Source organism: Diadema antillarum, unplaced genomic scaffold (assembly GCF_040938485.1).
Source record: "Diadema antillarum isolate AM-2024a unplaced genomic scaffold, OU_Dant_1.0 scf00000077, whole genome shotgun sequence".
NCBI classification, from domain to species: Eukaryota; Metazoa; Echinodermata; class Echinoidea; order Diadematoida; family Diadematidae; genus Diadema; species Diadema antillarum.
The window spans coordinates 1,652,047-1,780,734 of NW_027270966.1; the positions used below are offsets into that span (position 1 = coordinate 1,652,047).

Below are 128,688 nucleotides of genomic sequence, written 5' to 3' on the forward strand. Positions count from 1 at the left end.
CGCTTTCTTTGCCACTTCATATTTTCTCTGGTCCCCCAATCGCGAATTTAACCACTCGTGAAAATGTGTGACAGCGGCAATTCGCGAAAATTTATGTACGCGAAAATTATAGCGTATACAGTATGTCTAGAACACTGGATATGCCTTTCTTAAAAGATTATTAATATATATATGTTCTTTTTTTGGGGGGGGGGGGAGGGGAGGAGAGCCAAAACTAACTGAAATCTTCCTAGTGCTGGTGTTGGACAGTATTTGCAAATACATGAAGTTGGCTAGATATGCCGAATGCAATTTGAATTTGAAGATCAGCCAGTTTTAGCCCAACAGCTATGCAGTATATCAATTGCAGTCATCCAGTGATATTTTCCGTATTCTTTTTCACAAGAGAAAAAAAAAATCCCTCATGTGCAAAAATTTACTCAAAAGGCAACATTCTGTTGACGTATCCGGCTGAATTGTATGAATACCAGCTTTGTTTTTAGCTCACCTGAGCCAAAGGCTCAAGTGAGCTATTGCGATCGCCCTTCGTCCGGCGTCCGTCGTGCGTCGTGCGTCGTGCGTCGTGCGTCGTGCGTCGTGCGTCGTCCGTCGTCCGTCGTCCGTCGTCCGTCGTCCGTCGTGCGTCGTCCGTCGTGCGTCGTGCGTAAACTTTTTACATTTTCATCTTCTTCTTGAAAACCCCAAGACCGATTTTCATCAAACTTGGCAGGTAGCATCCCTAGGGGGTTAGGAACTCAATTTGTTAAAATGGGCACCATGCCCCACCCAGGGGGCCCCCAGGGGGGCCCAAACCCCCCAAAATTAAGGAATCTGTAAAAATCTTCTTCTCTAGAACCAGAAGTGATAGAGCTAAGTTAATAATATGAGTTAGTACATTGATGACTGTAGTTTCAAGTTTGTTCATGGCAGAATCAGGGGTGCCCCCCTTGGGACCCAGGGGAGGGGGGTGGGGAAGGGTTCTAATGGGGCCTAAATTGTACATTTTCATCTTCTTCTTGAGAACTCCATGACCCATTTTCACCAAACTTGGCAGGTAGCATCCCTAGGGGGTTAGGAACTCCATTTGTTAAAATGGGCACCATGACCCACCCAGGGGGCCCCCAGGGGGCCCAAACCCCCCAAAATTAAGGAATCCGCAAAAATCTTGTTCTCTAGAACCAGAAGTGATAGAGCTAGGTTAATACTATGAGTTAGCACATTGATGACTGTAGTTTCAAGTTTGTTCATGGCAGAATCAGGGGTGCCCCCCTTTGGACCCAGGGGGGGGGGGGGGGGGGGTGGGGGTGAGGAGGGGTCCTAATGGGGCCTAAATTGTACATTTTTATCTTCTTCTTGAGAACCCCATGACCCATTTTCACCAAACTTGGCAGGTAGCATCCCTAGGGGGTTAGGATCTCAATTTGTTAAAATGGGCACCATGCCCCGCCCAGGGGGCCCCCAGGGGGCCCAAACCCCCCAAATGAAGGAATCTTTAAAAATCTTCTCTAGAATCAGAAGTTATAGAGCTGAGATAATACTATGAGTGAGTACAGTAATGACTGTAGTTTCAAGTTTGTTCATAGGAGATCCAGGGGTGCCCCTCTTGGGGGTGGGGGGGGGGGGGGGGTGGTTGGAAGGGTCCAAATGGAGGCCTGAATTGTACATTTTCATCTTCTTCCTGAAAACCTCATGATGGATTTTTGTCAAACTTGGCAGGTAGCATCCCTAGGTGGTCAGGATCTCAATTTATCAAACTGGGCACCATGCCCCACCCAGAGGGCCCCAGGGGGCCCCAATTCCCCCAAATTAAGGAATCTTGAAAAAATTGGGCCCTTATTGTACATTTTCATCTTCCACTTGAGAATGCCTCGTCAAATTTTGGTAGAGCTGTGAATAATTTAGATTAGTGACTGCGTGAAAGGTGAACTTGCGATACTCAGGTGAGCGCTAGACCCGCGGGTCTCTTGTTTAGTATTGACTTTGAAATTGCCTTCCAGTCAGTCTCCAAACGAGATCCCAAGACAGGCCATCCATGTACAGAATCATCAACCTATTGGAGTGAATTAGTCCAGTCGGTCAGGTCATGTTAATTCAGCTGGAAAATAATTTGCCTATATGATCTCCCAATATCTGCTCATCAGTGGTGGATATTGGGGGGAAATATATTTTGGCTGTGTGGAGATGACATTGCTTATAAAGCTTTCTGTCAAGACATGCTTGTTGACATCTTCAGACCATTCCCATTTGGTAATGATGTTAAAGCTAGGGTATGCTGCATAAAGTCCTTTCAGTCTTGGAAAAAGACTATATCCGCAAGAGGAGACATGGAATGCCTTGCAGATGCCATCCGCAACCCTTTATTAACTGTCCTGACATGGAAAAAAATGATAGTTTTACATTTTTGTGATGCCATTAAGTGGCATTTTCATATGGTAATTACATAAGCAGATATAGCCACTTATCATAATTATTATGTCTCTGGGAGCTGCTAATATCACTTGTATAGGGAACCCGAGTTTTGTTTGTATGTTGTTGAATTCAATAACCAGAGGGTGCATTTTATTGTACGTTTATCTGGAGGACCAGGAGTTAGCAGTAATGAGTGAAATTTTGGCGTCTGACGAAAAAGTCAATGCAGATTTTTGCTTTTCTTCATTTTGTCATGGACACTCTAAAACCTATCTCTCAAGGGTTTGTTTTCTACGGGGGCATATAAAGGTAAATCTTGGGATCTGCGAAGGCGGGGGTCATAGAGTATATGAGGCACAAAGGTGCTTCCAGTAACCCATGCCCCCCCTTCCCCCTTTTTCTTTTAAAATGATGTGACATCAGGTAGAACTTGGTATATGTCTGTCCTTTTGGATTTTGGGTATTGGTTATGGTTATGCTGTCTCAATCATTTTGAATTATCCTTGTTATCATTCATATCGTATCAATAGATTTGAAAAGTCTGTTTTTACTGAGGATTATGTGTACATGCGTTGAGGTTGTTCAGAGAGTTCGATTGTTATGACTGCTATGTGCAAGAGAGCAGATAAATATTGTCAGTTGAAATCATCACAAATTCATGGGTATCCAGTACAGTTCAGAAGCTCTGTGAAGTTGTTAGTTGGCTATACATCTAACTCTGATTCTTATTATAAATTATGACTTTACACGAGAGTCATTTGAGATAGAAGGGGAGAAATAAACCATTCTAAAAGAATTTCAAGATAATATCGGACATGCTTGCAATTATTATTGTTATAAAACACCTTTTTTCACAGGATGTGACAGAAAAAGTTGGTGACCCGTCGTACAGATCTACATTCTAATTGTATTTTACCCTGGAGAGTGAACTCATCTGACCCACAAAGGGAACATTTCTAATCTATTCAATGAAATTTGCTTCCATGTTTATTCCTACTTATGCTAATCCAGGACTCTATAATTACTAGGACTTTATTTTGTTTAAATGAGAATAATCCGTAGTATCAGGACTAGAGGTGCATACAAATCGAAACTATTGACACGTACCATGTAACAGTATTAACGGTTAGATCCACAAAAGACCAGTACATACATAGTCTTCAGCATGTTAGCTTGCAAGCTCTTTACATGCATTTGACAGGTATTTTGTACTAACAAAGCCGGTATTAACTGCAACTACTGCAAAGTGATGATACATGTTGTATGTATTCAGAATTGTTTTGCTTTTATTGCTTTTGTGAAAACCAAATAAAGGCAAGATCACCAGTGTGGAGGTGTTCGGAACTAAATACATTTGTCATGTGCATGAAATAATTATCCAAGGACTGTTTGGTGGTGTTCATGGATGTGAATGTAACTCTCAATAATCTCAAAAATTCGCCATGGGTGGAGAAGTGTAGAGACGTAAGTTTATACTGTAAAAGTGGAAATTTTCGCACATTTCGCGCAACATGAAACAAGTGTGAAAATGAACCACGCAAATACTTTTCCTTTTCATTTATAAGAATATGCTAATTCTCTGATTCCACTGAATTCAAATCATGAAATTTGTTTTACTCGACAGTGCAAAAAACAAATTACCATGCCAAAATGTCCACTTTCACAGTACTTAGCGTTGGACATCGGCCACATTCTCATCACACACTTTGCCTTCTGCTTTATATACCACACATCATGCACACTTATTTGTAACAAAAGAACACATTTAATGTGTGTATTTGTAATGATAGAATATATCAAAATGTACATAAGATACACAGACATACACTGTACTTAATGTTACAGACTGACATCTATCTTACAATGAAGAAAGAAATTTGGGTCAAATGTGCAGAATACAAGGCACTGTTACTATTACATGATATTTGTGACAGCAAGCTTTTCCATAACTTTTTATATACTAACAAAGGGTTATAACACCATCTTTGTATAGTGTGCAGCATAATAATAATAATAATGATAATAATAATGATAATAATGTAATCTTACGTGAACCATGGAGAAAAAAAAAAATCTGCCAATCAAGATTATGAGGTGGGCATTGTAGCATTAATTGCTGAGCACATATATACACATTGCATTAAAAAAATGAGCTGCATCTTTAATGAGTGAGTAATAATAACTCACTTTTGGTCTTTCACATTAATTTAAAAAACACTCTAAACTATGAGACGATGTTAAAAAAAAATATAGATGGTATATCGGCATAACACAGACACAAAATACATATCCAAGGCACTATAAACTGGAATGCTAAATACACAAGTACCATGTTAATCTTGAAGCCGATGTGCTTTTTTAGAGGCAGAATTGGCCACTAACTTTAACAAGTCACCTTGAAAACAAAGAAAGGCAAAGAAAGAGGAGACTGACAATACAATAGAACACTGTAAAAGTGGATATTTTTGGCGCGACTAATTTTTCGCGCTTGGCCGGGTAAGAAGAGTTTCACACATTTTTAATTCCGTGGAATCAGGACATCATAACAGCAAGCAAAAATATTTGTGTGCTTTTATTTTCGCGCTAGTTTCTGGTTGCGCGAAATGCATGAAAATTTCAACACTGCAAAAATTTCCACTTTTACATAATTTGGCATTGTTTGCTGGGTTGCCATGACACTATTCACAAAAAGAGAAGTAAATGTGCAGATGATCTCTATCGCCACCAGTGTTGTCATCTTGCGGCATCTAGTTATACACAGACCACCACCCCCTTCCCCCCCCCCCCCTGCAAAAAAAAAACATGTTTAAAAAAAGAGTATATATATATATATACATGTATACATATATATGACCATAGAAGAACCATGTAAGAAATTTCCACAATGAATTGTGAGTTTGACTTATATAGATATGGTATCCACAAGCAGTGCGGTGATTGTACACTTTTTTTCTTTGTAAGCAACATCCAAGGGTTAGACTGGAAGTGAATTTGGCTTGTTAGAGATATTACAAACAAACCAACTCTTACAGAATTGTATTTGAATACACCAGTTGTCGTGGTATTTGTTAATTACCACAGAACGGAAAACTACGCTTAGTACTGCTGGTTTTCAGTTATCACTTCCCTTAGCCAGAATTCACAAAGGTGGTACAATTGAAACCATGGTTTATACCATGGACAATTTGTATGGAGCACCAAGTGTCGCATGGCCTAATTCATTACGAAATCAGTCATTTCGTCGACGAAATGATCATTTTGTTAACGAAATGAACATGACTGATTTCGTAATGAAATAAGCCATGCGACACTTGGCGCTCCATACAAATTGTCCATGGAATAATCCATGGTTTCAATTGTACCACCTTCATGAATTCGGGCCCTTGTGTAGAAGATGTTAAAACAGACATAAAGAAGAGAGAGAGAGAAGACAGAGTGTGAGAAAAAGAGAGAAAGAGAATGATGGAGTAACAGAGGGAAGAATAAAAGAACCTAGACAAAGCAAAAAGCATAAGATAATATATTAGATCAAGAGCAAGGCTGCATGTTCTGTCCTCTCGAAAGGTGCCAATACATCAATGTAACAAAATATCTAAATGATAAATAGATGGATGAATAGATAGATACCTACAAGCATGATCTATTCCTAGCAAACCAAACATGAATATCAATATATGCCCCACATTTAGTAAATCTACATATATCATTGTAAATATCACACAAAGTTGTCATGTACAAATACCGCATGAAAACACTACTTGGACACTGCAACATGTGTACTTTCAGTTGTACAGCCAATATTAAATCAACTCACATGCATTCACATTCATTCTAAGAAAGGCTGCTCCACAACTGCTTTAACCCTTATGCATGTCCATAAGGAGTCATTGGTCAATCTACCCCACTTTTAGTATACCCATGCTTGCCGTGCATATCTTGGGTTATTAACTCCTGAAGTTGAATTCAAATAAAACAAAGAGAAATCTCACTGTCCCTTTCCTTTAATCTGCAAAAGTGGAGAGAATGTACTGCAAAATACAACGTACAAAACATTTTCAGAAAGCCACCACTCTCTCTTCTCAAATCTGATCTGTCAATTACTTCTCAGCAATTATCACCAAAAGTTGGTAGAACGCAGATGTAATAGTATACTTATCGTGATCTTCTCCTTCAACCCCCTGGGGTGCAAACTTTGCCCTCTGACAGACCAGCCTGCTGCTCTTGTGGTAATAGTGTGCCCATATCTAGAGTGGCACCGTGGAATGATAGTTCTAATTGATTAGTCTTGCTTCAACCCTTTCTTATAATACAAATGGAATGTGCTACCAATGTGACCCTGGCAAACATGAAGCTACGGAGAAAAAGCTGTGTTCATTTGAATTACACAACAAAACACACAAAATAAATCAAACAAAAATAATAAATAAAAAATATTAAGTAGACACAATTTTTTTCCACCCACAAAGATCACTACATAGTTTGACCTTTCCTGCTTCATTATGGATTTTCTAACCACTGAGGTTTCTCTATTTACTGTCTTCATAGTACTGTGATATTGCGACAAAATGCTTGTGAAAAAAAGAAAAAATAATATTTTTGTCATGTCAGGTAGCATTTTTCATCAGTACTCTCTCATCACTATCTTGATTCACAAATAATTATGTTATGCAAGTATTCTCCAAACTGAAAGCTAAGCTCATTTATAAATAAAAAAGATGAAAGACAAATGTTCAGAGGCATACTGAACCAAAGGTGAAATTGCTTTCTTGTATCAAAACTGAAATGAACTAATACTTTTTGGAATCATAAGAGAAAGAGCTGTGCCTTTTTTATAAAGTGTGTGTAAAAACAAAACGAGGCATTTGATGTAGATCATATGAGTTCTCCAGACATTTGTAAATCATTTGTAAATCATGGTACAATTAACATCGGCTAATATATATCGTCAACTCACTCCTGTTGCTTATCTGATTTTCAGAGGTAAAATGTCATTTCAGTCCACTCTTGAACTTCATGTAACCTTGGCTCTTACTCGTGAACAATTTGCTGAAGCGCTAAATCAAACGGCTATATTCCAATTCAAGCCCGACAGTCAGCTTTGACCGTGTAACACTTACTTTGCATCGTAACACTTACTAGAAAACATCAATATGAATTAATGACAGAACCATCTATTGCATTGCAAGTACATTTACTGACACCTGTCACATTCATTTATCTCACAAATTGCCCATAATGTGAAGTACGACATCAGCATCAGACGCTGGCTGTGTGATTAGAATGATTCAGGTGCACAAAACAGTACACTGTGCCTATTAAGTACTGCTTTGAACCTTAAAGTACTGAATTGCTGTAGTACTGGAATAGATGAAATGAAAGGCTTCATCAGATTCCACATTGGGAATACAATGAGAGTGACATGATAACACAGCATTCATGAATTTGGAATTCGGGCATAAATTTCTCCCGGAAGACTTAAGACAACATGACTTGACACACAAACATGAATCCACTTATAACAATGGAGACAAAATTTGCTAGACATTGTATGAGAACCAAGCATTCTGATTTATGCAACATCAGAGTGGACGGCTTGCAAGTGGTTATTCTATCTAACTGGGCAGACTTAAATGAATGTGATTTTCATCATGCTGTGAGCTTACTCTGTGTACTCTGCAATATGTTTTCAGCTTGCATAACGCATCCATTTCCATAAGCTGGCATCATTACAATCTGGGTAAAACATTTGTCGAATTCAAACACATCTTTAGGATTAACTCCCGAGTCATTCGCACTCGGTTGTACACCGACCCAGCTCCACATGACTTGACCCCAACGTATACCAAGAAACCTAAAGGCCACTACAACGTGAAGACCCAAGACCGTCCATGCATTGCTAAGAGTATTATCCAAAGAAGTTTCTTCAATCAAATACACATTGTATGATCTACTCATCATTGTATACATTTTTCATCAACTATAACTGATTTCTAATCCAAAAAAAAAAATGAAATTTGTTAATACAATTAGACTTGCATTAAGATTTACATCTTAAATTCAAGTTAAAAACAAGTTCTTTGTAGCACAGCAAAGCACTGGACAGAGACGTAATCAAATTATCAACGCTGCAATCAGAAATACCTTTACTTTCTTTACTTTTGTATGACCTTGCGTGTGATAAAAACCAAGATTTGGTTTACACAAAAAGTGAACATGTATTCAAATTCATGATTTTCTTCCGTCGAGATGTTTTCATTGCAACTGATTGACAAATTGCCCTACATCGACGTAAATAAGCACTGAATTGATCAGTGTTTTAGTAGTAGCCATGATAAAAAATCATGGGCGTACATACTCGAGCAGGATTCGAACCTACGACCTCCTGATCACCGGACAGGTGTCATCTCCACTAGACCACCGAGCTTTCGCCCGAAAGCAAGTGTTGGTTCTAATCCTTATAGCATGCAACGGGTACTGCTTTGTTATTCAATTCATGATTTTCTTCCGTTGAGATGTTTTCATTGCAACTGATTGACAAATTGCCCTACATCGACGTAAATAAGCACTGAATTGATCAGTGTTTTTTTATCATGGCTACTACTAAAACACTGATCAATTCAGTGCTTATTTACGTCGATGTAGGGCAATTTGTCAATCAGTTGCAAGTGAACATGTATGTATTACTCAGTGATGAGCTTTTCTGCTGATGGACTTGGATGATTTGAAAAAAAAAAAATCAACACAATTCAGAGTACTTGGTATTGCCAAGCTACCATTTAAGCAGTGTAGAAAAAGACTACCGCATGATCCTGCTTTTACACCGGTACAACAGTAGAAAGTTAATTGTCGTCTCAAAATTATCTGCGTCATTCGTTGTCTCATGATATCTTCCTCTCCTACTTAAAACATATCCACAATCAAAATTAGCAGAAAGTCATCTTTAAATTCAAGGTGATCATTTATTTTCTAACATTTTCTCTGTGAATCTTTGACCATAGCTGCTTTCAAGACAGGATCTCATTTCTGAATATGTGCCGTCAAATCAAAAATGTGTGTTGTATGCATAAAACTCTTTGAAAAATGCTCTACTGATATTTGGTGTAGATGATACGTAACTTCTTCAAATAGTTAACGAAGTGACATGTTTTTGTTTAACATTCAAAAGCATTAAATACAAACTTTATAGGAAATACATGCACATCCTCTTTTTAAGATAAGAATACCAGTTTGCTTCATGTATTCTTTGCTGCATCACATACCATTTCACCAATTCTCAGAGTGGGTGTTCCTTACCATGAAAATCCATAACCCTGAACATTCATTTCCATAGTTAAAAACCAGTTGGATGAAGAATACACACAGAAAAAAAAATATCTACATAAAAACAAGTATATATCCGTTGCTTCCAAGCAAATACAAAATCAAATCCATGATATACAAGTATAAGATACAACCCTACTACCATCTTGCCTACTGCAAATGTCAATGTCCTGATTTCCAGAACAACAAAACCCAGTCCACTATAGTTCTCTTAATCAGAAATACCAACTGTCTTACTTTCTCATAATCTTTTCCAACATGGAAGCACTTTTTTATTCATGCAGACGAATAAAGTCAATAGATATCTGGGAAATGAGATGAAATCTGATATGTTGTGAAGACTTAACCGAGCCCCATGGAAGACTATTCATATACTGGTGACAGATCTACCCTGTATAAAACTGGAGAAGTATAAGATAAACACATTTTTTTTTTTCTGTAAAGAAAAGAAAATTCTACATGAGTACTGGTAGTTTACAAGAAAACTGAAACACACTACCCCCTTTGGGTGTCAAACACGAGTCCTGGTATGAACATCCAACATTCTCATGCAGTAAAATGTCCAAAGATCCTTGTAGAGGAGAATATTGATATACGATAGAATATTGATATACGATATATTTGTATATTCTCCTTGCAGTCAGTACCATCACCCCTTATACATTCTGTAGACTAGTGCTTCTGGTTGCATGTTACAAGTGATGCTGCCACAACTACAAAGGCAGGAATGCTAGTCACACATACATTCCTATAATGTGGCTACACTTGCTCAACATGCTCTGATGCATAACTGCATGGTGAGTTGCGATTTGTAAGAAGGTAGCTCCCATGGTTTTGCAAGCCATATATGACATTAAGTGAACAACAGTAAAAAAATGACTTTATACCAGGCAAGGATTTGGTATCCAGGCATCAAACATACATTAAATTTCCTTTGATTTTTCTCTAATGCCTACGACATTTATCCGGATATATTATCGATGGTCTGCAACCATCACCTGGTAATGAATGTTGTGATAAAAGTCCTGTATGTGAGTTGTCATTTCTAATTGAAAAGACCATTTTGGTGCTCCCCACGCAATACTACCACGTTTACCACTGAAAAATATAACTAAATAACTTTTTTTTAAAATCAACATCAAACTCCTATACATTTGATCATGAATGAGAAATGATGTATCTGATCAGCATCCATGCTGTTTTCAGAATGCTGACCTTTACCCTTTTCACCCTTTAGTTCTGGTGTCCTCATCATCATGCAAGGAACCACAGTGAGCAACGGGCTCTACTATGGCAAAACAGAAGGCACAATGCATGTTATAGTCATAATATATCTTTACAAGTTTGAGATATCCATCAAATCGCAATCCATTCCTCCAAATTTTGCTGAAGAATCACAGTCAACAAAGCAACTTGGTCTTTGCCTTGTAAGCTATGACAACACAGCTTGGCGCTGGCTATTCCTTCAAGTAAACCACCTCTTCTTTCAATATGAAATATCATGCACAGTGGGTTCCTAAAAGACAATAGAGATTCATAACTTGATTAAAATGCTTCCCAGAACCCATCCAACCAATTTTTAATTCAGTAGCAAGATGCACACTTGGAATTCCACAGGAAGATAAATGCTGGATATGAAAGCAACATCATTGCTACATCAACTCCCATGGATTCACCCCAAGGCGGCCTGACATCACAAGGGTCAGGTGTCAAAGTGCCGTGTTCTGGTTCTTGAGGTTGGAGAAGAGTTCTTCATAGTCGGGTGGCTTGTCTGCAGCCTGGCCGCACGGCGTCAACAACATCTCTCTCCCCATCACAGAAATTGGCACTTTCTGGGATGGGGGCAAACAAATCAACAAACAAACCAACAAAATGAAAAGGTGTCACTATGTCTGTGAGAGCACATGCAGCTATTTGGGGTAATACTACTGTTATAACTTCTACTACTGCTATTACTAGAACTCATAATAATCATAATGTCAATGATAAAAACTGCCTATAAGACTGACTTTAATCAATATATAATACTACATTGATAACAACAAAAATAATATCAATCATGATGATGATGAAGATGATGATGATGATAACAATAATAACAATAACAAAAGATATATAAATATTGATACAGACAACATAAATATTCATTTACTAACTGATCAAATGCCTCAATGCAATATGGTAAACTCTGGGACTCCATCTTACTGACAATGTCATGGTAAGAGGGGCTGCCATGGAGACCACTCACCTTATGATAATTGATGAGGTCCACTAAGGATGAATGGTCAATCTGGTCTTGGCCAAAGAAGCGGTAAATGCCGTCCGATGCATCTATCAAAAAGTGCTTTGCACGTTCTTTGTCCCGGAGTGAGAGGGCATAGCCCCAGATGCGCTCACTGACTCTTATTAAGAAGGAGCCTGGTTCCTTGGGGTACAGGAGGTATTCTGCTTGCTGTCTAGAGATGATACCTGCCACGACATTTATCATTATCATCATTATCTTTGTATTTAGCACTTTATGATTATACATCGAAATTTACGCTAGTAGCACATTTGCACAATTTGATTTGTATTAGTCAGGGCTACCAATTTTTTTCTTATTTCTTTTTTACTTATGTTTACAATGATCGTGGCTGTTTAAAATTATATCATATATTAATGACAATGTACTATTACGCTTTGATATATAATATTTACACTTCTTGATTTTTTGCATATATCACTCCCATGTTATATAAACAAAGGCAAGCAGTTTACATTTTACAAAAGTTTGGCTGCTTTCTTTCAAATGTATGCTTCAAAATGGTGACACTTCAGACTTTTGCCTGGACTTGTGAACCCTGATTTCTAACAAAATGCCCCTGAACTCGACATAGTCCATATGTCCATAGTCCAAAGTCACAAATGTATCCAATAAGTTTGAGTTTGGTGCAGGGTTACAGCGTGGCTAAGAGAAAAGAAACACATAACCAACTATGCTACACTATACAACATTACACACAACATCAACAACATGAAAAGTCCTCTTTGCAAATGCTTATATGGCAGGACACACTATCAGCCAAACAAAGGGAAAATGATTTGCTCACCATTGTTAGCATTAACTTGATCTCTGTTGGAGAAAGGATCTGCTTCCATTCTCCACATAATTTCTCCATGGCATATTGTCATATGACACTTAAAATTGAGTAAGTTTTGCGGCTAAACTCTAGAATGCATACTCTGTAATCTCTCTTACAGTGCTATGATGCTAATTAGAGCCATGAGACAGAGTTCGACCAGGATAAGCCTAAACACCTTACCATGAAACCAGGGGGCCACTTCATTGGAGCCTGTAACCAGTCCTGTCTGCCTGCCTGTTTCTTCACTCTGGAACCACTCCACTACGGCCTGGTGAGATGTGGGCTTTGGAGTCCTGATGATCTTTCTGTAGGCAGGAACACGATATTCAATATGGGAAAAACTCTTAGCTAACACCAGGAGCATACACCAACCAGACAACACACACTGCATCGTAGGATAACATGGATTCAGTCAAACCAACTGTGTCATCAACACATTGGTCAATACCTAGTTCGTCGTACACAGTTTGGGATTACAAAAGATACATCACCGCATCTCAAGAGCTATGAGATTTTCCATCACAAAATCTGTAATTGTGAGATATTATGGAAATGAAAGAATTCTGTACGACCACTTGCACAACTTCCCTTCACTTTGAGAATCATTGTTGTTTCTCATAATGTAATAAAGTTGTTCTCTGCATCATGAAAATGAGCAGACGCTAAGATGGTTCAGAACCATGGTGAAAACCCAAAAGACACGAGATTGATTTTGATAAGCGGTCTTGCGCATGTGCAGAACAAGTCTCTTTTTTTTTCCCTTTAAAAGTCCTCATTGCAGATCTAAAGCTCCCTAATATCAGCATCCTGACAATATGAGAAGGGAAAAATAAGTAAGAGCTTACCTTGGGGGTAGACTAGGCTTCTCATCTACTGGTGGTTCTTCTGGAGGAACAATCTTCTTGTTGTCTAGGATCTCCTCAATGTTGATTCCTGATAGGTCCTTGCTTATTCTTGACCGTCTGACCTCTTCTCTGGCTATCCTGGCACGATGGCTGCGATCCTTGTCTGCTTTCTTTGATTCTCTCACTGTATCGTATGGAGGAGGTCAAATCAGTACACACAAAGAGTGACAGCATCCATACTTCAAACAGATTTTACACTCATTTTACTTCAAAATCACATTAAAGTGAAGTAAGCAGTAAATCAATCGATGCATCAATTTATTGCTTAGTAACTTTTTGAGTGCAATCCACCTTACCTTTCACTGGCTAGTTTTTGTCCACTCCTGTGGACTTCTGCAAGCCAGTTGACCCTTCCACACAATAGCTGACTGCTGGAGACTACTCTGAGATCACTAGGAGCCAATATGTATTCAGAACTCAATAATAATAATAATAATAATAATAATAATAATAATAATAATAATAATAATAATAATAATAATAATAATAATAATAATAATAATAATAATAATAATAATAATAATAATAATAACAATAATAATAATAATAATAATAATAATAATAATAATAATAATAATAATAATAACAATAATAACAACAACAACAACAACAACAACAACAACAACAACAACAATAATACTAATACTAATAATAATAACTAATATCTATATAACCCATTTCATGCTTCTCAATGCGCTTTACAGACTATCATAATCCCGGTCACTGGATACATTTTTTCCAATCTGCACTGACAGTGCTCACTCTCCAGTCCCTGGGGAGCATTCCAGCCAGTCACCATTTTACAGGCGCGCACATGCTGATCAACCAACATTAACTTCCTCATCCTACCTGGTACCCATTTATACTCCTGGGTGGAGAGCAGCAATGTGGACAAAGTGCCTTCCTAAAGGGCAAATGTGTCAGGCCTGGATGATTAAAATCATTAACTTCATTATGGGGTTAGTCTATGTAATCCACATTTCTCCCTTTACCATCTCAAGATGAATGTAAGTTTCAAGCCAATTTTGTGTGCATGTTGATGGTATGCTCAGAAACAGCTGAATCGCATACGTTATTGATCAGAATCTTGAATCGAGAATGCCTTCCAAGAAGGGAGCTGAGTTCTAACCTCTTCACAGCACAAAACTTTAACCATAGGGCTGCACTATCAGTTCTGAATTTGATAGCAACAGCATTAAAACATGCCTTCTGCAGCTAAAAACCGACACTATCCACAAGAACTCTTATTGCTCAGCCAGCTGGGTTATCCAAATGACATATCAGACAAGGGATAAGAATTACGCAAAATAGCTAGCAGCCTGTGAACGCCTTCACTGAAGAAACTGGAAGATCTGGAAGATCGCTGGAAGCATGAGACTAAATTGAAATCAGTGATGCACCAGAAGTTGAGCAAATCATTGATACAGATCACATTTGATGGGATGATGCACACACATATTTGACCTTGAAAGTAAACTTATGGCCATGCAAGGTGAAAGAAGCAATTTTGATACCAAAGACTAATCACCGACTGAAATGATCATATTTCCTGTTTCAACATTTATAGTGTATCAGTACCCTGAGTATTATGTTTGCTACATTTGTAGATTATACTCGAGACATGCCCTCTGTAAAATATTAGAATTTTTCGTCACTCCGATTTTTATTTATTGGGGTCTAAATGTCAATTTCAAAGAGTATACAAAAAAAACCCCTGATTTTTCAAATCGAACGATCGTGCTATCGTTATTTTTTGTCAAGTACGTCTTGAACGATATTGATATGCAATGCGTGCACGTTATCAGCCGACCGATCAACAAAAAATCTCGATATTAGTCATAAAAACGTATGTGAATAGCTAGAACATGCCCACATCAGTACCAGAGCTCACTGAGCAGAGCTTAAACAAGCGGAGCACAAGAGCAAAATTGTTATATAGATATGATTTCATCTATCAAAATATGTATACTTTCAGGGGCTATCTTTAAATTATGGCTGGGGTGTTTTTTGTTTGTTTGCTTGTTTGTTGTTGTTTTTTTTTTTTTGTGTGTGTATTCTAGCTGTACACAAATTTGATTTCCAGGGTAATGGTACACTTTAAGGCTAAGGCATACAGCCTACATGATTTGAATGGACTGAACTAGACTGGGCTACGTACACTGGACCTGAAAGATTTTGTCTGCTTGGTCCCGCTCCTTCATGGCTGCCGCCTTCTGCTTTTCTCGTATCTCTTTGAGACTCATGTAGAGCTCCTTCCTTCTCTTTTCCTCCTCCTCCTGGAGCCGCCGTTCCCTCTCTTTCCTTTCCTTATCTTGCTGTTCCTGTAGGAAGTCAGTCACAAACACAACAAGAGGATTATTCTTTGATCAAGTAAATGCTCCCTATGCAAATAGAATTCTTCAGGAAGTTTTCACTAACCCTTACCAAATCCATCCCTTAGAGTCAAGATTCTGGTGGTCTAATTCACCAAGGAGAGACACTTGCTATGTTCTCTTCAAATGAGTGACTATTCAAGTCCACCATTTTCTAGATCATGTAATCGTACTATACCAACGGTATAGTCATTAACTTTAGACTTTTTTTTTTGGGGGGGGGTAGGGTCTAGATGAGTCGAGTAGCATATCTTATATCAAAAAGTCAACTGATATGCTTTCTACCAAACACACTCTTCTTCATCCTAATCTCCTTGAACTCTTTTAAAATAAATGAAAAATATCCCCCTCATGACAAAAATATGATCATGTATTTTATATCATATGTTGATGTTGTTGTTGTTGTTGTTGTTGGTTTTGTTTTGTTTTTTGTTTGTTTGTTTGTTTGGTTTGTTTTTTTTTTGGGGGGGGGGTCTATGGAAGTGGCGGCAAAGGAATATTTGACATCATAAAAATAACCTAACACACTCTCATTAATCCTGATCTCCTTTTGATACACTCACATCTTCTTCAACATAATGACTTTTATTAACTATTTTGTTATATAAAAACATGCTGAAATCAGTTTTGGAGCATGATCTGAAGAAGATTTCAATTTCAGAAGAATGTAAAGGTACAAAGACATCTTGCAGGTTACACTGCAGTTTGAAAACTCAATTTTCAACATTACACTGATGCTACACCACCAGCAAAATACAGCTTGTAGCACAGCCGAGAAGCATGAAAGTAATACTGTAATTGTCAGTGACTTCAACAGAGTTACCAACCTTCAGGTCTTATAAGAATGGATAGCATCTGTTATCTTCACACCTGTTGTGTGTAATCGAGTGCTGATGGTTTTACCCAACCACTACCAATCCAAATTTAGCTGATGTAACGAGTAAAATATTTTGCGACGGTTAACATAACAAGCAAAAATGCCAAAGCAGTTTGCTGTTTAGCCAGACAATAGTGACAGGCTCTTGTGAAATCAGGGCCTTGGTTCTCTTCCAAATTACTACCTCTACCAAGGTGGTTAATATGTTTTAGCTAGCATTGGTTTGTCTGTCTGTCAGTCTTTCTGTCTGTTCACAAGATAACTCACAAAGTTATGAACGGACTTGAATTATATTTTCAGGAGAAGTTGATAATGACTGGAGGAACAAATAATTCAATTTTGGTAAAGATCTTGATCACCATCAAAACTCATAAATTTAAAAAGAAAAAAAAAATTTTTTTGAAGGATTCTTTATCACTGATGGGGTCCACCATAAAGGCTAGATGGTGTGTTTGCTTTTGTGACCCTCAGAGCTATAATTGCGCTATAGCTGCAGCTGGTAGGCAGTGAGTATATATTTTGATGGTTAAGGAATCTAATGATGCAGATGATATGACTGTAGGACCATAACATAGCTTGGAAATCATGATATGGGAGGAAAAAGAAATACTTGGCAGAGGTCTGCACTCTCTGAGCACTTTTCTAGTTACCTTGGCTTTCCTCAGCTGCTCTTGCTTCTCCTTCAGCTCCTCCTCCTTGCGTTTCTTCTCCGCCTCCTCCCTCTCCATCTTCTCCTTCTGGAGCCTCATCTCCTTCAGGGAGGCGTAGGCTTCCGCCTCGGCCTTCTTCCGCTTCATCTCCAGCTCCTCCGCTACCTTCTTCAGTCGTTCCTCTTCTTCCTTCAGTTTTTTCCTCTTTTCTTCCTCCTCTTTCTCCTTCTTCTTCATCTCCTCTTCCTCCTGCTTTCTATCAACAAGATAATGTTAAAACAACAATTTTATTTTGTAAAAGCATCATATATCAACTATAAATAATGCCTCCAGCACCTTCCGGGCAGAGGCATTTAAAAAAAAAAATCCAAATTTAATGTACCATATATATTTTATAATGCAACTTACAAAAAAAAGAAAATTTATCAAGTGAAAAAAAAAACATTTCTTGATATGCAATTAGCTGAAAACTGGGTCATAGAATTTGGTTTCCACAACAGCTGAGATACGCTCTCACAAATTTATAATCACACCATTATCCTATGCATTTCTTTCCTACAACTCCACTTTTCCTTCCTTGATAAAAAAAAGGTTTTGAATGATTTGTTTTCCAATACGTCTTCTTCATCCAGGAAATACCAGCAAAGAGGGGGAAAAATAGCCCTTGTTGAGGCATCAAACAAGTGTATTCATGAAGGACAGATTGAATTTGTTGTTTGAATGTTGATATCGATCAGTTAATAGAGTCTGACAGTGATGAGTTTAACACTCAAACACCACACTTCTCATTCAAGAATGTAACTCTTGTATATATATATATATATATATAATATAAACAACTAGCAGCTATTCATGTTAGTATTACCGAGCAGTCTTAAGAATAAATTTTCGCTTTGTCTCAACAATTTAACCTTTGCTAAAAGCTTAAAGGGACTATGCAATGCAAATGTATATTGACTTGTATTGCTTCATCGTACCTCGATTGTCACTCACGTGGCTAAATGCATAAATATGGGCTATATATTTCATAAGAATTTTTCAACTATTTTTCTTCAGATTACTTGGAAATGCAAAAACACCCCACAAAAAAAACACACAAAAAAAACCCACACAACTTCCAAATCAAGAGATTCTGCCAGTGACATCATTGTCAATCACTGGTAAAGTACTATTAAAATGTATGATTAACAAAAAACATTGGGATGCAGCTTCCCCAGGGGTGGATCCAGGAATTCCGTATAGGGGAGGCGTCCATACAAAATTAAAGGGGGGTGCACGCACCCCCCCCCCATTTCTTCTTTTTATTTCTTTTGTTTTAGCAAAAAAATAAAGAGGGGGCGCGCGCCAGTTGCGCCCCCCTCTGGATCCGCCACTGTTCCCCTAGACTCAGCATAACTTGCAGGTTTCCCTGTAATGTCTGTCCTTTATCATATTAAGTTACATGGAAACATGCAAGTTATGCTCTGTGTACGGAAAGGTACATCAGCACTGTAGCAATGATTAACAGATGATGTCACTGACAAAATCTCAATTTTGACGGCATTTTGTGGGCACGTTCAAGTTGATGAAAAAAAAGTAGAAAATTATAAAATATATGACACACACTTAGATATTCATATGACCACATAAGTGATGTTGAGGGCATCATGAATCAACACAAGTCAACATGCATTAGCATCGCATAGTTCCTTTAACTACTGGAGCTCACTGCATGTCTGAGTGAAAGAAGGCAGTAATGTTTGAAAATGCTGTTGGTGTAACTTCAATACACACAAGTTTCTACATGTGATGTACAGGAGCTTAAGACGTCAATTATTTCAGGCTAGCACTGAATTGGCTGGACATAACATGCATAATGAGGGTGAAACGTTGAATGCAACATATGCAAAACAATGCAAACGAAACATGCGGCAAATCAAAAAATATATATGCACATGGATCTATGAATGACATTCAAACTGACGAAGGAAGGTGTTCATTCTTCCAACTCACTGTATTCATAAACAAATTTGGTGATGATGAATAAATCTAGACTCACCAACAATGTACGTTTAAAAAAATGAAAATCATGTGACTGCCCACATGAGCACATGGAATGATGACAAATTTTCTCATATTCAAAGCGATATTGTGAATGTGGAATATTTACAGAACAGAGTGGTTTTGTTTGTTTGTCTGTCTGTCTGCTCATCTGTTATACAAAACACATATATTAATGTTTAAATAGATCATTTCAAAAGTTTTTTTTTTTTTTGCTTTTTATACAAATGCTCTTTAAACTGGTACTTTCCATCCGTCCCCTGCTCCAAGTTGAATACTTCAAATCAACCAGGAAATATCATATTATAAGGATTATACATATGTTGTTTCACAAGTACATATGTAGGTGCATGCAGTCAAGCAACATAAAATGCTGTTCATCACAGAATTTACCTCATTTTTTCCATATCTCCAGTCCAATACCTTCATCGATGAGAATACAGCTATTAAAGGATTTGATTATGGCAAAAGAACTGCATATACACGCAACATATTGGTGAAAGCAAGCGAAAACATACAAGAATTTATACAATTGAAACCATTTAACTATCAGGAAGTCTTTTGAAATAATATTTCATGGCAGCTGTTGTAGTGATGTCATCACTGTATTGCTTACAATTGCACATAGTGTTCCCAATTTGCACATTATGTCTTGAATTATTATCATATACACAGTATTATGATATCGTATATCTTATCAAAACAACTTCTTCTCTGCCTATCTCAACGTATATCATGATAATTCTTTAAGTGAGAAGTCTGCCAAATGATAATGAAATATAGGATTTTGCCTCAAATCTGATCTGCATGAGATATCTATACCTCGTGTAGCATCATGGGCCAGGTACCAAGAAATCTTGCATAATGTCATAATAACAAGATTTGGGACGGATGGACTGGCAACCTGAAAACAGAGTGTCCCTGGAATACCATCTGTGAGGTCCCCATGTGGCATTAAACCACCATCATGGTGATCTTTCACTTGGTCTACTCCCACTTCATCTAATAGCAATTTAGTCTCAACCCACATGATCTAATCCTGTTTTGTCTACAACCAGTTCGTCTAATGACCGTTTAGTTCGATTGCCACTTAACCTCATTACCAGTTGGTCTACTTCTGGATAGGCTATGCCCATTTCATATAATGCCCACAGTTTATTTGACAAAATGGAAAAAAATTCAAGGAGAAAAAAAAAATTGTGATTAGACCATCTGGTCATGAGATGAAATGATGATTAGCCAAACTGGGCATTAGACCAAGTAAAGACTAGACCAAATGGGCATTAGATGAAACTTACAGTAGACCGAGTGAGATTAGCTGTAATGATGTTAGACGAACTGGGAAGTAGACCATCTGATATTAAACCAAGTGGCAGTAAACCACCATCAAACTTCTACCCAGTCTTGTACCTAGCCTCATATCAAAATCTGATGCAATTTGTGAAACTTTGCATGTTGTATGCATGACATCCTGCAAAGAGAATGGTCACTGCGGAAAAATCATTATATGTGACTTCCATTTTCACTCCCCACAGGCACAAATTGTGACCATGAAAAACTAAATATCAGCTCAACTAGAGATGATAGTTTCAGTGAGCTAGTTGGGTGTTCTCAAATTACTGTGCGACATTCAAATGTAAGAACAGGACAGACAACGACGGTGTACAGCACATCTATAGGCCTAAGTTCTCTGTTACCACAATGTAGTGAATGCATAGAAGCAGATTCACATCGTATTCACATTGATTCAAAGTGCCTGCCGGAAGTGTTATCCGGGTAATAATTTTCCTAGTATCACATCACACTTTACTATGCACTTTGCTACATGCACTTTTTATGGCGCTGCTACACAAATGATACCGTACTTCCATGAAAAAGAGTACAGGATACCATTTGAAATGATATTCATCAGCTGAATTGGCAAATCAAATTTGAGTTGGAAAATTATTTCCTGGTTGTCATTCAAAATCTTAAGTACTTAAATCTATGCTCACTCCATCCTGCATCAACGCAAGAAAGTGTTGACAAATAGAAGCCTCAAACTACTCATCAGAAGCATGTATCTGCAACAAGGTATGCATTGTGTGTACCATATCATTGTTTACTGAAATATGGCCAGTCAAGCAGCACCTACAACATCACATTTCCAAGATTTCATCCCATGAACGATGTTAAAGCAGCGTTCCCACTATCGTGCGATCCACAATTTAGGACATTTTTGTAACTAATCGTGGAAGTTTTGTTCAACTCATCTGAAATTTCACGTTTGGTTACGAGGTGATGCGAGTTGATACGTGTTGGTACGCTTGGATGAGATGTGGTTAAGATTAGTTTTTCTCACGCGATCCGATCTGTTACGACCTGGTTTCCCATTCAAATACGATCCCATAGGATTGTCCCGATTGAGTCAACAATTGGTGCCAATCTAAAAGGATAACTACAATCGGGATCCCTGATCTGATATGTTCAGCTAGGTTCTGATATGTTCCAATATGACTACCACGAACCAATGCAGTCTCGTGAGATAGGATACGATATCTTTCATGATCTGGATCGAAAGTGACCACCATTTGAGCTACGACTGGACCCGAATGGGAATATCATAGCCTGGCTGACAATGGATTTCACAATCCACTACCATTGATCATGACAAGGGTTGAGAGGTAGAAGTTGATGAAAATGTGACATTTGTAGCATTACATATGGCTATCAAGTTATCAGAGAGGAAGAGGGTGAGGATCATTCAGACCAGCCACAATCTCAGATGGTCCCTCCCCTATTAACCTAAAGAAATAGATCAGACCATTTGCCCCTCTTCTCCAGAAAAAAAAAATAAAGAAAATGTTTGCGCTTTCCTGTGAAATCCATGTAGAAAATATGACAAAATATGACAAAATAGAATCTAAAAGAAAGATGAGATATTTTTGAACTGCTCCTTCTTATGTTCACTCGACATGTGCTGTTAGATGTTGGTTACGACATCTGATGTCAGTCCTTTCAATAAACTAGATAATTTTTTTACAGTTTAATGAGGGTTTACCACAGCCATTTTCCTCTAGATTTCAGCTCAATCAGCCATAAAAAAAAAAGAAAAGTGCCACAATAGATGTGAAGAGGTCAAACAGTGGATGATGAAACAATGACAGCATTTAATCATAATATATACACAAGAAAAGGAATGGTTCACAGACAACCCCCCCCCCCAAAAAAAAAAAAAGTACTCTAGTTACTTTAAAAGTAAACATTTGCTTTTATATGCGGTCACTCAGGAACGATTCAGGAAATAATTCTTTTTTTTTGTACTGACATTGTCGTCAATAGGCCTATGTGCAGAAAAATCACTGCCATTTCCCCCCCCCCCCCCCCCCCCCGCAATTTTTGGTTTTCCTTAAAATGTTACCCTTTTTTGATTGTGGGAACTTCATTTTTGTGTATCAGTAATGGTAATATGATAATGATAATATGTATTCTATATAAAACATATATTTCTTATAATACAATATCAATCTCAAGAAATGATAAGCAATTGAATTATACATACCTCACAAATAATGCCAATAAAATGGCCATACAAGTATACAATTGCTCATTTGGAAAAGATAATCTAAATATGCAGGCTACCACCTCGCAGAATACAAAATATACAGTCTGTGAGTAAAACAAGGGAAAGTGTGCAAAAAATAAGTGGGAAGAAGTGAAGTAGTTGATCCCGATTAGCATGATTAAGAAGCGTAATAGATGAGATTCGCTGCGTTTTGTTACAATCCAAAACGATCTGATGGGATGATCACGATCAAAAACTAATCGTGTTAATCGTACAAAATTTTTGAAGCATCCAAACGACTGACCTCAAGATCTGATAAGATTTGATAAGATTTGATATGATCACCACGAGTGTTCCACGATTAAGACCACAATTTCAATTGTGGCGCCAATCATGATAGTGGGACCACCACATAATATATCTTTATCAGATGACAGTTCAGAAACACCTGGTGACTATTTGACTATTTACTTGACTATCATTCATTTTCATTCGTTGATAAAAATCATTGTTTACATTAACTGTAGTTTACTTTTCAAGGGCTGCCACCCTCTGCAGATTAAAAAAAAAAAACTGAAGCAAAACTCAAAGAAATAATTAAAACTCTTTTTTTTGGTTAGAGATGGGGACATTTTACAAATGAAGCATGCTAAATCAATTTTTTTTGAAAGCTCATATTTTCATGTCAAAACCATATTCTATTACTTTTGAGGAAGAAAAACAAAAATATGGCAAAATACTATATGGCAGCACTGCTATTCATCTTTACAACAAAGGTATGTCAAAAACTTTTCAAATTCAACGCTTGGTAAAATTTTGTTTTGTTTTTTTTTCTTTTTTGTGCATGAGCGACTGCTCTATGGATGCTGAACCAACATACTGATCTTCATGCAGAAGCAAATAAGGAATGCATGACTTCAGAAACACAGAAAAAGTGGGTGTGACAATGAGCTCATTTTTAAATGAATTTTGGGTTGAAGTTCATGGTTTCAATTTACTACTGTATGAATGCACATGACATCAAATGGCTACACTCTTTTATCTAAGTTTTTTTTTTTTTCAAGTTTTACAAATGACTTATTAATGAATATGAAAATGTCTGTGACTTCTCTTCGTACAGATTTGTAACTGAGATGATGTGCTTTGGGTATACATTCCACAGCACTGGAGAAATGTTAGAGATACTCACTTCTGCTGTAACCTAAAATGTGAGTTGAGAAATGTATAAATCGATTCGGTCATTTCAAATGCAGCAAAGCAGATATTAAAAGTTACAGATGAGGTAAGGAATGGTACAAGTGATCAGTCGTAGTCTGCAGTTGAGGGATGAAATTTGGCCAAAAGACTTAATCGATCATGATTCCAACTGTATAAATACAACTGAAGAAGACTTCTGTAAATCAGGATCTAAAATAACAGTGGCGGATCCAGAGGGGAGCACAACCGGCGCACGCCCCCCCCCTTTATTTTTCGTTAAAAACAAAAGAAATAAAAAGAAAAAAAAATGAAATGAAACCCGGAAGTGGCACCAGAAATATTAGTCACGCCCCCCTTTACAGAATTCCTGGATCCGCCCCTGAATAATATGACAAAAGAAAACTGAACTAATATTTTGTCTTTGATTATGCTGCTTTTCTAATTCTAACAAACCAAGCTGCACAAATAAAAACAGAACTTCATAACAATACAGTATGCAATTTCACTTTAAACAGAGGAACACGGGGGTCTTACGCTCACCTGAGTATTGCCAGTTTATCTTCCCTGCATTCTTGCAGACTACTACCTGAGAATATTGCAAACTTAGAGTGTGGGGCAAATTTGAGGGCTTCTATGGGGGCATAATGTCCATATGCTCAATGTTCCATCACACTGATAAAAATACCTGCCAAGCACACTGCATTTAGAAAATTTAACTATGCAGTTAAAAAATAAGCAAATAAGTAAAGATCAATATTGCTCCCCCCCCCCCCCCCCCCCCCCCAAATCAATCACTGCCCAACCCCTGGATCTACTATAATAACTTTGAAAGTGCATTCACTAATGTATTTACTCAGAGCATGCTCAGTTTCAAACAATACATTTCTTTTTTTGAAATAGGGGGTCTTGTGGTCCTTCTATCATTAAAGTACATAAATTTCCTATTGTCATCTCTGTGATAATGCACTGGGTTCATTGACAATTTTGATCATGTGCTTTCAAGAAGATGAATTATACAACTCTGGGAAACATGAATTTAGTCAAATATTTTCTGACTGGCTGTTTTGTCATATGCTTACCTTTTCGCTCCTGCCTCCTCCTGAGCCAAGATGCGTGCCTTCTCCTGACTCTCCCTCTCCAATATCTCCTCTATGGACTGGTCATCCTTGTGGTCACCCATCACCCATACCCACTCACAGCCATCACGTCCTTGCAGCCATTCCACTGATTTCTTCCCTGAAGGGAGAATAGGTGGAGAGAAAAAGAAACATGTCTTCATAAATAAGTTTTGTAAACAGAAGGGGTAGCATTCTTCAGGTGCATCTTTAGAAACGTGACAGGACATAAATAGTGGATTTGACTGACAACACGGAAATAAAGGCAAAAGATCACTGCAAACTTGATGACAAAACAAAAAATACATAAAAGAATTAAATCGTCTGAATATCAACAATTCATCTAACTGTCCTCAAGTGTGATTAAACTGGAACTTCAAAGAGAATCCTAAAATCAGCAAACAATACCTCTAGTGAAAGCTGTGAACATCCTAAAAGTGAATCCTGTACTTTTGCAGGCCAACTGCAGCTTAGAAAATGAATATAAAAAGAGAATGTTAACCCTCATTCTGTGGACCTGTTGCAACTAAGTGCACCTAAGTACTTTCGTGGTGAAATATCGCCCGATGATTTGATGACGTCACAAGTGGTCTACATATTTTCACAGCGACCCATTAATGCATATATGTAAATTGACACTGATGTACTTTCATATCCATGTAAATGTATCTTTCATTCCATGGAACCAAATTGCACCAAAATCACAGGAAATACTTGATACAAGTGTAGGTCATTTTCAAACACTCATTTCGATTTAAACCAAATCAGTAATCTGGACTGTTGATTATGAATTGCATGTCGTCACACAAAATAACTCACTGTTACTCTTCGCGAGCTTTGCGGCGTACGCTGCTTGCACAACCTGAAATTATAATGAAAAAAATCTGAATCAGATATTCACACCCACTGCCCGCAATATATTCAAACTCTTTCATGTTGTGAAATGGCTTCAAAATCTATTCTAAAAGTAATGGCAGTAGATGATGATAGAAAGTGAAGCTCCTGCTCGAATTACAGATTTGTGACAGCAGTCTGGTTTGTGTACCATGTGTACACGAGTGAATGCATTATCCAGCCTGCCAACCTCTCCACGGTAGCTGTTCTAGCAGCCAGCAAATGGAGCGCACTAGCAAGTTGCATTGGAGCACATTCCCATAATGTTACATCTGTTTTTGAGGATCATGACTCAGTATCATCTCCTCATTCCTCCATTTTGCCGCTTTCCACTTCAAAACTCAGATCAAGAGCATTGCTTTCCATTTTCCTTCGAACAATAGCTTGGGATTGAGTTATACTGCACAAACTGTGTAGGAAGCGCGTCCGCAGGCTTCAGAAAGCATAGGGCACTTGTGACATCATCAAAATCAGGCTGTTACTCTTGACAAAAGTAGGTTATTCAACGACTCACATTTTTGCTGAATCTTCTTCATAATTTCTCACTCAGGATTGCAATAAGATGCAAAAATTGGGGATATCTCTAGATATGAAGTTTCATGTGTAAACATACCAACTTTGACAATAATAAAAATCATTTAGTGATTCAAGTTTAGATCGTGTGTCTTCATCACATGAATGTGCACAGTATCATGTCTTTAGTGGTACCTCTTTATCTGTTGGGAAGCAAAAGGATTACATGCTTGCCAACATGAACTTCCTATAAAAAATGGCAAAATGCTGCAGGAATGCAGTTTTTTGCAGGGATACGGCACTCATATACATGTAGTTAAGAAACATCAAATGAGAAATTATAGTAAGACTACATACGTATACAACGTTGTACATATTATGCATTAATACAGACAAAGTCTTCCACATGGGATAACGTTTATTTCCCCTCATACGCAAAACCCTTTCAATTATACTTCCATCTTGGCATCTATAGAGATGCTACATCTCTATGACGGTTTTAAGAATCTACTGAAATATGTAACGTGGCAAAATTGAAAATTAATACTTGAAGGCTACATACCTCTAAGTAATATCTTCTCTTTTTGTTTCTTTAATTTCACATCTTAATTTCTTTTGTCTCCATCAGTCTTCTTTTTCTTCTCCCTCTCCTCCTTTTCCTTCCATTGTCTTCTTTTCCTCTCTTTTTTTCTCTCTATAGTTTCTTTAGTGTCAATCAAGATCTTCAAGGGTGCAAGTCTAATATTGTTTCCTTGGGATGCATCATTATTGCAATTTGAAGTATGAATCTCTATCTAGACTTATGGAACCCCTTTTAAAAAATATTCCTCATTCAATTACCAACCCACCCGCTAAAATGCATTTCACGTAGGGTTACCAACGACATCCGCCTTCAAATGATACAATATATTTTTTTTTTAAAAAGAACTGATCTACAGTGATTTTACATGAAGACAGGTGGCTCCGAAAAGCTGGCATCACTCACCAGGTTTAGGGACCCTCTTGACTGGCTTCTTGCTCTCCGCCTCGTCTCGGACTTTCCATCGCCTCACCTGCTCCTCTCGCATCTTGACGAAGAGGAGCTCCTTCTGGTGCTCGGACAACTCGGCCAGAAGGTCGGGGTCCACGTACATGTCCCGTAGGATCTGCTGCAGCATGGTTGCTTGATACGGGACAGCTTCCCTTACCTGGTCTGCTGAGAATAACATAGTACTTAATTATAAAAATTGCATTTCAATTATGACAAATTATGCGACCTGTCATAAAGAAAGCCTGAAATCAACACCAAATATCACTTTCCTGATTCTGGAATTTTTAATTCTCCAGAGTAAGCTTTCCAACAATGTTTAATATGTGCCACCCTTTTTATAAATGAAAACAAAAAACAAAATAAAACAAAACAAAACAAATCACTGCATGACCTACACAAAGCACTTGCCAAATTCAGTCCACCTCACTTTGAAAAATTTATTCATAATTCATATGTTGATTCAGAAGGAAATTAATTGAATTAAAAGTACAACAGGTAGCAGTGTGAACCATCATCAATATCTGAAGAACAGAAATACTATACACCTATGTGAGTTTCCACAGGAAAATAATGCATAGACAGTAATGGATCAATAAAATGAGCAAGTGACATTTGGTGGCCTTTGACCTCAGCTAAATGATCTTGGACAGGACCGTACAGAGTAATGTGAAAACTCCTTATGTGCATCTGTGACCAATGATTGGTCACAAGTGGAGTAAAGTTTAGATGTCATGTGAGTGTTGCAGGTAAATATTAACATTTGTGACAGACAACAAACAGATCCCATTTGGATCCACTACACTTGCTAATCTTTGAAGAGATAATAGATTATGCAATTATTAGAAACTCAACTGTGAAGTCTAGTTGTAGACACACAATGAGAGATTGGGCACCTTGGCCAGAATTCACGAAGGTGGTACAATTGAAACCATCGTTTAAACCATGGACAATTTGTATGGAGCGCCAAGTGTCGCATAGCCTATTTCGTTACGAAATCAGTCATGTCGTCGATGAAATGACTGATTTCGTAACGAAATAGGCCATGCGACACTTGGCGCTCCATAAAAATTGTCCATGGTTTAAACGATGGTTTCAATTGTAGCACCTTCATGAATTCGGGCCCTTGTGTTTATTTTTTTCTTTGCTCTGTGAACTCCCAACATATCAGGGCATCATTGTGAAAGGTCATCCATATTACAATATCTGACTTGCACTTTAAATTGTTTGTCCTCACATGTGTTTACTGGTGATTCTTATAGATGCTGGATACATTTTTATATTCTAGTATTCAGAAGTCTAAACTGGTGCACTCAACGATCAAGTAGGCTTCAAATGGTAATAAAAATCAATACCATAGTGAAACTTTCATCAAAATTGGACTAAATGAAAGAAAAATGCTGAGATTTCAAGTTCCATTTAAGTTTCAAGAAAGAATTTACAGTGCTGGCATTCAATCATGCATATATAAGGTCATATGTCATGCTTTCAACAGGCTCAAATTCACTTTCAAATGCAAACACTATAACTTGATTCTTTTATTCGACATGAATTCAAGAAGAAATTATAACCTTATCAAAGTGTCTTTGAGTTTAAAAGGATTAAGGAATATTAACAACTTTAACCAGAGATGAAAAACCACAATTGATACATAATTTTAAAAAAAAGTGATTTATAAATGTAAAGACTGATAGAAGAGTTCTCAACACTCTAATACTATGGTACTAAAACCTTATATAGCCCCATTTTCAACAGTGTAAAGGTTACTTGGAGGTACAATGTACATACACTTTGCCTCATTACATACTTGATTTAAACCAATCTTTCATGATTGCCTTGAAACACAAATAAAATTTGGGAAACACATCCTGGATAGGGCAATTTGTCAATCAGTTGGGAAAAAAATATTGATGCAAGAACCATTAATTTGAATATATGCAGCATCCGCTGATACAAGCAGAGATAAGAACTACATGTATTACTGGCTATCGGACGGGAGCTAGGTACCCAGTCTAGTGGATATGATGCTCTCTAGCAGTCAGGCAGTCATGAGTTTGAATCCCATCTGAATAGATCGTACAAGCATGACATTCATCATAACTGCTCAGTGCTTATTTACAATGTACGTCAATAAAGGGCAATTTGTCAAAAAGTTGCAATGAAAAACAGCTTGACGAAAGAATCGTTCATTTGAACATTCTGGACAGCCATACCATGGCAGCATATGAATACTTTTGACACAATGCCTACAAAGATCATTGTAAGTTTCTGTAATCAAATGAGGAACATCAAATATGTAAAATAATAGGTGGGAATGCCCATTGGTTTTGTTCATTTGTCTTTGTCAAGTACTGGCAGCTGCTAGCATATCAAGCTTATATGGAATCTGTAGGTTCTGTTTCATCAAGTACTCTAACCCAAGTCAGAAATAAAAGTAAACTGCCATCTAAGCCTGTATTGTAAGCGATTTGTAAGGGAAAGAATGCATTTTAATTACAGCATTTGATTTGGGTGGAAAACAGGAAGTAAAACTTGTCATATATCGAGAAGCTGTCTCTCTTTCAGAATGTGTATTAAACACAAGAGTTTGATTATGAAAGGCTAGTTTTGGGATGCCTATCTTACATAGGAATGTACAGATATCATTACAACAGCAATCACACACAATAAACTTGGTTTCTTCCAAAAATACATTGTTTTTACTACCAAAATTGCCTAGGAGTTACTACAAAAGAGGTAGTGCTTATTAGGTTCAGACTCAGATTTTGTCAGACCTTAGCCAAAATAACTCCTACTAAAGTATTGAATCAATTCTGAAAATGTAAGTTGTAGCTGGGAAATCTGCTACAACAAAATAAAACAAAATACAAGTTTAATTTGTGTTCACAGCAGTTTGAGTTTTGGCTGATGCATACGCGCACAAATAAATAACATTTTGGGTTCATGAAAATATTGTTCTTACCTCTGAATTGAACTTGCCTCTCCGGGTTTCTCTATAAAATTGTCTTACGTTGGACACTCCTTCATATCTTTTTATCCTGGTAAAGGAGTCATCAGATTCTGACCGATAGCAACTAGAATCAAAGAGAAAAAAGGGCACTAGTATGCAATCTCCAAATCTCTCTCAGTAAACAACTCCCAAAGTTATGTTTGCACGGCAGTGTGCTTAATTCAAGATAAGGTTAACCTACATACCACCAGCCCCATAGTATATTTGCTTTATTTTTCAAAATACAATGTAGTATAGAGTGCATGCAAAGAGATCAACAGCAATTTCTGAGTAAATGATTTGAAAACCACTGAGATTAAAGTGCAAGTTTACCTCAATGTTCAAATTTACTGTCGAACATGAAGAGAGAAAAAAAAAACCAAACAAACCTACAAACTTAGAATTTAGTAGAAGTTCTATGAAGAGTATGTGCATTAAATATTCAAAGGAAAATCCATCAAACAGCAGTATTAGTCATATCTAACCACTGGTACATGTATTCAAACTAGATTAGGTTGTTACATTTACCGCGGCACATGTCTCCCACTGAGCTTCACACAAGTCATCACTTCTTGAAATTCAATTACATATATATGACAAAAACGTACACTCATTCATATTACCGTAATCTCTGCTTTCTTGTACATGTACTGTAAAACGAGGAATGCATGTTCATGTGCATTACTTCTTGAAATTCAGTTATGACAAAAACTTACAATCATTTGTATTAATCTCTGCTTTCTTGTATATTGCTATGAAATAAGGAATGTTTGCATGCATTTTAATTTTGTGAATTTCACAAGAGCCAAGATTCATGAAATCAAAATGCACATGAAAGTTCTTATCTAAACTGTATGCCTTGAATTTTAGAGGCAACTCACGAAAATTTCATGCTGCCAAAAAATTGTGTTTTACATTGTACAGCACAATGAATGTGATAATCTCTACCAATGATGACATGTACATTTTTATCTAGGGGAAGGAGCTGCAGATCTATTGATCTACCCAAAACAAGACTTTCAAAAGTTTGTGCACTTAAGCCAATAGGAGAGCTGCAAGGTGATGACATCATCTAATCTATTAATTTGCATGTGGTTGCAACTGATGTCATCTTTTCGTGGAAACATATAAAACTGTAAAGCGCCTATAACTTTTATGTTGAACATGACACATGGTATTCTCATAAAACCTGTATCAATTTGCTTACAAAGTTTAAATTTACTCTACATGGTAGAGTCAACTTGAAGACAGAAGAGTATTTCTTTTTTAAGCCAGAGTAAAGTTATTTGAACCAGTGGACAATATTTCCAGCAGACACAATATTGTCAATAACATGAAGGGCTGGCATACTGGTATCTGCACCCTTTCGTCAATTGTTATTATATTTTAGTTGTTGAACATAGCAATGTCAACATCGGGACGTACCGGTAGTATTGATACAATGACATTCAGGAGGCTTTCATTTCTTTTCTTTTCTTTTCTTTTCCTTCATACTCTCAGCAGTACCTGGGAATGGGGCTCAACAGGGGCGGATCCAGGAATTCTGTAAAGAGGGGGTGCAACTAATATTTCTGGTGCCACTTCTGGGTTTCATTTCATTTTTTCTTTTTATTTCTTTTGTTTTTAACGAAAAATAAAGGGGACGTGCACCGGTTGTGCCCCCCTCTAGAACCGCCACTGCTCAAATGTCATGATCAAGTTTGTTATTGGAACCAGGTCTGGAACCAATGCTCTGCCAGGGCAAAAATGTGACAAACATAAAAAGTTTCAAACATGGCAAAGCACAGACTGATGAAAATTCTTCTCATTCATCCAGTCAAAGTACAATCTCATCAATTAGTTGAATCAAACAACTGGAGTAGTATAAACTCACTTGCTGCAATGTTTCACCAATTATCAATTGACTTCTTTGGGCAAAAGACATTCCTATAGATGGAAAGGCCACTCTCAACATACTGTAAAATGAGGAATGTTTGCGTGCATTTTAATTTCGTGAATTTTGCGAGCACCAAGATTTGCGAAATTAAAATGCATGCGAAATTTCTTTACACTATACGCATTGAACACCAGTGGCAATTTGCGAAAATTTCGTGCCATGAAAAAGGCTATCAGCTCCAATTCACGAAAATTTCGTGCCGCGAATATGTCATGTTTTACAGCATACCATCAGCGGGAGCATCATTCACCTGAAGAAGCCAATTAATATCTAAACAAATTAAAAACACAAGAAATCCATCTTACCCAGCCACCCAGCCCACCATGACAATTACAATTGCTCTTGCTAAAATGTCCATGTTTATGATAAATTTACCATGTACTGTCTTACAAAGCCTGCCACATATTCCTTATCATTTCTCTTCAAATACCCTGCACCTGATATAGTCAATATTTGAAACTGTGCATTGAAGAACACGTATGACTATAAAATTGTTAATTTGATCATTCTGCAATAGGGGCATAGATCTAATTAAAGTGGCCCTACACCAAGTATGCACTGTCTATTAATGCCTCGAAGTTAATGTTTTTGGAGTGCTTCAAGGTAGATGTAACTGTTAGTGAGATATACTGTACAAATGACCGAAGTACCAGTTCTAAAGCTAACATAGTTAAACAACAGTTCCCCAAGCTACTGTGCCATACCAACAACTGATTAGATGGCACTTAACAGTTCACTTGGTCAACCTTGAGTATTAGTATTACGATAACAAATCACTCTGTGACTGTGTTAGCCAACTTTGGAGTGTATACTTCTCCAACGAAGAATTCCCCTAGCTTGTTACATTTCTTTACCTACCAGCTAGTAATATCCAGGACAGAAGACTAGACTCGGCGTGGGTAGGATAGGCTGCAGTACCATATTCGCGTGTGTGTGTATAGACCGTACGGTCATCACATCAGTCATGATAGCGAGTGATTACTATAAATTCGATGATAATAATAACAATGCTTACATACTTACCCTAAAACTTCACACATGCCTCGTCTCGATAATCAGGGCGTGTACATCGACGAGTACTCATTTTACAAGGCAGAGGTGTTTCCCAACAACGGTGTGTTCATTTACAATACCATCGTACACCTATTTTTGTCCTCATTCCGCTGACACCGTACCGACGCACATGCCCACTAATACAATGTGATGGTTCAGCTGTTGACTGATACTGGTGGTCAGTTCATTGTTAGTGCTCAGTTCCCCGTACTTTTGGCAAGCACAGCAGGCAGACATGTGCAATGCAGCGATTTTGTGTGTGTGAGTAGCTGGCCCGTCCCTTCTATTATTTCACATCACTTCCGCATTCCGTGTTTGTTGCTTCCATCCGAGAACCAGAATGGTCCGTACACTCGCGGCGCCATCAGAGTCAAGTTGAAGTCATCGGAGACTTTTAGACCTCGAACTTGATTAGGCCCTACTCTTTTGTTTTCTTTCATCGTCTCATTTTTTCAAGAGAATGAAGAAAAATTAGCCTTCACGGTGACACATTGCTCCTGCGACATTTGCTCCGGTATATTAAAGGGTTGTAGGTTAAAAAAAAAGTTAGATGTAAAAAAAAAAGTTTGATTTGAGGATTAGGATTAGGGTTACGTTTTTGGGTAGAACTTTGGATTAGCGTGCCGATATTTCATGGGAACAGTTGTTTCAGGAGCAGATGTTATGGAACCAGTTTGTACACACACACACACACACACACACACACGCACGCACGTACGCACACGCAAAGAAAACACACACCTAAAAGACACATGTTGGCCTATAATAACAAACACAAATTCATTTTGAACTGTAAACATTCTCAACGACGGTGTTCATGTAGCTGTGTGATGAACTTCCTGGCTGAAATTAAATAGATATGAAGAGTTTGTTGGCAAAAACAGATAAGTCCATTTTTGAAGATTTTGAAGTACGGTCTCTGTCTTAAAGTACAATATAAAACCTTTTAAATGATATATTGGTCACTTCATATAAAGGTACATTTTTGAAGTTATGGTCGAAAAAAGCAAAAAAAAATTCTTATTATTCTCTATATTTTTCTTGACCTTTAATCGCAAATATCTCCATTTGGCAAGTATGGACTAATCGGTTTTTGCGAACAAACTCTTCATATGTTTATTTGAATATTTCATACACCGTACCGGGTATAATAGCCATTTTTTTTTTTAATTGACGGAGGTTGTATTATAATAATTGTTGCCTAAATACTGTTACATGATTAATTTCAAGGTATGGTCATTTTGTACCGAAATTCTGTGGAAATACTGAATAGGAATTGTTCGATTATGTTACAGGAATTGCTTGTCACATCATCTGACAAAGGTCGAATTCCCCCTCCCCAGAAAAAAAAGCAACAATGGAAAAACAAACAAACTGACAAAAATCCCGAGTAGCAATCAAATTTAGGCAGAAATACGATATAAAACACTACATAAACAAGTGAGAGTGACATGAAATCAAACAGAAAAATGTATAACCTTCTCATCAACACACTCGTGTTTTGGTAACTTGATAACTGACCATTAGGTAAGTGTTATAGGCTAACTTATGAACCAAAAAAAAAAAACCATTATTTTTACAATATATTTTCGCACACCAAGAGCTGCGATGTGATTAATCTATATCATGACCTTATCTACTTTATTTCATTCATTTCGTTTATTTCATTTCCCACAATGTGAAACATTTTCATACACAAAATAACACAATATCAATACAATGTAGTAACAAAGAAAATACATGAAGTTAAGAATACTACGCCTCACAAAAGCAAGTGAAAATTGAATTAAATCTATCAGTTGCAGACAGCGGCGTATCTGGGGGGGGGGGGGGGGGGGCAAGGGGGGCACGTGCCCCGGGCGCCACTCCTAGGGGGCGCAGAAAACGAAAAAAAAAAAAACGAAGAAGAAGAAGAAAAAAAACGAAGAAGAAAAAAAAAGAAAAAAGAAAAGAAGAAGAAGAAAAAAAAAATCGCCCGGAAAGGGGGGGGGGCAGAAAACCAAATCAAACAAGATAAAAACAAAACATGATGATGCGGACAAAATGAACATGTTTATTGTGTTCACACAAGAATTCCATGTTCTGTAAATTGAAATACAAAAATTTTCGGCTCGATCGCCAAAATTTATATAAAAAAAGAAGGTAAGAACAAAACGTGATGATGACGCGGACAAAATGACAATGTCTATTGTGTTCACACATGTCATTTTATATTTAGCAGGCAAAATGTTTTACGGAGCAGCGGCTGCAATTTCTTTCGTTCTGAAACGATCGCCAATTGGATCAAAAGAAGGCGCCAACGGTTTTGAACATGGGGGGGGGGGGGGGTAGGGGCGCAAAAAAACCCCAAATCAAACAAGATAAGATCCAACGTAATGATGACGCGGAAATATACCAATTTCGGCTTACTCGCTCGTACGGTTTAGAGTATTTTTTCAAGTCCTCAGTTTGTTGGTATAAATCGTTATCTCTACGGCCGTCACTATATCTTGATTAGAATTGTAAGATTTGATAAGCAAAAAATGACAAGAGTTCCATGTTTTGTAAGCTGAAATACAAAAATTTTCGGCTCGCTCGCTCGCTACGCTCGCTCGCCAAAATTTATCAAAAAACAAAAACAAAAACAAAAACGTGACGATGACGCGGACAAAATGACAATGTCTATTGTGTTCACACATGTCATTTTATATTTAGCAGGAAAAATGTTACTCGGAGCAGCGGCTGCAATTTCATTCGTTCTGAAGCGATCGCCGATTGGATCAAGAGGACGCCAACGGTTTCGAACATACGGGGGGGGGGGGGGCCAAAAAAAAAAACAAGTCAAAAAAGATAAGAACAAAACGTAATCATGACGCGGAAATATACAAATTTCGGCTCACTCGCTCGTACTATAAAACAGAGTATTTTTTCAAATCCTCAGTTTGTTGGTATAAATCGTTATCTATATGGTCGTCACTATATCTTGATTAGAATTGTCAGATTTAATAAGCAAAAAATAAGCTGAAATACAAACATTTTCGGCTCCCTCGCTGCGCTCGCTCGCCAAAATTTATATACAAAAAAGTGATAAGAACAAAACGTGATGATGACGCGGAAATATACAAATTCGGCTCACTCGCGCGTACTAATTTAGGGTTTTTTTTAAAGTCCTCAGTTTGTTGGTATAAATCGTTATCTATCAGGCCGTCACTATATCTTGATTAGAATTGTAAGATTTGATAAGCAAAAAATGACAAGAATTCCATGTTTTGTAAGCTGAAATGCAAAAATTTTCGGCTCGCTCGCAAAAATTTATCAAATTCATTACATTTAAATCACTCTCAAAATACCCCTTTTAAGTGCTTGAAAAGCATATCATGTGCTCTTGATTTAAGGTCCCTACCGGGATGGGGTTGGGGTTGAACACTTTTTTAGAAATAAGGGGCGCAATTTTCGCGCTTGCCCCGGGTGCCGTTTTCCCTAGATACGCCACTGGTTGTAGAAAATGGAGGAGACATGCTAAAAAGCTAAGCTTGTATTTGGCAGTCTCCTCGTGGACAAAAAGACTAAATAACATCAACGAAGCAATTTGCTAGATATAACATAAAAGGTGCACAACGCATACAGACCTATACAAACAAACAAACAAACAAACAGACGGACAAACAAACAAACAAACGGACGGACAGACAAACACAAGCAACCTCTCTTGTAGAGAGAAAGATAGAGAGAAAAAAAGAACACAGTGAAGGAAAAAGAAGAAATTATTTTAAAGAAGAAACAGAAAGAGACATGAAGACAGGAAAAAGGCGAAAAGGGAGAAGAGATGAAGAGTCTATACCAGCACACGCGAGGCACATGGTGCGATGGATCATCGAGGTATATGTAGGAAAGGAATAGATAAAAGAAAAGAATGAGTATAACGAACAAAAAAGAAGGCTCAAAATTAATGGAAACTAAAATGTAACTCATTCAGCTATATAGGAATTTATTAACAACTTCTTCATGGAGTTTGAATGTGAATGTGTTTAAACTTAGAACTTCTTTCATGCTATTATCGAGAGAGTTCCAAAATTTGGGGCCAGTAAAAGAAAATATAGATTTAGAAAACATAGTCCTAGTTAACGGCAAATGAAATGAGTCGGATTGTCGGGTAGGATAAAGATGAACAGATCTATTTTTAGTGAACATGGACTCAAACACAAATGGGAGAGAATTATTAGCAAGTTTATACATGAATTGTCCTAAATGTAGAAAATATAAATCCTTTACCTTTAAGATTTTATTTTCATGAAATAACACATCAGTGTGACTTCTCCACGATTCATTGCAAATGATACGAAGAGCTTTTTTTCTGTAACAAAAGTAGTCTTTCCAAATGCTAAGAATATGTGTTTCCCCAAGCGAGTATACCATAATTCAAATAAGGTAAAATCAGAGATGAATATAACATTAAAAGAACGTTCTTGGGTAAACAAAATTTAACTTTATTTATAACACCTATATTTCTTGAACGGCTTATGGAATCAATATGTAAATTCCAAGTGACTTTACGGTCAAGAATCAAACCTAAAAAATTGATTGAAGAGACTTCTTCAATAACTGTGTCATTCAGATAAACATTCCTTGGTACATTTTCCAAAGAATTACTAAAAATCATACATTTATAGTTTTTTGAATATTTATTGACAATTTATTTGCTCTTATCCATTGAAGTAATTTATCCAATTCAATATTTAAAACATCAAAAACATATTAGGATCAGAATGTGACAAAAAAACATTAGAATCATCAGCAAATAATGGAAAGGAAAGAACACTTGATGAATTCGGCATGTCATTAATATAAAGGATAAATAAAAGAGGTCCAAGGAAACTTCCTTGAGGCACTCCACAATTGACATTTTGCATAACAGATGTATGTCCATTAACATAAACAAGTTGCTTACGGTTAGAATGTCCATTAACATAAACAAATTGTTTACGGTTGGAAAGATAACTCCTGAACCACTCCAAGGCCTTTCCTCGGATACCATAACGTGATGATTTATAAAGAAGTATATTGTGGTTAATTGTATCAAAGGCCTTGGAGTAGTCCAGGAAAACGCCAATTGTATGATGAAATTGATCAATAGCTTTTGAAACTTTATCTAGAAAGGTAAGTATCGCGTGGGATGTGTTGTGGTTTTGCCGGAAACCAAACTGATAATCAGAAATTATTTTGTGAATATCCAAAAACTTTAATAATCTAGAATGAACAACTTTTTCAAGTAATTTCAAAATAGAAGTCAACAAAGACATAGGTCGATAATTACAAACATCTTCCCTATCCCTTTTTTTTTTATAAATGGGAATTACTTTAGAAATTTTCATATCCTCAGGGACAACTCCGTTATAATACACACAGACAAATCAAACATTATGTACCGATGGGTCAACAATAGAATTCATAATATTTTTCAAAAGAACATTATCAATACTGTCGTGCCCAGCACTTTTCTTGTTTTTTAGATTCTGAGCAATATCCAATAATTCATTTCTCTCTAAAGGAAGGAAAAACAATGAGTTGGGATTACAAGATTGTAGAAACTCAGAAAACTTCTTTTGAGTATCCGGAATATTGCAAGCAAGATTATTGCCTATTTGTGAGAAATACTGATTAAAAATATTTGAAATGGATGTAACATCATTAATAATCAAATTATTATGTTTAATTGTGGTAATACGTGGTTTCTCTGTATTTTTATTAATAGCTGTATTAATAGTTTATTGTTAATGTGCTTGATTGATGCGTTATGATCAGCCAATCCCATGAAAAAGCCTAGTCATACTGATATGGCATTGCACTTCAAATTTTTTGCTCAATTAACAGTGAAAGCAAGATATGAATAAAGACAAAGCGTGGCTTTAATTGCCACTTTACACATCTCGATCAATAAGGAAAATATTCATATGAAATTATGTCAATAATTCCATCAAATCAATTCGTTCCAAATTTATCTATGATTCAGATAATTAATTTTCTATCAACGGGGAAGCAAAATTTACGTTGATATCTGAATGCATGTTGTATTATTCCCATATTGTGATGTCAACACTGATAAGAAAAGTCTGCACACAAAACTTGACACGTGCTATACTTAACCATGTTGTCTGTTATTTTCTTATTGATAAAACCATCAAACCAACTTGAAATTAAAGTGTGCAAGGTGGTATTTGACAGTAGATCTTTTCCAATTTTCTCTGATCATTTAGCATGCAATCAGGAATCTCACCCCGATAGCAGGAAACCATTGCTAGTCAACAACTATTACAGTTTAGTCTTGCAATGTCGTGTTGTGCTTTATTTTTAGAGACAAAATAGGGAAGATAGAAACTTATACACGTATCTGTTCGGATCATCTTAATAATATAACCTCATCAAATGGAATCTCAGCGTCACATGGATTGATTAATTGCACAGTTTGGTTTGCAGTATAGAAATCAATACGTTTCATGAGGCGCGGATATAAAACTGGTACTTGGGGTATGTTTTATACACACTCTCGAGGACTGTTAGTACTCCTCTCTGGAAGTTATAGGAACACAATTAGTTAAACATTCAGACACAACACTTTCCAGAGTCTTTACAGTTCACCTCATTCAAATGTCATTGAAACTGTAGACGTATAATATACTTTATAAGTATTGAAACATGAGTTCCAGATGGGGAAAAAAGTCAAAGATTCATTCATACACAGTGCAGAAGGAAGAGCCTGTGGACCCCCACCAAGATCAACCCCCGCTCGGAGGCCCATTATAATAATTAAATTTTTGTACCTCATGCATGAAATACATGTTTGCACCCGTCTTTAGCATGTTTTAGCTGAGGGCCTAAACATTTTGTTTTGTTCATACGCATGATATAAAAAATATGAAAGTATGTATAAACACGCGATAAAAAGGTGACTACGTGAACCTCGTCTAATTTTATTGTTGCGTATAGGCGCCTAAAGCTTCTTATGAACGCGGAGGGCATGACGACTACTTCAAAAAGCTTACTTGAGCACTTAATTTGTTTAGGACGAGAGAAGGTGAGCTGGCTGCTCACCTTATGGACGTCAAGGAGTTTTCTTGTCCTATAAGAGAAAGCGAGTTTTGATAAGGCGCCTATTTCTGCACTGAACAAAGTGCATTGGCGAGTTTTATTCAGGTGCCTTCTCGCCCTGAAGAAAATAATTTGCGACTTTCATTTTGTCTAGAAAAAGAAATAACAACAATTAATTTCAAATGTATAATGATGCTTTGACTATACATTTGCTTTTCGTTTTGAATTCATTGAAAGTTGACATGGTGAAAATAGTCATGGTAAAATGCTTTGCCTTGAGAGTTTCATCGTAAAAACTATGGACAGAGGTGACAAAACAAAAATCATATTTCACTTCTGATGGGCTGTGCCCCTTGTGAATGGCGCTTTTGAGAGGCACTGTCGGCGGCCTTAAGTTTAAAGCATGCAGGGCGCGATGTCACATAATGTTTGTGACAAAAGTGACTATTCGAAGAAGAGCGCGATGTAAGAATTGCTTTGCGACATCATTTCACAAATAGTGTATTATTTTGGAAAATTGGAAATTTTTGGAAAAATGACGTCATTTTCAAAATAGTATACCAAGGAGTGTCAAACCGGCAAACATTCTAAAATTCTGAAAATATATATAGTCACGCAAAGCTCTTCAAACCAATCACTATAGGGGATAACAAATTTTGATCTAAAATAATGACGTGAGGTATAACATCATAGTACCGCGTTTGTGACAGATGATACATAAGGCAGATTCGTGAAAACGTCACTTCACTGTCTGTTCAATCTTTTCCTTTTAACGTTCTTTTATTTCTCACTTCGTATTCTTTGTTTGGTGTGTGGTTTGTCTATATTTTTGTGGTCGATTGAAGCAGGAATTAGTACATGACTGCTTTGTGGCACTTACAGCTTTATCATAACACGTAACACACGCACGCACACACACACACGCACACACACACACACACACACACACACACATACACACACACGCATACACAGAGAGTACTAGTATAATGCGCGGTTAAAAATATGGATTCTTAAAAGACCCCAGCGGGAAAGAAGTCAGAGATTTCGTCACACCATCAGCAGTGGGATTTGATTACGAGTACTTTTACGACGAATAAGTCCTCAATGGGCATCATTTTGGAACTGTTATAGCGGCTTGCTCGTTTTCCACTACGAGCGTATCAGTGTTGTATAGAGTGTGTCCATCATTTGTCGTCACAGTTTGGACGAAGTCTTAACGTGCAATATAATTTGACTTCTTTTATTATTGTGGTTTGAAAGGTAGGTGAGACTGGACCGCTTTTATGCTTTCAACGCTAGATGGCGTTAAAACAAAAATGTGATCGTCCGAATGCGCATGTCTTGTCTTGCACCTGTTGATAATTTACCAGACACACGTCTGGTGTTCAAAATAAGAAATAAATAAAACTCCATAAAAACACAATAGATTCATCAACGTCTCTTGTGTTTCACCTCTATAAAGTAAACTGACTTACTGCATTTCAGCCCTAAAATGTTTTATTGTGTGTGTGTGTGTGTGTCTGCGTGTGTTTGTATTTTTCCTGCTCAAAATCCACTCAGAGGTCTTTAGTTTTATATATATTATATATATTATATATATATATATATATATATATATATATATATATATATATATATATATATATATATATAATATAAAACACTCAGCCCAAAAAGAAAGTAAACTATTTTTCAAGTTCATATTTCTCATAGCATTTTAGCTAAATATTTATGTTTTATATACCATGTTAAAGGAAATCTAATTGGCTTGCTCCTGGTTAGTAAGGGGGGGGGGGGGGGGGGGGGCAAATTTACGCATGAGTGAACATATTCATTTTTCTCTTCCAAGGCACAAAAGTAAAGATTGCAAAAATGGACAAGGTGTCATTCAAGCATACATACTCTTCCATATAACAGTGAGAACAAAAGACAATCTTAACACAACAATAAACACAAATTAATTTTAAAAAATCAACCTTTGATCTGTATAATGTCTTTGTAGTCCCCCAAAGATAAAAAATGCAGGGAAATTAAGAATTTTTGGTCAAATCCAAATTCAAATGACATTAGAGAAGAAACAATATTAACAAAAATGGTAGAAATTTGAAATAACATTTCAAATTGAGGAAAATGAAAATAATATTTGGTTCTTGAATTTGTCTCATGAATTCATTAATTCCTAAACTAAAGGAATGAAATAAAGAAACTCTGTCCATTTTGTCACCTTTGTGGCTTACTCCCTATGCCAGTATGAATTCCACAAAAATTCATTTTTCATGAAAATTACACATTCCATAAACTTGATACAGACATATCTTAAGGGTAGCAATTATTCCCCCTGTTTTCTGATAGCGGTTAGTTAAGTGATCTTTCATTATGCTGGAAAAGTGAATTTTTTTTTTGGAATTTACTTTATATCATTTTCTTTATATTGTTGTCCACACATACGTCATAACCTCAAGTAGACTCCTCATCCAGCGGTTCCAACACCAAAACTTTAAAAAATTCATAACATTTGCATCAATTGTCCGATTTTCCTCAAACTTTTGCTGATGTGTTCCATTAATGTTGCTGCTTTTACTAAATCTACATTGCTCTTTGGGTTTGGGGCCCTTTATAATCAATAGAATATGAAGAAGGCTTGGAAAGACATTCAACTTAGACGATTATTCGACTTAAGGTTGACTGCACTTTTCACAAAAAATGAAATCTTCGAGAATTCTCTTCATATTTTCTTTATTATTGTGGTTCTGCTGTGACATCATGAACTGCCGTCTTCTCATCTAGTGATGGAGGCACCAAACTTTTAAAATCAATACTTTTAGAACAAATAGATCTTCCTCAAACTTCACATCTGATCTGTTCCACCAATGTTGCTGCATTTACTCAATCCACATATTCCCCTTTAAGGAGAGGGCTATGGAGTGATGAAATGCATTACTAAAATATTGTAATTTTTGGTAATGTTTCTTGTATCATTACAAGGTAAAACTGAGTCAAAAGGGGATTGAGTTTTCTATCCTAGCAGAATCTTTGTCACAGGCAAAGTGACAGAACGTAAACAAGCAGACGCATATAGTATGGACCACAGACATACAATGACACAACACACACAGTGTACAAACTGTGAGGGGCCGGGGACATAGAACAATGAAAACAAATGGGTATGTACGGTGTCTTCGCAAGGCGATTTAAAAGAATTCCACTACAGTCTATTACAGCTGTATACATGTGAGCATTCCCTAGTGTTGTGAACACATACTGTAAAAGGTGATATTTTTGCGCGACTAATTTTTCGCGCTCGGCCGAGTAAGAGGAGTTTCGCTTGTTTCTAATTCCGCGGAATTAAGACATCAGCTACTGGAACACATGGCAAGCAAAAATATTCGCGTGCTTTTATTTCCGCGCTAAATTCTGGTTTCGCGAAATACGCGAAAATTTCAACACCGCAAAAATTTCCACTTTTACAGTAGATGCTTGAAATGAAATTATGCTACTTCAAACAAGTGTAAACTATGTACATGCACCTATGAATGACTTCTAAATGCATTTATCATTCTAATTATTGCATGAAATGTACCTGTACACGTATATGATTTGGCAAGAATTAATTAGTACTGCAAAGCAATCAGGTAAGTGTTTGTGTATGAGATCATGTCTGTTGCAATTGACATATTTGATACTGTATGTCAGATAGGGGTGTCAAAAACAAAAGGTCATTGAACTGCCTGTTATTACCATGGCAACCTTTAATTTGTTTTCCTCTCATCTGCCTGCTTAGCATCCCCTCAGCTCACACGGCTCACACAACTCCCTGCTTGTACGCCTTATGAACTCCACACACCGATGCAATAAAAATCCATTCGCAAAGTGCATTTCTCCCTCAATGGGGAAGTGAGCTTTATTTGTCCTTTAACACCAAAGAGTTTTTTTTTGTTTGTTTTGTCAGAGTAGAAGTCATAATAACAATAATAACAATAATGATAATAAGATATTGTAATCATAATACAACTTTTTCACTTTTGCTTCCTCAGGAAAAAAAAAATTAAATGCATGCCTTTCAACAGATGCACAAGTCCCCATTTTCTTTTCTTTTTTTTTTGTTCACTCTACAATATAATACAAAATTCTGATGTGATTACATTTCCTAGTAACTGTACAATTGCTGTCACTGTTCTACCGTGTAGTTCATGATTCTAATTTGATTTTTTTTTCTCTTTTTCTCTTTTGCACAAATGAGCCATGCTCCATAGATCAATCTACGCAAGTATACTGGTATATCAGAAGTTTCCACCAGCTACACTCCAAGCCATTCACAGAGTGAGTAATTTCATACTTGGATAGTAAACCAGATCGAGTGGGAGTAGCAAATCACTGATCTGTGATAGAGTAACTCCATGATGTCCATGTTCATTGTCATCCTTCTATGGTGTTCAAATCTACAGACTATTGGTATAACTTTATCAACTGTATTCATTATACACCACTATCAAGTATGCTAGATTTTGTTTTGGTTGTACTTTGACACTTTCTAACATGTAAACCTTAGTTCAATAATAACATTTTAGCCCTAAAAAGATATAAATAAACAAAAACTCAATGGTTTCTGAAACAGGATGTTACACAGACTCTTTGTGCTCATTTTGTTCCCATAAAAACAGCAGGTTTGTCTATCTTTTGAGAGAGGGCAGAAAAAAAGACAGAATACATCATCTGAACAGCTCATGAGACACCTTCTGCTTTACATGGTGCTCTAAGACACAGTATGAAATAATTACTGTACAATGATTTAATTTTTTTTTCTTTCCTTCCAGAGGGGCAGAATCTATGACTTGAAAAGATAGTAATCAGGGGCACTGTTACATAACACCTATGCCTCATCATGGTTAATATGGCTCCCTACACTTTAATTTTTCAAATAGTTGATAAACTGGTGTATATGGCCTATGCCCCATGAACAGACCAAATACCAGTATAGGAACTGCAGCATTTTGATTTTTTTTTCCCCCTTCATAATCTGCCCAATTAGCTTCATCTCTCTTTGATAGCTCTTACACTTTCTTAACAATGCTGGAGAAGGGGGGTGGGGGTGGGGGGGGGGGGGGGCTAGATGAGGAACTTACTGGTAACTAATCACACAAATATGTGCAGAACATTTATTGACATCTGTAGGGAAGTTCACCTGGCAATCTGGAGAAAGGAGGGGAGGGGATATGAATCCTAGCATAAAAAGGCCCAACCAAGACTGCTTGTTTTACTTTGGCTCGCTTGGGACCCCCCATTTCAGAAACCTGCACTAGAACAAAAAGACAGTCAAACTTCCATGCAAGTATAGATGTTGCCCTCACGAGACAAGAGTTCAGTACCTGCTATACACACTTTTGTTTCATTAGTTCTCACTACATCCTACAGCTATTTCCCTTCAATGCCGACACATCCAGCAGGGATGTGCCAAACAATGTGGTAAATACTCAAACTAACTGATGCTCAGAACAGATCAAAATATCAAACACTTTATCTTCATAGCAAAGCACACAAACTTTGACCCAATATCATTTTTAAAAAAATGAACTGCTGGGAAAGAATTGGAACAAAAGTTTGCCAAACGGAATTGGAGTAGAGAGAGACATACAAGTCACAATTATAAACTGGCTTGATTATTGAAACCACTGCTGTGTTTATACCATTGTTATAGAGTAAACAATCCGCCCTAAATTGCTAGTTTGGAATAAGTGTGTACAAGTTTTCACAATCGTAGCTAAAGTTAAGATAGGCAAACTTTACTGTAGGCCTCTGTACATCCTCTATACATTCTCATGTTTATGTAAACTACAGACACATAACAAACAAGCAAGAACAGACCTTACACTGAAAAATCCTTCTGTTTTAACACACAAAAATCTGCGCTCTTCCGACTGGAACACCCAAATCGTTTGTCATAGACAATATCAGTGATATTAAAGATGAACTAAAATATTTGCGTATATCTACACACAATCACATCATTATTTACCTCACATATCTCTTCAAAATGAAAAGAGAAATTATATCACACTGTTATGTATACTTCAGATCATCAGGCAAATAAAAAAAAAAAACAACTTTTGTACAAGAAATGACAATGAAATATCAAGATAATTGCCTATTCACACATTATTGTCATACAGATTTTTTTCTTTTTTTTTTCTTCAATCCATGCTATCAATCATATATCTGTACACATTTCAAAATGACAGGGAAATTCATTACAGAACAGATTTTCCCTCGGTAACATTGATAATTATACTGGAAAGAGATCTAATAAAGAATGCATGGTACAAGATATAATTACGTATATAACTTTTGATGTATAGCATCTCCATTCACACTAATCCTGTTTTAACAGCTAATTGTATACACAGGTACATGGTCATAATTAAGATTCAAATTCATGACTTTATAAATTTACTCAAAGTTACAACTCCTACAGATTATTTGCATAAAAGAATACCTGAATACTCCACTACATAGAAAAAAAGCATTGTCCTGAAGTCTAGAGTAGCTTATACAGGTCTGGCACAATGAAAACTACTGGTCTAGGACCCATATTGTATGACCTCGCCTCAGCCCAATAGATCAGCAAGACACTCTGACCTTGGAGAAATGATAACAACGATTCCTTTATTCAATGATTTTGAAGAGAATAATTCTTAGCAAGAGTCAGACAATCTGAGCACCTGTATCATCAGGGGGGCAACACCACAACATGTACACCGACACCAGATAATCGTGACGTGGTCTTCCGTTTCACCTGTCACTTCCCGTATTGGCGTGCATGCCGTGAGTCTTGTTTCAATAAACATCATTCTCAGCCTTGGTTCGATACTCAGTGGAATGGGAACAAATATGTTCGATTGTCTAGTTTGGCACACCCTTGTGCAGCCCTGAAAGGTAAACCGTTCTACATGGGATGTCTGACAATCCAGACCCAATTGCACTTTGAAATAGACTAGTTTCTCTCCCTGTCCTTCCAATCCAGGCAGTTATATTCTGAAGAACTTGTGTCTGGACCACGCAGCCCCAAGCAACAACTTCCCCCAAGCCACAACTTTCCCAAACTTTGATAAGCTTGGCATTTGGATAATTTTCTCTCCTCTTTTTACTCACCCCTGAGCAATAAAAATTTCAGTAAATTGTCATCAACACCCTCGGCCATAACAAGTCATAAACCGCATAGAATTAAGTGTAATTGTATGTATATTGAATGTACCCTGTAATACAATGAACTAAGGAAAGCCAAGTTCTGCCGAGTTAAGAAAAAAAGCAACTCTTCATTTTCAGTATGGGGTCATTTCTTCTTGGCACAATTTGTGACGAAACAAAAACAAAAGCTGTTGAAAGAGGCAAAGTGGCTACATCATGTGAATGAAATCTGACATGTGATCAATTTAATGTGTCTTCTTTAGGAAGCAGTGCATGCTTGTGAGCAACTATCTATGGGACTAACAACCTCTCAGATGGACTAGGCAAAGAAGATATGAGTACCTTGCCCAAGGACCCAGCCACTGCTGGCAGGGGACTTGAACCTGTCACCTCAGCATTGAGAGTCCATAGTCTTATCCACAGAGTCACAATACCTCCTACGGTGTACAGTTAAAATGCCTCTTCTCATGTAACTAGCCTTCCCAAACCAAAAGCGTGTTTAACCAGAGCTCCATTACAAAGTCCTATAGGACACAGATACATGCTTTCTAATGCTGCACAGGTTTAGTCAAGACGTATAGCCCAGACCCATAGCCACCTTATTGATATAAGACTCAAAGAGGTTAAACAGCAGCTATAAGTCCTTGTACAAATACAAGCATAGTGACTATACCTGTGGCTTGCATACAAAGGGATCAATGTATACCAATACCACTCAGTAAAATATGGAAATACCATCATGAATGATGACTAGCTCAGTTAAGAGAACTGGGAAGAGATTATTACAGATACAAACTTAATGTGGTGACATCAGAAAATTGTACAAATTCTGAATAAAGCATCAGGGGAAAAAAAAATCAAAGCTTTGATAAATTTGCAAAATACAAGAGATTATACATCAAAGTGCAGTTAAGGTGCAGATAGGTAATACAAAATGTTTTGTCGTAAAAGATACAAATACGTACCAGTGGATATGTTTTTTCCCCATGTTGACATGACATGTCATAGTATATGAACTGTGGTCTTTCCACATAGATAGATTTAAATGAGGCTACTGCTGAAGTACATTAGCATTATCAAAAAGGAAATTCCTCTGCCGCAAACTGAGGGTGTGCGATGGTGCTCCATAGAGAAAGAAAATGAGCATTTTGCTACAAGTTAATGTTTGTGATGCATAATAACAATTAAAACAAAAACGTCTGATTGCACAAGATCTATTTCAGACCTACTCAGGTCACACCTCAGCAGCTTTCGTTCAGATTCAGTGAGCCCTACATAAAGTTGGCAGTGTATATCCACTCAGAGAAGGACATCTGTCTTTTCTTTTGACACTGAGCACATTGATAGATCTTCGACCTTGTTTGTCAGCACACTCTCTTTTGACCAGCAAATAATCAGTTGCAAATAATCTCTGTGACACACGCAAAAACGAAATCTTCCTTGTGCTCCTTGTTTTTTTTTTAATATAATGGTGTTATATAATTTCTAATAACGAGTGAAAGATACATGGGGCTCAATATAAGCACTGAGCGATTCTCTTCCGTGCAATTGTTATAACATATCGGGTCATGACCGGCACGACCCTGTGACCACAATCATCCCATTTCATAGCATGAGATAAGAGTTTTCAATATAAAATTATATGAATAGGCAACTTGTACATTGATGATGGGTGAGGGTTATCTTCTTCTTCTTTTTTTTTCTTTTTTTTCTTTTGGTGGTACAGGGTGATATAATAATATGGCAGGTTATGACACACCATGCTACTGCTAACTTCTCTCTACAAGGATATGATACTCAAACACACAAGACCTATACTGTACAACTATTTACACAGACATCACTGGAGCTTTATTGGGGGGTTGGCAACTCTAGATCTTCATGACATACAACATGACATGTTTGCTAAGGTCTGTGGTAGAGTAGGTGGCGCCTTGAAGGCGGTAGGAGATTTCAGGTTTCAGACTAGCCGGAATTCGTGTCCACGTCTGTTGGCCGACAAAGGAATACGCCGACTGACTCCACTCTAGAAAGTTTCCTGCGCATGGCAGACCCATTCCAACTCGAGCTCTTCAATTCATACGATAAAAGAGATGACGCCTCAATGGCTAAACTTTTTGTACGATGATATACTATATTAACGTGATCATTATCTGTACACCCAAAGACAATACATTTTCTGAAGTCTTCTTTTGAGCATCCTTTCCTAAAGGTGTATTTTGTATTCTTGACTTCGATGCTGCCAGTATCCCTTCCCTTCCTGCCCCCCCCAAAAAAAAAAAGAGAGAAAGTTTTTTATTCTTCCCATCTTCGGTGCATACACACATAAGAGTAATATAGCTAGGCATAGACAATTTTAGCCTATTAGAAAGTGTGAATCTTCAGCAAAGAAAGGATAATCAAGTAAAAAAGCAACTGTCTGTCCTACGGAGAAACCTAGCTGTTGTCATCTTCCATATGTGCGCGTCACGTGCTAATGTGCATGTGTCGAAAAGATAGGTGCAAATGAATCTAGATTTGGAGAGAGAGAGAAAAAAAAAGGGCACAGCAAATCATGACACAATAACAACTCAGGGTGAGGGAGGGCCCAAAGATACTGCCAGGCTTTAACTATAAGCATTATCATCATACCCCCAAGAGAGATTGGGCAGCCAAGAACTAGGAACCCATGGACACTGTCTTTACCCCCGTATCTCGCTCTCTTTTTCTCTCCAAGTAACACTTCCGCCCCTGGTGATTCATGGGAAATATTGTGGTTTGCCGAACTTCCTGCCGCTGACTGCTAAGGTCAGATGCTCCCACAGTCTGTCTTCCACGGACAGGATTAACCGCAGCGGCGTAATCTCTCGGGAGCCCTGGATCATATTGAGAAACGGCTTCTTGTCTTCCGTGTCTTTCCCCTATCTACTTGGCGGCGGGACAAGAAGCAATATCATTCTCCAGCCATCAAGAACTCTGACTGATGCTAACCCCTTGGCTCATTACATAGCAGAGCTCAGGTATAGTTTCAGCATCCAATCTACTCCTGAGCAAACAAGAAGAAAAACCTACATTTGTGGACTACAAATTTCCTTTCCATCAAGGATGAAGAACTTTGTTATCTGGCTCCCAAGCTTCAGTTTCGTCCACATAATATTTTTGCTTTCTCCATAACACTTTCATGATAAAACGAAAGTGAGGAATGACAAATTCTGTGATCACCCTTAGAGTCAGAAGCTATCAAAGGAAATATGGGTATGCATAAACAGACCAGATCACTGTGGTCCAGAATTCCCACGTATCACTGATATACGTGATGTACCAACTTACTCTTAGTCACTTTTCATTCAGCTTTTCCCACTGAAATGCAACAGTGGGGTCTTTTTAAAACAGTTTCCCTTTTTTTTTTTGTTCCATTGTTCCACTGTTTGCTGACAAGGAGGAGGGGATGGCACATCGCAGCAGACTTTGTTGCCTCGTTGAGCAGCACAATTGTAATCAATTGTTTCTTCTTGACATTGGATCCATTCATCGGAGGGGTGAGGAGACACCTCACAGGGCAAGGGAGAGCATGAAGGAAGGACAAACACAAGGGGGCGGGGACATTTGGTAATAGAGAAGGAAAGAGAAAAGACAGACAGAACGAGTGGGAGAGAAAGAGAAAAAGACAGACAGAACAAGTGGGAAAGAAAGAGAAGGATGAGGAATACTTAGTTCACAAGAATACCACGGAATGCTCAAAGGTGAATCAGAATGGGACATGGGAAGGAGGGGGAGGAGATGGGGGGATGAGGGAAATCAGCCAACAGTGCTCACTGGGGAGGTTGGGGGGTTGGGCAGGGACATTACGAGCCCTTGTTGTTGGTTGGGGGAGGAGGTGCATCCTTGCGTGGGGGCATCTTCTCGTTCTCCTTGTCCAGACCCTTGGCCTCCTCAAAACCACTGATCTTCTGACCAATAGCTGCAGATGAGAGGGGAACAAAATTTATACAGCGATCAATTCAGAACTTTCTCAGACAAACATACACAACAATTAACAACTCCATACCATGCATCTGTTCTGTTTATGTTCAGGTTGCGTACAATGTTAATGCCTAGGATTGTTCATACAAATCATCTTAAACAAGCGAACTATTGCTACATCATCCAGACACATAAACACTAAACCTAGCAAAAGAACAGAAATTTGACTTCCGTCAATGTTAAGAGCTTGATATATGCAAAATTGACTGCATCTAAACCATAAAGCCAACTACCTAAAAGGCTATGTTATGGCATAATGGTTGGCTTTCTCACCATTTGTTTGGTAGGTTTTGGGATCACAAAACAGGAAAAAAAATCATATTCCACTGGTAAGAATAGACTCTGACATACATTAACAAATATCTGTGATATGACTTTTGGAGACTTTATGAGGAGTTGATAACACTACGTCACATATTTCTCTGACATTTTTTGGAAAATTCTCAACTGAGTGGACAAATTAAAAGAATGACATCAGGGTATTCAGAAGGAAGGTATAAGGAGCAGAGACCTATACATATGATTAGCTAGTCTGTTGAGAGCACATTCAGGAAATAACCAACTGCTGCAGACCTTGTAGCATCTCATGTTCCACATTCACACTGCTTCCTCTAAAAATTCAGATATTTCACACAAGAGTTGAGGGAACTACATGCAACATCACTTAGCGAAAACACAAACCCGCACTGTCCAAACCTGATAGTCCTCACGTGTATTTTGTGTATTTCATAACATACATTTCCAGCTGTACAGTACATTAACAAATCATATTTTCAAATAAACAGCTTTGCAGACAAGTAGTCCATCACTCAGATGTTGTTTTTTGTTTTTGATCCCTTTCAAAGCATAACACCTTTCAGTCCTCATATCTCCTGCAGCGATCTGTGTCAATGCTTACTGGCTGCAAAACATGAGGAAATCAAGGTTCAATTCCAACACAAATGATTCATAGTGTCTTTTACAGCATCACGATTTTCAATAGCAAGGAATGCATAGCCTAACTAAACACTCAATTTATCAGACATACACATGTATAGAATGCAGGTCTCGTTCACACTATTGCATTCTCTCGTGCCCTGTTCTGCTCTATCTCACACCATGTATCTCTTTCTTAGCATACCCGGACCTTGCACACCCAAGCACACCTATGTGTACCTTGGTGTAAGTACAGTAAATTTACAAGTGAGACACATCTCGCACATCTGTTGACTTGCATACATGGGTTATTGTGCAGTCTGTGTAATTTTCTGCACAGCTGCATGTTGCATCAAACATGCACATCAAATTCTCAATTCCATAAAGTGGGAATAACACAATTAAAGAGATGTTTTCCATTAGAGCCCCCATGTATTCAGAAAGTCTGCTCCTGAAATCTGTTTGAAGGGCATGTGCCTGCCATTACAATTATTTCTATCAATGAGATTAGCCGTTATCTCAGTAACTGTGATACTAAGTATACATTCAGTATCTATGTGAGGTAGATTGGAGAAAACCCAATGTCTTCTGAGATGCCACTTGTCAAGATATATCTTTATATGATCAATGCATTATCCTAAACAAAATCAAATAATTTTAACTCTTTTCTTTATAGAAAAGAGAAATAAACAAAATGAGTACATACATACACACACAGTGTGAAAAATGAAAGAAGGGGAGGCCAAAGATTTGTAAGCAGTCTCTTTTTCCATCCACGGTATCAGACATGTCTATTCATTGTACTAAATTTTTTTAATAAACAAATTACCCTTCTTACCTTACCTGCACCCATTCTAACTGTGTTGACATATTGTGTTTGATCGCATTCAAAACCCACATCTTGAAGGACGTGATACATAAACCCACGCAGTGTTGGAATCTCTTTATTAGTGGGATTACTAATACTATAGCTTTTTTTTTTCAGGAACAGACAGGGAATTTTCCATTTATGATAATACACAATACCAAACAAACAACATGTGCTGAATGTTTTCAAACACAGAAGTTTCAACATAGGGTCAGTAAACAAGGATGAGGTGTGAGGAACAATACAGCTGAGCTCCAGTGCTCAAGACTGAGTTTAGATATCATGTTTTTTGGTTTGTTTGTGTTTATCTCTTTTTTTTTCTCTACATTGTTGATATGTGCCTTGCTTGGGACCAGGGCCCCATTTCATAAAAGATGTTAGGATAGCAACTCTTGCTGGAATGGCAACTTCCAATAGCAACAGCCAATCAGGAAGATGGATTCTTGTCATTACCATGACAACTGCCATTCCAGCAAAGGGTTGCAATCATATCAACTTTTTATGAAACGGGGCCCAGATTCCCTAAGTGGCCTGAAGGTAGTAACTCACCAGTCTGCAGTGTTCTCTTGCCACCGGACAGGGCTCCTTGGGGCAGCATGCCTGAAGGCGTCAGTCCCTTCAGTGTCAGCACACTCTCACTCTCTTCCCTAGAGACAGGAGGGGGAGGAACACACAACGAGAATGCTCGATTAATGCATACTGTCAACATTTTCCTTCTTTCATGATCAATTCCATGTCACTACCAGAGTGTATTATCAACATTAAAAAAAATCGATCTCTATGTACCCTAAAATCTCCTAAAAAATGTGGGCACAGGAGTGTGATTTTGCAAATTTGTCTGCTGTATAGGGCATCTTGATCAAAACTGCATAAATGAGAGGGGAAAAAACAGCTTAAGTTAAAATGGCAACAATTCTCTACAGTACAAGGTATGCCCCTCTATTTTTACATTATATTCCCTCACATAAATTTACATAAATTCACATATCACAGCATGTGCTACAATCAATGTATCATAATGTTGATTGCAGCCAAGAGGTAGGAGAAGATGTCTTCATGTGCATTATATCCTCTATAATCTACACATACATGTATGAAAATATGGTCATTTCATATAACAGTGAGTGCTGTGGAAGTCATGACTGCTCGTAAGTAACAACCACACAACCAACGGCTTGAATTTCCCGCTGAAGGACTATTTATTTTAATTTATTTATTTACTAATCTCATTTCTTTACGTAGTTGTAAACCCCTCCTAGACTCCAAATAATAAATTCATCAACTCTGTTTTCCGCAGTGTCTACATGTCATCACTGCACGCCTAAACACCACAAACATATATATCAAAGACGTATTAGTTGCAATACCGACAAGTCTATCTTTACGAACCAAACAGAGATCAATGAATCCATTAAAAAAAACATTGAAATTGTCATTTTTGACAGAGGAGAAACAGAGATTTGACAGAAATCTGCAAATTCATCCACTCGTGTTGATTGAAATCTATGCCACAAAACAATAGTGTCTATAAACACCAGACGGCAGCCCTCATTTCAGAAACTCACAGCACCTGCACAGCGCTCATAGCATCAGCAATCAAGTCCCCCCTCCCCCCATCCAAGACACCATACGTAAGACTTGAGAAGAAAAAATGCTCTCTGACAATTTTTTTTTTCTCTCTCTCATGTATGTGAGTAATCAATTCATACTTAAAGCCATAATGATCAAACTGGGACACGATCTCCAATAATTGCTTCTTGGAAGCTGGATGACTGTCTTTCTCTGTTGCCAGGTCAAACAATAGATGTTCCAGCCTTAACCCTAATTCAATGGATCGAGAGAGTATGCCTCTATTCACTGAAGTCATCATTATTAGCATTTTAAGACTTGACTTGCTGAAACACACTTTTAACATACACACACATACAGATACACATGGTCACCCACACACATACAATGTACATACACTACAGCACAGTGCTGGTGCTATTGCTGCACAAGTAGACACAAGACGAGCACTATTAGTCTAATTGCAGAATCGTGAGAGGCCTGGTCGGAGGCTAAATAACCAATTTATCTAAATAATTTATCTCAATTTTACAGACTAAGAAGAGGAAGCATTCTCATACATACTTGTGTATCTCTTCTCTCTCTCTCTTTCTTCTCTTTCTGTTTTTCTCCCCTCTTTAATGTGAAAAGAGGCCCCGGAGAGTCAAAACCAGGGTGGGGGGATACGAGGCGATGCATGCCAAGTCGGAAGATGCCATCTTCCAGGTCCCACTCATTACAAATGCTGCCCGGGGCCTACAAACGGAGCCAGCAGCATCCATTTTGCATGGCTCCCCATTCATAAAAGATGAGCTTCACGCATGGCCAGTGCCGGAAAAATATGGCTGCTTCTGTCTTCTTGCAATAAAATTTGTCATAAAATTCTTTTGTCTTGCACTACCCATCCCCTTTTCCTCAGCACAGTTATTCAAGCAAAACGGAAATGTGTGTGATGAGCCGAGACCACTATAATGAATGGTGAACATTTAGATCGTATATTGTCAACACTCGTCTAAATTTCTTCCCATTAGACAATTCAAATCATTACAAACCAGCCCCCTGCTGAAGGTGGACAATGAAATTGACACAATCTGGGATCAAGTCACATACTTCCTTCCTTCTTGACCTATGAACCCTGTCCTGTCATCAGATGGACACTTAGCCTGCACCCTAGCCATCTTGTCACAGCTATACACACCATGTTGTACACCTCATCTACTGAATCCCTCTTCTCCTCCCCCCAACTCCCCCTCCCCCTGCAAATGCTGACCATATCATTCAATGGCAGTTGACTCTCGAAAGCCCTGTATATTGCACAACACACCACGACAATTAGCTGCAAACTGGCATTTTATTTGACATTTATGAAGGCCAACTATGATTGTTTGTTGTTGTTTTTTGTCCGAGGCATTTATATTACCGATCCTGAATATGCAGCTTCCAGTTTCTATATAAGATTCATGGACTCTGAAACAAGATTCAGAGAGTACCTACAACAAAAACTGTGACATATCTGACACACAAGCACAAACAAAAGTCTCTCTATACACCAGCCTAAACCCCTCTCCCATACCAAAATCAAAATGTACATAAGCCATGAGTAGGTCTGTGAGTACAGAGATACTACTGTCCATCATCTGGTGCATCCTCTACCGCTACAATGAGTGAGGTAAAAAGAGAGGTACATCAAATCCTTCCTAACATTGTCAGACCCACATGCACGCTGTCTTAGAATTCACCTCAACCCCTCTTCGTTACCTGAGAACTGTGAAGACTCGCGCCATCTTGCCGATTGCTCTGATCTTGTTTCGGATGATCTCTTTCCTAGCTGCTGCCGAGCCACCTGCCAGAATGGAACAAAATCGAGAGGAGAATTGAGATTGGCGTTGGGAGCTCTGTACGGGCTCAAATCAGACGATACTGCCACACATTGTCAAACAAGTAAAAGGAACATCTTACAATTCCCACAGCTCTGCCTGCTTAGCAATGCCACATGTGATAAGAGTGTAAGAGCTACCAGTCACCTATTGCAAAGCCCACTGTACATGGAGACAGACATACTACTGTATTGCTTAATGTGTAAGTCTTAGCTAATAAAGGGAGATATGGGGAAGATATAAGGCCTGCTGATGCCAGGAATATCTAGCTCGGCTACTCATCACAACCCAACAGTCAGGCAGTTTCTCTTGGTCTCCTGTATCTACAGTTAGTTACAAATTTAGAATAAGCAGATGGGGACACAAAGTGTTGGAGGATTGGAAGGCATTGAATGGCAGGAAAACTGTTACAGATCCCAGAAAACTGGTACTGGGCGCTTCACTCTCTGCCCCCATGATTTATACTCTTCTCACAATTAACACTAGTTTACACAATAGCACCCTGCCTGAAAATGTTTAAAAGCAATGTACCAGGTATACATGGGGATAGGGGGTACCTTGAGACGATTCATGAGCAGTCATAACTTAAATCCATACAACCTCTACACACTTGTTATTACATTCCTCTACAGTCACCACCAGAATAAAACAGATTTTGAAGTAAAAACTGCATTCTTCATGCATTTGCATGTTATTCTGTACCCAAGGCATATGCAGATTTAGAAGAAAAAAAAAATTCTCTTTTAGTCTGCTCTTTAACATGTACAGAACTTCAGACTTTTGTAGCAAAGAAGCATGTTAATAGCAAACTGGACCAAATGGAGTGAAAGTCACTTATAGGAACACATCACCAGAAAAGAACGCAAGCACAGTGTATCATAGAACAGATGGTATGTACAGCCATCTTTTGGAAAGGTCCGATAATAGCAGGGGTTGGGTGTCTGTGAATTAATTGATCACATAAACACTGCAACCAAGTTGTTCGAACAAGGCATGAACAAGAATGATCACAGGGCATGTCTGCAGGGGCAAAAGAGTGGTATAGACCCTGAAGGGGAAATGGGAAGCGGGAGGGGGGCTGCGGGAACAGGATGTCATTATGCAAGAAAGTCTAGGAAACATGTTTAATGCCATCACTACTGACACTCTTGTTCTTGCTCACCAAACTGCTTAAGATTCTGTTCACTTTCATTTGCCCACAGGCTAAGCAAAACCAGGTTGGGGAGTGACTTGTTCATTTGAATTCATGAAAACTCCTACGCCTTCCTACCTACCAAACCCTGAATATTTAATGCTCATATTTGAACCACAAATGAATTACATAACGGCAGGCATCGCAGCCACTTTTAAATAAGGAGTTAGGTCAAAAACAGGCAAGTTTACAGCAGTATCCCTCTCAGCTTACTGTTGGTTTGTGCTCTGAGTTTAACTGACCAGCATGGGAGATTATACTGTCATCAACACAAACAATAACGTTGCATAATGACTCGGTGATGAGCTAAGATATATCACCGTTCTTGCAGATCATAGCTAAAGAACACAGCTCAGTCCCACGTTGTTAGTGGGAGGCTGTGGACCCATTTTCCAAGAGCCGTATTTCAGCTAGATGAGCAGCATTATATCTCTTGTATCCTTGTTCCCAAATATCATGCACCTTTGCTCTCACATACTAAATATGTATTTTTATGTCCCTGCTATCTTCGAACTCTCTCAATGTATATCACAATGATGCTGTAATTCTTTCACAAGAGCAATTTTTTGGGTATCACAGAGCCTAGCCAACAATAATTCTTTTGATGATAAAATCAAACCAGAATCCCCAACAATATAAAACTTACTGATCTCCAGTCGTAATTACAAATATTTGCAAGCAGCCATTCAAGAAATTTGAATGTTCTTGTAGTAAGGCCGTTTCATCAATATCAGTTGAACTGTCTACAATATTAAAATCACAAATATATAAACAAAGGTTGGTTACTCATACAACCATATCAAACACTTTTTTCTCCACTTTCACTGCGCACGTAGGAAACAGGCAATTTCTCCTTTTTTTTAAAAGATTTTGAAATCTACTGCAGATGAAGACATATTAGTATTACTAAATTTCAGATCAATACCTTCATGACTCACATGATTTACATATCATCTGGGACGCAACGGTACAGTCATAAAAGTTTGTTTAACATTTTATTTTCACCATCACAAAAGACCAGCATGTATAGCATTTTCCCTCGAGCACTCACGGGAAAATGTGTCCTTGTGCTATTGGCTAGCAAAGAATTGAACATTTATGAACATGATTCAGCTTGCCCGACCTGATACATATATAACACATTGAAAGGTGGGAACTGGAAGCATAACCTAGATGAAATCATGCATTCTCTTCCCATTTCTTGTCCCTCCCCCTCCTACATTTCCCATTCATTTTTAATTCTCCCCTTGATACAACTGTGGCCAGCATCATCAAGGCTTTCTAATTGGTTTACAGTCAGCTGACCGAGTTGGTCTATTCAAACCAGCCATGAATCATTACCAGGGCTCAAAGTAATATCACAATTGCTATTGACTGATTGGATGTGGTAGCCAGTGGTTGCCGTGACAACAGACATAGCTGGAGGATAGCCGCCCGGTTGCACATCTCGTGCACCCCACCCACGAGTCGTCATTCTCCCGTCTAATTATCCCAGCACAGTGGGCAATCAAACTGCTCTCACAAATTTGCCTTCATTCATTCATTTTTAATTGCACCTACATGTATCTCTAGCCGTGCATCATTCTTCTCCAAAAACATTAAATCGCACAAGTAATGCTCTGACTAGTGATTTTCAAATCCATCACTAATCGTTCCATTTGAACATTCACATCTCTTCTATATCATGCCCCCTACATAGGTGGAAGAAGAAAATGGGAAATGTCAAATAATGCAACTATTGCAATTTAATACAATGGCTTCCACACAAGCTTTTGTCTTTACCATTACCTTCTGAAATAAGTTATGGATTGTTCTCTTGCTGTTAAGATTGATAACACACACAGCATTACGACTTTTGTGTAGAGCACTTGAAATGTTAGGATCATACGCATATCAACAGTTTTAGCCACTACCACCTATCACACAAAATATAGGCAAGAAGGAAGTACTTAACTATTTGTACCACCTCAGAACCTAACACACACACACACACACACAGAAAAAAGGTCAGGGCCCTGTTTTATCAAAAGATATAATCAATTTTAAATTTCCTTAACACACAGGCTGCCATAGACTTATGATAGAAATCAACTTTATAATCAATTTTAACTCTTCATAAAACAGGGCCCTGGTATAATTGTTGTGAACATTGTGTCAACGGTAGTATGTCAAGACTTCATGGTTTAAAGGCATTTAAAAGCCTAGGCCAAACTGCCCGACAAGAGCCAGACTGCTCATTCCTCTTGCAACATCTTCACGCAGTCAGCTGCAATCTCTCATTCATAAGCAGTCTGTCAATCACGGTTTGCAGTTCCATGGATTAATCGAGGCATTCAAAGAAGGATAGATGACGCAGAGAACATCTACTTCTCCATGTAATTTGCATATATAAATATATACGTACTTGCTTCACATAGCGGGTGCTGCTAAAGGAGGGCATTTGGAAGGGCACTATGTGCAGGTGTGTTGTGTGTGTTACACACAGAGACAGACAGACAAACATATAGACAAAAGGAGAGAGAGAAAGACACACAGGAAGAGGATAACTCTACAACATGACAAACAGTAACTAGGTACCCTATCTAACCCTTGGTAACAACATGAAACTTCAATACAATTCATTATGTCTTGAATGGTTGTGTTTTCAAGGTAAACCAAAAGGGGCATTCCATGTGTACACACCAAGCCAAAATGCATACAAAACTTGATAATAGGAGGGCTGGTGCTTCCCATCATGTAGCAGCTGTAATTATATTACTCTAGTCAGATGGATTAATACATTTCATAATGCCCTACATGGTAATATTTCATCGCAACTGAACAGTGTAATGGGACAATCTCTTTTCAGTGGTAATGAGGATTGTTACCACAGGGCTTTTCAAAGAGCTGAGCCCATCGGAATAAAACTGCGGCTCATTAGTGTCTACGGCAAGAGATGCTCTGACAGTTTAATTTGGTGCACTGGGGACCATGTCTATGTAATATATAAGTTTGATATCTTACACTACATTTTGCATAGTTGAATTTATCATCCAAATTATGCTGTACCTAGCTCGCATGCTCAATCACACATGATGTACTAAAGGTTTAAGGTCATTCATCATCTCAGCTATGATAGAAATGATTATACATGTGAGTCAGCTGCATCATAGTGAAGCCATATTCCAAATGAGGTACTGTAAAAGTGGATATTTTCGCACAACTAATTTTTTGTGCTCAGCTGGGTAAGAAGAATTTCATGTGTTTTTAATTCCGTGAAATCAAGACATCAACTACTGGCACATATGGCAAGCAAAAATATTTCCCTGCTTTTATTTTTGCGCTAGTTTCTGGTTGCGCAAAATGCGCAAAAATTTCAACACCGTGAAAATTTCCACTTTTACAGCAAGCCTTTCTTGTAGGTTGAAGCCAAAATGACTAACAATTCACCCCCTGGCTGGCTGCACTTAATGCAAATGCCATACAGGTGAATTACCCACACTGACAAGCATACTGTTTGGTCAAACGTCATCATTTAGCATGCCCTGGCCAGTGGATTCACGACTTGGCCATGTGAAACAGGCTACCACACATTGCAGGAAGGGGAACAGAGCTCTATGATGTACACAAACCAGTACATTGGGGGATCATTTCTCTCCCTTGGTTCCAAGTCATAAGGCATACATGACCGTTCATTGAAACCTTTGCTCAAGTGCCTGATTATAGAGCTCATTTGCCTCTGGAACTCGACATAATTCACTGAACTTGAGAAAATATTTCAATACCCCTTTTCTTTCAATTGAAAGTATTGTGAAAACACAGATATACACAGGTGGCACTATTTGGAAAAGTTGCATGATACATGTATGCCACTATGTACTCCCTTTCTTAAAATGAGGGAAAATCGCTCACTCTTACTTTTACTTTTACTATCAGATATCACTGACATAAGAATCATTTCTATAGCAACTCGAAGCATGATTATCACCTAACTTATTGCACATATCTGAATCAACGTCATTCCAATATGCCTTACAATATGCATAAATTATGAGCAATAGAAAACTGACTTTGAAATGGAAATGGAAGCACTGTACCTATACCTGATGGCTCTCTAGTAAACCATACATACCATTTGAATTATGGCTGCATTTTGCTGTATATGAGAATAATAAATACCACTAGAAAACTTTAAAAATACCTCACAGAATCAGCAAAAAGGCAAGAACTTCAACTATCACTTCTTTTTCAGGAGTACTAATCTGATGAAACATTTTATCATATATTCATTCATTCATGTTATTTAAACAGGGTAACCCATTAGAGGTCATACACTATTTTTCTTGGGGCCCTGGCATATATCATGACATATGCTAAATAAGGATAGATCAATTTTTGCTGCAGACAAGGTTAGCAGGCTAGCACCTGCAAAAAATTGTGAAGATTTTTGCCACTTAGCCCTTGTGGATTAATCTGAGTGCACACACCACCAGGGAACACTTCATAAAAAACTTGCTGGAAAAAGTTTAATGAAATCGGTTAAGGCAGCAGCACCACCAAACTTTACCAAGCTAACCTAATATGCACTGATCGAAAAGACATTTAAGCACATGGCGACTGTATCTAGTAACAACAGCACAAGATGAGAAGCATGAAAACAGAAAACTTAAGGGGAAAGTCATTGGTTTCAATTCACTCTAAGGAATGTAACATTAATGCATGGATGTTGTTCACTTGAACACAGTCCTGTCGATATGATAATGCTCCAACATGTACTTAGTTTTCTATAAATGAGAGTACCACACATTAGTTTGCTTATTCAAGAGAAGCAGTATGTGAGTACAGAATATAATAATAATAAAAATCATCATCATGATACTATTGATGATGACAATAATAATAATAATGATTATAATAACAATAATGAGAAGAAGAAAAGAGGAATATAACAGTCCAACAGGACCCTTCTGTTTAGAACACTTAAGAGCCATCTAGAAGTGTATTCTTACATTGACTGGTTTATGCCACAACAAACTACCCCCTGTTTTGAAACAGAACAGGGAAACTTGTAACAGAGATTGTTAAATACCATTGGTTTTGTACTTATGATTAAACTATCTCGTCTCTTTACATGATCATACACCCCTAATGTTCTCAGTACAGTGAAATATCTTTCCACAGATAGATTTGTCCTTTATTTCCAAACAATTATACCTACGAAACTGAAATAACCCAGTCATTAGATAAGCACAGCTTTAAAAACAATTCTACTTTGAAGTTCACACATGTTCAAGCTTGCAGGTGATTGGGAACTTCATCAGACTATATAAAATCAGCTCACCAAAATAATATGCTTCCTACATACCACAATAGTTCAACTTTCAATTTTCCAACTTTGAAATTTTGACAGGAGGTAGACTAGGTATAATGAGATCAATTTTTGAAAATCAAATTTATTATTTTTTGCCATTTTTAATATCATTTGTCTTTAATAGCTTTTATAGCATTAATGTCCCTGATTAAAGGACAAGTTCACCTTCATAAACATAAGGATTGAGAAAATGCAACAATATTAGTAGAACACATCAGTGAAAGTTTGAGGAAAATTGGACAATCGATGTAAAAGTTATGAATTTTTAAAATTTTTGTGTTGGAACCGCTGGATGAGGAGACTACTACAGCTTGTGAGTCATATGCGTACAACAGTATAAAGAAAATGTAAAAGAAAATTCAACATATTTTCACTTATTTCGTATAATAAAAGAGCTCTTGACTTGCCTCTTTCTAAAGGCAGGGGGAATAATATTACCCATAACATTTGTCGGTAACGAGTCAGGGGAATGTGTACTTTTTTCAAAAGATGGCATTTTGTGAAATTCTCTTTATATTTTCCTTATATTGTTGTACGCATGTGACATCTACGTTATTAATACACTGGAGTAGTCTTCTCATCCAGCGGTTACTGCACAAAAACTTCAAAAATTCATAACTTTTGAACGGATTGTCTGATTTTCCTCAAACTTTCAATGATGTGTTCTACTAATATTGCTACATTCTCTCAATCCTTATGTTTATGAAGGTGAACTTGTCCTTTAATAGGGCTAACAGTAAGCAGGTCACATATTTCTATATTGAGTTTCTCATTCCTGTTGGCTGATACTTTATATTATTTTCAATATCTTCCTTTCAGTGCTCTTTATTAGCATTCATGAAAAAAAAAACACACTTTTAGTGCGATGACAGTCTGTGATTTGAGAACACTGAAAAGTTGATGCTTCACTTACATCTTTTTTTAGACCCAAGCTTGGGGGAAAAACCCCGCACAAATATCCTCGAGACTCACAAAAACTTAACTGTCAGACATTTTGTTTGTTTCTTGTGAAGAACCATCTTTGTCACATTTAATCTTCAAAGCCCATGCCAATAACCACATGTTACAAAGCACCATAAACATGATAAGAGCTACCAGGATTTTGGACTACGGTAAAAATTCCTGTTCACAGACGATTCTGCACTCGATTCAAAGGAAAGGGAGCTCAAGGTAGATCCACCATGATTTTCTGCATAAGCTAAATGCACCGCAGCAAAACTGTGAGGACCAAACAATTGCACACTGAGTCACTCACTAACAGAGCTGACAGCATCTAGCTACCTTGCTCCTCTTACTTATCGCCATGGTTACCACCACGCTGTGACCCCCTTTTTTTGTTTGAGAGGTGAGAAGAGGAGCACGTGCCAGTTGACAACTCCAGGTGACTACACACTCCCTTTGTGTTTGTGCACATGTCAAACCTCACCTACACATCACAGTGTTTGTGTGTATAGATGAGGCATGTTGTCTGCTATCTTTTTTTCCTTAGGACCAGAGATGTGACTGTCACTAACAGCGATTTTCCGAGGTCTGTTCATGCTTTGTTTTTGTTTTGTTTTTTTGCTGTCGTTCGGTTCCCTTCTTAGGTTTTTTTTTCTTCTCCTTTCCCTATGAGTGCAGTATCACTATAATGAAATACACAGTTTTATAATATTTCAGATATTTCACTGTACTTAGAAGGAATCATTGATCATTTCTGAATTCATGTTTGTTTCATGGTATAGGCTGGACAAGGGACAGTGGACTTTCATACTTACTCTTAAGTTTAGCCATAAATTACAGCAAGTCATTCCTCATGGGGTAACCACTCTTAAATGATTCACACAATCCCTTTGATATGTCCTTGCCTAGCACAGTCATTGTGTAAAGAAAGACTTGGAGAGTCTCTAGAGCATATATCAAGTGCGCTCCCATTATAACGAACATGGTCATGACACGGTCATAACAAAATTCTTGTTACACCAAAGTAAAAAGTCAGGTCCCCAACTTATCATCTATATATCTTTATAAACTAAAATGATCATCTACATAATCACCATACTTTACTGTTCGGCTACACTGAAATTTTGATTTAACGAGAGAAAATAGCCAGTCCATAAAACTTCATATTAATGGGAGTTGCTTGTTCTTCACACTTTCCAAGGGTTCTACAGTACTGCTTGTAATGAAGTTAGAATACTGCAAGGATTTGTGAATATATATCTTAAAAAGGCAAGAGTTACCCGAGATGACACAGGACATACTGAAATTATGTTTAAAAGCACTAAGGCCTCCTCTAGAAATTTGGCCATGGCACATTTGTAGCAGCACACCCACAGCTGATTAGACAGACATCCCACAACATTTATGGTGCTGATGTATTGCTTTACCTAATGAGGACAATACCTCTTAATCACAAGGTCACTGAAGGATATTGATAAAGATTCAACATCTAGATTCTCATGACTCTTCTTGCTATTCCAAGAGCATGTTTCACCATAAAAATAAAATTTGAAATTTTGATTTTTTCATACCAAAGGCCATCTTTAAACAAGATTTGGCAGAAATTGAGAAAAAGAAAATAATGCTATAAACTTTCATCCGAGCATGTTAAGATGTATGCCAGTAGCTATTCTCTTTGACTAGAGTCAACTGTCTGTCATCCTCTTATCTACTCCAAAATGTTCTACAATTCCATCTTTATCTACCCTTCGCCACTGAACTGGTGAGGGACACAAGCTTAGTTGGAGTCAAAGAGGACGCTTGTGGTTGCAGACCTCAATTGATTTGTGAGTTGATAAGGTGATCATTCACGATAAAGCATTTGTATTCATTTTGATCCATCTGAGCCCTTTTGCATTAAGACTTGTGGATAGGCTCCACTACTCCTGACACAATGATTCTTAATGAGTTCAAGATCATTTCTTGACTCTCCACAGATGGTAACTTTCAACATAAGAAGGCCCTGTGGGAGCACACTATTCTGCAAAGTGGCAGATCACTACACAAGGAGAGTTAAGTCTACTATCATCCTCTCGGTAATGAGTCACTGTTCATGAACTCCCGCAATTTAATTGATAAAATATGGGAAGAAAGTTTAGCAGTATGAAGACATACAAAATATATATTCATTACAGAAGCAGGACATCTTTCTGTCTTTTAAATGATAATGGGCTTAAAAAATAACAACTCCCCCACCACATTCATATAGAAAGATTGGTCCCCTGTTCACCAAGTGTAAGAAATTTGAGACAGTTTCTCATAAATATTCTTTCTAAATATTCCTCGTGAACATTCTTTCTAACTATTCCTATATCCTGTTCTGTCTTACTACAGTCATGAGTAATCGTTTAAAGGACAAGTTCACCTTCATAAACATAAGGATTGAGAAAATGCAACAATGTTAGTAGAACACATCAGTGAAAGTTTGAGGAAAATTGGACAATCGATGCAAAAGTTATGAATTTTTTAAATTTTTGTCTTGGAACCGCTGGATGAGGAGACTACTACAGCTTGTGAGTCATATGCGTACAACAGTATAAAGAAAATGTAAAAGAAAATTCAACATATTTTCACTTTTTTCGCATAATAAAAGAGCACTTGACTTGCCTCTTTCTAAAGGCAGGGGGAATAATATTACCCATAACATTTGTCGGTAACGAGTCAGGGGAATGTATACTTTTTTCAACAGATGGAATTTTGTGAAATTCTCTTTATATTTTCCTTATATTGTTGTACGCATGTGACATCTAAGTTATTCATACACTGCAGTAGTCTTCTCATCCAGCGGGTACTGCACAAAAACTTCAAAAATTCATAACTTTTGAACGGATTGTCTGATTTTCCTCAAACTTTCAATGATGTGTTCTACTAATATTGCTACATTCTCTTAATCCTTATGTTTATGAAGGTGAACTTGTCCTTTAACAGTAGGCACAATGAAATCTCAGCCGACTGTAACATATCTACACACATGGTACTCCTGTTACGACAAACCCAGTTATAATAAAATTTTGCTACAATGAAGTGACAAGGTAGTTCCAAAATGTTTATCTTTATGTATTACATATCTTTTTGTTGGGCTTTAATGAAATTTTGATATAACAAAAGAAAACTACAGATCCAAAGGACTTAGTTATAATGGTAGTTGCCTGTATAAAAGGAAGAGCCTAATGTTCAAGAAAGTAACAAAGTTGAGGCCTTTTCACCATTAATGAACCTATCTCCCGCATTTTCTTAAATACTAAACAAACATCTCATTCACAAATGCTACAGCTAAAGTCCAGATGCTTCGCAATTCATCCCAGTATGCAGCACTGCAACAGAACAGGCTTGAAAACACAAGAGTATCTCAAGAAAAATCAAAAACTCAACAAGCAAATGGTCTCCTGCCACCCACTGGAGAAAAAAACAAAACATACAAAGTACATGATAGGATAGAAAACCCAGACCACACATTGGTTTAATATGCGGGCATATCACTCTCTCTGCCACATACACCATAGATACAATTATGTGTATATATAAATATGAACACACGCAGCAGAGGGCATGAACACGAACACCAAGCAAAGAAAGAAACAATTGTAACTACATACCAACTCTAGAACCTTTACCTGAGAAAACATAAAAATAAAAAAAAATACACAAACAAAAGATACATAGACATAGTTATGGGTATTAAGGAAAATGAAAATGCAAAATTCAATCATAAAATTGAAAATGGTTATGAAGAAAGGAACAGAAAGAGAAGAACAGGTAGCTGTCTCCGTCTGGGTAAGCAGAAATCGAAATAACAGTACTACTAGAGATAGAGTAACCAAAAAAGAGGGAAGGAACAATAAAAAGGTAGTTACAAAGACCAAGTCAGAAGGAGGAAGATAGAAAGAAGAAGAGATAAGTTGGTAGAGCAAAGGGACGACAAAGGAAAAATAACCCAAAACATTCAATCTAATGGCCTGCCAGTAAACTCATATGATCATAAATGACTACATCCATTCCAGCAATAGATTGCAGATGTCTACAAATCTAACAAAAACTTCAAGAATTTGAATCAATGTGATTATTTCTAAACGTACGACACTGTACCTCGCCACAGTGGAATACCGCTGGTACAGGAATAAATAAATACTATGTAACACAGACAATAACAACAATAATTGGCAATAGGTCAGTCAGAGGCTATAGATACTTCCAAGCAGACACACAAAGAGCATAGACAGGTCTAGTTAGTATTGAAGGCAACACACCAGACATGGACTATATGTGCAAAACTCCCACAAGCAAATACACAGGAACATACATGATTGGACATAGAGCATGGAGTAACTCAGAGCATTCAAATTTCTGGATATAAAATTTTCCTGCATTGTCTATGGTAATTGGTACTTCCCTGGCATTCATTAGATTTCAACAAGTTTGCCTGTGACATTCTGACAATATCTATGGCTGACAGCAGGTGACCCAAGTACATCACTTATCAGAGAAATATATTAATTCTATCAACACAACCTCAAACACTTGGGCATCATAAAATGCTATCCTTTATCATACTTTCTATATCCACATATGACTTTCTTCCATGAAAGGAATGTGAAACAAAACATGGAACTTGGCAGTTCAAAAAGAATGAAGTTAAGATTACAATCGAAGATGAGTTTTATACATCAAAACATCTTTCCTTGGGGTCAACATCTTAAAGATGGAAGGCCAAAAACCCAGGTGAAAGTTTTATTCAGAAGTTGGATAGGAAAATCTTTGATGAGCAGTGAAGTTTTCAATTGAGAGTCTCTTTATGTTGATGAGTGTGCTTAGCAGTGATGAAGAAGCACCCTTCCTATGTGCATTACTGTCAAATGGTTATTTTTTTTCCCCCCTAGGGCTGTACTATCTAAATTTCAACATTTCAATCTCTAATTCTAAGGTAGCATGCAGAGTATTTAATTCAGTCAACTATCAAGAGCTCCTTCACGAGTGTAATCTCTATGCTGACAAAAGCATTCTGCTGCTGAGGTATCACTGTTAGCGTGTCATCTTGCTGGCTACATTGAAACAGACAGTCAACAATACTATCTTGTTCCTCAGCAAACCAGCCAATTCCTACATTTTAAATTTCACCTGCACAGGTTAGCCTAGCCAGTGACATGTGAATTAAGTAGAGCAACCATGCTTACAATTGATCTCCTCCTAGGGGAATGGAGGGGGGGGGGGGGAACAGGTTGATATTGGAATTGGAATTGAATTTTGGAAAACGATTTAAGGAGTTTAAAACAACAAGATAAATGGGCAAAATCAACAACTATGGCTGCGTGTCAACAGCCATTGTGACTGGTTGACTTCAAACAGCATACAGTAGTACTCGTCTAATAAGGATTTCAAGATCAATGAATAACACATTTTGTTCTGGGTAAAGCACTGTGCCCCACACATAGTAATTTTATACTTGCATTAAAGAATCTATGAATTGAGGGAGGAAAAAACTTACAAGACCCATTACAATTTGCAAGAAAGGAGACTGAGAGGAAAATATTAGCTGTTCCTTTAAACCTGCTAAATCTGCATATTAAAAGAGCAATAGGAAGAAGCAGGAGGACTTAAAAATGGAGGTTTAAATCATTATTGCATCATTGCCACCATCTAAGGTATAATATTACCAAAGCTTATGCAAGCAAATGTTATTGGCCTAATCAACAAGTAGATTTGTGAAAACCTGAACTATGTTGCAATCAAAATGTCTGAACCCAAATACAAATTAAAAGAAAAACACCCCAAATTAATGAAAAGACACATTGAAAATGTTAAAAAGAAAACTGAGAAATGAATATTCAAGATTTCTGCTGAGTAAACACACACATTTTCAGGTGGTCTTTTGTTGTATTGGCCTGACTGTCTACCTGCTTACAAGTGTGTTTTCCTTACAGTGTTCACATTTTGTGCTATTCCATACCGTATCCATGTTGATTTTAATAGAGCGATTAAAAAAACAACAGAAAAAAAAGAGAAGATCCATCAAAATCAGACTCAAAAAGAGAAATTATTGAATTTCTATGTTTCAAACATTTTCAGCAAATACTGACAATGCTTGCAAACATATGTGCAAGTAGCCCGAAGTGATAATGTCACCAATTTACAACATTTTGACTGCTTGTGCCTAAAGAGTGATGATAATTATGTTTTAGGTTAATAGTTCTGCAACTAAAAACCACCCCACCCCCCCCCCCCCCCCCAAAAAAAAAAAAAAAAAATAGAGTCATTGCAGCTATTTTTTTTTTTTTTGTTAATGAATCAACGATTTAGCATGAAAAACACATGTTAATATTAGGTTCCTGTTATTTTTCACTTCAAATTAGAAATTTTGCAAATATTTGTGTTGTCAATCAAAGACCCAAGCACATGAAATTGTTCCCTTATCTCATTTGAATACATTCAGTTGCTACCAATGCCACTGTTTTGTTAAAATACAAACTTTACAATTTTATAAGTCTCTTGGTTCAGGTTAACTTTTGATAGAACCTCTCCTGCCCTGTTCATTTGATTTTGAATTATTTGTTTCAGCTAGTGTGTTTTTATGTCACAAATCAATCACGAGACATACTAGAGGGTGGGATGACGCTAGCATACTGTGTAGGACCAGTACTATTATAGTGTAATTTTCGAACTAGGACAAACTAGAGGGTGAGGCAATGCTAGTGTACAAAACAGGACCAGGACCACAAGAGTATAACTATCAGAAATAAGTCACAGGGCAAACTAGGATACAATGCCTAAGTACCATACAGGAATGGGACCATAAAATCATCATTTTCAAGAATCTGCCATAGGGCAAAACTACAGAGACAATGCTGGTGGACTAGATAGAACCAGCATCAGGACCAGGACCAAGACTAGGACCAGGGTGGGAGTTGCCCATGAGGAAGAACGAGGTATACAGTCCCGAGACAGGAACAAAGATGCAAGACATGGATCCCAAGGCAGCCTTGACAATGGATGTGCAGCAAGTATCTTACTGAGGCAAAGCAATCCTTTCGGAACTGCTCCATTTCTACAAGTAAGCACTCAACTCTTATACCAATAACTGGCAGGTTATGGGGTTGGTATAGCTGCTTTGATAGACTACAACATACTGAAATGAGCCATCTGTTCTTACATAACATGCACGTTGGCCTCTCAGAATCTCTAGATATTATTAACCCTGACCCAAAACACCCTACCCTCTTCTTCACAGATTGAACCATTTCAGAGATAACAAAGTTATCGTGGAACATCCGTTGTCTTTTTCTTCTGCACTCTGTGCTAGCCATCCATGTAAAATAAACTTGTGATAAAGTTTGCTGATAATATCATAATGGTACATCTGGCCTGATTATAATGAAAATTGTTATGTTCAAAACCTTTAAAAAATACAGGCTACTACCAACGGTAAAATAGAAATATTTTGTCATTGTGCAATATTGTTATGGAGGTCTTTTGAAATAACAATTTTTACTGTTCTAAAAAACTAAACAGTGAACAACATAATGTTAGCAGAAATGTCTTAAACACTTTTAACACCATAAATTTAGATTAATAATTTATGATTTACATACAGCACTTTAGGTGTACATCTCTTCTTCAAGAAGCACTGGGTGAACATAGGAGAAACTGAGTTTTTAGCTAAAGGTTAGCTGCACATCCATTGATGTCCAATATATAAAAGTCTAGAGAGAGTAACCATGGATGAGAGAATGAATGAATGAATGAAGAACGAACAAGGTAAAAGAAGAAGATATACTGGCTGAAAGATGAATGAAGGAGCTGCTTTTCCCTCGTTTTTTTCTCTTACCTGGATCTGCGTTACCCTCTGTCGTGGAATCTGAAAACACACACATGACACATGGTAGGTATAGTGGTGAAAATGGTTTTTACGCGACTCATTAATGAACATCAACTCCTCTGGCACATAGTTCATGCCACCCTCTGCAGCAACTCATATCATCTAACAGCATAATTAGTAGAAATTGCCACTCACATCCCGTATTTCTTGCGCTTAGTAATAGTGCCATTCCAAGAGCACTGGAAAAGCTGTAAATGTCTTGTTTGATTTGTAAAAGAAGGAGTTACAAATGAGATCCATATGAACTTCTCCATGAACAACAGTAGCTTATAAATATTTGAAAATGCAACATGTTGTAAGGGGATGATTCCTTGCAAAAGAGTCAGAAAGTATTCACCTTTGCATTACCCTTCGTATACTGGTTAAAAGTTTCTTCTTTAATTCCTCCTTAATTCGTATGATTTCAAATGAGTTGCTTGCACAGGGTAGTATGAACTCGCATAATTCCAACATGCAGAGTGCAGTCCCAGCTATCAGGGCCAACTTGCCCACAGTACACACACATCTTCATTCAGGCATCATGCAATGAATTAGCTCTGCACTGGTAGATGCAGGTCGACAAAATGTTAATTTTTAAAATCAGAAATGATACAAAGTCATGGAGATTTATACTCATTACCACTAACACACATGCATCTCTTCTCTGGCAATTTTGTATCTTTGAAAAAAAAAAAAGAGGGAGGAATCTCAAGATCTCTTTAGCAATACAATGTTTCTTGTTCCGCTATCAAGATGCTTTTTTTCCCCCAATATGCCTATGACATTAGTGCTCGCATAACTTGACATGCTGCAAAATGTAAAATGGTTTAACATTCCACTGCATCAAATCAATCAAGCTATTTTTCAAGCATTTCAAGCCTGCTGCTGGATAGGGCATCAAAGAAGTCACACTTTCTCACATCACTGTCGTGCTCTTGTGTTGCTGATGTCAAAAATGCAAATTTGCAATTTGTTACATGTACGTTCCATTTGTACTGCCCTTGAAAATATCAACCAGGCACTATGATTTCATTTTCACAAACTTCTCTGACATGATGATAATACAATGTATATTATATATAAATCGACTCGACAAGTGATAAGATGTCAAAATGTAAGTAAGAGATGTAGACACACACGAGGAGATATATGGATGTTATGATTCTAAAACTCACACGATGCAGATGGGAAGAGGAATACGGGGGGAAAAAAATCAGGAGTTCAGTCTTCTCGCTAGGCTGCCATTCAGTGGTTACTTACAGGGGGTTGAGTTAGTAAGGGATGGTCAGGGAAGAGAAGTAGGGAAGGATATATATCTATCAAAGGTTAGCACTCTTGGATGACATCTAGTTCAGTTTACAGCAAACTATCGTACACATATCTATACGGTAGCTATCTAGGGTATATTCAGACACAAGGTAAACTGACAGTCTCTCCTAGAATGTGGATGTCAAGCACTCTTGAACAGTAAAACCAAACTTCTGGTTGGCTACACAAATATATCCATGACAATTATTATCTGAATGATTGATCCAAATTTTGTCCAGGCAAGAAATTCACATTTTCATATCTAACTAAGATAGCAATTATAACAATGATCTGCACGTCCAAGTTTAATTATCATCAATAAAAAAATGCTCCAGCGATCATGTAGTCTCAAGATTGCCAGTGGCACAACTAAGCCACTGACATTCTAGCAAACATGTTTTTAAAAAGAAGATAGAAATGAGGTCAATAAATTTTGCCAGGAATAATCACTGCTGCAGAGTTATAAGTAAAAAGACAGAAGGTCAGTAACAGTTTAGAAAAAAAAAAAATCTTTAGACATCATATCAAAGTAATATCAGCTCTTGATATATTTACAGTGAAAGTATGAAACTATTCAACAGATGCTTCACAGCAGTTCTTCCTTGAAATTAGCTTTCCTTGAAAGGGAAACAGAAAGTGAAGAATCATAATAAGAGAGGGAGAAATAAAAACATGACAAAGGAAAAGGATTATAGAAAGAAAAAGTACTTGTGTGAGAAAGGAAGTTGTATAATTCTTTGTTCTAATGTTGTCTGTGGTCACATGACATCCTTTACAACACTAATGTTCTGTTCATGAAAATTCTGAACAATGTTAAACATTATGAAAAAACTATTGCACTAATGAAGCTGTGAAACACTGCTCCTTATTTGCTCACTGAATCACATAGCACAGATCAACCCCCCCCCCCCCCTCTTTACCTCCCTCTCTCTCACTCTGCTTCTCCTGGATACATGCAGAGAGGAGTTTAGGCAGACCCATTTCCAGTAAGCAAATATTGAAAATGGCTCGATATAACCAACTCAAATAAACTCATTCAAACACGCCTGTCAATGTCACAGCACTTCTGGCGGAGTCTCGCACAGAGGCAGGCAAACAAGAAACCAATTTATTCATCTAATAACTGTCAATAGTCATCTAATGTGTGGGACGGGAAAGCAGTGAAAATCCCTCCTCTCTTTTCCTTCCCTCCAATCCTCAACTGTGTCAAATACAGCGCGCTGAGACCCAGAGTCAAAATGCAAAATGCAAAGGTAGGAGTATTAAATAAGTCTAGAAAAGTAGGGAGAAGGGGAAAAGGAGAAGGCAGTGCTTACATCACTTGAGCAAACTGGCCCGATTCAAAAAAGGTAGTTTAATTCAAATCCACTATTTAATTTAGTACATGGACTAAAATAAGCGTGAAACACCTATTGGCTGCCTATGCCCATGCTCACACTTATTTCTTATTGGAGGGCGTACAAGCTGTGTCACACGTTTTTGGACAGTTCAAATGTGTATAATCTGTTGAATAGATTCACACTACCTTTGAGAGTTCTGTCCACTGAAAGTAAGGCACAGACTCTACCTGACAACAAGAGGAAATATAAAATCCATATTCTGATACAGATAACATCCCAACACATGAAGAGCTGCTACACTGTGCATGTAATAAAGCATGACTTGGTTTGTAACTAATGATACGCACAGGCATAGCAGATACATCCCCCTCCTGTCCCCCCCCCCCCTTGTTATTGTATGCTTTAATGAAGATACGAAGGGATATTAATCAGAAAACAGATCCCTTGTCCCTTTTTCATATGGTTGATCCCTTCCATCAAAGGTTGCCTCTCAAGGGAAATGTTCTCGCCTCGTACCAAACACAGAGGTTTGGGGTCAAGGGTCAGGAAACAGACCTGTATCTTCCTCTTTGACATGTCTATGCCACATCATTAATACAAAGTCCCCCTCTGCTATGCTATTGGGCTCCTGTACAAGCTATGATGATTAAGTAACAATAATTGTAAATAAACAATAAACAATATTGCTTAATTTCTGAGAAACAGTGATCAGTCAGAGGATTCCTAAGCAAGAATGAAGGAACTAAGGGAAAATGAACATGGAGTAAACAAAGAGCACAGTAGTGGCCTTAAGAGATGAAATCATTTAGAGATATTAGTGAAGACAGATGAGGAAAGCCATATCATACATCTTACTGGAAAGCAAAAACTGGTTTGACTAAACCACAGTCATTTAATTCCAAGGCCTAACACGTTGAAGACGAAAAGTTGTATAAGGTGAGTTATGATGTATACACGCAAAGTTTATTTTCATTGTTTACAAGCAAGTAGTATCATACATGTGGGAAGGGGGGGGGGGTGGATCAGTGGGGTAAGAAAGTTTGAGTCATGTCACCAGGGAAGTCAAATTCCTCAAAACTCTGGCATCCTCCAGAGGGGCAGTGGTTAGCCACATTGTTGACTGAAACCATCTTTTTGTGTCTATGATAGAGTCGACCTAATTTCGGGGCATCCAAAACCCCCATGCTTGAAGGGAACATCTCTTTAAACAGTCACACTCTTCCCTCCTCCATGGCTTCCCATCCATCTTTCCCCCTCTCAGAATTGATCAATAAAGGTGTGTGACAAGCTGCAATGCATTGATCCATTCCATTCTTGACAGGTTGCACTGGCTTGGGTGGGGGTGGGGGGGGGGGGGGGGGGGGGAGAGGGGGCAATAGCTTACAAGTAGGTGTTGTCTCCTCATAGCTCACATAGAGGAACTATTTCCAAATGAGAATTGAGATTGTGTGCACAAAATGATTACTTAATTTCTTACTTCTCTTCCATTTTACTGTCTTTACTACCTTGGAAAACCTTCATCCTAATCACCACTTCCTAATCTGTTTGATCATACACAAATTTTATGTAAGCCTGTGGCATTCATACAGATATCATTCAATGCACTCTATATACATGTACACACACTTTGCAGCAAGCCCTGCAATATCAAAATTATGCTTTGATATCATCTTGTTGCATGAAAGACTGTGCTTTTTTTATTTTCATTTTATTCATTTTGAGAATTTGGGTTCAATAAGGATGGATTGCTGTCCAAGGTGAAGCATTAGAAATGCATCTGTTCATGATAAGTCATTCTATCAATCAATGTCAACTAGTTTCTTTTAGTCTATTCTCAGTGCTGTGTTTCACAGCATTATATTCTACAAATATGTTTTTGTGGTTGTTGTTTGTTCCGTCTTAGACCGATCACTCAGCATGACAATAGAGAAGTTGTCTGTGCGCAAATACTGACTCATGTGAACATACAAACGATGTGATCATTTCTGATATGACTGACATATTCAAAATCAAAAGTTTACACAGGTTCCCTCATCTAATGATCATTTTCTACACCAGCAAATGAGCAAAATGCTGAAATATTATGGGCAATGCCTGAAAAGCCTTTACCTTGGTAAGCTACTAGTAAGCCTTTTATACAAGGCTTCGGGTATTCTCTATTGAGTTTACAGCTATCACAGCAGCATGTTGATTTCTAGCACCGAAATGTTTTGACTAGATTCTTTGCCTGATAGCTGCTGTCATGGATAAAAGCTTATTGATCATTAATGAACACTACACTTTATCCGTTGTGGCTTTCTTACGCAAACACTTTGCTTTACTTAAACAAAGTATCATACAATGATCACATGGGGTCATGTACTATGTGGTAGCCTCTCTGGCATTAGCACTACTCTTCCAGACAGCCTGCCATTGTTATTACCCTAGCACTGCTACATACCAATGTTTCCATCAGAGTCAAGAGGTACATAAGGGGGTGAAACATCTTTTCTAACGATGTCGGCAATTGGCACGACATCCTTTCTTCAGAGTCTATAGTCTCTTCTCTGGCCAAACAAAGTTAGTACTTTACCTACCCTCTAAATTGCTTCAAGCAGCCACATTGATGTGTGGCAAGCTCAGAAAGGAATCTGCTTTATATAAATGAAGTCCTTTTGCAGAGCAACAACTATATTGGGAAGGACAGGGGGATGGGGCAAGGCTTCTAATCTTGAAAGGATGATCACTTGGTTTGCTTGGCTTTTGTCACAGTTGCACTATTTCCTATACTTTAGGATACCTAACTATGTTTCTGATTTTGTTTTTGTTTTTGTTTTTTGTTAACGAAACAATGCAACTTTTATCACACATCATAAACCAAACCTGTGATGATTTCCTCACAGCCAATGCTGATGTGCACATCTACCGTATGCAACGTATGCCCAATTTGCAGCAAGGGGTAGCCGTGCTTAGGAATGACCTTTACTTAAACCGTATTTGTTGTTGAAACATAATGCACACGTTTGAATACATATTATAAAATGGGTTCAAGAATGTAGCCAATAGGAAGCGCTGAAATGAGACACACCTCCTTCCTTTACTTCAGTACAACTGCACTGCCTGTAATCCTATGGTAGATTGCCGATCGTCTGTGCGCGCGGCGGCTCCTTTGATGAATTGCATGCATACGCGTACGCGCTGTCAATCCTGTAAACAACTTCTAGTTCGGGCTGCCGGCCGGCCGGCCTGTCTTCCCTTGTGCATAACATATGTGGCGTACGTATACTGTACTATACGTACACTTTGTACAGTACAGTAGACCAAGCGTTATGGGACCGGACGCGTACATGGAGTCACTTTGAAGAGCAAATCCAACGATTTAGCAGGTTAATTCTCACGCCGTTTTCAGAGTATGTTGTCTAGTAGGCCTATATGAGGAGTCTATATCAAGTCTTTAAGGTAAAGGGTGCATATTCTATGTAAAATAAGTAAGTTTTCATGCGGGTGTCCGGAAACCCAACCCCCCATTATACTTATACACACTGTACTGTATGTGCGGGACTTCCGCGAGTGCGACGTGCGTAAAAGTTTGGGACGAACATCTTCGGACGTCTTGACCCACAAAGGTACGTGAAAAACGCTGAAAAATGATGTTAGTTTTCGAATTTTCGACCCATTTTATAAAACAAATGATGCACAGGATTATTTCGTGGCGTTAGTGTAGGCGTAGCTCACTCTCGGTAATGTAGTGCAACATGCACTCGGCTTTGCCTCGTGCATGTTTCACAATTGTAAATACCCTCGAGTGCACTACGCCTACACTAACGCACTCTATCCTGTGCATCATTTGTATATCAACATGTACAAAATGTTGGTAAAGCAAGGGCAAAGCTGCTGTTTGTGGTTTTTTTTATACCATAAACTACGTTAAACACATAATGTATGAAGATCACTTGTTCAGGTGTATGAATTCTTTTTTCACCCCTTTTGTTCTACAATATTTCACTAAATTCTTGACATACTGAATTCCCCGACTATAACATAAACAAGACTATACAAAACTGAGACATGAACATCAGTCGCTTGATCATCACTTGACTAACAATCCCACCTGAGGCATTTATACCTGGCAAGATGGCAGTCAAAAACACATGGACAGTTTAATTTTGTGACATCCAGTGGAGAACATTAACTCATTTTGGCACAAGACTGATACATACTCATCACTTGGTTGGGCACACCACAAACCACGAGAGGCACAAACACAATAAGAGGCACAGCAACTGACAAGTCTTTGCAGGTTGCAGGAAATCACTTCAGGTATTAATTTGAACACACAAAATTAGTACTTGAAATCTGACACATCCAAAAACAATGTTAATCGCACAGCACATGACTTTATGAGAGCAAAACAAACAAACAAAAACACACACTAAAAGGATTAGCTTCATCTTTCCTATAAAGGACAGAGCTAGCTTTCCAATGTTCAGCCTTTGAATTGAGATGTATGTGAGGAGCAAGTTTGAAAGAGAACTCAAATGTGGAGGCACCTCTGATGTTAACTAGCATGAAGGGCCAAAAATCTCCCCATCTTTCTTACAGCCTGATGCCTCCCTGCAAGCCAAATTAGTGGCAGCCTTCTCCATGTATCTGATCACTCCTTGGTGAGTTTTCAACTTGTTTGCAAGGTAATTTGTGGTGCCCCAACCAACCTGCACCCCTTGTTAAGACTGACTTAGCATTTATAAAAGCCGACACTGGTAGAGGAAATCAAAGTGATTCATTCAGGAGAAACTACTGACAAATTTAAAGCTGGATGTTTTTTAGAAATCAGAGAAGGCAACACTGCCGCTATCAATAAGATGGCAAATCATTGCTGAGAATGTTTCAAAGAGAATTAGAAGTGACAGACAGGAAACGTATTACACGAATGCCTTTGATGCAAGGAAGTGAAGGCCCTTTTTTCTTCTTTCCTTGGTATTAATCTTGTTACATTATTGTGAGAAAAAAACCCACACATATTAACAGTTTACAAATACAATGATACAATTAAAATACAAAGATATAATCAAAACACAAATGTATATTATCTGCGCTAGATTTTGAACTGCTATATTCTTCTTGAGATGGGAACATCATTCGTATAAATGAGCTGAATCACTGAAGTGCAGACAAGCTGACCTCACCCGTACATCATCTGTTATACCAGTATGGGCTGGAATCTGATGTCTACATTAACATACTTGTGTACAACTTATCAAGTCAGCAAAATAATTCATAATTCAGCAAAATACTTCCAAACTGATAAACCTGCTTGATAAATCTGCTTGACAGAATGGCTGAATGACTGCTTTTGACAAAGCAATTGAGGCAAAAATCCCCTCTAGGGCTTGAATTCTCTTGAATGCTTCTCATGAAATAGTAAATCCACTTAGTGAATAAAATCCCGGTAAACTTTGAGTGAAATCTCCTTGATGCAACTTGAGCCCAGTCAAAAGAGAGGAATGAAACAAATATAACTGTATGCTTTGCGATACTCTGGTACTCTGGTACAGGGGCCCATGTAAGGGTAGTCACAAGCAATTACCCAATTACAAACTGAGGCATCTTGCAAAGAACTGGATGGGAGGGGGTTAAAGAAGACACATAGCAGATGCCAATTTATCATTTCAAATTCAGTGCTTACACATAATACAAGGAGGCAGATACAAAGGGGCTTGGACATAATTTGGCCAACATTAACTATATTTCACAGATCCAGCAAACTATTGAGATGCCTAGATTTCCCTTCCTCTAAGAATTGTGAGAAAAATTGAACATATCCCCCCCCCTTTTTTTTTTTGGGGGGGGGGCATTGTTTTCTTTTAAAATCTAACACACGTAGCTCTAAGAGGCAGACTCAATTTGTACACATTTTCGGAACTAATATCACCCTGTCCCTCTCAGCAAATATCATGGACTGTTTTAATATACAAAATACTTGGGGACTGTATATGGCACTTTCCTTGCCTCAAATGAAAGTGTCCACCAGAAAGGATTTGGATATTCTAATCTTTATATAAAAACAAAATCTAAATACAGTTGGATACTGAATTACATATGGATAACACACAGGTGTCTCCCACACTAGTAAAAAAAAAAAGCTTTAAATGCCCTATCATTTGCAATAAACCCATCACACTGTTAGTAGGGTGTTAAGAAAGATACATAGTTATTGTATAGTGACACATCAGAGTTGAGGCACTGTGAGGTGCAGGAATTATATGCGCAAAGGCAATTTGTCAAACACACTGCTGTAAGGTTAGGCAACAAAATAGTTCGTAATCTCTTCCACTTACCATTTCTTTGTAATACTGGAGTGTTGTGTGTTTGTGATTCCTTGTATAAACCTACTCTCCAACATTTGGTTTTTATCATTTATTTATCATATATATATATATATATATATATATATATATATATATATATATTTTTTTTTTTTTTTTTTTTTTTTTTTTTTTTTTTTTTTTAATGATAAATGATTTTGAGATCACATCACGTTGGATCCCAGGGTACCAAATATTTTGAAGGTGAAGCATGATAATTTTCGGTGAAATTCCAAAAATAAAGTGAATTATATCGAAGCAATATTGAATTGTAATTGAAGAGTGAGTTTCGGGACAGCATTTGCCATCAGTTTCCAATTTAAGAGGAGTATCAGTCCAATTCAATTAAGTGCCAAAATTTTTTAACCAATATTGGGATTAATTCATTCAATTTGGCCAATTCATGTGAAAAACAGACAGGGAGGCGGACAAGAGTAGGACGACCCATGCGATAAGAGGTTTGAAGAAGGAATAGGAGTCGACAAAAATGGAAGGGAAACGGGAAGAGAAAGGTAAGGCAAACATGTTCAGATGGAGAAACATGACAAATCAGTATTATTTCATCTCGAGGTAGGACATTCACACATGGTCAAAAATACGCAAACATTCATAACATTACAAATTATAGGAGTGGCATATAATATCCAACGGGGGGAAACATGATTTCAAAGTTGTCATTTCTAACCACATGGCACATACGCAGTCAAATTGGGCATTCAAAATGAAACAAATGATAACGTACACACACACAGCTATGTGTACAATGTAGTGAGATGCAAACATGTGCAAATCTATGGCCACCTGGCTTTATATTCAACAAAATGAAAATCATTGTAATTATCAACCAGTAGTTGTAAAGTGCCTGATTTATGTTATGGGAAAATATAGTTTAATTCATTTCGTATATGTAATGCATTTCTTTGATGGCTAAGGATGAATTTGGAGTTCATGGAAAATCAAATAGACAAAATAAACACTATCACAGCACACCTCCCTCCCCCCTCCCCCCCCCCCCCCCCCCCCCACCAAACTAAACTGTTAGTGGTTACTGGCAAGAAAACAGGCTTAAGTATCATCTCGCAATCTGGCTCAAACTCTGAGTACTTCTAGTGTACACATAAGCATAGTAGAAAACGCATACACCCAGACACACAAACAAACACACATACACACAATAGAAACTCTAGTAATATGCACATATTAAGTATATTGTCTGTTATACAATGAGACCATCAGCTATGAGAGATAGGTGCTTCTACATATGCAAATATGAAAAGGTCATAGTCAACCTAATATTTCACTCTTTGCACAGCCACACCATCACAATCTTCCTACAACTGTATCTGAATTTCATGTGACTATGGTAGTTCATCGAACAGTCCAAGTTTTGTTGTTTATTTTTGAGGGGATGCCTTTTTTTTCTTGACTGCATGAGCTTCCAGGAGTCTACATTCACTAACAGAATACAAAATTTTACATACAAATTATAGGTACAAAATTTTAGATGTAAAATATAGCTTCCTGCATTAATTTTCTCACCTATACTGTCAAACAGATAAGTAACATCACAAATTACCATGGAATATGATTCTTGTATGAACTTTCTTGTGTCTCATACTGTTGAATACAATGCCTTTCCTTCTTTCCCAAAGAAATCAGATTTCAGATGGTCCACATAAGCGGAGTTGGAGAGATGAAGTTATGGGGGAGGGGGGTCACATAGATACATAGATTGACGGAGAAGAGAGAAGAGGCATATAAGGAGAGAAACATATTAATAAGACAGAGACTAACACACATCCCTTCCTAGTCAAATTCAATGCAGTGGCCATGAGCCGAGACATTGGGACCTCCACGAGCAAAGGGACTAATCAATGAAGAAGAGCTCTTCATAGGTACAACACATGTCGCGTGCCCCAACTGTCTGACTACAATGTGTACTCCTTTAATATGAAACATGCAACACAGTCATGTCCCGTGTCTGAATGCTGCACATACAATGACATGCATGGAGCCAGTGATGTATCGCTTGCTCCTCGCAGTTTATTATGTTCAAGGCGGCTCACGCATTTACTTGACATATCACCAAACATGTTTTACCACAGCATTTCATTTGTGCGTAGAAAAAAAATAAAAATAATTGCATCTTCTTTGCGCAAACACACCTTTTATTTTGGGTTGTTACTGTTGTTTTTTTGTCTTTCTTTTCTTCTTTTAGCAGGACTACAGATGGGGACACTGCAAATCTTGGACATTATGCAGCTGCTGCATGCACAAGATCATGCATACACGATATTCCTTTAATCTTATGACTCCCTAACCATGACCTCTCCTTCACCTGTGCCTCGATATTTTGGGGCAAATCTATCTGTCAATTATCATTACGCATCCTTTTCTTTGCTTCATTGTTTTCTACTCTGATGCAAGCAAAGCTGCTGTTCCATCATCAACGAGGGGCCTGGTGTTTTGTCACCAAGTCCGTGAGATGCTGCTGCCACAAAGTGCCAAGTGAAGGCAGATATGATGAAGGAACAGCGAGGGCTCCTTCAGGGATACATCAACAGGTGGTAGGAGCACAAAGTTATTGGCAAAGCCAGACCGAATGACAGAAAATCTACATTGTAGATACTATCATTTCCCAAACCAGGTTTCAAAATATGATTTTGACAACAGGGAAGTGCTTGTGTACACAGAAATCATCAGATCATGAAAATTATCGGGTCTTGCCTTATTTCACCTGTGTAAACTGTTCCGGACTTTCTCTGTTCTCGGGATATAGTTCAGGAAAAAATTATTCTTATTCTTATCATTATTATTATGATATTAATATCATCATCATTATTATCATCATTATTATCATTATCTTTATTATCATTATAGTAATTATTATCATTATCATTATTATCATTATCATTATCATTATCATCATCATTATCATTATTATCATTATCATTATCAGTATTTTTATCATCATCATTATTATTGTTATTACTATTATTATTATTATTATTATTATTATTATTATTATTATTATTATTATCATTATTATTATTATTATCATTATTATTATTACTAACATCATCATCATCATTATTCTTATTCTCATTCTTATTAGATGAAGCAATGGATGTCCTTGCTGAAAACAAATGAAGATATTCTTAGACACTTAACAGATTCAATCTGCATGGATATGGCATCCACTACATCAACAGCAAGAAATACAAAGACAATCTAATTGTGACCAAGTTCCTCTACATCACCATCAAGTGCTACTAATAATGAGCTCATGTGATGAAGTCTCATCATGAATTATAGAAGAAATCACCCCCTCTACGGGACACCCCCCCCCCCCCCATCATTTATCCACAAGAAGTCCCAACATTAACTAATTGGACGACGACAAGTGTACCTCGAGGTATTCATCATTCACTTCCTATGCAGGGGATCACAACAGGCTGGAATCCACTTTAATTCTCAGAAACCAACACACACTAGCGAAGCAAAGCAGACTGGTGCCTCTGTCTGCTCTCTCTCTCATCAGAGGTAGCGATAAGCTTTGTGAGTTTGCATGCAAGGAAATTCATGTGGAATTGCATAACCCCCTTTGCAGACCAGAAATACTATAATGGCCCCAATATTTTCCTCCTCAAACGCCTGATCACATATGTAATCCCTTCCTTACTTTTCTGTGCTTCCAAATGCTAACAAAAAAAAAATTGATGACCTGCAAAAGTCAGCAACCATTTGACCATGGGGGTGGGGGTGAGTTCACACTTAACTCCTTGTTTACCTGCCACTGCAAAATGCAGCTCAAACATTTAATACAGTATTTGAACTTTCACTACTTTTCACATAAATTTTGACGTGATGTACAGTGCTGGTTCTCATTTAGGGCCTTTATGTTCGACATCAAAATTAGATACTTAAAACCATACATTATTTAGAGAGTGAAACTTTTATGAAATGGTTGCACAACTTTGCCCCATCACCTGCCTGAATGCAATTTTTCAATATAGATATTTACATCCATTCAAAAATTAATGCTCATTGCCATTATCTGACATGATACTTGACAAGTATGACTAAAATCCTGACCACAAACCACATCAAATCCACCTGCACTGTGGAATTTTCTCTTCGCCAAGCATCATCAATTATCTACTGACAAACATTTCATGTCAGTCGATATCTTGAAACTGCAATCAATCTACATCCAGCTAGGAAGTAAACAAACTTTCCTACACAATTACATATAATTCTCATGATGAAACATCCATTCACAGACATTCCACATTTATCCGCTGTGAAAAGAACTGTGAAGGGCACATATTGTCAGTAAAAGGGGAAAAAATGGATGCTTAAATTCCACTCATTTGGCCACGTGCCGAAAAGGATAGTTCCGAAGTTGAGCCTCTAAGTAGCATAGGATTAACAGAGGACGTCTGACAACATGAAGCCAGAGTGAAGTGTTAATGAATTCCTTAATCTCATACACAGCGCTAATAACGCTTGCATTTACCACGCCATTTAAGGATTGCCCCGTCCAAGGCCAAATGACTGGATTCCCTTTTTTGTTTACAAAAAAAAAAAAAGTGTAAGAGCTCAAGAGCTACTCTGTGGATAGAGACAAATGGATTCTACTGGTACAAATGATGCTCTGTAGCGTGACTAACTGTGGGATCTGGCCAATCCAGTGATTGATGACTGCAGCAACATGCAGCCCGACTCAATTTATCAGCCACCTGTTTTGTGAAAGTCGTTTGCCGATACAGTGGCTGACAATAATGCCACGGAGAGATCGCATTAAGTGTTCGGCAAAGAGGCTGGCAATGGTTTTAAGCTAGATATCAACATCTGACTTCCAATTCCGGCAATAATTCTTCTACATTTTCCATCTCATAGCTCGCACTCTGTGAATGGAATAACAGGGAAGTCCCCCATCAAAGGAAAATGAAAAATAAGGATGTTTTAGGAAGGACAGCAGAAAGGGGATACTCGGCTTGGTCAGATATGGCACAGAGGAAAGATATGTCTGGGCCTAACTAACATGGGAGTTTCAAACATATCTTTAGCAGATAACTAATGTGTCCAATAAGTGACAACTACAGATTGATTTGACTGTTTACTTGGTAAGATCACAATTACTGAAATTCAAAACATGGCATGCATCTCTCTGTTTTCTTCTTCAAAGATCCATTTTGTGTTCACTTCTGGCCCTAAGGCACATCAAGCGATGGTTGAGCCACAATGTCAATCCCAAGCCCAAACCGACATATAGCAGTTGCACCTCCTATTCACTTCAAGAGATGTTTCCATCTCAAATAGAACAAACAATAAAAGTAGAGTGTAAGTGCTCCATGTCATAGCCTTGTGTCAAACCACATAACTCTGCACAGGTGGCAGGATATCAGGGACCAAGAAATGATAACCAGTGGTGGTAGGATGGAGAGTGCGTAAAACAATGTAGGGTGTGGTGGGGGAGTGGTGGAAGTGATGCTAGCTGGCAGTGGAGTTGGTGGCAGCGAGGGGGGTAGATGTAGGAGTGGAGGTGGTTACTGGAAGGATGGGGCAATCAACATTCATGTGGTGGTGGGGAGGGAAGATCCATGCGACACCAACATTCCACGTGGGGTACGGGGTTCTACGGTGCCTACCTTCAAATGTGTCGTCTCCCTCAGAGAGGAGCTCATCGTCTGAGCAAATGTTCAGAATTGACACCAGCATCTCTGTGACTGTAGAGTGTACACATACAAGATAAATATTATGATTACATGCATATGAGATCCACATTCATAATAAATAAGAAGCATTCATATAAAAAGATGGACAGATACATAAGAAAAAACAAAACAAATAAGAATAAGAATAGTACCCAAGGCACTGACTCTGCGGGGGCAGAGGCATACAATATACAAAAAACTGTATGCCCCTAATGATGTAAGAGTTAATCATTACAATAGAGTTGAGCCACTATGGACTTAAATCATGGGCGAGTGAAGGGGGGGGGGCAGTCAATTTCCATTTTGTATGCTGACATGCACTATAAGTATTTACTATATGGGGTATAATCTTTCACCATTACAGTCTTGTCTTCTCTGCACTGACCAATATCCTTCAAGTATGTTCTAGAGAGTAAATTTGCCTTAATACATAACACTTTCCTTTTTGCAGCAGAGGTCAAAAAGTAAGAGAATTAAAACTTGCCAATGAAAACCCATATTCTACCCTCCTACTCCTAGCCCCAATGTTATACCGTTAGTACATACCCCCCCCCCCCCCCCAGTTTCTGTGAAAATGAAGATGAAACATTTAGGACAAGAATGCTAAAAACAAACATAAAACAAAGAAATACGCCTGTCCTGATATAGACCTTACCATTACTGCAATGTATCATCCCCCCTTTCAAGAATATCAAACTGCAACAATGAAATAAATATGAATACACTAAAACTTACCCTTTTCACCAACAAATGGTAACGACCACGTAAAGACATCCATGAAGTTGGGCAGCCAGTAGGGGTGAGGTGAGCAGTTGAACTGCCTGATGTTCATGACATTGTTCTCGTACTTCAGTACTGCAGCTGCAAAAATTAACAGGAAAGCACACCACTAATTACGTAGACAGGAAATATGGGGTTGAAAAGCTGAAACAGACCAAACACTCTCCTTACGAATGATCCCCAACTCAAACGCAAGAAATCCTGAGAGTAGTTAGGTTTTAACTTAAAAAAAAGCATCAACATTATGAATTTAGATGCCTCTGGTATGCTTACATTTTTCCCCAGTTGATAGGCCTCAAGAGAGTTACTGAATTTTTTCAACAAGCATGCATAACAAAAGCTGACATGTTCATTTCATTAATTTTATAGAGCACCATGTATAACTGTTTAAATGCCTGTCACTCAGCATTGCAGGTTTACCATTTCTGAAAATATGAAATATGTCAACATCAGCATCCATATTTTACGGGGGGGTTGCAATCCAGAATTGCTGGTTTACATTGCATGTATCATGTCATGAGGGAATGTGTGGAAATACAGCAAATCTCTTGTCTTTATAACCTTTGACCTTCATTAGTGTTGAACGCAGACAAACTCACTTTAAGAAGAGTAGACACTTATTGCTGGAGCAAATCGCTTGAGATAAACTGAATACTAGTAACTGGAGTAGTTTTCATCAAAGATTAGTAAAAACTAACAGGCCCTTAAGGAGTATCTACTCAGTGAAGGGTACAATTTGACTCATTTGATTGGCATACAATGTTGCATTTCTTTGGAGAAACAAATTTGTTATCAACAGTACCGGATTGAACAATCATTTGAAACTGTTGAATGTCAATGGCATGGTCAAACTGAGTGCCAGATCACAGCCATGAAATGATATATATAGTCAAATATCTTTACATTAACACATGAGGTTATCCAAAATGAGAATTGTACACTATGTCTTTCTCAGCGTATGAAGAAGGCAAAATTGATGAAATATTAGTCACTTCTGAGAGTAACTCTGGTGTATCTTTCTGTATTTTGTCCATACCTACAACAATCTCCCATCAATCATCATTCACACATATACACCACACCCTCCCCCTTCTTTCCAGTCTCCCCTTCCCTCCCCTTAAAACTCTCCACACTCGTCAAGATTTCAGTGAAACATTGCAGCTACCACTCAAGCGTTCCAGCAGCCACAACGTCTAGATATGACTTTGACAGCTCCTTGCATATATATACTACAGCATACTAAATGATTTGGACAAACAATGCTTCCTTTAAGTAAGCTCTTAAATACAGCATATAATCAAAGATTTAGAAAATATAACAAAATCTCATTGGAGATGGTAGAATTGTCATCCATGGAGAAAAATTGAATAATGCACAGCACAGCTGTAATTAATTATTACAGCGCAATAACAGGTGCATTAACTATACGCTTTGTTTCTTAGGACTAGTGTACTAGCTGCAATACAAAGTTCTACAATTCTCATAGTAAGCCCAATCAAACTTACCAAAAATCATATTTGCAATGAAAAATGCAGGATGTTTTATTCATTAAAATGTAATGCTTGCAGTTCAATTACTGACCTTTTGAATTCACTTAGATTTGCAATGTAGGCACAAGACACATCTCAACATTTTTGATTACCAACAAAAGGGGCCAGCTAAACATCACGCCATCATTTCAGTCATTCTGACTAAGAATTGGCTGGTAGGTTTCATCTTATATGTTTATTCCTGCTTCGATAATCCTGAAAAATCAATGACTGAAAGACTCTGGGAATGACATAAAATCCTAGTGTAAATATATCAAACTATCCCTAGAAGCAATATTTCACTTGTATTAATCTTGCCTAGCTTCAAAACTTAAGTTGTGGGCTGAAGAGAATTGAGCAGTTCCCTTTCAGCTAACTATAGATTTAAAGTAGCAAAGATGTGGACATGTGTTGGCTGCATCTCTCACCCTCTTCATGTCTTTTGAATGAAGCTGGGGATCGACACTTGGCTACATGTGCAAATGTACTGATGACATTTCCGTCATCCACACAGTCAACAGAGCCTGACAAACGTTACCTAATGCAGTTTTGCCTGAGAGGAGTCTGCCGAATCATCGGCAGAATGGTACATGAATGATGAAAATGGGGGGAAAAAAAAATTATGAAGTTACTCCGCATTTGTTTGGTAGGACATAAAGCTAATTGTGATGTAATATGTTAGTCACCTCTGATGTGGTCGCCTCAGCGTGACTGCTTAGTCACTTCCGGCTGCCATAGTCGGCCCCCTTGCATTTCTACGGCAACGCGTGCATGCTGTGCTTAGCTGGGAGAGTTGTGTCTCTATAGAAACATTTACTACCATTGCAACAACAGTAGGAATTTGTAGCTAAAAAACCCAACTTCTCTCTAAGGGTACACTGTATTAATCCATGCTGGATATCTCTGAACAAAGTGAGAAACATGATGGTGGTGGTAGTGGCGGCAGTGATTGGGGGGGGGGGGGGGGTGTGGTGAGGGGATATACAGTTCTTCCAGATACTTGCGGTGTGTGCTTCACATGAGGATTTCTGTCATCAGATATCCTGGTTTCATATGACCCAAACATGATCCCTTCATTGACAACACCTATACCATCCCAGGGTAACAAGACTGCACCTGTCCAGCAACTAAGTCCCTACAGGCATCGAAGGGGGTTGGGGTTGGGTAGGGGTGAGAAGGGAAGGATGTCAGCTTGGATTTCATGCCTATGTGTCACTATGACACAACTTAGTATGGTTTTCACACTTGCAGAAGAACCAGATTGCAATCACCTTTCTGAAATGTGCTCCTAAATACTAATAGAGGTGTAAAGCGTTTGGACACTTAAAAGTCCTCCTCCCTGAGAGGTAACTGTGAGTACTTTTCAAATATGATAATACATGTAACACAAACTACATGACCTGTGACTCAGAAACCTAAAATTCCATATACTTGCATGCAAGAATATGTATGCATACAACATGCACAAGCCTTGACAGCATCAATTATGAGGTCAAGCCGTGCTAAACCACCACAATCATGTGTAATGTTTTACAGGTCAAACTGTTCAGACTGCAGAATATAGACCTAAAATCGAGCAAATTTAGATTACATGACACCCTCAGGCCACAACTGGCCAAAATGAGTAAAGAAATGTCTTTGGGAGAAATGTGAGACATGTTTGCTTTTACACTTGTGGTTACTTAATTAGCATTACGCATGTCAAATCAACACATTTACAAACAATTTCCTTGATAATCTGAAAGGGCTCTTGACTTGGTCAAACTGATCCTCATAGGTGACCCATTTTCAATCACACTTTAAAGTTAATTGAGTCTGTGTGTGTAAGTATAATGCTTTGGCTGGTTTGGGATGAGGTGGGGTTTTAACATAATGACATATACTGCAGAGCTGTGGACTCAAAATACGGTGCGTCTTCATAATCTCTTCAATTCACTGCATGTGACTTGCAAGCCAGCAAAGAGAGGGACATATCCATTCACAGAATAATATGCATACTGTTGTTTTGTAGGATGACCCAGATTTGGGTTGATTTCTCTTTGAGGAGGCCACATACACACACACACACACACACACACACACACACACAGACATTACATTACCTCACTCAATTTACAGCAAAGCAACTCACTCTGAGTACCGTTGTAGAAACATGTATCCATTTAAATCCCGTTTGCATCTTTATCCTTTACCTTTATTGTTATAGACATCCAAGTAGTTGGGTGCTGAGAAGATGGTGATGAGTGAGGGGAAACCTGTTGCGGGACTCTTTCTGTACATTCGATACCTGTCGTGGAGAGGGGGAGAAAATATCACGCAAATTGGTTGACAATCAAGGTCGCACACCCTGAAACATGGCTGTTTCGGTCCTCCCTTCTTTAACGGAATGATGGATTAGGTTGCGTAGATACGGACTGAAGTTTTAGAATTTACACGTAACACTTTTTACAAGTGACACCTAGTGCAACTACCACGGAAACCATTTGCCAACTGCCTGTCAGGTGTGACTAAAATGTTGTCTGCTTTGGTGGCACACTTACCTCAGTGTTTTGATGTCATATGATAACAATCTTGAGTGATGTAGAGTTAACCAAATGCCAGTTTTGCAGTATTTCATGTTTGACCATTTTTTATTTGATCGGCATGACAAAAAAAAAAAATTAAAAAATCACCAATTATGATCAAAATCTTTAACAATTTGAGATAAAGAACATTTTAACGGTATTAAAATGCACTAAACTTACCATGTTCTATTTCTCTAACCTGGCCAAGGTAAAAGCATGTCTGTCATTCTCATTCCACAGCAATTAGCAATCAAGAATATAAAACATGCAAATACAAAATCACGGAGGATCCTCACTGCTTATTGCTACTTAAGAAAAAATATATATTTTGATGCTAAGGATGTAACTTTTCCTTTTAGGAAGGATATGAGGAAAACAAGGATATAGGTATAAAAAAAAATGACCATGTTTACAAACCAACAACACATTTGTGGCGTGATTAAATCATGACCTTCTACCTAATTTTGGATGTATTAAATATGCTGTATTTCGCAAAGGCTTTCATTTTCACAAGTCAGGTGTTATTGGCAAATCTAAAAACATGCGAAAATATCAACTCTGATCCCGACATGAATGTGACATGTACGCACACATTTCTCTAGTCAGTACTCTACTTCATGGTCGTGAATTTAACTATTCGCAAAACTGTCGGGAAGTCCCCATTCGCGAGAACTTCGACTCGCTAAATATATGGCATATACGCCAGTATTTTGATAAATATCGACACGTCCTGAAAACATGTGACTCCTTGAAGTGCTCAACATAAAATAAACCTTACACACACATTTCATTATCCTTATGAGTGAGAGATGCATGCAATTGTCTGTGCCATTCTACTTGGGGCATGTCATGCGATATCACTTCTAAGATAGCCTAAATACCTTGCATATCACATAGAATTACAAACATCGTGCACAGGAGATAATTGGAAGTAATGTAATCCACACATTACTTATTTCAAATTTAAAAATAGAGAATAAGCAAGGCCTGGAAAAGAGAACCCAAAGAGATAAATCACACTTACACTACCAACACTTATTGACTATTTTCATAAAATATGACAGGGGGGTCAAGCTGTGGAATTCTATATACCATATTATGTGAATGAAATTCATATGAATAGATATTTCTAGCTTGCACAATACACATTCAGTGACAGGAATACTAATGAATTCCCTAAGCAGATTTAGCTATTTGTATCAACCAATATGACATAACACAAAACAGTAGCTGTTAAACATTCAACACATCAAAAGTAACATGAAAGAATTGATATGTATAATCTTTTTCTTGTTGCTCTTCTTCTCTGCCCTTAAGATACAATGGCAGACAATTACAGACAGACCTTTGCTAGGCTACACGGGGAGCTAGTGCCGGGATATTTTCCCTTGAAGGCAGACTAGCTGTGCATTGGAGAGTTGCTGTCTGCTGTACATGCCGGTACGTGGCCTGTATGCATGCCAAGGGAGAATTTTCACTTGGCGGGAATGGGGAAGGAAGGAGGGAAAATGAGAGATGACATCTTGCCACTTACCCAGTATCCTGAGCCTCATGCGCTCGAATTATTGAAAGAAGGTTATTCTGTTGTAAGAACTCACAGCAGGCTGAGTAGCTGCAGAGACAAAAAGGGGCAAAGGCAGACAGAAATTCATGTTATGCAGAAAGCAATGCTGTGAGGGTTCTGTCTTTTATGTTTTGCATTAAGTGAAGCATGGCACTCCCGAGGTGCTTTGCATGGAGCAAAATTTCACTCATTCTTCAGGAATGCGCATCTAATAATCTTTAAAGCTCATTTTGTGACTCATTTTACTGTACGAAAAAAATAAATAAATGAAACGTAGTATGCAGAACAAGTAAAGCTTGAGTGTGTAAATAAAAGCTCTTTGTTCAAGTTTTGATGGTATTGGAATAATTTCTGTGTGTTATGGTATCAACCTACTTTTAAATTCTTAGTAGTACACTCTGGGATCTTGTTTCAATCGAAAATCATAGCACACGTGGTGGAAGAGATAATTCACTTCATAATGGCTTCATAATGAGGTGCAATGATTGTAGCTGTTAGCTCTCATCTTGAACTTCTACTCTAGGGAAAATCACAAGTCAATAAATCAACTCCATCAGGCAATCAAGAGAATGGAAACAGTAATACTACACGCAACACAAAACATTATATCACAAATTTATTTGGCTGCATTATACTGTTTCACCTGATTTAATTTTACAAAGTGCATTTTGAATCATTGCTTGAAATTTGGAATTTCAGCCTCTAAACTCACCTGGGATGTGTGACTAAAAATCATATGTTCACTGCTGTTCTGCGCATTTAAAGCAAGTTTTATCACAACGCCATAGGCATTTCTCCAATATACATAAGAACAGGTTTACTGAAGAGCCAAGTATGCCCCTTACGGCTTCAGTGCATGATAATAAAAAGTAGTTTGCAACATTCAACAGTCAAGGAAACGGTCAACCCATATTCCTCTGCAAAATATATAGCATGTTGATATTTGTGACACTGATATTCACCATATTTTGCACAAAATATGACAGCTAATGATTGTCACAGCTGTAGAATTTGATGTAGCAACTCTAATGACATCACATATTATACAATTTATTATTCATAAGTTGACAAGTCTTAAGTTTTGGCCTTCACCTTTATGAAATCTCAACAACCTTTTTTTTTAAACAGTTAAAACAATTTGTCTGAATACTGTGAAAGTGTGAAGGAACTTGAAAATCTTTTCTTGCATATACAGGAAATATTAGGCCTATAATCTTATTAAAAAATGTTAATATTTAGTATGACCTTTTGACCCTGACCTGTACAACATACCTCCCCAACAAAATCAGTAAATGGCTCATGTACCAGAAATGATGGGAAAATATCACAAATCTCTCACAAACAGTTAAATTTTGGTATCTGTAGAAACATTGAACACCAGCTTTTTCCTTCCAAATCTAATTAGTAAATTGCCTTGTCCCATTAACATCCATGTACCCTCTGTAACCAATAGTAGTTGAGTATAAATGCATATCAACAATGCTTCTGCATTTCAATTTGACCTATAACCTACAACTAGGGCTGTTATTTCCCCACAATGTAAGTGGTTAATTGACCTGTCACACTTCACTCTGGCACTTAGTTTGATGACAATCTGATTGATGCTTTCCGAAGTCATCATGTCCACTGTGTATCTACACTAGGTCTGGATATATTCGGCAGACTGAGAACATACTACAAAATGCCTCTGGTTGATTGCGACATAACATTGGTCCATTTTGCCAATCTTCAGCATCATATGACAGTGCTCCTCCTGGACTGCTCAGGGGGTGAGATATGTTGTGAAGTTGATCATTACAGAAAGATAGAGCCCGAAATGGCATGAAACTATGCCAGCCCCCCTACAAAGATATAATTAACGTCTCAATCTGGTTGAGGTCGACAAGTTCACCCAGACAGCAACACATGCAGCCAATAAGCTTGAAGTACTCAAAGTTTGGAGACAACAAACTACTGCCTGTTTGCCCCCTTGTACATTATCACGATGCCAAGCTGGCTAGCTCTTGCTGAAATTGAATGCGCTCATAAAACATTTCACAAGAGTGCAAGCTCTTTTGTAAACTTCTCCTTTTCTTTCTTTCTTTCTGTTTTTTTTTTTTTAAACAGAACAGTCTCATTCATCAGGGCCATTTTCACTGGTCCCCTATAACAACGTTAAAATTCCAGAGTAAAGATTACAAAATGGCATACATGGCATGTTCAATGACTTCTTAAAAATTTGCTAGTTGTAACTTCTTTTTACTTTTCATTTACTTTTTATATGGACACATTACATATCTTGCTCATTAGGAAATAGTGCTTTAGGTCAGATGCAACCTTAACATCATAGGTTTCTCCTAGATGAAATTAAACTGAAAAGGGCCTTGCAGTTGCAAACAGCTATTCCACATAAATGTCTTATTGTTGCGTCACGACATGATCATGCCTAGATATCAGATCGGGACTCACACTGAGTCACTGCAACTAGTTGTGTCAATTTGTGCCATCTGAGGTCTCTTTCACACAAATGGTGCCTGTGCCAACAGCAACACGCTAGATCACTAGCAAGATATTAGGCACATACCCAGGACAGGGCACACAAGGGTGTTTTTTTTTTTTTTAATCCCAAGGTTTCCCACCAAGAAAACGGTGCTCACTGCCTATTCATTTGGGGGAAAGTGCATGTACACTGTATGCACAGGTAAGTATTGAGACAATCACAGGGAAGCAGTTCTACATTAGCTATCAAATCACAGCTCTTTGAGTGGCACAACATTGTCTCACTTTTTTTTTCTTCTTCAAAATTTGTGAATTCAATCTGATTGACACTCATGAATGTAAACACATCCACACCACTGATATTTTAGTGACAATAAACATTCTGAGTAGCTCACTTACACTACTTGTGTATGTTGGCCAAGTGAATATCATGTTCTGGTGAAAGACAATCCAGTAATAATATATATATAGAAATGATAATGGCACACCAGTGAGATGGTCAGAGTATACAGAAGGAAGTATTCTGTTATTAGACCAAGCTGAATGCAAACAAGTTGCCCGTTCCCCATCTCCTTCCTTCTTGTCAAAACAACAACAAAAAACTTTTTCTTTCTTTCTTTTTTGCCCTCTACTATTATAGCACTACAAAAATTAAATGTGGTTTGGATACTATTAGCATAGCCTTAGCACAAAAATTTTGCAATTAAGCCCAACCAAAACACATTACAAATAGAGAACATGGTATCAAATTAAATTCCCTGCATAATTTTTGAATGAAAGTGAAATTCACATCTCGTATGTGAAACTTTCATCAAAGCCATGAAACTGGAAAGGAAAAGTACTCCTCGATAAAGTTTCAGAGGGAATACCTTAATACCGAAAACTGCCATAGAGTTAGTTCATGCCTTCTTCCACATAATATTTGCCTTGTATTACATGCATTTACTTTTTCTTTCCTGGTGTGCAAGGTCAGCCTCATGATGCATCATACTCCTGCATATCCACTCTGTCCCTCATAACTAATGCATGTAGATCTATCGTTACTTGTTTCTAATTTGTGATAAAATGTAATGTCTGCTGTTTAAAATTGCATGTTGTCATTTGAAAATGACCTTTTCATTTCAACCATGAAACTGAAATATGAAGTGATTAACACTTAAAAGTTGGACACCAACACAAAATATCTTTTAACATGGAGGGAAATAGAAAAGGTCCGCCATTAGGACACAAAGCAGAGCAATGAATCAGCACAATACAAACAGGATAACACCTTAATCGGCGCAACCAAACCTCCAAACATGATAGAATTGACATGATCAGACAACAGATAATTCCTCTATGCCCCAGCACCCCATCACATGAATGGTGTGGATGAAATTATTCCCTGGACCCACTCGACAACAATTTACCCGGCTGCTGATGCTTGTATGAACTGCAGTGTGCTCTGGCCCCCTCACTCCTACAATGGCCGACTGCCACAGCACCCGAAACCAGCAGCCGCAATGATAGGAAATGTTGGTGAAATGTTGAGAGGAGGCAGAGGGGAGAGTGGGGGTGGCGCCTGTAATCAATGCAAAACATCGACGCTCACAGATTCTCCATCCACAAACTGCCACCAGGAATAAAACCACAAAGATGGCCCATTGAGCCACTCTTTCCACAGAGCACTGCATACATTCTCTCCTAAACCCCTGTTGCTGGTTAAGAAAAGCTCTAGAGGCCTTCAATTTCAGTCTCTGTGCTCAGTTCACCTGTTGGAAGAAAAATCTAAGAATCTCCACTAAGCTGCAGAGGTTACAGCATGTCCTGAGTGACAACAATTGTAACTGGTTTCTATCAATACTCATTCAAGAGCCTTCACACTATTAATTTGCTGCATATGATGCTAATGAAAGGCAGTAATTCCTTGACCATGGCCAAAATGAATGAAGAAAAGCAAAAGGTTGGGGATGCAACGCTCTTGGGAGAGGGAATCCAACACTTGATGCTTGCACAAGTTACAAAATGCCACTTGATTTTATTCCAACTTCTGACTTTGCAACAATGTCTCCTAGAGCCATGTTTTCAAAGATCTTACTGCGACAATGTCGCGGCAACGTTAAGAGAACAAACTTCCTCACCTCTGGCAATAAAACTGCAGGAGAGAGCAAAGGGTATTGTTTTAACAGACACACACCCAAAACCTTACGTGGATAAGTTTCCACAAAGGGGTGTGTCCACTGTCGCGACTACCCCGCCCGCCGGCCAGCGCCGCCTATTGTTCTAGAATTTGTGTATACAAAACGTGGTTATAATCACTGATCTCAACTACACAGAGATCAGTGGTTACAATCCATGCACGTGATCAGCGCGAAACATGTCAATCATTCTCTGTCTGCAATCTTGCGCATGCATGTTGAGGATATCAAAGGAATAATACTAACAGGAGAGCTGCCAAGGTAGTGTTACAGTAACGTCAGGGTAATGTCGCAGCAATTACCCCAGCTGGCTAGGGTAGATTTTGGCAAAAGTTACCGGAAATCGTTGAACAGGCAGGGTGAAAAGAGATCACCCTGACATTACCCGGACGTTGCCGCGGTAACTCTAGATCACATTTATCTTATGGCTACTTGGATAGATGGATACATGTAACCACAGGCAAGATAGTCGGCCTCATACTGTCAAAGAGGTTATGTGTGTATATTACACTACTGTTGTTAAATCCAATCCATTAGTGATAACTGCAAATACCTGGGACATCTTTCTGGAGTTAAAAGCAAGGTGAGTGCTCTGACTGATGCTCAAATGACACCTTCACAACTGTTTTGCGACACAAAATTGCATCATTAACTAACAATATCTATGCGATGCATGAATAAAAGATTATTTGTCTTTCGATTGTCATTGAAAACTAAGTAACAGTCAAATGCATCCTCCTCAGTATTGCCAAATGCTAATATAGTGCTACAGTGAATCCTATGGTCATACAAGACTGTACTGATCTGACAGCTCTGGTGGTTCTGATAATATTATGGTGAGGATTATGCATTGCTAACAATCTTGTGTTTTTCAAGACCTTTCCTCTCTCTCCTCTCCTTCCCCTTCCTCCTCCAGTCTCTTCTTCTCTCTTCTATCTATCTATTTATCTCTCAGTAAGATCGCACTTCTCATTTTCTGCGATGGCACTAGGATTAGAGTGATCGGCTTGTCACCAATGGAAATATTTCCTTCTACACTGGACATAATCTCATAATAGTCAGCAATGACAGAGTGTTTGTATAAGTTGTTTCGGCATGTATGATTGGCACAGACTGCACAAGGTGATACACATTTGGCAATCCTGGTAATAAGCTGAGAAATCAAAACAAACAAAAACAGGAAATTCCGTGAAAATACAGGTATATCATATCATGTGGAAACTTGCATTACCTAATCTAAAATGCATAATACTGTAATTGCAAACTAACACAATCATTTATACAACAAAACAAAACTACAAAATACTGTGATATCTTAATTCACATCCGATTTCATTAGAACTTCTAATGCCCTTCTAATTTGATTCCTCTTCCTGCAATAAATTCAACGTGAACATGGGAGTGGAATTGTACTTTCATCTAGATGCATTCTCATAAAAATACCAAGCTAAAGTAAAAAACAAACAAACAAGTAAACAAACACAAAAAACCCACCAAAAACACTTCATTTTACAAAATAGTGAAGGATTGAACTGCAGATAAACATACTAGGCAGTGCTGATGTTTCAATTAATATTTTGTGCATGTTGTCAAATTACCAGACATTTAAAGGACACTTTCACCTTCATATACATGTGGATTGAGATAATGCAGGGCTCAGTATCAGTGGAACACATAAATCACCTCTCTAAGAACCATGTTGAGCAACAAATTTCTTTGATAATGGTCATAACTCTTTTGTATAAGAATTTTTCTCTGGTATATGCTGCGCAGTTAAAAGTTGACAATATCATCCAAATTACGTGAAGGCAAAATCACCACAAAAAGTCATAACTATTCATTTGTTCCGGAGAAAAGACACCTCCCCAATCCCATACTGTGAGAGTAGGCATTGAATATTACCAAATACGATGCTGTCACTGTGCATTACTGTACATGCACACTATGCTTAATGAGTAGGGGTACAGTGTATCACAACAACTTACTATCACTGCCACAATACCGGTAATCTTTGCAGCGGGACAGTGCCACAATACAGCCTCCCATTTCTTGCTAAGTGCAGGATGTATCTAAAACAAGAATGAACTTGACAGTCAATAACTACAAGCAATTTGTTTCTACTATTCTGAAATGAGGCATTGAATTTTAACAAGGCTTAGCGGATTTTCATGCCTGATTCACTGTCTTGCCCTCAAAATCACTGAATCTGTACAAACTCTGCTTTTAATCTGGAATCTCAGAATGAGGTTCACCCACGACACAGCTGCAAAACCTTGCTACAGGAGCACCGTTTCAACTTGACCTGATGCATGAGCCCTTTGGCATTTTTGATTATCATGGCATAATGCTTCAAAGGCACCATCAGGGTCAAACTGACCTTTATCAAGGCTCGAGTAAACCTTTCCAGAGAGTCTCCAGTTTGCAGGATTCACAATTCAGAGAAGGTGGCACATGCATATGCCCACCTACAGCACATGGACCCTGAAAGCATTTCATGTCTTCTTAAGATAGAAAAATTGACTGCATAACAATAATAAAATATTTTCCCAGTTTTTTAAGTTTGATTTGCTTCAAGGTCACATTTAACACATAATTCATGAAATGAGTGGGAGATCATTGAATTGCTCTATTATCACAGAATACATGGATGAAAGCACAATATCAAAAGAGGAATAATCAAACTTGAATTCAATCGAAAACAGCACAAAAATGAGTAGTGTGTTTTTTCCTTTTCTTTTCATTGTCCTAAAGCGATATGGCACTGGATGGTGATACAGGCTCTAAAGATTCCTGAAGCTGTGTACATACTTTGCAACCCATTGTAGACACAAAGCCTGTCTAATTACGCCCATGCATTTTGTATGAAGCAATCACTGCATCATTACAGCAATACTAATTGAACAATATCACTACAGCACGGTGCTGTGTTCCTCTGACCACCTCGGATGACAGTCTCATGAATGGCTTACAGGCAACAGGGATACAAGGGCCAGCGTGGCCGCCTCTATGAGGATGCAGACATCCAAAATGGCAGCATGTCTGTCCAGCAAGGACAGACGGGCCGGCGGAACCAGTAAAGATGATATTATGCGGGATGACAAATTGTAATGGGGAAATTAACATTTACAGATGCTCCTGAGCATGAATGCACACAATTATTAGCGCCAAGGTTACCTATTCACCTGCAAGATCTCGCTCACTGCAGTTAATTAAACTCTAATACAGCCAACAGTGCACATGTGCAGTTAGGCGTGCACACCACGCACCGGTGCTGCCTGAGGGAAGATGTACACAGAAGGAATTTGATCGGTCAATCACTCTCTCTTAGAGCTTCCCCAAGTATTTAAAAAAAAGAAGAAGACAAAACTGACAAGTTTTAGAACAGGCCATAGAGTCACATCAGACAGACACTGAAGGGAAGAGTGCATTCATGGTTAAGAGGGGGAGAAAAGGAAACAGAATAGGGAATAGCATCAATACAACAAAGATGATGGGTACAGATCGATATAGGAGACTAGGATAAATAAAGACAGGATGAGGATAGAAAGAAACAGAAATGGAGAAAAAGAGAGACAGATAGCAGAAATGTGGTGAGACCCAAGATAGACACTGACACAAAAAGTGAGATGACTTCAAACAAGTGGAAATTCTGGGGAGAAATACAAATACAAATACATATTTGTATACAAATACAAATACAATGGCTGCTCTGTTATACTATACTTGGTTGTTACCATGTGAACAGACTCATGCATATACATTTTAGTGTCATGCTCTCTCAAATTCCTTCCCATCGGTGTTTTTCCTTCCACTTCTAGTAAGACCTTGGTCGTGTCGCATAGTTTTCCCTTCCTTTCTTTCTTTCCTTTCTTTTATGCATCATTGCAGCTGGCTGGTATATCACATATAGGAATTGCAATTGATTCATGTTCTCCATTTTTCAAATCTTTCCCCGTATCTATGGAAGCCGGAATGTTTAAACCCTAATAGTACTTAAGTATTCACGTCATTATCACTCCCATGTCTAAATTGCTATTAGAGCAACTGCTATAGCGTGCAGCATGTGGTTACTTGTTCTCATAAATGCATGTGAGAAGAATCTTCTGAGCCCCGAGTAAGAGTCATTCTCTTTTGTTTATCCTTACTTTGGTCTTAATTGTACCCGTGCTCCTCATCCTGTTCCCCTCACTAGGCTTTTGTTGGGACCTACACTCAACAAGCTTTGCTTTTTAGTAGGTTCCATCGTATTTCTCTTCGCATCCTTTACTTTGATTGAAAATGACACATCGACCGTTATGTATTACTTTTGTATTCCTATTTCTTCATGTATATATCAAAGCTGGACATTCTGTATTATATTTTGTTATATACCATGTATTTTCCATCGAGAAATACGAAAATAAATTGAAATTGAAATATATCTCAAATGGAAGGGATATTCTACTTGAGAAAAAAAAAAAGGAACATAAGAGACATGTACTTGAAAGTGCAATGTCACTCGCTATAAAATAGGCTCGATAACTGGATGAAAATCAAATGAACATTTTTAACAGAAGTTTCATGTATATCACATATCAAATTATGTCATGGAATTCTATAGTTTCTCACGGTTTCATGAAATAGTGATATTGAACCCGTTCCCCCTAAAATTTGTTCAGTTGTTGACTATTAATGCACAAATGATTTATTGTGACGGATTTACATTTTTCTGTTTGTTTTTTTCCTGTCAAAAATGGAAAGAAATTAAGTAACATGTTCACGCCAATAGAAGATTTGTAGACCTATGACATCATCACCTAAACGACTCTATACATGCCGTTGCAACTATACTGTGACTGGTAAATTATAGGAACCTTCTTATTTCATGTTAAATGTCGATGTAACTCCAACCATTTTGTTCAATTATTGTTTTTCCTTCCAACGATGGAAAAAAGAATGAACACTTGAAAATTCAGGTAGCATCCAAAATCATAATGCTACAAACCCACACACCTGCTTTTCCAGGGCAAGCACTGTTCTCCAAAACAGTTCAAAACACATGAGGCTGTCCACAGAATGTTTGAGGTCTGTGTGCTAATACTGTCATGCTAGTTATAGACATAAGTTCATAAAGTTCTTGGAGTGCATTTCAAGAGCAACACTGGTCTTTTAACTGTTTCACTCAATTAAACTTGCACACCAAATGCCAACACAGGAAAAAGATACCACAAACGATGTGTACAGACTATGAAAGAAAGAGAGAGAGAGAGACAGGGCGGATGGGAGGGAGGGTGGAAGAGAGAATGAAAGGGAAGATCTAGTTCTAAAAACAAGATTTCTGCAGTACACCATCATCCAATATTTGGATTGCTTTTCCCAATCCCACAGACACATAGCATACAATAACAAGTGAGAGAGGCAGCATGGCTAAGCCAAAGTTGATGCATCATCATTCCCAATCTCTCTCTCTTCCCTCCCGCTCTCTCCTGCCCTTTCTTGCCACAACAAATACTCACGAAGGTGGCCTTTTAACATAGTCTGCATGGCTGTCAAGAGTGCAAACACGGTAGCTCAATTCACGGGGGAAAATCCAGGTGATTTCGTATGCACCCATTTGAGAAATCCTCTGGCGATACCCGCAGATTGCGCACAGCTTGTGGAAGCAACCTCGGTACACATTCACCTGAAGATTACAATGTCTGTCAAAGGCATCTTGGCTCAAAGTCTGTGGAACCACCTCAGACTGAGATGAAAGGCAGAGTGGTTGCACCTTCAGTGCCTGTTCATTTTCTAACATGGCACAAAGCTTTTATTGGTGAATCCACAGAGTGGACATGTCTTCATGTAACCAATTTCAAAGCTCTTTTGTTGCTACATTTCTTTTTTTTTTAATATATATGTTACTGAAGGAGATGTGTTTGTAATTAATCAATACTACTATTCATTTTCCTATAAACTCCAACTTCTGATAAACATGAGGCACACTTGGTCTGGTGTTTACCTTTGGAAGTTTAAAAGTAGCTTCTTTGGGGTTATCGAGTTGAAATTTTTCCAGCTTTTTACTAATAATTTGTGAATTCCTCAAAAGTTTGGCTGAAATATGAGTGACGTTGAACCACTCGTGTGTAACAATATGAAAGACCAACGTAGAAGCCATTGAGATGAAATAGGGATTGATACAATCACATTGTACAAATCATCAATAATTCCTTGCACCACCTACCTCACATAAATTCAACTTTGACAATATTTCTGACATTTGATTTATGAACTAATTGAAAATGCTGCATCTAACATGAATCCATTCATATTCAAGTTGAGGATGACTCACACGAATAGATAAAAAAAAACGTCAAGTTCAATCAGCTGAAATAAAGTGTGCCACACAAATCACATGAGAAGATTAGCACTCAATGCAACTTGCACAACAAGGGCAGCTACTTTATGTGGTGATAAATTTGATTTTCATTGCCATGAAGAAATAATACATTGCTACAGAGACTCGACTTCTCCCAAGACAAACTAGTGTGCTTTACGAGGATATCCCTGACTCTATGATTGGATCAGCTTGACTGCATATAAGCAGCTTTGATGGTATAATGGATTCCTTTAATCATCAAACAATGCGGAGAGCCGTAACTGCCACCTCACAGGGGCACCGTCGTGCCATCATCAGAGTGCAGGCCCAATTTCTCCCACGCCGGCGGAGAAGATCTCGTATCAAAATTTTCATTTCAGCAGTCACGCGGGCAAACTGCACGGCAAACTTATGGATTGACTTCACAGTTTTATGAGCACGGGCCGAGGAATACAAATTAGACGATCTCTCCGCGATGCTGTATTTGACCGGTGTCTACATGCATCCTGCTCTGTAGATTATCTGCCTCCCGATGCAGGAAGGGGGAGGAGTCGAGCAGAGACAGCTTCACAGCTTGTGGGAATGTCCTTTCATGCAGATGTGGGCATCCCACATGTGGCAAACATGGCTTAAGGGAGGGTAAAGCTGGGGGGGGGGGGGGGCAGGAGCTGACTCAGAACTTTAACAGACCTAGGCTGCCCTTTATACATTAGTGGTCACTATGCTTTTCTCATCCTTCTTAAGACTGTAATATAACACTAAATTTAAGTGGCATCTGGTGAAATGTTTTTACAGTGTAAAGTGTAGAAGTACCCATGTGCTACTGTATAAGCTGTTATTTTCCCCGAGGGTTTGATTTTTGTGAATTTTGCATGTTACTGTTGGACTGCGAATTTAACAAAACAGGAAAATGTGGCCATGCACTAGGATAATAGTGCACTCATAATAGCCTCGGTGTCAATGCACAAAAAGCTATATCTCGCGAAAAATGTCTAATACCTCCTCATTTGTGAAGATATCTGTACAAGAAAAAAAGCAACTTATAAAAAAAAAAATACTGTAACTCTTTATAGCAAACCCACCTACATCCACTAAAGTCTATCTATGTGGGACACTCTTATTCAGAGCAATGTTATACTCATGTACAAAGGAGTATATTCTAGACCCTTACACAGGAGATCCGGATTTGGACTCATGCCCAATGCCTACATCATTCATTCAAGGTGTTTCAACCACCATGTTTATCTCGACCAGGCTGTATGAATGTATAGCCTCCAGTGCTGGGATAATGGATTTAATGCATGTACTCAGGAAGAGCAGACTTAATGCTGTCAAGCCTACTATGAGCAAATTTTACCAACCCTTTCAATATACCCATCCTCATAATCATAATCACCACTACCATGGTTCTCCGTATAATAACTGCAACAACCACTAACTGTAATCAGTCACCCTACATATCCAAGGCATACTCCAGAATGTCTTCTTTTTGAGATCTCCAATCAACAAACGGCCCTACTTCCTAGAATTGAAAATAATCCTAGAGCACTGGCCACACAGCTGGTGTGTATGGTAGAGATATATGTCTGACATCAGTCAAAGTTTTGGGTAGATTGGCGAACGTATCAGTGGCAGGAATACACTCGGCTATTTATGTGTACCCTCTGTCGTTTAAACTGTCATTCACTATTGCTCTCAATATCACTTCATCCGCAGCCACCTCACAGCGATTGCCCTTGTCAGCAATGTCATCATCATTATCATCCTCCTCCTCTAATGCTCATGTGACAGAAAGCACTGAGGCCATCATCAGGTACAAAAACATATTATATAGAATGATCACACACACAAGCGATTATTCATCTTCAGAATGATGCACATGACGTCGCATTTTTACCTGTAAAAGTAGGAACACCCTCTGACTGTGTTGTGACTGAAGTGTTCTGTGGTCTTCTCGCTACCAAAGTCCTCCAGGGGATCTGACCATAGGAGATCACACATGGGACCGAATGCTGGGGGCTCCTTGAACCTGTCCAACTGTAGAGCAAAGTTGGTACAAAGAAATGCATCAGTATGCAAAGAAATGTCCCCCTGCATTACAGCTCTTTTGTCACCTTCAGATTCTGAAATATAAAATCCATTTTAATATCAAATTTTGACTCCAGTCAAAGCGGGTGGCATGTCCAAAAAGTTAAATTCCTTTTCCCATAAATGCTAAAACCCCAACTTGCCAGCTAGTCCAGGGCAAGTAAAACTCACTAATGGGCAAGTAATATGAATGGGCACTTATCTATCTAAAGTATGGGGCTCTTCCCAATTTGATCAAGTGGGATACATATCTTCTGTACTGCCCTGATTTCTGTCAATAAATTAAAATTATTACATTTAATATCCTTTAGTATCCACCTTTGACCTACCTACGAGTAGGAAAGCACACATTTACACCAACACACACAGAGCAAAAGGTCCCATTCAAGTTTTGAAAAAGTCATCGGAAAGAGTCTTTCCATTACTACCAGAAGGACTACTAAATGACTGAAAAACAATTCAGAAAGAAACCAAACAAGAAATATTTTTCATTGACTTTCCATACTTATTTGCTTGGTCCAAAATCCACAGGCTAAATAATACAAAATTTCTCATGGACAAATGGATCCAGGCACCTTCAAAGTGTCAATCTGTCCAGAAATTATGCATTCAGTTATTTATTCACACAATATAAGTTGAATGCATGAATTACATTGCAATGCACAATAAACAAGATTTATGAGTTTGCAAATATTGCAAGTATACAAAAACGCTGGAAATGGGGAGGAATGCTAAAAAGCAATGCTTATATGCATTCCTCCCACACATAATACAACAACTCATGATTGATATACTGTTACATAAAAAGGTGAAATTACAAAACTATTAAAGACATGGAAACCAAACTAACCCTGAACTTAGGAGCATTCTCCAAGCGTTCAATGACTAGATTGATGATACTTACATTCCTGATGTCATCTAATGAGTGTATTTCTGGTGAGAGCCCTCCATGCACACAGAGGAACTGTTGGTTCATAACAGCTGCTAGTGGTAGACAATCGAATGCTATCATACATGCATTGTACACATTCTCTGTGTATTTGATTTTGCCTGTATGGAGGGAGAAAGACAAACAATTGTACACTTGTGACTATTTGGTTTCACCATTCCATTCATTGACATGAAACGACCAACACCTGCTCGAATTCATTTACCATTTTACTGAGCAAAATAATTTCACATTTATCACAGTTACATGAAAGCGAGTGAACATTGACAATCCGTTTAAATGCGTTGACTGCTGCTTACGTTTGCACAGTTCAATTACACCACACATCAGATAATCCCAACATTCTATTCAGCTTTTTGACATACCTAGACACATCATGCTTTTGCTATGTAACATCCTTCTGCATAGTTGATATCACTTCTACAAAGTGGTGAATAAATAAAACGTCTGAATGTGCAATAGTATCATTTTAACAAGAACAAAATTAGTTCACAAGATTGAAGTTTTTTTCTAAAAAATGAGTGAATTCATGGGAAAAAAAAGAGAAAATATTATCCCCTGTTGTGATCAATTGACTATATATACATAATATGCAAAACGTGGATCTCATTTTACTTCTCTCCTGATGCACGCTCTAATCGAAGGGTATGCAGGGTTGGGAAAAAGAATGAGATGGAAAACCCATCTCATGGTAGTGCCTCCAGTCTAGACTCTACTTAGCAACAGTACAGATGACATGACTTTTATACACCACAGAGAGTGGCCACATATTCAGCTGACAGCACACGCCCGTATCAACCCTATGGAGGTACACGGCGTGCAGCGAGCCCTCCCTCCCTCCCCAGGCCATGGCATGTGTTATTAAAATTTATGGCGCAATATTGAATTTTTTACAGCCAGTCGCCCTATGTGCATGTTATCCGATGCTAATCAGGCATTACTTTGCGAGGGACAACCCTCGTTTCCCGCGAAAGCAGTATTTTATAAATCTGTCCGACGGTCTTGAAGGCAGACTAACATCAGGAGGCCATTATATGAGCATGCAATGAACAAATAATTTGACATGCACTCGCCACCGGCAGCCTCATGCAGTACAGGACCCTAGGAAAATACTATTCAAGAAGGCAACACACTTGAAATTGCCATAGATGTACGCAGTATTCATGTGTAGAATAGATCAATTTTAAGAAGACGTTGATATATTGCAATTTACATTTTCCGTTTTTTTTATCCAGTCGGAAGGAATTTTCAGCTCTTCTTGACGGACCGGAGGAATAATTTTGCAGCTACATAGCACGCTTTTCATTGAAATATTAATCAACCTACCTCATAACTTTTTCAAGACAAGCACTCTGATGGGAAACCTAATGCCTTTCAAGTCAGCACTTTCTATAGTCAAGTAATCTTCTGAGAAACTATCAGATACCTTACCATGTGACTCAACTACTGCATTTCAGTGGAAAGGCTTTCGATTAGTGTAACAATTTAAAATGACATCCACACTATGAGAATGTGTAAATGCACTGACTTAGTTTTCTTTAGGCAGTGCTACCCTGCATGAACATTAAAAAAAAAGCTCGAATGGTTGCTTTTTCTTTCCATTTATCAGTTGATAAGAAGTCTGAACAACAGACACAAGGACAGGGTGGCCATGTTTTGTGCTTTACTATCAATCATAAATAGCAGGTACTTTCTAGTAATCAGTAGTTAATCAGCAGTTGATAATCATGAAAAACAGATTATGTCTAATGCTTTATATGACAAGAAAATACTGATATCTACCTGAAGAAAAAAACAATTAATTGTTTTTCAGTGGTATTGCATTTTCCTCTTCTTTCTTTCTTTTTTATTTGTGATCTTCATACTTTTTTTGAGGGGGACAGAAGAGAACTTTTTTTTCTACTCGAGATCATTCTGTCTCTCCTTTGATACAATCATGAATGCTGATTTGCTTTCTGTTCCTACACAGCAGAGAAACATTTTCAGTCATCTCAACAGATTTCAACTACACATGGAAAGCTGTTCCATTCAGGCAACCGACACACGAGTAAATAGAGACCTCATTCTAACTAGAGAAAGAAAGAGAATTTTCTAGTGATGATCTTTCAGCTTTTTACAGCCATGTTAACATTGTAATCATCATTGATGAAGTCATGTGAGTTTTGACAGGTGCCTTGACATGCACTGCCTGGAAGCATGTCATGTATTTAGAGATGCACTGAAAATTGGGAATGATTTTCCACTCCATTACTCATAACGGTTTCTGCCATTCCTCTGGAATGTTATGGTTCACACTTTGTACAACAGATGTCATTACACATCAGGAAAGATGATGATAGCAGCCTCCAACATACACACACACACACTGCTGCCACTGATGACCAGATGACATTCTACGCTGTGCATTATCACTGTGAACAGCAACAGAACAATCATTCACAATCTAAGCTCCCACGAGATGTATTAATTATCTCTTTCTTCTGGCTAGGGGTTGTATTTTAAGGCATTCTGGAGCTGAATTATTTTGTAGGTAATATTAATTCTGCATACAGCATACGTACAAATATGCATGTGAATGTAAAATACTGAGACAACTTTGGTCACACATCACAGATTTATCAGAGAGATTGGTAAAGCACACAGGCACATAGGTACCACACCCACACGCAAATGAAAAATTAGCTATTTTTTTCTGAGACTCTAAAAGCAAAACCATGCAGGATAGCAGTCACGTAGCCAGCTCATAGGTAAAATTGAGGTACAGTTTTAGCACTCTTAAGGAAAACAGTTATACAATGCTATTACATGCATTGGGATGCTGACTCCAACTAATGACACCAATCAGCATTAGAAGCCAAAAGGGACTCTGGAAATCATACTTACACTCTGTTTTGAATGTGAAGTATTCTGTGAGGTGCCGGCACTCATGGTTTCCTCGTAACATGAAGAGCGTCTTGGGACACAAAATCTTCAAACTCCAGAGATATAGCACACACTGTAGTAGACATGGAGAAAGAAAGAATACAAATGTGAAAAACATAAACTCAACGTGATATAGTTATGCTCATGAGTTACTCTGATGCTAAGCTACAGTGCACTCCCGAACATGGCTATAACAAAATTCCAGATACAACAAAGTAAAAATTCAGGCTGCAACACTATCTGTTCTATGTTTTTTTTATTGTTTATTTGTTCAGTTATAAGGAAATTTTAATAAATGAAAGAAAATTGCCAGTCCCGAGAACTTCATTATAATGGGAGTCCACTTAGGTTGTACTGCACTTATAAGCACATTACTTCTTTCAAGACTATAGTTGTGTTGGAGAGCCCCTGATCATCACTCACTGCCACTCTTTTATGCAATTTCATGGCTTTAACATCTCAGGTACAACCAAGATCGCTTTTCCCACAGGAAATTCAATAAACAGATAACTAAAACAAAACATACTATACTCACTACAGTACATCAATACGAAATGTCATTGATTTCAGTATATTCTTTTTTAATTCAAGGTGATTGTTTTCATTCTGTAAAGCGCATTGAGCTGCTTAAGAAGTGTGAAATGCACTATATAAAAACCAGCTATCATTATCATTATCATTATTATTATTCTGTTTTGACGGTACCTAGGGGACACAAGCTTGATAACTTACTTGTTTTTACAGCATATTCAGCAAGAATTTATGAACTTTCCTTTAAAAGGGGGGGGGGGGAGATTCATAAACAGAAACATAAATCTCATTCAAGGAAGATATTACTCAACCATTTCTGCTGTGGTATGGTAATAAATGTACGTTTTGGCTTCTAAAAACAATGTTGTGGAAAAAGCAACAAAATTTTAAGAATTTGAAAAAGCTTTCCCTGTTCAAGCCCTTCCTAATGCCATCAAAAGTGACACCCACCCTGGCTGTCCCCTATGCTGAATAATGGATTTGATAAAATGTGAGGAAAGCAGAGACCTACAGAAGGCAATCATCATGTTCCAAAAGATGGATAGATGTGTCAGCTCATTCGCCGCCACTTCACACGCACAGTATTGGCACACACTCGAAAGTTAACAACATGAAAACACACACCTACAAACCTACACACACACACACACACACACACACACACACACACACACACACACAGATTATCCCAAGCATGTCTTTCTGCCATCATGAAAAACAAACATATCTAGACCAATACACTTCATGTTGATAATTCCCTCCTTGAGGACTAGATTCACCCTGTCATACTACAAATGGGAAATACTTGCTACAGGCACTCTCTTCATATCTTAGTTAGATGCAGGTACAATCACACAAAGAGGTACTGGTCCAATACTACAATACTAATGCACTACAGACTTTCATAGAGGGATATTAGAAGCTTTTTCAACAAGGTAAATATTCAGGTAATCAATTACGTTCTGTTCTAATAAATCACTATCATACTGAATAGGGGATTCTATCAAGTATTGTTTTTTAACTGGGATTAACGAACTGGTCCTTAATTTCTCCATTAAGAAGCAATTTCACTACCTCCTCAGCACCCCTGTCTAAAGACCTCATGCTTCAGTACACTAATTACTTTAGAGTCAAACCTTCACTCATTATTCAGATCTGGTTGGGCTTCATTCGCCATGCTATGTCTTGAATGCTCTTCACTCTTCAAATGAAAATTGCTTTCTCCAATTTCACTCTGTATTTCTGAGTTTCACTGAAAAAAAAAAAGGTGAATTGTAAATTTTTAAATTCTAATGTACTTCAGAGAGCTGGTTGGTCTCTCAACATTCCATTTCAAGGTACTGTATACTGCAATATGAAGCACAACTGCTGCATGAGCCATTTTCAGTACGAACACATGGTTTATTCTCCACAGCCAGTAAGAATCCATGTTTTATCATTACCATCACTAATGCCTAGAGCTCCGCCATATTTATTGATCTAATTTGAAGCTAATTTTGCTGTCAAATATCAAAAGGTCACGAGGCATTCATAAATGGGTCACTGGCTCTGCACTTTGTGCAACTGTAGGAATGTTTGTTTTGCAGTCTCTGAATAGCCTCTTTACTATGCAGTGCACCACCCTCCCACCGTCTGCTAACCCCACCCTCCTTTATTTAGCATATCTCAGATCACTTCTCCAACTTGTAGAAAGAAAAAAAAAACCTCCCTCTAAATCTTCATATTGTAACCTTTAAGTTGCCATTGATCTTTCCAACAATGTCATATTGCTGCTTCTTTTGCTCTCTCTCTCTCCATCTCGTTCCCTGCGCCAACCTTTTTCCGATTTCTTCATATCCCTCAACCTTCTAAAATGAAATTGACTCTCCTTGATTGCAGCCATCTCTGGTTCTTTTCTTCCGAGTCTCCTCGTCTCTTCTTCACACGGTTTCCTCGTCCCCATCCTCTGCACCAGCCTCTGCTCCATCTGATCTATCAATGTGCTCTCTCTCTCTCCCCTTCTTCTCCCTCGCTACCCTCCTCACTCCGGGCTCCAGTGTAAAGTGCCGTGGTTGGTTTGTCCTCCATCTTCCCTCCTCCTCCTCCTCCTCTCCGTCCACCTTTCTTTCTCCCCTCCCTCCCTCCCTCCCTCCCTGCGCTCTTCTCCTGTTGCAATCACATTTGCAACCTGTAACCATATCAACGGCTGGGCAGTCAATCTTGCAGGTTTCCACAGAAGGTCAAATGTTTTATGTATGCCCTGACAGAAGGAAGATCGTCGCACACACATGAATCCCTAACACAAAGCGCGTCTCACTCTCTCTCATTCTCTACCTCTGTCCCTCTCTCCCCCCAATCGAGAGTAATATTCTCCAACATTTTTCTTCCTTCATTTCCCTGAGACATCCGTCGGTGCTCGACAATTAGAATGGAGTCTCTGCCCGGCACATTACGGCTTTCATTCTCCCTTTTTAACTGCTCCCGAAGAGCTGTCCCATTAATTGAGCAACATTGACTTATATATAAGACATCCAAACAAGAGATATTCAGCTAGGGCTATGAAAGACTACGACGAGACCTAGACCGCACCTATGTTCTTTTTTAGAAGCCAAGGGAAGACTCCATGCTGGCATCAATTCTATGCATCAATGCACATAGGCACACACAAAATTTAGCAGTCTCGAGTGAAACAAGGAAACTGCTAAAGCTTCAGCGTAAGGGGAAAAGCAGCAGGCTCTGCCTCTGTATGTGTAGTAAGTGTGTGTGTGTGTGGGCATTTTTTTTTTTTTTTCATTTCTTCTCTTCCTGAGGAATGGTCATAATGTACACATTTTCAGGCAACCTGCGTGTACCCCTTTCAAGCTCACTTGCTTCATCGAACAGCCACAGCCCTGAATGTGGGACTGAATAACTGCAACGAAATTTACTAGCTCCATTGCCAAGTGCATCTGTCAGATTAAGACAGCAGATTCTTCTTCTCCCTCTCCTTTCCCTCTCTCGTTTTTTTTTTCTCTCTTACTCTTTCCATCTCTCTTTTTCTCTCTACAGATTTTAGGGCATTGTGTAACTGTGTGGGCGTGTGGACACGCAATATACAACACCAAAAACTGGTATGCTAAATTGCTCTCATCTTAACCTCTCAATATGCATATTACAGTACCTCACATCTCGAGTCTTTTATCTATTCTATCAAGGTCTTATACAAGTAGATTCTCCTTGTATGTTGCATTTAATTTGTGTGTGTGTGGTTTTTTTTTTTTTCAATTAGGCAAATATTTTAATAGGTAACATCCATAATATACATTATTCTGTTAGGGAGAGATTGACTTTTTAACATCATCATTTCAATTTTGTGAGGAAGAACGCACTCAAGAGAGTATATGCAACAGACATAAGCCATAGCTGCATTTTCATTTTTTGTCTAATGATATTCAAAGCTCACACAGAAATATAATTCAACACATTTTTGCACCTGACTGCAAACTAGGTGACAAGCTTTCTGCTCCTTTAGCTTCTCATAATTTTCTTGCTGATTCACATCACTTCCATTCGTAATATTTCCACTTGTGCTAGTTCACTTTAAAAATTGAAATTAATAAATGATGAAAGTAACTGCTTTTTCTCAATGCCACCAGTAAAAGTCATGGCAATAATGTTGACTTTGAAAAGATTAATACCAGCAATTCTCATTTTAAATCAAAATAATATTCAATGTTATCTTATACTGCATACTTCATCTTAATTGGAGCATTTGGAGCATGGTCAGTTCAAAGATGCTAGCCATGTGCTATCAATCTGATTGCTGACGGCACATTTTGGAGAAAGCACATAAAATGGGCACTGAACAACATGAAAATACTACTGTATACGCTGTTATTTTCGCGTATAGATATTTTTGCAAACAAGAAGTTCATAGACATTTTCGCGAGATGTTTTCGCAAATTGATGCTGACGCTATAATGCAATATCATCCAAGCGCATCGAGACATTTTCTTGTGTTGTTAAATTCGCGATCCAACTGTGATTCACGAAAATAATAGCTTATACAGTAATACTGCACATTGGGGGGATTTTACACTTGCTTGGAAATTTCGTGATTTGTCTCAAATTGCAAAATTTCTTAAGCAATTACACCCAAACAACATCGAAACATAGCCAGAACTAGAAATGTCGCTATGGCGACTGGTATGCCTCCGCCATAATGCATGATTCTCCTAATAGGTCTAGATAGTACATGTGGACAATGTGTGATTACATTTTCACAAAACTGGCAAAATATTGAAATGACAAGTTTGTCACAAATGTGTTGAATGTTCACCTTCCTTGACCTTGGTCTAATTGGATGAATAGGAGAGCATGTATTTGGGGATTTAAGGACTTTAACTTGACTTTGACCCATTCATACATTTAATGCATTGAGTAATTTTTATGGTACCGGTATGGAGAAAAAGTGCAATTTCTGTACTGAATAGTAAATTGTTACCATGTTCATCTGGCCTTTGACCCTAAAATTCATAAGATAATCACTTTCAGGTAGAACATGCATAGATATGCAGTAAGTTTCACGATAAATTGAGCCACTTCCGAGATATGGAGGAAAAAGTTAGTTCAGCACTTTCACTTGATCTTTGACCTTTTGACCTTTGAGGCAATAAAAAAGAAAAAGAAAAAAAAAATTCTCCAGAGAATTTCTATTAGGTTACACATGCATACACCAAGTGTAAAAAAAAATACTAATCCTGCTGGCATTGCATGAACATGAGGGAAATAGTAAAATTTTGAAGTGTTGCACTTGACCTTTGACCCCTGACCTTTGACCCCATGAACCCTACATTCTCTAGATAATCACTGCCAGTCAGTACATGTATATACTATGTTCCATGAAGATACCTTGAACAATTTTCCAATTTACAGAGAAAAAAAAGAAGTTTTAATACTTTTACTCAACCTTTTGACCTTTGACCTTTGACCTCATGACCCAAACTTTTACCAGAGAATCTAAATTGGGTAATACATGTATACACTAAGTTTCAAGAAAATATCTTCAGGCATTGCATAGATATGGTGGAAATAGTGAAATTTTATGTATTTGACCTTGACCTTTTGACCTTTGACCTTGAGCACGTGCACCCAAAAGTTGATAGGCACAACTTCACCCCCTAATACACATACATGCCAAGTTTCATTAGGATACCTCAACAGCTTTTGATAGTTACCTTGTCCACAAAATTCATTACGGACGGACGGAAAGACGGACGGACGGACGGACGGACGGACGGAAGGACGGACGGACGGAAGGACGGACGGACGGACAACCCGAAAACATAATGCCTCCGGCACCACTTCGTGGCGGAGGCACAAAAACTGCTAGTCAGAGTGTGATTCTTTAAAACTTTGCGTAATTTGAGGCGAAGTTTTAGCGAGTGTAAACCCAAACTGCAGAAATATCGTGATTTTTCATCCTATGACTTTTGGTATTTCAGGAATGCACCGGGAGTTTACACGCGCTCCTGATCCCTCTTTGGAACATGTAGAGTACGTAGGCCGCTGGCCAGCGTACACGTTACAGCTGTACAGGTACACTGCCGATCCTCGGCATGGCGGTCTCCCGATCTCTTTGCCCAATAGCAAAGTTTACTGTCACTGTGCAGGACAGAAGTACAATCTATAATCAACAAGACAACATCAAGCCATTACCCATAAGCTTTTGTGTTTTTTTTCCATAACGGTAACAAGAATTAAAGTGATTGAAACTAGCAGTAGCAAACCTGAAGTTCTCCAGTCATATATCATCATCCCAAGGCGACATAACAATACTCTCCCAGAAATGTGTTGATCTTGAGAGTGCCCATACTGATATCGGTATACATTGACTTTGTGTATCTATAGAGGAGTACAAGTGTCAGTAAAATGTTGGTGAGTTCTTGCTGTTGCCTGATGAAATACCTAAAAAGCTGAGCCTGCCTCTCAATTTTCGTCACATCTGGAAAATTTCATGATCCTCCTGAATGCTGCTTTCCTCAACTTCCCTATACTTAGCTGAAGTTTTACACAACTACTAAATATGTGATCTACTGTAAAAGTGGAAATTTTCGCGGTGTTGAAATTTTCGCGCATTTCGCGCAACCAGAAACTAGCGCGAAAATAAAAGCACGCGAATATTTTTGTTTGCCATATGTTCCTGTGCCTAAAAACACGCGAAACTCTTCTTACCCAGCCGAGCGCGAAAAATCAGTCGCGCGAAAATATCTACTTTTACAGTAATATGGCAAGCTATTAGTTTTACTGTAGGTTTACACTCTCGAGAAACACAAATTTATGTGTGCATGGGACTGATAAAAAGCCCTGGCTCAACATTCCAACCAGCTGCAAGCAAAACAGACTGCACTGCAGTGAATACGAAAAGTGCGCACTTCCACTCGTCTACCGTCAACCCGGAAGTGGAAGACAGAGGTAAATACACATGTGCACTACCGACAAAATTGTGATGTTTCGTGAAGCTCAAACTTTGCATGTTTTTGCGCAAGTGTAAATGGTGGAATCAAAATATCATGATTTTAAAAATCGCGAAGTTAGTAGGTGTAAATGTGGCTATTGTGAGAATTGCAAAGGACACAGCTGATTAGGGGCCCCATTTCAAACTGAGGTTTGCACTCAGAATTACAATAATGGCCGTTTTCATCGGAACAGTAATAAAACTCACAGGGAACTGGTTCTTGTCCAGCTGCCACCACAGCAGCAGCTGCACGCAACAAACACTGGAAAATTACAGGAAAGCTACAGGAGAGTAACAAGGAAGTTATCCCTTTGATTACTGACACATTGATTTATAAACATTAACTTTCCCCTCCTGTGGCTAACGGTATAACTTTTTATAAAATGGCTAGAGCATTCTTTTTATCTGTCTACGGACTGATTGATCTTGGGCGCTGTTTTTTATGTTTATATCTTTTTTCAACCGTAACTGGGGGGGGGGGGGGGGGGGGGGGGGGGCTTCAGTTTGCTTAACAATAGTTAATTTAGGCAATGACATAGCAATGCACCTAACTCACTGTACATAACCCAATTGAGTCATCTTTTCTCCATATGTTGGAAGCCCGCCTGGTATGTCTGTGACTGACATTTAAGCTACAGTGTTTTAAAACCAAATTAGTCTATTTCATCACCATCCCCCCCCCCCCCTCCTTTCCTTCCTCTGCATCACAATTCTTTCTGGGTACCATTTGTTCATATTTCAAGCTCTTTTCATCAATTAAAGTTGCAATAAAATTGCAGCTTCTATGACAGCAACTACGCAACAACCAATCAATGTGAGTATTGGAGTCATGACTATAGTAAAAGAAGCTACAGCAAACTTCAGCCGTTGTAAACCTCTTTGTGAAATGGACACCTGATCTTCAAAGTGCTGGTACAATTATATACTCACATGATCTGGAACAGTCAGTATTACATATGTCTATCTCCCTCTCTCTTTGTCTCCAGAGAATAACATATCTATAGCTCTTTGACTCCTAATATTTTCTAATCGCACATATTTCCCAAGCTTGCTGTCCTAATATCAGCAAAACACAAAAAGAATAATCTTTTCTTTCAATGGTTCTCCCTATACATATGTATACATATATTTCTTTCAAATACAATATGTGTACACGTTTCTTTTTTTTTTTAACCAGGCGACACATTTGTCAAGAATTTACCCACCTCGCTGTCCCATCAATAACGCGAGGTACAAGTTTAAAGTTATCAAATGCTTCTGAGGCATAGACCATCAGTGTAGAGTAGCTTTCTACAAAATGAATCACTCTTGAATAATTTCAGCTTGCCTGGCTATATTCAGTCCATCGGTCAGGATTCAGGGTATTCCATACCAAGGGGGGGGGGGGGGGGGGGGGGGGGGGGAGAATAGCGTGTGATTAATTCCGTCTCTGCAAGCATGGTTATGGTGATCCCATGCAAAACAGGAAGAACACCCAGTCAAACATAAACAGTTGGGTGTTGGGAGAGGGGAGGGGTTTTATTTCATAGAAAATTTCCTGTCATGTATCTAATGAAAACACGTGTATGAGCCAATGTGATAGATGAATCGAACATTTCCATCATTGCTCTACAGCAATTCTCCTCAATGCGCCTCACATCACAGAATTTCTGATGTAATTAAGCGCTACTTTAATACTGATACTGTATGCGCTGTTATTTTCGCGTACAGATATTTACCCTAATAGTGCATGATGACATTTTCGCGTGGTCTTAAATTCGCGGCCCTAGCTGTGACGCGAAAATTAAACCCTGGCGAAAATAACAGCTTATACAGTACTACTGGCAATATGTAAGAAGAATCCTGACATACCATTTAGAGGAGCATGATACACTAGGGTCAAGCTCCAGAGCAGGCAGAAGCCTTTCTGCATTGGCTAAATTCTACAAAGCACAGAAAACTGCATCATTCTGCTAACAGACTACACAAATTTATTCAAGCTAAAGGAAAATTATCCCCCCCCCCCTCCTTCACTTCATAAACCTCTACATGGGCGCAGGGGCCTGAAAACAATTAGATTCCACAGGCTCTCCCCATGCATTTCATGAACTGGACAGGAAATTGACAGAAAGACAAGAGACTACAAGCCTGGGAATATGCATCCTACATTATTCACACAAAAGTCATCTTTCAACGTGTTTGCCCGGACGCCATCATTCTACAAGACAAGACATTCTATACTTGCTGTGTGTGTCTTACCTACATAGGATTATTTTCTTCCGGACCCCCGACTGAATTGGATGGTCATGACATGTTAGTTCATCTTGCCATACTGAACATTTGTAATTTCTTCCAAGGTGGTTGAAAATTGGCTGTTGTGTCTGCCAGAGTCATGTTGGGAAAAAACAAATTATTCTGGATTTCAAGGGTAAGAGAAATTTTAGACATCTAGACATCAGTTTGTTTTTTCAGGATGCAAATTGAAACAAAATAAGAAAATATGTTGAACACTTGTGAAATTATGCAGTAATATGCTCACAGAAAACTCGGCACATTTAGTGTCATACCATCCTCATCATTCATCTTTACATTGTGCCCTAACAGCTACATGTAATCAAGATAAGTACTTAACATGAATTTGAGTCAATTGCATCAAGATATTTCTCTTCTACTTGCACTATATAATATAGTATATTCTCCATAAGCTGTTAGCTGAAGTATACTACTTTATAGTTAAATCCTTTCACTACACCACTCTAAAAGTCTGTCCTCAGACATCAATGTTTTTCTCTTCTTTTTTTTTGAGTACAATCTGCCTGTGTGTGCCAGATAATGTCTGAGCAACATGATGCAAAGATAAAAGGCAATGTAGATATATATGGACATGCTCTTAAGTACAATCAAAAGCTCAAGACAGAAAAAAATTGATATAAGCATGATAATGATAACAATAATAATATCTTAATAATAATAACATGAAGAAGAGTCGTAAAATAACTATTTCAAAGTGGCATGACAACTCATGTGGTACGGACACGGCTTACCCATGTATGTCACATAAATTTGTTCGTGATATAATTGTACGCATTAATGTCACAGCCGTGACTTTTCCCATTAAACCCTGTTGCAGGAACACTATCTCAAAAGGCTCTTGGCATTGTACGTACACAAGTTTCTGATGAGAGTAAGAGTTGACCTGCCACTGCCAAAGATATCTACATTATACACCTTCCCAAAAGAGATTGTTTATTTGGAAAACTTGGAATACAAAGGCTGTTCTACAGACAAAGAAAACCTCTGAAGAGTTGGTTGGGGTTTTTTTCACAGCTGTATGACCTTCGAAGTTTATTTTGAAGTGTGCACAAACCAAGATTGATTACCAAAAATACCATTTGGAAATATTTTGCTTGAATTCTTTGTGAAACACACCTAAGATTTTATATGGCACATTTTCCTTTTCAACCTCTCTGCAACAGATCGGTTCAGTTTAGGTACTCTATTTACAGTAATTTCTAACTGGGGTTTAAAGTATGCCTAACAAAAGATTATATTTCTAGTTTCCTTGAGGGTATTTTTTTCCCTTAATAGCACAATTGTATCTTGCACAGCTTTATCATTCTAAAGATTAGACAAGTGTCAACCCACCTGGCGTCTGCTCAACTAGAAAGAATTTTCAACATGAAAAAATAGAAGACACCAGAGTATGTTCACAGGCAACACAGACTGAGAACATAGTCGCTGTAACTTCATGTTTCCTCTACTGCACAATATCGATAAGGGATGAATTATTGCACTTGGTAGCAGTGAATAATCAGCTGCTTTATTGTCATCCTTTGTAATGCAGTCAGACTGATCTTGACAAAACCATCAACATACAGATCAATACGGTGACAGAAGCAAGTAACATTTGTGCCCATAATATCTCCATACTTAATTTCAATCAATGGACTGGGGATTAAGCCTAGTGCCATCAGTTAGGAGTTAATTAGCTAAGTGGCACTCTCTCACACTCTCTTTCCCTCTCTACTAACAGGCTCAGCAGTAACATGAACGTTGTACTGTCGTGCATGCCACATTGTACTAGTATGTGAGTCGGGTTTCTGGGTAATGGTGATGGGCAGGAAAAGGGGAAGGCTTAATCCAGAGAGCCTACTCCCTTTTTCTACTCATGAATAATGCATGCCCAAGTGCAAAGCAAAAACAATCATATTTTTAACACACATTTGTGTTCATGAGCACACAACTGCATGCATAAGGTTTGACAATCTTTACTACAATAATTAATCTGAATAAAATGAATTCATAACATACATTAATTTATTCAAAACAAAACTATGAACAGATACAAGTTTTTTCCATATTTTTTATAAAAGGAAGTACAGAATATGGTTTATCCTTTAAATGTGATTATCATTAATAAAATTCTTTTATTCTTTTCCTCAACTACAACCATGTATGGTTGAATTAGTTCTTCATCACTAGTTACATTCACTAAAACCTATTACAGTATTTAGGAAGCAAAACTGTACTGCTTGCTTGTACAATAAAGTTACTTGATCTCAATGCAATGGCAAACCACAATTGTCATAAATCATGTGTCACTCCCCTACATTTTATACATGTGCCCTTTTATGTATGTTATATTGCAAAATGGCCAAATAAATAAGTAAAAAATATAGAATAATGATAATACAATAATAGTAATAGTAGTAGTAGTAGTAGTAGTAGTAGTAGTAGTAGTAGTAGTAATAATAATAATAATAATAATAATAATAATAATAATAATAATAATAATAATAATAATAAATAATGATAATAATAATAATAATAATAATAATAATAATAATAATAATAAATATGCAACCAGGATGATAAACTAGGAAAGAGTATTGTACACTACAACAAAGGTGTCAGATGGACAGGTGGGAGTATTGTGGTACAGAAATGAAGGCCCTGAACTCTAAAACAATGTGGAGATCCCAGAGTACAGGTTTATCCCAATGCTTTTAAGTGCCCTTGTTAAGAGAGTTTCACCTCTCAAGTCCCTCTTGATCTTGGTGCAATAACAGGTACCTAGCAATCCTCAGTTGAGGTAGTAATATTGGCAGGGAAGGCTGCGGTGTTACCACTACACATGCTACCCTGGGCAAATAAGACTGTATCATAAGGTCATGGTGGCTCCTGCAAAATAAAAGGCACGGTGCCAAAAAGAGCTGATATGACTTAAAGCACCAATCAATGAATATAAGTTTTACGCAAATTCCCAAATCTTTCTTCTAAAAATGACTTACTAGAGTATGGTGCAATTTCTCATTGAGGGTAGTACTTGAGATGAGACACATGGAAGATTAAACACAACATAAGAAGTCATATGAAGATGGTTTAAGTCCATATATTCCAGCTTAAGTATCCAATCATGGTTACCTAACTGTGTAGGACCACTGCATCCATTTTTTGCATGTCTACAGATACTAAGGTTTGTGGTGAAATGATACAATTTACTACAAAATGTTGACTTTGGAACACATGCAAATTGCACACACACACACACACACACACACACACACACACACACATGCAATAATTATACACAGTTGGGGCCAAAAGTTTACATAAACCTGGAAGGAAAACAATTTTCCTCAATTTCTAACATCTTCTCTCATTCCTGTCAGCTCATATTTTCATGAGAATAATTTTACAAGTTGTATTTCTGCATAATGTACATAGTACATAATCTATCAAAAACATTCAGAGGCATATATATGGTTCATGACATTTGAAGAAAATTAGGGGGGGTCAAAAGTTTACACACATGTACATCAACCATTATCATACATTGATGGGCAAGTTTCCTACCATCTACTCCCACACCTTTTCTTGCCACACTCTCAATCTGGGAACATTTTCCACATACCAATGGCCATAACAATTGAAAAGCACTAAAGATGTTATTCCATGAAACCTGTCTTGCTATTGTGAGTTTGTGTATCAGTCAAGGTAAGGTGCATTCGGCATTGTGATGCTTTTTCACCCGACGCTACTGTTAATAACATTACAAAAGACAAGTGCATTGTTACTTCAGTGCAGACCCTTGTCGGTGCACAGTAAAAGACAAATAAAGTGACTATAAAAATCCATGCAACAAATTTTGATAAAAATACGCTAGAATTTGTGATTGGTAGACCTTTTCACATATGAGTAGACCTTTTCACAAACGAAGTGTTTGTTGCCACATGCTAGTGGGCTTGTGGGTACTGGATGTAGCATGCTATTGGTGTTTCAGCAAACATTATTAGCATCTTCCTGACTTTGAAGTAATACAATTTCCCCTTTCTTTATAAGATTCCCAAAAGGTTTCTACTCATTCTCACATGGGACAATAATCCCAAGAAAATCATGCAATATAGAGCCTCTGACTGATGTTCTACAAAGTATATTCAGAAGATGTTTTGATTACTTTTACACATGTATGATAGACATTCTCCATGATTGCATTTGTTGTAACTTTTCTTTGTATGTGAAGTGTATTATACTTTTTTTTTCATAATCCTGCAGTCATTTTGGTGTTTTTTTAACAAAATGTGGGAACCAAAAATTAGTGCACATGGTGCACAAAATAGTCCTCAAAATCAGGGGTGATTTTCCTTCCATTCTACATGTGGGACACAAAAACCTTCACTCCAAAAGTGATCTTCAATGATTACTTAAAGTATGTATGGTATTGTTCCCTTTTCCTCATGATACTACTTTTAAGTGTCTGGTACTGATGTACTGCACTGCACTGGACAACATGCTAGGGAAGAATGCCTTGCAAATGTCTCATGATTTGAATGGATACAATGTACTGAGAGTAGATAGTTAAATGGAGGCAATACTGCAACTTTTTGATGTTTGAAGGTATGCAACAAATAAGTTAACAATTATGTTGTATGGGTATAACCCACAAAAACCTTCGTTTTGTTTCATCATGAAGTAATATAATACATTTTTGTTAATCACTCACCTGCTTCAAAGTATTTCCAAAGTTACATTCAAATATTACTCACTAAATTTGTTCAACCGAATTTGTGTTATTCATGTATGAAAAAGGAATGCAGAAATAAAATCCAACAAAATGTGAGTATTTAGACCTAAAATGGTATAGCAAACTAGCTGTACATGATGTCGAGGTTGAGGTGAGGGATGGGGGATATCTCACTCCAATTTCCCATGCATTCCCTCCCCCCCCCCCTTTCCCACACTGCTAATTTCTTTTTTCCATAGCAATAGATCACTTCAATAATAGATGAGGTCAGAGATGAGTTTACTCTCACAGGAAGAGTGATGTTGGCAAGTGGATAGGGAGTGTGATCTCTCTCCACCTGGCTCAACCCTTTTTCTCATGTGGATGAAGAGCAGCACAATATTTGAGGACAGTCTGTATCACACCATAATATTGCAGAATAAATCCACAGGAAGGATCACTGATGCAGCAGCCCAGAACTTGCTGAATACTTGTACAATGAGCTTGGAGGGCCTTCAGTTCTCAAATCAAAGATTGGGGGGGGGGGGGGGGGGAGAGATGAAGTTGTCACTTTCATCACACAGAAGAGTTTACTTCAATCATTGGTATTACCATTCCTGGAAAAGTATGATACAAGTTTCCCTTCTTTCCAAAATAGATCCCTTACCATCTTTAATACTGTGACACTCACCCCCCCCCCCATGTCCCTCTATTCATTAGGATACAAAAGAAAATGAAAGCAATTCTAAGATTTGCAGCCTACTCATTACAAATTATGTTTTTGCTGTTTTCAACTTAACATAAGATTATACCACTATCATCAAACAAAAGGAGTGAAGCTGTACAAAATATATGTGAAGGGCACAGCTGAATCATACTATGGTAATGGCATATATTCTAATCATGATCTGAAACAGAATGGTAAGCTTCATACAAATAAACCTTAAACTATGAATGTGATTCTTTAATGGATGATGATAAAAGACTAAAACTTTGACTATAAAGGAACTGACGACAGGATGACCAAAAATATAGCCTCAATCACTGAAAGGAGCCTGTAGTCATTCAGATCATTCATTGCTTTGAATTTGTTAAAATGACTTTGCACAAATACATATTATTTGCCTGCGGTACACCGTATAGCAGGCAAAAGTTGTCTGGAATCATTAATGAGAATTCTATTGTATACATTATGCGAATATGAGGCGATGTGGGAATTTGCATACAGTAATTATGCAGGAATGATGCGTCCTGAGTACAGTGGGTTTGGTAGTGTTATTCGAGGGCGTGGGGATTGTCAGTTATTCTAGCTTGCGCCTTGAACACGTACAGACTTAAATGTTGATGATTTTAATCACATGGGTTGGTTTCCGAATAGTGTCAAATGTCATACAATCATTTCAACGTTATCACAATATAACATTTTTATCTACAGAAGCTTTTCGGAGTTAGAGTATTGCGAGGTCAAAGGTTTTCCAGATAATTTTTCTTCTCGTTGAGTAATTTACCTCTGGTTTTTAATCCTGGGCCGAAGTACATGTTAGCCCGTCTGTGTAAACGCACGAAAGTAACTTGAATAAAATTCACGGCTGGCTCTTGTCTTTGGGCAAGCTGTCCCCAAAGTGAATATACTTTGTAATACCGTGTAATGCTTCGTGTGGTTGGCAATACAGGAAGAAATTAAGAGAGCAGACTTTTGTTTTACGCCATATAAGCATTCTATGGTAAAGCAACGGTTTATGCTACATACATTTTATTGGCATGTATTTTTAAAGGGGAAAAAAACCCAGATCAACAAAAGTACCCCTTAGCCTGCCATCCCCTTTACGCTGTAACCAGTCAACACAAACTATTCATGCCATTGCATAAGGGTGATAATGCATGATGTATACCTCTACGTTATTCCACACAGGATGTTAAAGATCCTGTTATATCATGAAATATGGAAGCAGGAAAACCTCAAATACAGAAAGTCTTTGGCAAGACATTAACCAAATGAAATGTTTAAAGCAAGCATGATATCAGGATACAAAAGCTTGGGAGAAAAAAAAAATCAGATTCTCATTATATGGTGCTTCAAGTTTCACATTACAACTAGCAGAACTATACTTTCATTCTAGCATCAAGAAGATGAGTATCAAAAGCAGTCTTCCAAAACTGAAAACATTTCAAAATGCCTTCCAAAACCGCAAACATTTCATAAATACTACAGTTTTACTAAGAAATGGAGAAAAAGAAGATACAGTGTGATACAGATGAACTAATAATTTCTCATCAATAAAATAACAAAACTTTGCCATCCTTCTTTTGGAGTTGACATGAGATCTATAGCAAAAAAATTACCCTTTAACTGCCATGAATACTGTATAGGCCTATGCCATATATTTCGCTAGTCTAAATTTTCGCGAATCGGAAACTCCTGACGATTTCGCGAATCGGAAACTCCTGACGATTTCGCGAGTGGTTAAATTCGCGATCAGGGAGTCCTGTACTGAACGGAGAAGTGTACACGCGTACGTCACATTCACATCGGGATCAGAGTCAATATTTTTGTGTGTCTTTAATTTCGCGAAAATTTTTTTATTCGTGAAATTAAAACCTCACGAAATATTTGCCGTGTACAGTATATAAGACGTAGGACTGTAGATATTGTAGAATCGTAGGTTGTGTATGGTTGCTTGTCATCCTACCACTCTTTATCTCATGCCTTCCTCTCATAGCGCAAAGCACAACAGAAACATTCCAGAGCACTAACTTCTACAAACCCTGATTACAAGATGTACTGAAGCAACCAACAAACCATAGCAGCAATTTTATTTTCTCATATAAATACATTTTTACACACACACACACACACACACACACACACACCACACAAAACACACACAAATAACTCATTTCAGTGTTAGTATAACTTGTTGTTTATATAAACCTTTTTGGTACAATTCACTGACTTCTTTCGGTAAGTCATCAATTTATACTTACTCTCAAACTGCCAGCACTCAGACATTGATGAATTTTAATAGTGATCAATACGAGATCATAGTAATCTATTCCTCAGGTGGGGGGGGGGGGGGGGGGGGGGGGGGGCTGTGGATAGAGACTGCAGACACATTGCTGATTGATCTCCTGTCTCTTGCCACTGTGAGGTCTTGTTGAGGGTCAACAGCCTGAGAGCAATATTGGCCAGATGGGAATGATGTATTTATGGTCCCTGGAGATGGCCTTAAAGGAGGACATCAACTCTCTGAGCTTCTGTGTCACCCTACATACAGCACCTCATGCAAGACATTGAACGATGACAGCTCTGTCCGTGGATATGGGTTTTTGGTTTTGTTTTTTTATTAAAAGGAATACTATCAAAACTTTTTAATCTTTTCATTTTTGTAACATTAATATGGATATTATACAAATAAGAAACGTCTTTAGAACCTAGGCAGTCAGTCCATGAAACATGTTCTCATTATTTTTTTCTCTTCAGGTTTTCAGGTATTCTATGTATTTGGATTATGTCACTATGTAGAGAATGATAAAGAAGAAAGGCAAACATGCTAACAAACACATCCTTTACAGTATACATATCAGTAACCCATCATGTTAAGCTGGTGAAATTTAAAATGCCTATCTTTATAATACCACAATATAGTCTTTCCAACCCTCTGAGTACAGATAATGCAACCTTGACTTCAATGAGCTTCATAAGAAACGATAGACTATTAGAGGACCTCTTCATATTAGCTGAATTTGGCCATTAATTGTATTCCCATAATTTTTCTCTGTGGTTATCACAAAGTCGAAAGATTTATCCTCACTATCCTAGATAATT

At 37.9% G+C, this 128,688-nt stretch overlaps 2 protein-coding genes across 2 annotated transcripts; both read right to left on the reverse strand.

Moving 5' to 3' along the window:
• Positions 1 to 10,857: 10,857 nt before the first annotated feature.
• Positions 10,858 to 28,124, reverse strand: LOC139717574 (SH2 domain-containing protein 4B-like). Its single transcript, XM_071629081.1, has 9 exons — positions 27,923 to 28,124; positions 25,495 to 25,651; positions 24,408 to 24,419; positions 17,635 to 17,890; positions 15,894 to 16,056; positions 13,676 to 13,859; positions 13,011 to 13,135; positions 11,957 to 12,177; positions 10,858 to 11,540 (listed from the first exon to the last, which is right to left on the reverse strand). The coding sequence occupies exons 1-9, from the start codon at positions 28,092 to 28,094 to the stop codon at positions 11,418 to 11,420; spliced, it is 1,413 nt and encodes a 470-aa protein (XP_071485182.1). The 5' UTR covers positions 28,095 to 28,124; the 3' UTR covers positions 10,858 to 11,417.
• A 22,378-nt stretch (positions 28,125 to 50,502) lies between these two features.
• On the reverse strand, positions 50,503 to 110,946 carry LOC139717595 (protein phosphatase 3 catalytic subunit alpha-like). The gene is made up of 11 exons (XM_071629105.1): positions 110,836 to 110,946; positions 107,908 to 108,053; positions 106,813 to 106,952; positions 93,894 to 93,971; positions 91,988 to 92,082; positions 88,222 to 88,347; positions 87,421 to 87,498; positions 72,745 to 72,774; positions 57,284 to 57,368; positions 54,527 to 54,624; positions 50,503 to 52,132 (listed from the first exon to the last, which is right to left on the reverse strand). The coding sequence occupies exons 1-11, from the start codon at positions 110,894 to 110,896 to the stop codon at positions 52,017 to 52,019; spliced, it is 1,053 nt and encodes a 350-aa protein (XP_071485206.1). The 5' UTR covers positions 110,897 to 110,946; the 3' UTR covers positions 50,503 to 52,016.
• Between the last annotated feature and the right edge of the window lie 17,742 nt (positions 110,947 to 128,688).

Bases quoted from the DNA above. Each gene is read 5' to 3' on its own strand.
- LOC139717595 (XM_071629105.1), bottom strand. From the start codon at position 110,896: ATGTTACGAGGAAACCATGAGTGCCGGCACCTCACAGAATACTTCACA. The intron at 93,972-106,812 runs GTAAAAATGCGA...TTGTCTCTGCAG, and splicing joins GGGTGTTCCTACTTTTACAG to CTACTCAGCCTGCTGTGAGT. The intron at 72,775-87,420 runs GTAGGCACCGTA...GTGTGTTTTCAG, and splicing joins GGGAGACGACACATTTGAAG to ATTCCACGACAGAGGGTAAC.
- LOC139717574 (XM_071629081.1), bottom strand. From the start codon at position 28,094: ATGCTGCAGCAGATCCTACGGGACATGTACGTGGACCCCGACCTTCTG. The intron at 25,652-27,922 runs GTGAGTGATGCC...TTCTCCCTTCAG, and splicing joins CAAGAGGGTCCCTAAACCTG to GGAAGAAATCAGTGGAATGG. The intron at 12,178-13,010 runs GTAAGGTGTTTA...ATGTCGTGGCAG, and splicing joins AGTGGCCCCCTGGTTTCATG to GTATCATCTCTAGACAGCAA.